General features: G+C 44.8%; 2 protein-coding genes across 11 annotated transcripts; both read right to left on the reverse strand.

Moving 5' to 3' along the window:
- Window positions 1-16608: 16608 nt before the first annotated feature.
- MAB21L3 (mab-21 like 3) lies at window positions 16609-44458 on the reverse strand. Of its 9 annotated transcripts, none has more exons than XM_075905690.1 (8): window positions 36871-37201; window positions 36308-36484; window positions 32772-32912; window positions 28013-28084; window positions 24752-25043; window positions 21945-22012; window positions 19934-20128; window positions 16609-18907 (listed from the first exon to the last, which is right to left on the reverse strand). In XM_075905690.1, the coding sequence occupies exons 2-8, from the start codon at window positions 36383-36385 to the stop codon at window positions 18674-18676; spliced, it is 1080 nt and encodes a 359-aa protein (XP_075761805.1). In that variant the 5' UTR covers window positions 36386-36484; window positions 36871-37201; the 3' UTR covers window positions 16609-18673. The 9 variants fall into 9 exon arrangements, with proteins under 9 accessions (XP_075761805.1, XP_075761785.1, XP_075761779.1 ...); XM_075905670.1 differs by lacking the exon at window positions 36871-37201 and adding an exon at window positions 44334-44458 and having other exon boundaries at window positions 17461-18907; window positions 21831-22012; XM_075905664.1 differs by lacking the exon at window positions 36871-37201 and adding an exon at window positions 41794-41924 and having other exon boundaries at window positions 17461-18907; window positions 21831-22012.
- A 13543-nt stretch (window positions 44459-58001) lies between these two features.
- On the reverse strand, window positions 58002-104399 carry SLC22A15 (solute carrier family 22 member 15). Of its 2 annotated transcripts, none has more exons than XM_075905719.1 (12): window positions 104105-104399; window positions 88112-88324; window positions 82392-82524; window positions 81185-81349; window positions 79729-79858; window positions 77155-77370; window positions 72472-72612; window positions 71475-71560; window positions 69102-69222; window positions 68252-68324; window positions 67192-67317; window positions 58002-65211 (listed from the first exon to the last, which is right to left on the reverse strand). In XM_075905719.1, exons 1-12 carry the CDS (start codon window positions 104189-104191, stop codon window positions 65125-65127), a joined length of 1578 nt encoding a protein of 525 aa, XP_075761834.1. In that variant the 5' UTR covers window positions 104192-104399; the 3' UTR covers window positions 58002-65124. The 2 variants fall into 2 exon arrangements, with proteins under 2 accessions (XP_075761834.1, XP_075761827.1); XM_075905712.1 differs by having other exon boundaries at window positions 67129-67317; window positions 104105-104398.
- Window positions 104400-144179: the final 39780 nt, after the last annotated feature.

The raw sequence follows: 144179 nt of genomic DNA on the forward strand, positions 1-144179 counted from the left end.
CCCCTTCCAGGGTTGCTTCCCAGTGTACTTGGCTCCTTGCCCTAGGGACGCACCACCAGACTCAACCCCATCGTCCCTTCCCCAAGCATAGCATGTCTCAATCACTCCTCCCTCCACCTCTCATCTCCTGCCCTTTATCAGCCCAGTCCCTTTTAATTGGCTGGATTGGATTCACCTGCTCTCACACAGGGCCCAGCTCTGCTTACAGGAACGATTCATTTCTGTTCTTTTTAACACTCCAGGATCTCCACGTTGCCCCAGACTAACCAAACCATTCCTCTGAGTCTTTACCATATCCCTGTTCTCCCCGTCCTAGGATCCCTAGCGCAGTCCCTCTGGCCTAAACCCACGGTCAGAATCAAAGCCCCAGCCTCATTAGGCACCTGCAGCATGCAGTCTTATCTCCACTGCCTTGACCCAAAGTCCCTGACTGCTCTGTCTTTCGGTCTGTACGGGCGGTTTCTACCTCAGTCTCACGTACACGAACCATGAAGCGTAAATGTCCTTTTTCCTCCCGGGTGAACAGGAGATCTGTGGCCAGCTGTTCTTGCTCAGACCTGAGGTTTAGTAATTCATCTTCTGCTGCTTCTGTCTCATCAGCCTGTAAGTTCCCTGGCCCAGCCTGAGGACGGAGCCCATAAACAGGTACCTGCTATCTCCTTCCCCATACCAGAGCGCTGGCTCATCTGAGCCTCTACTGCTTGGTGTGGGTGGCCCATTTGAATCCCCATGCTGGTTTGATTAATGGGAAGTCCAGTCTGGCTCCTCCCAGCCCGCTGCCTGCATCCCCCTCACAAATGTTCACAGCAAGGCCGTGGGGGTCTGGTCTGAGCTTCAACAGGCCGAGGGCAGCTGGCGCACGGTCACCTCACAATGCATCCTGGTGCCTGCGGGCCCAACCATTTCTGCAGCCACTCAGACTGTTGGCAGTGGACTTCTTGCTCACTCTGTTGCTGCTACTGCATTAATGGCAGGAGCAGGGCCCCACGTCTGCTGTTGTTGCCCAGTCACTAACAGGCACATTTCCTCCTCATTCTTTCCCTCACCTCTCAAGCTAAGTGATGTCAGCTCAGCTTTCCTCTCTACACTTCCCGTATGTCCAAGGGCCCTGTTACACGGAGGCTGGCAGGGGTAGGCCCCACTACTCCAGTTTATTAGTATCACCCTCTCCACCAATAGAACACAACCGGTGCACCCCTCCCTTAGGTCCATGCCCGGGCTGTTTCGTCTGGACGGGCAGCCTTCAACTACTCGCTTATGTCCAGCAGACACCACCCTTTTGTGGGAGCCTCCCCCAGTTCAAGTCCCTCTGGGTCCAATTGTGTCACAATGTCCCTTTTAGTCTTTCCACAGTTCAAAGTCCCCACTTGCCTCTGGTCGCCGGCCTCGGCCATCAATGGCAGAGTAGGGGGACCCGGGACCCTCCCTCTCCACCGGGTCCCGGTCCAGGGCCCTAGGGCGAGGTCACAGCTACTCCCCTGCCTGGTTGGCGGGGAAGCACGCCAACCTGTGGGCCATATGTCCCACTCCGGGCTACTTCCTACTACACACCCCTGACTTGGGGCTTCAGAGGGTCACCTCCGGGAGACAGTCTTACCGTCCGCCCCTCCGCTACGCAGCTCGGTGGGGGAACCGTCCTGGAGTCCTCTGCGCCTTTCTGCTCCATCCATTCACCCGGAGGATTGTCCGGCCGACAGCTCCTTTCCCGGGTTCCAGCCTCTGCTCTCTCTCTCTCTGCAGCGTTTCCTTAGCTGCCCTCGCCCTCTGGCCCTTGACTTGGACTCACCGGGATGGTGCCGGTGCCGTGCCACTCCTCCCCCCCTTCCTGGCGTCCGGTGGGGTTTAAATTCAGCTGCTGGGGTTGCAGTGTGACATCACCAGTGTGCCCTGTGATGTCATCGGCGTGCCCCATGGCGCCCTTTCCTAGCTCCCTCTTTGGGAACTCACCGCCCCTGCCGGCCGCCCGGGAGCAGGCGCTGCACTGCTTCTGCCTTCTGGGCAGTGCTCCCCACAGCACCGGGACGTACCTGGCTGGAGTGCGGGACTCAATCAACCCGTCACAGGCCCGTCTCTTGTCTCCACTTTATGTCACAAGGCAGGGCTTCTCCCTGTCTTCCAAGCACACACTGCCACATCCACACTGCCTCCTTTAGGCAAATAAACAAAGAGAAAACCAACTTTTAAACTCACTCCTTTTTCTCTCAGGCTTCAGGGTTGACTTCTGGCTCCCACCAGGGCCAACTTATCTATTAGGCACAGTACCTAGGGCCCACGATACTTTTAGGGGCCCACAAAAATGTTTTAATTTCTTTTAAAATCAGAAGGAAAAAAATGAACTTTTAGGGTCGAAGCAAATGTTTTAATTTTTTTTCTCACATCAGAAAAAAATGAAACTTTTAGGGTTCACGAAAATCTATTACATTTTGCCTAAAACAGAAAAAAAAAGTTGAAATATTTAAAGTTATATAAAAAATAATTTGTAACTTTTTTTTTTTATGGAGGAAGGGGCCCACGAAGGCAAAAGTGCCTGGGGCCCACAAAAGTCATAATGCGGCTCTGGCCTCCACCTCCACCAGTGTTTCTGGTGCTCCTGCTCCTGGCACCTTCCAAGTATTAGTCAACTCTGCCACGTCCCAGGAGGCACAGACTCAGGGCTGCTTCCCTGTGAACCCAGCCCCTTGCTCCAGGGACCCACCACTGGCTTTGACTTGAATGCACTGCACCGAGGCTTCAACTCACAAGAACCACATGGGACACATGGGAAGCCTTGGCCACTTCGACATTGAAAACAGAATGTCAATCCCCACAGCACAGCCTAAGCATGGGTATTTCCTGGCTTGTGCCCCCTGAAGCCAGCTACATGTGTGCAGTCCAGTGATCCCACAGTTTCATCTTTGGCAAAGAAAAGTGCTTGTGATAAACATGCGATGCCTTTTGTCACCCTTTGAAAGACATCTGCGTGCTATCAGCCCAGACAAGCCATTGTGCAAAGTCAGTAATGAGACTCACATGTGTACCAGACCCACATGGTACATGTTTATGTGGCAGCAGATACTGCTGCATGACACAGCCAGACGAAGGTTTGAAAAACACTTTAAAAAAACCTGTTTATTCTGGAAGTTTTAACAGCCTGACAAATCCTTGCCTTGTAACTATCGTTAACAAAACAATCATGAGCTGTTGTTTAAAGAGGCATTACACAAGAATACAGTTGTCAGAGCTTTCTGCTTATTACATAGCACATGTTATTTGTAATGGTTTTATTACGTGACATCTCAATATACACAGATTTAACAGACCAGGCTTATCTATCAAATGTTCATATTAAAAAAATTGGACAAGTAGCTAGTGTTTGGTATTTTTTGGTGGGGAGCAGATGAATGTACTTTGTCTCATCAAAGGTAACCAGATATTTAAGTATCTATCTGTCCTCTGTCTATTTTCCTAGATATCTAACTGGTGTGTTCATTTTCCCATAAACACCACCTCCCATTTGTTTTGAACCCTTTGTCTCAGTGTGGACTGTTTTTCTTTTTCTAGTCCATCAGTAGTCAAGCGGCTACCAGCAGATGGGAGATTAATTCTTCGTTTTCTTTTGTGTGACTATTTCCACTGGGAGGCCCCAGGAGAACTACCCAGGGGTCATTTGGTAATAAAGAGCCTGCAGGGTATGATATTTTGTTATGGATTGTACCTCAATACTCTCTGACTGGACATGCCCACCAAATAGACACACAAACTCTTCTTTCACAATCTAGCCCCCTTTAATCTTTCTCTAATTTTTAACTTGATGGGCGAGAGATACTAATGAGAGAGCAACTTCTTTTATTAAGCTACGGAATGAAGTTGCTGGTCCTCTTTTCCAGACAGTACCCCAGTCTTCTGGCACAATCGGTCTATCCACAGCCTTTCCCCAGCATGGCATATATGAAAATATTTTTGTTAGGAAAGATGCCTGCAAAGATTGATGTAAATTAGCTCAAATTTCCCAGTTGACCAAATGCCACTGCTTCTATTCAAGTTACCTTTCTGCGTAGAACAGATTTTATAGTAAATTGAGACATGTAATGCCTTGCTTGAAAGTACTGGTGCCACGGAAGAGAAGGCCGATTACAGTTATTTTTGATCTCTAATTAAAGTTAGAAAAGCTTCTCTACCAGATAGCTGGCCAACCATGTGTATTCTATGACTCTCCCAATCTTTGAAGCTCTCTGCTTCACAGTTTTTATTAAAATCTGGATTATTTATAATCTGTGTCATTGGGGAGGGGAAAATATTCATCGAATCTCTGGTTCCAACCCAAACTCACAAAGCAGCCTTTGTTAAAGGACCTGTGTAAATTTCTAGAGGCATGATTTTTTTAGTAATCTGTGGTAGTCTCATGATATTTACACTCCTGCAATTTTCTTGTTCAATAAAGACCCAGTGTTTGTCTGGGTTAGAGAGCCCCTAATCCATTACTTCTTTGAGCCACCTGTCTTGATATGACTATAGAACAGCAAATTTATCCTGTTTAATAGGTCTGTAAAAAGTATCTGCATTCACTCTTGGTTTCACCTTATACATACAAATGCTAACAACATCCTCTGTATTCCTGCTATGGCTTTATCTGGGATAATCAAGAAAGATTTTGAAACAAGAAAAAGATCCTTGGTGAAATATCAGAATGTTCATTTTGACTGTAAGTTTCCTTCCCAATTAAGACATTACATAGCATTCCCAGTCTTTTTTTATTTGCAGATAGCCATTTAAATCATAGGGTTCTTCTACGATGTTTAAGAGTTGAATTGCCAGGTGTCTCATAGAATTTGTTGTCCATTTTTATCCAAATATTTTCTGGGGAATGACTTCTCAGGGGCTGGCAAACTTATAGCTAGCATTTTAAATTTTGCAAAAGTTACTATAAAATCCATACACATTCCCAAAGTTCTGGATTTTCCTAGCTAACTTAAAAGAAATCTATGACTTAGATAAAAATAATATATCACCTTCATATAATGCTCTTTTATGATGTGTTCTTGCAAGTTTTATTCCTGTGATGGATCCATTGTTTCTTCCTTGTCCTCTAAGCAAAAGATTCCATTGCCAGTGAAAAAGTAGAGAAGATATTGGAGCTCCCTGCCTAATCCTTCTGTGTAGTTCAGATAGGAGAGATTTTACCCCATTAACTCAGACAGTTGCTTTTGGGCTAGTGTAAACAGCAGCTATCCAGTGAAGGAACTGGAGGCCAAAGTCCATATGGAGTTGGATTTGGCACAAAAAGATCCATTCTATTGAATCAAAGGCTTTCTCTGCATCTAGTGATAACAAAAGAAACTGTTTTTTTTTTAATTTGGCATTACAGAGGATTCCAAGTACTCTCTGAATATTGTCTGACATTTTTCTATCCTTAATGAATCCAGTTTGATCTGGATTTATATAAATGGAGAGCAAAGACAGCAATTGGCTAGCTAGTATTTTTGCTAAAATCTTTTATGTTGTGGGACATCTCCATCTTTAGGAAGAACAACCACAGTAGCGTCTTTCATCGATTGTAGAAATTCCTTCCCGAACAAAATAGTGTTGAAGGTACCACTCAAATGACCCACTAATACCTTTATAAATACCTTGCAAATCCAGCTGGAAAGCCATCAGTTCCTAGAGTTTTACCATTTTTCAAATTTGCTGTTGTTGCCTCTAGATTTCTTCCTCGGTCATTTTTTTTATATCAATTTTGCTGATCTTTGGCAAGCCTGCTGCTTCCAAATATTTTTGAATAACTTCAGGGCTTAGATTGTCTGTAGCACAGAGATTTTTATAATCAGCAGCACAACCAGTACATATTTCATTCAAGTGTGTAACTATCTTTTCCCAATTATTCTTAACTGGTGGGAAAATACATTGCTCTTGGATCTCTTTGTGCTTTTGAGCCAGTAGCCAATCACTTTGATGTTCTTTTTTATATGACTTCTGTTTTGTATATTGAAGGGCTTTTCAGTGACATCTATGGTCAGCATACTCATTTCTTCTCTGTGTTGATATGGTCTTTTTAAACTGTGTTTTTATTAATGTCTGACCCTTTTTATCTCCTGCTCCAGTTATTTTTATTTTATTTTCTGTTGAGAGGCTCTGCTGCTCAACTGACCCCTAAATCCTATTTTATCTGCCTCCCAGAGACAGACTCTTTTTATATTGTCCATATCATTTATTTTCAAGTAGTGAATAATGTCCTGTTTCATTGGTGTAACCTGGTCTTTGCCTTGGAGAAGCAAGCAGTTTATATACTAAAAAAGTGATCTCTGAGACCCATTCCAGCTATTAAATATTACTTCCATTGGTGCACAATCTGACCATGTAGTATTGCCAATTTTGGCAGATCTTGATTGCTTTGATGAGGATTTAGAGATTAACATCAGATTTATTCTAGTATGTAAGTGATGAGGATGTGATTAAAATGTGTAATCTCTTTCCTCTGGGTGCGATTCTCTCCAGCAATCGGTGAAAGATTGAATTATTGGCATAGAGAACTCAATGTTGCACTATAATTTCCCCTTCCCCAAAGCAATGCAGTGTTTTAAAGAAGTCCTTCAAAGTTTCTTGATTGTGGTTGGGAGCATGCATTGAATCCATTTTATTAATAACCCAGCAACCTCTCCCTTTAACAATATAAATCACCCCCCTTTATCCTTAAATTGGTCTCTAATTTGAAAAGATAGGTGTTAAGCAAATATGCCAACAGTGCTTTTCTTTAACCCAAGCAAAAAATGTCTACTGAAACCAATTACCTTGCATGCCCATAATTTACTCCACCTGAAAATGAGTTTTTTGAAGTTGAAAACCTGACAGAGTGGGTATTTTAAGTTCTACCAGAGCTTTTTCCCCTTTTTGTGACATTATTTAGCCCTATGACATTCAATGAAGACAATGTCACTTTAAAAGGAGGAACTGTTGGGAGGAACTATTTAGCTTCTTGAAATACTCGAAATTATTGTGATTCTTCAGTTGTTTGATGGCACAAACCCTTAATATTATCCATCTCTCTCTTGTTTCTCATTATGTTGTGTTCGTGGTTGTGTGCCTGAGCATGTCTAGGTTTATCATAGAATCATAGAATCATAGAATAATAGGACTGGAAGGGACCTCGAGAGGTCATCGAGTCCAGCCCCCCGCCCTCAAGGCAGGACCAAGCTCCACCTACACCATCCCTGACAGATGTCTATCTAACCTGTTCTTAAATATCTCCAGAGAGGGAGATTCCACCACCTCCCTTGGCAATTTATTCCAATATTTGACCACCCTGACAGTTAGGAATTTTTTCCTAAAGTTTGTAAACTTCCCTGTCTATTTCTTGTATTAATTCTCCCTGTCTCCCTAGGAGCCTCTCTTCTGCTGCATTGCTTTTATTTTGAATCCACAAAGAAAATGCATGTAAAACAATTCCCAAATGACTGTACTTTGCTGAACCCCCATACTCACTTGTGGACACTTGGATTGCTTCTCTTGCAATCCAAAGGTGGCATGGTCTGCCCTTACAGATAGACTGACCTTCTGGATGGAGTACCATCTGAACATTTGCCTTTTGAGGAGGATTTACACAGAACCTATAAAAGTTCCTTTGCATCCCCTCTCTCTTTTCTCCAGTATCCTTGGAATTGTCTCCAATGTTCACCTCTTATTATCCATTATTTCCTCTACATTTTAAAACATAGAACACAGATATTGCAAATCACCCCAGTTAAAGCAAAGTTCATACTGTTTTCTTTATGACATTAACATAGTTGCTATTCAGTGGTTCATTCCTAGTGACTCCCTTCTGGCTGGTCTTTTGATTACTCCTCCAGTCACATGTTCAGCTTCATTTCTACCATTGCCAACAAGCAAGGAAAAGACAAAAGACTGTTACAAAATCTCTTCTTTTCAGTGGGTTTTGCCATTTGCCACCCAAAAGCTTTTCAGACTGTTATTTGGAGTCAGGCTTTCTGGACAACCCCCTTGTACATCCAAGGTTCTGGACAACCCCCTTGTACACCCACGTGACTGGACTGGACTTTTTCCATGTTGAATGTCTCTTGCTGTAGAATACTGAGTTTTAAAGGCTGAACAAGAGTTTTGCTGGGAAGCAGGCCTGCTGGTGGTGGGGGGAGATGCTAAGGGGGCAAATGCCCAGGGGCCTGGCAATTCAAAGAGGCCTGGATCTCCTGACTGCTGCCACCCCAGTGGCAGCTGGAGCCCTGGGCCCTTTAAATCACCATCAGAGCCACAAGTGGTGTGCGCTGGACAGCGCTGAGGGGAGGGGAATTGCCAACGGCTGACTGCCTAATTCGTACCCCTTCTGCCCAAGGTCCCGCCCCTTCTAGGAGCACAGAGCCCCTGCCCTCCACCTTTCCCAGGAGCCTGGTGAATCTGTTAGCTCCATGCCCCATTTATAGTAGAGATCTTCCCTCCCAAAGGCTGCTTCAGTTTACTTGTAGCTCTCTTCTCTTTTCTAAAGTTACAGCAAGGAGGCCAGGGGAAACTTGAGTGTGTGGCCTTTGTGTACGAACTCCGAATGCTCCAACTTCCCAATTAGATTGTTTTGCTGGTGTCTGTGAAACGTCACAGTTCGATTTTCAGGTTTATGATGATGACGGGGCCCAGGGAGGGGAAGCCATGCCCTGTGTGCTTTCTGCACTTCTTCCTCGTCCAGGGAGCTCAGGTGAACACACATTAATTGTGGTGTTGTTAGGTACCAGGCTGGCTGTCCTCCTTCAGTGTTTTCAGGCAGTCTCCTCATTCGGATGTTGCGCCTTCTCAAGCTGTTTTCTATAGCTGAAATTTGAAGACACTGCCAGTGCTGAGCTGGTGGCAGCTGTGCTAAGGGAGACTAAGCCTCGCCTGGCCTATTATACCTGCCAGCTATGACATGCCCTTTCCTCAGTGTGGTTTGCCAGTTCGGAAATCCGTAGTGGCTGGACCCCCAGAGCATGGCTTTAAGGGATGTAGCTTCCCAAACAAGGAATCCGACAGATGGGTGCTACCATGGGCTCTGACCTTTCCTTTTCCCCATGGACATTCCATCCCAAGTCATTTCCTTTGTTCTGCCTCTTCCTGCTCCCTCCCCAAAACCCTACCCTCACTCCTCCCCAGGGCCCCAGCCCCGGTCCGTCCCCTCCCTGCGGCTTCCGCCCACCTGCTGCTTTCTCTCCTCTCGCCAAACAACTGTAACTGCTGGGTTGAGCACCCCCTATTTTTTCCCATGGGTGTTCCAGCCCCAGAGCACCCCCCCCCCCCCAGAGTCAGTGCCTATGGAGGCAGAAGTGTTATTCACAGGCCATTGGAAAACTGCATGATTGACTAGAGGTTCTCTATCAAGCACCTGGGGCCCAAGCGATTGCTGAACACCACATGGGACCAGGAGTAAAGAGAAATGAAAGAAATAACCTGACGGGAAGAACGGAGCAGCTAAAAGCTCCCTCCAAAGCAGAAAATTCTCTAGAACTGCGGAAGGCAACTGGACGAGATGTCAGCTTTGCTCTGTATCAGCAAGCGATGGCTGCCAGTGAGTTGGAGGACAAGCTAAAGGTAGCCTGATTTCTGGCAGCAGAAGGGTCTGAAACACAAGGTGGCTAACTATGAAATTGCACTGCAGAAATGTAAGGAGTATAGAACTCCATGCAAAAATGAAACGTCTGAAAGAGATGGTTTGGCATGATATGCCTCTAAATGAGCGGACTGAAAGTTCTGAATACTTCAATAAATAGGCCAGAAAAACAGGAATGGATGTCTTTAAGGATTGAAGGTCTCACAGAGCAGCCAAAGCAAATATCCTTTGCATTTGGATTTATTTGTTATTCTTGTAGGACCCTTTCTGCTCTGAATCAAAGTATCAGAACAGTTCCCATTTAAAGCATTTAACCCTCTGGCATCCAGGCCAGCTCTCAGATAGAGAGACAAAGGATACAGGTGTAGAATCAGGCGCTCATTCTATGACACAGTGTTCAGGAGATCTGGATGGGTGACTGTAAGCTCCTGGCTCTTCATGACAAAAATTTGTGGCTCTTCTTGTTCAAGGTGGTGGCAAAGAGGCCTATGGTGGGAATATGCCATGTAAGTAAGATTTGATTGGAGACTGAGTACTTGGGAGTCCATGTGTGATGGGCAAAGCTCTTCCTACTGAGTTGGTTTGCCAGGTTGTTCTGAACACCCGGTAAGTGTAGAGCTGTGAGCTGTCAGAAAAGGACCTGGGGATTCCAGTGGATGAGAAGCTGGATATGACTCAACATTGTGCCCTTGTAGCCAAGAAGGCTAATGGCATATTAGGTTGCATTAGGAGGAGTATTGCCAGCAGATCCAGAGAGGTCATTATTCCCCTTTATTCGGCTCTGGGGAGGCCACATGTGGAATACTGTGTCCAGTTCTGGGCCCCCACTATAGAAAGGATGTGGCGACCAAAATGATTAGGGGGCTGGAGCGCATCACCTACGAGGAGAGGCTGAGGGATTTGGGTTTGTTTAGTCTGCAGAAGTGAAGAGTGAGGAGGGATTTGATCGCAGCCTTCAACTTCCTGAAGGGAGGTTCCAAAGAGGATGGAGAGAGGCTGTTCTCAGTAGTGAGGGATGGCAGAACAAGGAGCCATTGTCTCAAGTTACAGTGGGAGAAGTCTAGGTTGGAAATTAGGAAAAACTATTTCCCTAGGAGGGTGGTGAAGTACTGGAATGGGTTACCTAGGGAGGTGGTGGAATCTCCATCCCTAGAGGTTTTTAAGTCTCGGCTTGACAAAAGTCCTGGCTGGGATGATTTAGTTGGGATTGGTCCTGCCTAGAGCAGGGGGCTGGACTTGATGACCTTCTGAGGTCTCTTCCAGCTCTATGATTCTATCATTCTATGATGTGTTCAACACTAGTCCCACAGATGGGCCACGTTCTCAGGGAGAGAGGATTACTGGGCTCCTTGGCTTTGATACAGTGCTCAGCTGTAGTGTTGTCTGTCAGGATTTGACAGGTGGCTCTTTGAAAGAGTGGCAGGGCTGCTCTGCAAACCAAACAGCTGATTTCTAGCTCATTTATGCGCAGATGGTCTAGGCCTGTTCCCCAGCCCTGCTCAGAAGCATGCATTGCTAGAGCTTTGGAGGGGGATTACCAGATGAATGGGATGCTTTGGCAGATGTTTTTGCAGACCTCCCATCACAGTAGAGAGAATAGCACTGTGGGGGCATTATGACCTGCGAAGTTCATGCTGTTTCTGCCTGGCTGACAAACTGATTTTAACTGCCTCAGAGGAGGCCAGAGATAAAGTCTAGAGGCAGCAAAAGTACAAGAGGTCACGGTGCCCTATAACCAAAGACGGAGTTTCACTGAAGTTCTTGGGTGCTCCTGTAGATTTGAAATGAGTACATTACCCTGCAAAATCTATCCTCTTGCTCTTGCTGGCATTGAACTGTTCCTATGAACTCTGTTGTCTGAGTGGGCCCTGACTCGCCCTGACTGTTTTGGAGGCCTACCATGGCAAAGAAGCAGAGAACCACTCATATGGCATTGTGTTAACTGATGTACGCTGGGTAGCATGGGATATGTAGCGTATTAATGATACAACTTATTTCCACTGTCTAGAGTAGTATGCATGAAACACACAACGTTAATAACAATTATATAGCCCAAACTGGCCCATATCTTTTATAATTCTCTTCAATTGTGCTAAGTGTCCCATAATACCTGGCATTAGCTGAAGCAAGCTTTGGCTTAAGTAGATAGGAAAAATGATCAGGATGAGGATGTATGAGAGTTTCACCACAGCAACTGCGAGGGAGCTATTCCCGCAGGCAAGTACAAGATAGATGTGAGTTCTACCCTGGTACAAACCTTGGAGATACATTCACAGAACAGTACCTGGAATGCTAGTGTCCAAAACAAACGTAGAAAGGAACAGAACAAGGCTAGGTACTAAGATGCCTTATGGGTTGGATTTTAGTGATGTGTAAAGAATTTTATAACTTGTCAAATATCTCATAAAGAGTTCTAGCTGAACTGTGTAACTGTGGGAGCTCACCTCCTGCGTAAAGTGAACATAAGATTGATGCACAAGATGACTTCCTCCGGAGACTGGTATTGAATAGAACCTTTTTCCTACTGGCTTGGAGCAATAAAGGTGACTGGTGTTGGCTATTTGATCTCTTGATTCTATATCATAATGCAGCAAAGTGTGCTCAAGCAACTGACTATAAATTCACCAATAACTGTAACCCAAAGAAAGGATTTGCCTCAAATCAGCTAATTTGTGACCAGGACTCATACTAAGCCAAGTTGGGTGTGGTGAGATTTTGGACTCACTTTCGAGAAAAGCCCAGCAGCTACCTGAAATAGTGCTAGGCAGTGGCGGATATAGGGCAGGGCGAGCGGGGCGGCTGCCCCGGGCCCCACGCTTCAAGAAGGCCCGCGCATGCGCCGTGTCAAAGAGGGGGCCCCGCAAAATTGTGCTGCCCTGGGCCCCGCAAAATCCTCATCCGCCCCTGGTGCTAGGAATTCATTACTCCCGCCGAATGGGTACAGAACCACTACCCCAGAATGGAGCTTGTGGGAATGCATAATCGGCCTCTGTCTGGTGTGGTGTAAAATTGGGGTCATGACCATTTGTGTTCATGGGTTATGTGATCCCGGAAGCCTGGGCAACCCTCACTGAAAAGTCCCAGGGCAGGCTGTAAAAAGGAGAGCAGATACTCCCAACTGCTGGTTGGTAAGTTAAACTGAAGGGTTCCCTACCAGTCACAGACTGTGCTCCTGATTCCCCAACTGGTTATCAAGAAGCAAAACAAGACAAAAAACAAAGCAATAAAGAAAAAAAAGAAGCACACAACCTCTTCTATTGCATTCCACGTCTCAGCGCATGGGTCCAGTACAGGCAGAAGATATTTGAAACAGAGGGCCAGCCATGTTACCAGACCAGTATTAGTTTGGATCTTAACCACGCTGCCAGCCAATCTTTTAGTGTAAAACTAAAGGTTTTTTCTAAAGGAAAGAACAAGAGAGCTGTGAAATGGTAAAGCACCCAGACACACCCAGGGTATGTCTACACTACCCTCCTAATTTGAAGTAGGAGAGTAATGTAGGCATACCGCACTTGCAAATGAAGCCCGGGATTTGAATTTCCCGGGCTTCATTTGCATAAGCCGGGCGCCGCCATTTTTAAATCCCGGCTCGTTCGAACCCCGTGCCACGTGGCACGGACTAGGTAGTTCGGACTAGGCTTCCTAGTCCAAACTACCGTTACTCCTCATTCCACGTGTAGCCTTGTGTAAGCTTTGTGGGCAAAGACCCACTTCGTCAGATGCATGTCATGTCACGTCAAGTGGGTTTTTGCCCACAAAAGCTTATGCTCCAATACATGTGTTAGTCTATAAGGTGTCACAGGACTCCTTGTCACTTTTGCAGATCCAGACTAACACGGCTACCCCGCTGATAGGTTGTAGAAAAGGTCACTCCAGAGGTAAGAAGCAGGACTGGAAAAAATGCAGCTGCCTCTTTATGTCCTTTGCCATTAGGGATGCCAACTTTCAAATTGCACCAAACCAAACACGTTTGCCCTTCCCCACCTCTTCTGAGGCCCTCTCTCACTCGCTCTAGTCCCCTCCCTCTGTTGTTTGCTGTCCCACACCTCATTCACTTAACTGGGCTGTGGCAGGGAGTTGGAGTGTGGGAGGGATGATGGCTCCAGCTGGGGATGCAAGTTCTAGGGTGAGGCCAGAGATGAGGTGTTCAGGATGTGGGAGGGAGCTCTGGACAGGGGACTGGAGTGCAGGAGAGGGAGAGGGAGAGGGCTGCGGCTGGGAATGCAGGCTCTGGGGTGAGGTTGGGGATCAGAGGTCTGAGGTGCAGGAGGGGGCCCCACACTGGGGCTAAGGGGTTGGGAGTGTGGGGGCTGTGGAGCGCAGGCTTCAGGAGGTAGTTTGGGTACGGGAGTGGGCTCAGGGCTAGGGTAGGAGGTTGGGCACAGGAGAGGGTGCAGGCTTTGAGAGGAAGTTAGGGTGTGAGAGGGGGGTTCTGAACTGCGGCAGGGAATTGGAGGTGTGGGCTCTGACTGGGCAGTGCTTACCTCAGGGGGCTCCCTGTCAGCAGTGCAGTGGAGCTAAGGCAGACTCCCAGCCTGCCCCAGCTCTGTGCATCTCCCAGGAGCACTGAGCTTGTCCAGTCCCTAGGCGGAGGTGGAAACGTAGCCAGACGGCTTCGTGTGGTGCATGCTGCCTGCTGTGCCTAGGGGCTGCAGGGACATGCCGGCCGCATCTGGGAGCCTCAGGAAGCCTGCCTTAGTCCTGATGTGCCACTGACAAGACTTACACAGCATATCTGGTCAGATTCCTTGTAATTTTATATTATTGGTATCAACAATATCCTGATGTATCTCCCATATTCCCTACAGTGCCGCCGGTTATCTCACAGTGACTTTTCCTAAGAGCATTGCAGTCCTATCTGGTGGCCTGGACAGTGCCCATTGTTCAGGATGACATTATACACACCTAAAATCCCCTCCGCAGCTTCAGGTGGATTCAGTAAGTGTCACTTCCTGTCTTAAATTTGATGCAGCTTTCAGCAGGAAGGTGCCTTGGGTCTAGGGTGGAATTTCTGGTCAAAACCAGAGAACATGCCAGAGACTAGGCAATAGCCCTGTACCTGGAACACTCACCTGGGAGACCTTCATGATTCTTCCTCTCAGTCAGACAAAAGAGGGACTTGAACCTGGCTCCAAGGTTCCCTCTAAGGTGCGCGGCAGCACAGCTCCACAGCTGCTTAATGAGCCCCGTCCAGCCAGGCAGCTCACGGAGCCCTGAGCCCATGGCTGGGTGGGGCTGATTAAACAGCTGTCAGACTGTGCACCTTAGAGGGAACCTTGCCTGGCTTGCTCCTGTACTGGGCTGTAGTGGGGCCAGATTACATAGCAATGGCCTGCCTGTACTTTTGCTGCATGGAGAAGGCCGTTTTGTTCTCCAATTGTCATTCTTGGCTTAGCATGAGCTCTCATGCACTGTTCAGAACTACGCCACTACTGCTATGCCAGCAGGTGCCCTTACTAAAAGGCTATTCTGGGGTGGGTCCTGATCAGTCACCCCATGGGAGTGGTTCCATTTTGTACAAATTATTAAATACTCATTGAGCCACCAAAATAAATAGACAGACTTGAAGTCCAAAGATTAAGATACTCAGCCCTGCGCTGAATCAAACTCTAATGAGATGGTGCTCGGTGGCTTCTTTTTTGAAACTTCATTCCAGGGCTGAGAAGAAAAAAGCTGTGAACCATTTCATTGGCTCGGAAAACCAGTTCCGACTCTGCTCTGATAGATAGGCATGGAGCAAACCTCAAAGGCTAGGGCGCTGGATGTGATAAACAGCCAAACTCCCATCCCACTGCTCTGAAGTACGAGACTTAAAGAAACTCAAAGACATGTTGCTTCCACTTATAAATCCAGGAGAGAAAAAACACAGACATTAAAAAGTGTCCAAGGCAATATATACAACTTGATGCTAGAGGGTGCTGCAAATCCACAATTACCACTACAGGTAGAAACTCGGTATTTTCCACAGACCCGTCCATCACTTTTTTCCAGTTCTTTGTAGCCCTGCTATCATCTTCTATTCATCTTCACTGTGCGTGTCGCTGTAGGATGAGGGAGAGGCCAGCATGGTGATTGGACAGGTCTCTTTATAGCCATTTTAGAAGCTGCCCATTTCCTTTCTTCTCTCTGTCTGGAAACTGGGCATAGAAGGGGCTGTAACTGAATACAACCCTGCTACCAGCTTTACAGGATTATTTACCTTACACATTACAAAGACAGCCTCCCCACCTATTGATAGTCTAGTAACTCCAGATTAGCCGCTCATTGACTTACAATAAGCTATTTCCTCCTTCCTCATCTCTTCCTTGCCCTTCTGTTCTAATATCTGATTTGTTACTTCATCATCTGTTTACTTTCTTCATTGTATCCCTCTGTTATATATGGTCATGCCAATTCACTTTCAGAAGATGATCTGAAGAAGTGAGTCTGCCCCACAAAAACTCATCACCTATTAAACTATCTTGTTAATCTTTAAAGTGCTACATATAGTTTTTCCTTTTGTTATACCAAGATCAGACTAATATGGGATTACTTTTTAAAAAGTCTACAGCTGTGTCTACACTGGCAAGTTATTCCGGAAAATCAGCCACTTTTCCGGAAAAACTTGCCAGCTGTCTACACTGGCCGCTTGAATTTCCGCAAAAGCACTGACGATCTCATGTAAAATCATCAGTGCTTTTCCGGAAAAACTATGCTGCTCCCGTTCGGGCAAAAGTCTTTTTCCGGTAAACTGTTCTGGAAAAGGGCCAGTGTAGACAGCAGAGATTTGTTTTCCACAAAAAAGCCCGGATCGCGAAAATGACAATGGGGTTTTTTTTGCGGAAAACCGCGTCTAGATTGGCCACGGACACTTTTCTGGAAAAAGTGCTTTTCTGGAAAAGCATCCTGCCATTCTAGACGCGCTTTTCCGAAAATGCTTTTAACGGAAAACTTTTCCATTAAAAGCATTTCCGGAAAATCATGCCAGTGTAGACGTAGCCTACTACTTTTCGGGATTATAAGGGGGCAGTGGAGATGACCAAGAGAAACACCGAAAGGGGCAGGAGTGGCTGCTGCAGAAGCAGAGGTTGCATGCTTGCATGGAATGAACGTGCCGTGCTGGCAGAAGAAGGAAGATTTGAATGACCTACCATGAAGATGGAACAAATTTTCCCTGAATGCAGTTATCGTATCAGGGAAAATCATCTTCAATGGTGCTGGTAACAGAGACCTCATTCAGACAACACAAATTGAATTCCCTTTCCAGCGTAAGTGCTGAGGGAGGTGAGATACAGGTGCTGGAGATACAGTGAGTTCTGGGGAGTGGAAGATAGAAGGGAAAGGGGCTGGAGATGAGAAAGAGTGGTCTTTGGCAGGAAGATGGAACTGGAGGACAGAGAATGATGGAATCCCACTACCAGCTCAGAAATGGGCAGCAACACAAAAAGCGAGCATATCAAATCTAGCCACATCATAGCCTCACGAGAGGCCAACACTTGTATCTTTTCTTGCATCCGTGATGTTATTTAAGTTAAAACTGAAGTGAGAGCAGGGCTGGGGAGAGCGAGTGTGACAGGGCCAGACATGGGCAACAAGAAGCCTGGGTTGTGAGAGCGAGCTGGGCCAGAGATGGCCTTTGAGAAGGAGGGACTGGAAAGAGAGGCAGGGAAGGGAGCTGCAAACAGAGGACCATAATCATAAGAACGGCCGTACTGGGTCAGACCAAAGGTCCATCCAGCCCAGTATCCTGTCTGCCGACAGTGGCTGATGCCAGGTGTCCCAGAGGGAGTGAACTGAACAGGTAATGATCAAGCGAACTCTCTCCTGCCATCCATCTCCACCCTCTGACAAACAGAGGCTAGGGACACCATTCCTTATCTATATTGCAGTAGGGCTTTTCTGACCCACTCAAGCGTTATTGTGTTGGGTGCTGTTTGCACTCATCATGACAAGACAGTCTCTGCCCCCAAAGAGCTTACAGTCAAACAAAAGAGTGCAAGGGGCTACAGCAGAGATCATGGTGATCCCTTGGCCATGACAGCGAAGAAAATATTTCTTTTCAAATTATGTGACCAGGTCATACTCCATCCAGCATTTAATGGTAGTAGAAAATAAAACACTTTATTATAACTTGAGTCATTTAACAACATTAAATACAACATTCACTTTAGAACTCTTTTTGTGTCTTTTCTCAAAAAACAAGCATTTTATTTTGTCACGTATAAAGCTCTGGAATCCTGTGCAACTAGGAACAAGGAACCTTTGGAAAATTCTCTGGCGCTCTCTAATAGCACAGGTGCTAAACGGTGAAAGATCAGTTCATCCCCCAGACTGCTGGGCAGAGCCAGAGATGCTAGAGAGCTCTGGTGCAGCAAACACTGACAGGGGACCGATGGCATGGCACTAGCATGGGTGGCAAACAAGCACCAAGAGCCTGCCACAAGAAAAAGTTGAGGGAACAAGACCAGAAGAGAAAGGCAAAAACAGCAACTTAAATATTCAACACTTACCAGGTTAACTCTCTTTACAGCTAGAGCGAGAGCCACATTTCAATATGGAGCAAGATGTGAGAGACTGGCTCTAACAATAATACCTTATGATTGCACTGAGGTTTCCATCTGAGGCTCTCAATGCATTGCACAAACATTCATTTCATTTCACAACAATGCTGTCAGGTAGGTAAATATTAATTCCATGTTACTTTGGGCGAGGAAGCAGCGTAGAGGAGTCAAGCAATGAGCACAAGGTCTCACAGCGAGTGGGTGGCAGAGCAATGTCTCCTGATTGCTAGTCCCCTGCTCTTACCACTAGACCACTCTGCCTTTTGGCCTATAAGCCATAGGACTAGTGACAAAGGGTAGAATAGCACCTGCTCTGGCTTGTTTTGGGGATCTGCATGGCAGTGGCTCCAAGACAGGCAGCTCTAGAAAGCAAATTGCAATGGTTGGGCATCAAGCAAACCCTCTAGAGAGTTTTGTCCTCTCACTATTCCCAGTTGACACTTCTCTCTCACACCGCCCGTGCCACATGACTCACATTCAAGGGCACAGTGCCTACTGGAAGGGCAAGAAGAAGAACCACAGACAAGAGGGGCTTGGGTGTAAAACCAGATTCGGACAGCAGGTTCTCCCTCCCTCAGTCCAGGCAGAGCACAGGGTTCTCCAGGAATACGGTTAGCTTGCCTGCCACCAGGTCCAGGTCGCTGGTGTTGGCATACTTGAGCAGGTTGGTGCCCCTGATGAAGAAATGCTTCAGGAAGTGCTGGCTCACGCACTTGTGCAGCTTCCGCACCATCCGCAGGAAGCCTTCCCGGAAGCAGCGCCAGTCCTTGGTGCGCGGGTACTTCTCGCATGTCCAGAACAGCACTGTCTGCGGGAGGCAGATGGAGGGGAGAGGAGGGCAGGGAGAGGGAAGGAGAAGAGATGTTACAGGGATGCTGCCAGAGAGTCACACAATTAGCTAAGGTAACTTTATTGCTGATGGAAAGTGCAGGAGGGACTGCCCTACAGACCGAAGGCAATGGCAACGCAAGCACCTCCTGTCACTTCACCTCTCCTCTGACACAGACGGACCACACTAAGTCACTCCTTGCCTTCTCCTCTAATTACCTCACCAACAAGAATACCACAGTGGAGGGTTTTGTGTGCACACCAGCTCACCAGGGGCCAGAGAGACACACTAAACTCATTTCAGAGAGGCCAGTCCATAGCCATCCATTGGGGACAATTTTCAGTCACTACTGACCTTGGCATCCACTGTGTGACCTTGAGCAAGTCACTTCTCCTTTCTGTGCCTGTTTCCTACCTCTGAACCTAGCCTGCTACTGCACAGAGAGTGTTCTGTGCACAACTGGGTAAATCTTTGTAAATCACTTTGAGCTCCTCAGACAGAAGGCTCAGCAGAAATGCAAAGTGGGTTAGGTTGTAGTTGGGAAAATGGAGTATAACATATGACACTGTTCAAGAAATAGTATGTGATTCTGCAGCTGAAATTTGTACTGTAATGCATATGTGGACTGACGGTAGCATGGGTAGAGTCCCACGCAGATACAAAATTTGTATCTGCATCTGCATCCACAGAAATGAGCCGTGGATATCCATATTGACATCCAAGCATGCAGATACCTGTGGATAGAAAGCAGATATCTGGGGATTCGCAGGGCTGTAAGCATGGGCAGCCTTAACTCTGAGACAGTCTGACTTTTGTATGGATCCTGGTAACTGTGCAACCACAATGTTCTTTTAACAGTTGTGTGGAATGGAGATGAACAGCAATTCTTGCACCGCATGTAAGGGAAAAAGAGCAGAAGATGATGACCGCCGTTACTTTGGTGTTTGCTAGAGGTGCTAGAGCTGCTTAGGCCAATAATTGTGTTGCAGTTGTTGCCATGCTTACCTGAAGGTGATAGGATGTCAGGATTGGCTTATTTCCCGTACACCAGACATCCTCCTTCATCTGTCTCATGACCCGGAAGCACTTCATACGGCAGCCACCATCCTCATCAAGGCCCTCGATCAGCATGCGCTCAGCTCGGGAGAATCCCAGCTGCCAGTGGTAATTGGAGTGGGCCAGGAGGTTGAAACCAAATGACTGCAGAAGAAAGGGGGAGAAGTTACAGAGGGGGAAATGCAAATTTAGCTTTAGAGCAGCATGAAGGGAGGATAAGGGAAAGATCCACTGCATCTGCCTGTTACCTCTGCGGGGTGGTTTTGCATTATGGACTGAGTTCAAGGGACAGCAAGTTTGGGTTTCCTAATACCCAGTGAACATAAAACCAGGTGAGCTCCTCACCGATGGCTATTACTCACTCTGGAGAGATCCAGCTCCGGAGCAGCAGGGATTGCTGTGGGCAGCACACAACTGTATGAGGAAGTGGAAATGTCACAGCAGAGCCCACTGCAGGCCAGGATGAGGATGCAATTGAGCTACATGGGTAATCCTGGACGAGAACAGCAGGAGGCGGCTCACTACCTCAGGACCGAGGCAGCCCGAGCTCTGGAAGCAGTGTAAGACAGGGCTCACCAGGTGCAGGGCAGGATAAGACTGAGGGGCATGTGGAGAGCAGGGTGTGGTCCAGTCAGAGGCAGAGTGAAAGACTAGTACAATATGAATGGTGCAGACTGGTGCTGGTCAGGATTGAGCGGCACCAGTAGAGCTGAGAGAGAGGCATGGGGAGTCTTAAACAGCTTCTGTCTATACGCTGCCATATGTTAGCAATAGGGTTGCCAGGTGTCCGGTTTTTGCCCGGACAGTCTGTTATTTCTGGCCCCTGTCTGTTAAAAAAAAACAAAACAGAAAATACCGGACATGTAAAATGTTCTATTTTCTGTTTCTCTCAGACGGAAGGCCAGCGGTGGGCAGGGGGAAGAGAGGAGCGTGGGGATTCTTAAAGGCGCAGTGATCATTTTTTTGTTCCTTGGGGGTTTTTTTTGCTCAACAACCTTTTTTTTTTGCTCAACCAAGTCTTTTTCCTGCCATGTTCGGGACTTTTGGTGAAAGCATCTGGCAATCCTAGTTAGCAACCCTCCACTTTCACCGGCACAGGATTCACAAACAATAATAAACTAATTACATCTACATGTTTTGTTAGTCTATAAAGTGCTACCAGACTATTTGTTGTTTTTTCAGTTTACCTGCACAGACTAACTCGGCTACTCCCTGAAGCAGTAATAAAGTAGTGTGCTTCAAAACATGTGAACACTTAGCTATATGCACTAAAGAAAGTAGCCCTTCTGGGCATTTGAAGAGGAGTATGAATTTTTCTGGGTCTGATTTCAGAGCAAGAAGATCAGTTTAGATGAATATAGAACAGGGAGATCTGCAATCTTAAGAGAGACCCCCTACAAAAAGAATTATGCCACTAATAGGAAATCCAGCACTGGAGGCTTGGTGTTCATTCTCCTCCAGCAAGCATTTAGCTGCAGACGATGCAAGTCAACAGCGCTCTGGGTGCCTGTTGGAAAGTGGTATCTCATCCTCCCCACAAAAGGCCCAGTTCTCACCTGCCTAGTGTCATTATTTACATCTGTGCCAAATGACACCTGGTGTCATTATTTACATCTGTGCCAAATGAGTCACACACTGGGAGAAAATGCTGCCATTCCAATTGGGGTTCCAGCAACCTTGACAACCGTGCACCTCAGCCTTTGTGCTACTCAGAACCATTTAGCACTAGTATCTTCTGAGACGTCCAGTGGGTTTCCCAGCTCCCTGTGGCGAGGATATTTTTGACAATAAGGTAAGACCTGGTTACTGATCCTTTAAGCCTCCTCTTGCACCCCCTGCTTTATACCTTGACGCACTGCACTTTCTCCTGGGAAGGCCAGCGTGTGAAGCAGCGGGGCCACCGGGCTCTCTCAGGCCAGCAGGTTGGGATTTCCACAGTAGGGACCAGCTCCACATTTACCTGGGAGTCTGACGTCTCCACAGCAACGCGGACCACCGAGCTGAAGCTCTCCAGCATTCTGACTTTACCTGCGGAGGAACAACAAGAGGAGGTGACAAAGAGAGGGCTGGCCAAGCAAGAGGCTGTTTGGGGCTCCGTATGCCTTGCAAACCCCGCCGTTCAACGCTCACTTCCCAACAATCGGACCAAAGAAAACAACTCAGCACCTGGATCTCTCTTGGGCCCAAAGACAGGAGGTGGAGGAGGCAGCATCTCAGTCTCTCATCTCAAAGAGGTCCCTTTGTTTGGGTGGGGCCCCCCAAACCTCAGGACCAGCCCAAGATAAAGAAGAGCCAAATTGCTGCAGCCTACACTTCTCCTACAACCCAATAACACAAGAGGCAAGTAGGGAGCCCCGTGAGTGAGTAGAGAAGGGTCCCAGTGGAAACTTCAGCTCCAAAGATCCCTTTGTTCTTAGGGACGTCCAGACCCATGAACTTCCCGGTCAGGCCTATCTCTGCCCCTATGAAGGATATTGTGTGGATTAGGCATAATCTGGCCAGGCTGGGAGCTTCCAGAGAGGCCAAGCCCAGAGGACAGTAGGCATAGTATGACCTATCTGAGGTAATAGAAATGAATGGCAAAGCCTTCAGCTCTGCTACAGACTGCTTAGCAAAGAGGCAACAGTGAAATCAGGGGAGTGTTCAGGTAACTTAAGCTGTCTTGGCAGAGTCTGCCTGCTTTGCAAACAGTTAATCAGGCTGTGCTGTTTCAGTTTGTCTCCTCTCTCATTGGTTGTATTCCAGAAGTGTTGGCACCATATGCCCAGACAGCTTTTCTGAACCAACAGTTTGGGAGCTGTTGCTTTAAAGAATGCTGGGTTTTCACCCGGACATGTCATCTCCATGTAAGTACAATATCTGAAGCAAGAAACAAAAACGTTTGACTTTTCTGTCAAGGCATAGCACCTGCTTGGTGGTGGGATTTTTTTCTCACCATGCCATCCCATTCCCCTCAACGGTAATACATATTTGCAATGGGAATGAGTTGTTAAATGAATGGGTTGAACTGAGCTTGACTTTAGCAGGTCTCTCCAGGATCTTGCAAGACCAAAATCCAAGAGTGACATTGAGATAGGGAAACTAGCGTCTGTGCGTTTGTAATGCTGAGAGGCAGTACCATCCTGCTGAAAGGTAAACTTGTCCTTACAAGACAGACAATATAGTCGGAGGTTGGCCTTGGACAAGAGACTACCTGTGTGCCTCAGTTTCCCCATCTGAGAAACAGAGATAATAATACTACCATCGGAGGCTGCTGTGGGTTCATTAGCTGAAGCTAGTAACATGGCAATTGCCAAGTATGATTATTCTCATCATTAAAGTGTCCTCCCATTAAGAGGCTAGCAGTTAGAGCTGCCTAGTGCCTCAGCTCGAAAGGAATGTTTAAACCCAGCAAAAAGCACATCACATCTGCAGTCAGTTCTTCAGGGTTTTTGTACAGAAGACTGGGAAACAACCACACATTTTGAAGCTGCCCGTGAGAGGTGGAAGCAATGTTGCTGCAAATGACCCTGGGTGACATTATCTCAAAGCAGGCTGGGATGGGAGCAGTTTGGGCATAGGGTAGCGATCAGTCCTGTCCTAAAGCCTGAATAAAGATAACACAGGGTTTTGCTCGAAGGAGATCGGCCACCCAGCCACTTGACGCCACAAGTTGAAAAGCTATGAATGCCTTGGGTATCTCTAGGGGAATAGACATCTCCAAGCAGCTGACGCATATTCCATATGGTGTGTGCTACTGGCAGAGGTGACAAGCCAACAGAATTGGACCCTTCCCTCGGCCATGGTGGGGAGGAACAGTGTTGGCTGCTCCACTGCCCTCCTTGGTATGACCGCACTGTCCCTGCATCATAGTGGGAGGAGAGCAGGGCCAAAACTGAGTGAGTGGCATTGAAACTTGAGCGGTGCTGCAACCCCTGTGCACCAGGTTGCCATGTCACTCCCTTAAGTTTGGCCCTGCTGCGCCCTCACCCCTGCCATAACTGAGTGGCCATGGGGACAAACCAGTGGGGTGGGCATAGGGCTAGCTCTTGCGCCAGGCTTCCTGCCCAGCCTTGCCCCACATCCATCAGCCTATGTCTCCTGCCCACAGGACACACTCAACAGCAGCCTCAAGAGCTGCAGTGATTTCCTGGCTGGGAGAGGGCAGAGGGGCATACATACCATGTGAAAAAAAAATGGGGGTGCCCGATTCCCAATCCTCTCTCCATATACTGCCCTAACCTGCATCTGCACCATCCCAGAGCATCTTTCAGGTTGGGCTCGACACAGGAAGGAATAGATATAAACAGCTGGTCATGGACATTGGTTTCAATCTCCGCTGCCGTTATTTAACGTCGCTTGTAGGAGAGAGGTATCAGTGCTTGCCCTCTGCACTAAGGACACCCCAGGGAAGCTCTGCAGTTGGGGCCAGAGAAGTCCAGAAGTCCTACAGGACCCACAAATTCTCTGTCACAGCTGACAAACTGGTTATTTTCTGCAAATTTAGGCAAAAGAAGATCTTGGTTGATTTTTTGGGACACAGAGGATGGGGTCCAAACTCCCAAGAGATAGGCCTAAAGCAAAAACCTGAATCCAAACATCCTTGGCAACTGAGAGCTTGTAATGTGAGCCTGGGTCTAGAGAGCTAACTTCAGCCAAACCACCTCCTCCCCGGAGCTCAAGGGGCGTGACCCAATCTCAATTACAGGGAGTGGGGCAAGTGGCCAAACATCAGCTAGGAGCAGTGATCTCTGGAGAAGTGACCCTCTTCACACCTTTCCTACTCACTGGAGAGGTTACAGGAGGTAATTGACTTCTCCATCAGCTCCCTGAAGACGGCCAGGACTTTGGCTGGAACGAGATCGCCTTCGACGTTCACCTCTGTCTCATGCCACTGCTGCAGGCTCTTCGAGAACTGCTCCACCTCCAGCCACTGCTGCAGTTCCTCTGGGTCCCGTACTGGGGAAAGGAGCTTTGCCCCGTGCACTGTGTAATACCGCCAGTGCCGCACCTGGCGCTCCCTGTACCCTGTCAGGCCGCGCAGTGGGACTGTGATGAGGAACTGGCTGGGCGCTAAGACCTAGAAGAATTCAGAGAGATCAGAGAGGAAATAAGGGCAGGTTTACAGCCTGAATGGGATGAGTGGGGGGAGGAGGGGAGACAAACACGATCACAGCAGGTAGAATCACTGGGGCTTCTGAGCAAAAGGAAAAGTCATGCTGGAATGGAAGTCTCACTCCCAGCCTGTCTGGCTAGGACCCTGTCTTTGAATAAGGCTGGAGGCTAGAATACATCAGTCGTGCTATTTAGGTTACAAAACAACAAAACCCCTGTCATTAGAAGGAAGCTGAAGCAACCATCATGGGCAATGCTGCAACAGTGAAATTTGAACCCTGCTGGCTGATCTGTTACAGTTCCCTCCACCCTCAGTGAATCCATGATCTTCCACAGTTAGATCTTCAATTGCACAAGATGCAGTTATAGAGAGAGAGAGAGAGAGAGAGAGAGAGAGAGAGAGAGAGAGAATGAACACATAGAGATGCTAGGATGGAAGGCAAGATAAGTGTAAGTTATTCTCTTAGTATTATTTCTAGAGTGGGGCCCAGAGAGTGTTAGTAGTAATAATAAGGTCTTTCGCCCAAGTATCCCCAAATTCCTTAGACATTAGGAAAATAAGTATTCTGCAAACTGCTTTGCCGTAGCGAAATATTGTCCCCATTTGACAGATGGGAAAACAGAGGAAAGTTAAGTGATTTCCCCAAGGTCACACAGTGAGTCTGTGGCAGAGCCAGGAAGAGACTCCAGTAGTCTGGTCACGTGCATCACTGTTTCTGTGATTGGGTCACAGATTTTTAAAACATAAGTGAAGTAAACAAGCTGATAAATAAGAAATAGCCTCTAGTCTTGCTTGCATACCAGTATGGACTTTGTGGCTATGTCTAGACTACATCCCTCTTTCAAAAGAAGTATATAGTTTAGACGTACCCTGTATGAAGAATAGCCATTCTCCGATGAAATACCCTTTGGGAATAGTGAATTAGCAGGGGTATGAACATAATCAAATCTATTAGCAATTCAGAATGTGAACAAAATTTCCTAACACTGTTTTTGAAGTACAATATTTAACCATCTCTGCTCTCCCAGTCCAAACAATAGGGCTAAAACATCCAGACGTTTGCTAGTCTGAACGATAAAGCTTTTTAGCTTTGCTTATCATGAATCATATAACCAACCCTGACATTACTAGGGGAAAACCTACTAGAGGAAGAGAATCTAACCTGACAGCAATTGCTGGTAGGTGGTTCCCCCCAGGTAAACAAAACATTATGCCATTCTCCAGTAATGGCCCAAAGCGCTATAATAACACTATTGGTAGCGCCACTGATTTAGGGGATTACTGCTGAACATGGCAGGATTTTTTAAACAAAGGCTACCAGCAGGCAGCATAGCAATGGCAATGGCAATGGCAATGGCAGAAACCTTTGTTTAGTCAAATCCAGTTCACTGTTTGGGAGAGGAGGGAAAGACAACCTTCACCACAGGAACTCTCAAAACAAACCAGACCTCTCAAGAAATATTTTTGTTTCTTGGTGTTGAAAAATAAGCGCAGCCAGTCTAGAATCTCCATGCTAAACTCAAGAAAAACAGAACCCAGCAGCTTTCATGGCTTATTTACAGCATGTCTCCTTAATCACATCTGCACAGAAAAAAAGCCTGCAGGACAGAATCAATTCTTCCCAACTTTTCTTTCCATTCCAGGAACTTTTACTTGCTCACCCTGATTATAATGTAATTGTTCTGCTGCATTGTGGAAGCACAAATGCTCCCCTCCTAGTGAATTACAGGTGATCCACAGGCCAAGAAATATTGATCTGGTGATCAGAGCCAAGGACAAAGATCCCAGGTCTTAGTGTGAGCTCAGTTATTGCTTAAGACTTGTTCAATCAGACTGAAATTCACTCCTCCTTTGAATTACTCTTACACCAATTTAAGGCCTCTCTCTCTCCTGAGGAAGGATTCTCCTGTGGTGTGTTTCAATAAGATATTTTAAAATCTCACTTCCTTAAGCTGTCCTGCTTTGGGAGAGAATCTGTGTGAATGCATGGCCTCTAGGCAAGCCAGCTTTGTGGCACATGATCACCCTTGATTGGAAAACGGGGCTTAAAATAACAACAGGGCCTCACTGAATGACACATCATTGAATCTGTGCTGGGTAAAGTCATACATGAATCTCATTTTTCAGGACGCTGGAGAGGGGGCAAGCAAGCTCCCATGTACCAAATAACTGCATGGCCATCCGCAAACTTTCAAAAATCATGGGGTGAGCCATATGCAAACATGGGATTTAACAAAGTGGTAATGATTGGGCCCAGTAGGCATTCTTTATATTCATCTTCTGTTTCTGAGCCCTGGGGTTGCACTCAAGTCATGCTTTCAAATTTTTCTCTGCAACCATGAGTGCTAGAAATGTCCTTTTGGGTCATGAAATCACAAGATTCTCACAGATGAGGTTTTAGCAGATAACACCAAACATCAAAAGACTTCAGAATTAGCAACAACAGAACAGGCGTACTCACATTGCAGCCCATTAGCTAACTAGGACTCACACCCACCTTTGTCTTTCATATAGACATTCTGTGCAGCCTGTATCCATTGCGAGCCCCAGCATGCTACAGGCCACTTATATAAGCAAAGCCACTGGGAGCAAACTAGAGAGGAGCAGTGCATGCGGGACGCATAGTCTATGGCCCATTCTTCTGTATTCAAAACAGTTGGTACAATTATGTAAATTAGGTGCTACCCAGCCCTGGGGCTCCTTACAAAATGCAAAGCATTTCTTGGATTTGTACCTCGGGATAGCAAGAAGGAAGCAGTAAGTTAGAAACAAAGGTCCTGTGCTCTCAGCTCTTTTGCAAGGAGGCTAGAGAGGTCAGAGGAGAGACTGATGATGTGGGTGAGGGAATCTAGTGTTTGGAGAAGGCAGGGGGTTGGATGAGGACAATGGAGGCAGGACAACTCTTTGGAGGAGTCAGCGGGAGGTATTTGTACCTGGACAGATGGGTGGAATGGGCGTTTTCCCCGAAGCAGAGCGGACCACTTGGCCAGTAAAGCTGGCTGATCCTGAGAGAAGCGGAAAGGAAAATAAGAAGTATACAGAATATAGAGAGAAAGCACATACCAGACAACTTATGTGGCTTTGGGAAGTTTCCGTCAGTCTTCCTAATAAAGAAAGGGTTGCATAGCTGCTGTCAAAAGAGATGCAATGTAGTAGTTATCAGTGCTGGTGGGAAGTGCTGCAGTGCTCCCCTTCAGGTTAATGTGTGTTACATTCCTGGTGTCTGATTTGTGTCCATTTATCCTTTGGTGCAGAGACTGTCTGGTTTGGCCAATATACATGGCAGAGGGGCATTCCTGGCACTTGATGGCAACGATCACATTAATGGATGTGCAGGTGGATGAGCCCTCATGTGGTGGCTTCTGTGGCTAGGTCCTGGGACGGTGTCACTTATTTAGATGTGTGGAGAGTTGGCAACAGGGTTTCTTGCAGGGATACGTTCCTGGGTAAGTGTTTCTGTGGTGCTTTGTGTGGCTGCTGGTGAGTATTTGCTTCAGGTAAACCTGTAGGGGAACACTTTAACCCCCCTGGACAGTCAGGGTACATCTACACAGCAACGTTATTTCAGAATAACTGACGTTATTTTGAAATATCAAAATGCGCGTTTACACAGCAAGCCTGTAATTTCGAAATAATGTCAAGCTGGAGGACTTCTTACTCCAACTCTTGTAACCCTGATTTCACGAGGAGTAAGGGAAGAGTGTTCTTTCTTTGACTTCCTGCTATGTAGACAGCACCAAAAGCTGAGTTATTTCGATTTCAGCTACGCAATTGACGTAGCTGAAGTTGTGTATCTTAATTTGATTTTTGCCCTGCTGTGTAGACATACCCTCAGTAATGGATTTGAAAGTTCCTTCTACAAAAGAATTTCAAAATCTGGTTACAAAGGGAGACAGTTGAACTGGAGTTCATTTGCAAATTCAACATTATCAATTTAGGATTGCATAAGGATCTTAACTGGTTAACGCATTACAAAGTCAATTTCCCTTCTTTGGTCCTTCACATCTCTACCCCAAATCCTATGAATGACCCACTTCCACCCTGACTTGATTAGCTTCATTAACACAAGCAGCTTCTTCCTTATATGTACCCCTGGCTCTAGAACTTCCACTCCAATTAATCTGATGAAGTGTGTTTTACCCACAAAAGCTTATGCCCTAATAAATCAGTTCATCTCTGAGGGCTTGTCTACACTACAGAGAGGATTGAACCTCTGGAGGTCGACCTTCTAGCATTCAATTTAACGGGTCTAATAAAGACCTGCTAATTCGAACTGAGAGGGCTTCTCTGTCACCGTTGGTAGTCCTGCTCCTCGCAAGTAGTATGGGAAGTCAATGGGAGCATTTGCTCCCATCAATCTCCTCCTATGTGAATGGAGAAAAAACATAATTTAGGATACATCGACTTCAGCTACATAATTAACGTAGCTGGAGTTGCGCATCTTAAATCAACTTTTCCCTTTAGTGTAAACCAGGCCTGAGATGCCACAGGAATCTTTGTAGTTTTGGCAGACATAGATTAACATGGCTACCCCTCTGAGACTATGGGTACAGTTAGACTGCGAGGGGTTTCGGGATACCAGAGTTATCCCAAAAAAACTCTGCCACGTCCAGAGAACACATCTGCACTTCCGCTTTTTTGGTGGAAGTACAAATGCATTCTTTCGGAAGCCCCTGTATTCCTCGTTCTATGAGGAAGTAGGGGGCTTCCGAAAGAGGGTTTTTTTTTCTGACATCTGGCCCAGTCTAGATGGGCCAAATGTCAGAAAAGCCTCTTCTGACAAAAGAATTGGAAAAAGCTACGCAAAATTCAGACTCCATTTTGTGTAGCTTTTTCCGAAAAAAAGATGTAGTCTAGTCATACCTTAAATGTGAAAGGCTTGAGGTTTTATTTAATCTCTTCCTGTGTAATCTACCACCTGCACAGATATAGCCACTTGAGTGCTATTTTCTGAAATTATAACCTGTAGTAAATTCACATTCTTGAACCTTTTATAGCTGATATCTTTGAAGAATTCCCACTGGCGGGCACAGGAAATGAACAGTGCAAATACTGGGCAGGGAGATGAAAAAAGGCCCTTTTCTGAAGAATAAACCATGTCTGCAATGGCTACTAGGAGCAGATGAGATTTTCTTTGCCAAGAACTTTTGACATACTTGCACTGAATATTTTCTGGGTGGAGTGGATCAGGAATCCTTCAATATAATGCTTTTCTATAAAAAACTGCCAATGTGTTGAAATGAAAACTTTTCATGAAGTGAAAGAGGCAGTTTCAGCAAATTCCTCTTTTTGAAATTGTTTTGAAAAAGTTTGAAATTGTCAAAAACATCCTGCTTTGATATTTTCAAAATATAAAATGTCATTTTGGGGGCTCCACATGATTTTTCATTTCCTAGTTTAAATGAATATATATTTAAAATAGAGCTTTTTTAAATAAAAAGGTTAAAAACAAAGGCTGTGTCTACATTGGCACCCCTTTCCGGAAAAGGGATGCTAATGTAGACTTCGGAATTGCAAATTCCGCGGGGGATTTAAATATCCCCCGCGGCATTTGCATTTACATGGCTGCCGCTTTTTTCCGACTTGGGGATAAGCCGGAGAAAAGCGCCAGTCTAGACGTGATTCTCCGGAAAATAAGCCCTTTTCCGGAGGATTTCTTATTCCTACTTGAAAGTAGGGCTTATTTTCCGGAGAATCACGTCTAGACTGGCGCATTTCTCCGGCTTATCCCCAAGCCGGAAAAAAGCGGCAGCCATGTAAATGCAAATGCCGCGGGGGATATTTAAATCCCCCGCGGAATTTGCAATTCCGAAGTCTACATTAGCATCCCTTTTCCGGAAAGGGGTGCCAATGTAGACGTAGCCAAAATGTTTCAGTTGACCTAAACCATTCCCCTCACCCACACATTTTTAGTTTGTGAACATTTTCAAGCTGTTAACTTTTTGTCCTGATTCAGGATGCGGAATCTGAAAAAAATCTTCCCAAGACTATTTTTTGCCCAGCTCTACTTCTGGAAGAACATAGTTAGGAATGCTTAAAGTATGTCATGGATGTCTGGTTCTTCCCAATAACAGGGATCATCTGATATTAAATGAATCCTGTTCCCAAAGGCAACACCCCAAAAATTCTACTGCAAGGAACATAAAAACAGCCATACGAGGGCAGAACACTGGTCCATCTGATCTAGCCCAAAATCCTGTCTTTTAGCAGTGGCTAGTGGCAGGTACTTCAAAGGGAATGCATAGAACAGGCAAACATTGTGTGATCCATCCCATTGTCGATTCCCAGCATCAAACACAGATTGGTACATACTCTGATGTCTTTTCAACCACATTACTTTCCCACAGGCAGTCACAACAATAACTTTATGGACTTTGTTTTGGACATAGGAGTAACTAGTGCCCTAAGCTAACTGTAATCTCCTTTAAATACATCTTTGACAATTCCATTCTTACACAGTATAGTTAACAATCAGATATGTTCCCCCTAACTTGACTATACCATACAGATTTTTAGCACTGGATTTAGTTAAATATGGACAATACGCTGGCTACTTTATAGATAATTAAGTTTTCAGGGTCTCACTGGGGCAGAGATTGATCAGATCAAGTTTACCTATTCCTGATGCGATTCCTGATTACTCTCCCAAAAAAGGTTATCTTTCTTGGTGGTCAAATATTGGAATAAATTGCCAAGGGAGGTGGTGGAATCTCCCTCTCTGGAGATATTTAAGAACAGGTTGGATAGACATCTGTCAGGGATGGTGTAGACGGAGCTTGGTCCTGCCTTGAGGGCGGGGGGCTGGACTCGATGACCTCTCGAGGTCCCTTCCAGTCCTATGATTCTATGATTCTTTTGCAGGCCTCAACAACCATGCTGTCTGGGACTGTGATCTTGTATCTCGCAGCCTCAGCAGAATTGTCTCAGGCAGTACAGTTCTGCTGAATGTTGCACCAAATGGTGTTTGTGGTTCGGATTGTGGCACTCCTCTCTGTGGTGCAATACTGTGGCCATGGGGTACCATGCTTCTGGAGATGCCATATTCAAAAATAACCTAAGAATGACTAAGACCAAGATCATAGCCACATTTCAACTCGGGTTATAACGTTCTGCTTTCCCACATGCCCACTGATACTTCAAGCCTATAAACTATTCTTTGCCACTTCTTGCTCCAAACTATTGCCAAGGTTGCTTTGTGCTTTTACTCAATTTCTTTGTTCCACCCTAGAAGTGGCTGCGTTTCAGTAATGGGTCTATCATGCATAACTACAGTAACATAATGCACTCAGACAAAAGGGTCTATTCACATTTATTATTTTTTCATTATTAAACTAATTGATTTTTGTCTTAAAGAGCCACATGCAATAACCATTCCAGCCTATGAGTAAAATCTCTTAAACCTGGCGTGGTGACAGATTCTTTGGTTACCCACATTACACACAGCAGCAGTAGCAAAGCAATTTATCCAGTTCCCTAATCTTGCCTTACTCTGCCAGATCCTCCTCCAGCTGTAACAAGGGAATTCAGTCTCCATGCTCCCTTGAGACCTTGACCTCTGCTGGGACTGCCAGTAAAGAGGACAATGCACCAACTATGTTGTTTGTTTTTAGGATCTGGACACCTGCCCAATACGAACAGGAGTGAACGCCAACTCATTGCGTGCAGGTCACCAGATGGTACACTGAACCTTACCCTAAAATTCTCGTTGTGAATGCCAGAGTTGGAGATGGCCTGAAATCGTGTGTCCCTGTAGCTGATTTCGGCAGTCAGTTGTTGGATGATCTTCTGCACCTCGTCCACTGTTTTAGACACCAGGAGGTGTCGCTGTTCCACCTGTCGACATCAAGCAAGTCACTTCACATCATGGCTGGCTGCAAACAATCTCTATCGCCAGTCAAGAATCACCTGAACGTAGGCACCTTGAAATGTGTGTGTCTACAGAACTTTGGGCAATATGTATTTAGAGTTCTCTTGACAATTGCCAGCTTACTCCAGCTGGTGATAATGGACCTGAGACAGGAGGCTCTAAAGCAGGAGGTTCAGGAGTGTCTACAGCATGGACGGGAGGTAGAGAATTCATTAGCCTGGAATCTGTAATCAGCCTGTAATACTCTCATTGTTTGGCCCATTTTAGTTTTGGCTCATGTCTACCCAGCTTTTCCTTTGTGTAGGCTAGCCAGTCACTGATCGAGCAGCTGCAGTCTCCCAGGAGCTTGTGTGGCTCAGGGATTCCCTGCTGGGTCAAGCCCATGGGTGCTGTGACAGAAAACACTGACTCAAATTCATTCCTGGAATAGGCTGATGCAGCTCAGCTGACTGGCCTGAATTTGGCTCAGTGGCACGGTAAGTGTGAAGTATTGGAATAATTCCATTCCGAAAGGGTGCTGAACTTCCTCCCTTTTGCTGATCTCAGTGGTACATAAGAATATAAGAATGGTCATACTAGGTCAGACCTAAGGTCCATCTAGCCCAGTATCCTGTCTGCTGACAGTGGCCAATGTCAGATGCCCCAGTGGGAGTGAACACAGCAGGTAAACATCACGTGATCCCTCTCCTGTCATCTATTTCCAGACCAACAGGGGTTAGGGCCACTGTTCCTACTCGTCCTGGCTAATAGTCATTGATGGACCTAACCTCAATAAATGTATGTAGCTCTTTTTTGAACCCTGTTAAAATCCTAGTTTTCACAACATCCTCTGGCAAGGAGTTCCACAGGTTGATTGTGTGCTGAGTGAAGAAAAACTTCCTTTTCTTTTAAACCTGCTAGTTTTCACGGGAAGTGTATGCCTTGCTCTCCCTCCCTCCAAGTCAAGCAATATCAGCCAAAATATTGACCGTCATGCATTGCAGTGCAACGGAGGAGGTGGATAATAAACTGAGGTGCAGGATAGGCAAACCAGATAAATAAAAACCAACCTGAAGCTTCCCACACAAGCACAAGTGCAAGGCTCATACAAAGATGATACAAGACCCAGGCAAGAATCAATTATTTAGGGTATAATGGAACATATGTGGATCATGCTGAGGGAAGGACACCAACATATTCCACACCTTATCCTCACACATTTGTCAATATGCAGGCTTATCCAAACCAAACCTTTGAGGCTAAGCAAATTAATTTACACATGCCTAATTACTTCTCCATCAAGGGACTACTTTGCAGGATGATGGGTGAGGACTGTTTGCTGTTCTTCCTTTCATCCCAGTGCCTGAACTTATATGATGAAGATAGAGGCTGAGAGGAAGAAAGCAACACCAGCACAAATAGCCAGCACTAGCACAACTAATTGGGAGACAATGAAACCAACCAGAACCTGCAGCCAAAATCCCAACCAAATTATTTGCAGATGTGAAGTTGCAACACACTGAGGGGAAGTGACTTGCCTTAAGCCATAAAGTAAGTCATTGGCAGAGGCAAGAATAAAAGCCAGGTCTACTCCCAATCACCTCCTCTGACCTCCCAATCACCTCCACCTTCCTCAGTGGAAGTTGGCACCGATTCACTCATTCATTAGAATACTGTGTCTAAAAACTCGCCAGTGTCAGTTAGTACATCTAACAATATATGAACCTCGGGTACTAGAATCTCTTAGATTTGCAGAAACAGGACGGAGTCTTGGAAGAAGAGGTTTTCCCCTGAGATCCCTGATGTTTGTCACGTCCCATCACATTTATAGACATCATGCTGAAAAGCCTCTTTCATTGTACACAAGTGTTTCCCTTTTCAGATCCCAGCTTTGGGAGTGTCAAAGCAAATATTAAAAACTGAGCACCAGTGCATGCATGTTTTGAATATTAAAACTGAATTTGGTTTGGGATCTGGGACCACCTTTGGGCTGGATCTTATTTGTCCCTCCATCTCCATGCAATACATATTTGGACTTTGTCTTTGCTGCAGGAGTGGGTTATAGCAGGAGCCTTAGGACTGAGGCATCCATACATTTCATAGAGACTTGTAAAAAATGGTTTACGTCATGTTAACAAGCATACATTATTACATGGTATCTGTGCTGGTTCATTATAGGATTATACGTTTTAAGAAACAGGCTGTGAAGTGACATTCCTAATAATGATTAATAACTGTAACCTTATTTTGCTCACTTAGAAGGGTACTGGAAATGAGAGTCTTTCAGAGGGATGGGAAACTTTTTGTGATTCTAAAATTCTGATGGCTGTGGGCCCCATTTAATGCTACTTTTGTTTCTTTCTCCTGCTGCAGATGAGGCTGCACACTACCACAAACTATGCACAACTGTGCCCTCCGGCTCCCATCACCCTGCACCAGAAATCTTTACATCGAGAAGGACTAATTGGCAGAGTTGGCTGGAAAATTTCTGATGGAACATTTTTCCATTATAAAATACCCATTTGTCCCCCCCTCCAAAAAAAAGTGAAATATTTACAGAGACTGTTGATTTCAGTCATATTTAGTTTTTTGTTTTAATTAACGGAGTTGTGATAAGGTCAAAACATTTTCATCTTTTCAAAACACAAGCCTCAATTTTCTGTTCAAAATAACTTTTTCTTGAATTTTGGTATTTAATAAATATAAGTTGAAATTGGAACAAAACATTTTGATTGACCTGAAATGATATTTTCCCCCAGAAATTTCACTGTGCAGGCAATTTCAATTATTTTTGGTATTATTTCTTTTCCAAACGGAAAAAAAATGGAGCAGTTCCCATGAAATTGAAACTCGGTTCCTGCCTAGCTCTTTTAAGAAGGTTAGATGGATTGTTTAGATAAGCATCCAAGCAAGGTTCAGGAAAAGGATTAGATCAGTTCTAGTATTATCCATCGCTCACTAATTATTGGGTACATGCATTATCTTCCCTGGAGACAAACCTTATTGCCATATTTTTGCCCTATTGCTATCAAATTTGGGCCACTGGCTGAACAGAGATGGACCATAGAATCTCTCCGAGGTCTAAACACAAACAACTCCAACTGTAAACACTCTCTGAAGAGCCCAGAACACCAACTAGTTCTGAAGTGGGACAGGATGAACATGTAGGGAAAAGCTAAAAGGCCACCAAACCAAACCCCTCGATAATATTCTGAAATGGAAGCATTGGAAATGTTGCTAGAAATCTTATCATCATGATACTTCAGCCTCATTTTGTCCTAAGACTCAAGAGGCAGGATAGCACCCAGCCTTGGAACTCTGAACTTTTCACGATCATCCCTTCTTTTGGAGACAGAGAAGAGGCGTACACACAAAGACATACCTTATTCTGGATGTAAAATTCCACATCTTCTTCTGTGAATGGTTTCATGGTAGGGTGTTCTTCCTTGTGCTCCAACATTTAATCTTTTCTTTTGCTTGGTTCTGGGTGTTTCAAAACCACTTCCAGCTTTTCGTCTGCAACTTTCCTTGTCTTGTAAACCCAAGACACCAAATTCCTCTGTGGATGGAGAAGAGGGGAGACAAGCTGGGAAGTTTGCTTGCTTTTCCTGTTCTGTGTTACAGCGTGTTTCAACTTACTAGGAAAAAACATGTCCAATTCTTTTTTTCAAGCTCTGTTTTATCATTAATTATTATTATTATTTTTAAATGGTGATTCTAACATATCTATCTATCTATCTTTAAAAAAATCTCAAACACCACTTTGCCTTTGGGCTGAATTCAAAGCACCTTTCCGACTCTGTTGGGGATTCAGAGCTCTGTTGCCCAGCATTATTTTCTGATTGCCACACACACACTTCCCTGTTTTCTAACTCTTAACTAGATCATTTATAAACCTTTTCAAAGCACAGAGAAACACTCTGTTGTCGAGGTCAATCCACCCACTTTCTTTCTGAATCTGTACAGCTATTTTTACATTCAGATCATTCATTTGGGTTGCAGTCCACAGCCTCTGCTCTTTATATTTCCTTTCTTTCTTCTGCCGTATTGACAGTAAACATCCCTCTGCCTGTCCCCAGCCTGCAGTTTGCTTCGCCTTCTTTACAATAAACAGATATGAAGCTGCCTCTTGTTAGCTGCCAGCTGCCTAGATAACAAACCCAGCACTCGTCCTTGGAAAGGAAAGCTATTGATTGGGCCTTATTGATCTGATAAAAGTTGGTGGCTTTTAAAAAAAGTGTACGTCATTCCCGGGGGAAAGTAACAGAGTCCTATAGAGACATGCATCCACGCTGTTCTTTTATGTTATTATTTTTACAGTGCTGAACTCAATGAGGCTACAATCCTGACACTGCCACAATACACTTATTATTATTCATTATTAGTCAAGTGATGACAATGTGCTTAGTACTGTATGAGACCCAGCAGAAAACATGGTCCCTGTCTCCAGTAAGTGAAAAATCAAACCTACCTTCAGGTGTCCTAGTGTATTTTCTATGTCAGTTTATTTAAAGCATCAGATTTCCCACCATTTGTTCTCCTACTCCTTTTAGGGCCTTTCTTTAAGGTGATGGCTCAAAGGGCTAGCAACGCTTGGGAGCTCTGCAGGAAAAGTCAGATCTAAGGTGCTGGGAGAAGTGAGTGTGGAACAGCAGGTGAAGGAGAACATCCCAGGGATGAAGATGGAATGGAAGAAAGTAAAAGGAGAGGCGGGACAGGCACGCTGGCAGAGCACAGGGAATGAGGAAGCATAGGGGCATTTTAAATACTCAGACTGAGTGAAAAAGCGTGTTCTATTTCCCCTCTCCACAGTAGACTCCTCAGGAATTGAAATGGGGGGGAGGGTGTTCGAATTCACAAGGGGGAAGGGTGTCAGGACCGATGAGGGGTGAGACCATGAGGGTGAAGGTAGGCTGTATGGCACCATAGTTCACAATATTGGGGGGGTGTTGGGGAAATTCAGGGAGGGTAAATCCCTGTCCATCTCCCTTGTCCTAGTTAAAGATCTCCAGTGCAGGAAGATATGAGGGAGCCTCTCTCACAGCCTAACTCTTTTGTTTTCACCTCCTGCATCCACAAACCTTGTATATGTATGGTGGGGCTCAGATTCCTGTTTTCCCAAGCTCACAGAGTCTCTGATTATAGCTCTCTGGTGCTATAGGTGCTGTTGGACAAGCAGTGATCTAGGAATCTGGTCCCAGTCATTTCACATTAAACAATACAGGCCCATACTGAGGAATTTCTGTGTGTGCGCGCTTTTTTTGTGAACACCCCCTCCACCATAGTCCCCCAAGTAAGTATGCTCCAGCTGGACAGGGGAAGGCTGGGACTGATTTCCCACCCCCTTTCCCCAGGAGCGAGGCCCAGCCCCACCTTCTGGCCTTGCTCTTGGGGAAGGGGGGGGGGATCAGACCCAGTCTTCCCTTGGTCGGTCGAAGCATGGGGGGGCTTTGGTAGTGCACCACCCACATTTTGCCCCAGCTGGCCAAAGCACGGGGGAGGGAGACTGGAGCAAAGTGCTATAATCAGCCCCATGGGGAACCATGAAGGACCATGGGAGGTGCTTTCGCACCCTTCGCACACACACCCCGCCCCCGCCTACAGGCCTGCAATAACACTTCACTTGCACTTCATTGTTTGAAAGCATTTCACAAAGAGGGGTTTAATTCTTACCTTCAGCCCAATGTGGTCAGCATACATAATTTGGGACAAGGACCATATTTTTACTACATGCATGTACATCACATAGTACAATGAGGGCCTGATCTTTCTTTGGCAGCCTCAACATGATACAGCAGGGGAAACAATAAATAATCATTGTGATTTTCACCCTCCTTTTACAGTTGGGGAAACTAAGACTGAGAAAGGAGAAATGTCAAAGCTAGGATGCAGGAATTCCTGACTCGCAGTCCCCTGCTCCAGCTAGAAGGTTTTACTGCTTAATTTGCTTATTTTTACGTAATTCCAATTGGGAATGAAACTGAGTGCCGCAACTAATAGCAAATTGTGATGTACAGTCCCATAGGGGATTCTAATGGATTCTGACATGCCAGTTTTGGAATCCCAGTGTGAGGAATACTATGTAGAATAAAGGAAGAGCGTCTGACACAGGCAGAAAAAAATCAAGTAAGTGCAGGGGTGTCGGCAGCTCCTTCTGGAAAGGGAAAATGTCAGGTTGGGCCAGAAGCAGCAAAGCAGCCCCAGCAGCAGGCGCTTTACTGCACCTGGGTCATGTCAGGATCAACATGTCAGAAGCAACATGCCGACTTGTGATCAGAAAATATGCAAGAGACGAAAGCCAGACAGAAAAGGGGAGAGAATTAGAGAGGCATGAGAGGGTACAGAAACCTGTATAAACAGAGAGGAGACTAAAATGGGCTATAACCGAGAAAGAAAGCAGGGCAGAGAGAGAGAAAGAGCCCCATAGGGAGTGTGGGAAGACGAAGAGAAATGGAAGAAAATACATAGTCCAGGGACCGCCAATGAATGCTTCTGGATGGGCTGTACTGCAGCTTGCCACAGTACTGACACCTCCATTGGTATGCAGGCAGTGAGCCTTGCTCTCAGAGTTAGATGAGTTCAGATTCAGGGTTTCCAGAGGATTTTTTGAGCAGCTAAACTGAAGAAGCACACCTTCCTTCCCATCTGGGCTCTCTATGGCTGCTTCAAACCCTGCTCCCATTTGTAGATGAGAATAAAAATGGAGTGGGAGCAAAGTTTCAGGAAACACTCAGGGAGGAGGGGAAGAGAACCAAACCCCAGAGGCATCTGGATCAAAGCAGTGGGGTACGGAACAGAGATGTGCTGGCAGACTTATAAAAACAAGCTCCTATAACAATGCTCCCACTGAGCTTATGAGCAACTCTATTCCACGGGGCATGGGCATTAAAGACAAGCAGCAAGGGTACAGGGAAATCTATTATTTTGTGGCTTTCGCAAACCGTAGCCAGGGAGTGAGGCAGCACCATTCAACAGACTCCTCCTGTGTGCTTGTCCTGGGAAATAGACTGTTTCTAAACTAGAAAGTCTGCTCAGCACTAACTGTAGCTCTTTGAGAGAATTATCTGTATGGGTCATGCTCTCGGGATGGGGCGGGGATGGGAGGGGGGAGGAGGGGGCGGATAGTCTTGGGGCTTTCTTTAGAACCTGTTAGAAAGCAGTATCAGTCAAGGCCATGGCTTCTGAGCAGGCACAGATCAGCTGCTGAGTGAGGAAGGGTGATAACAGAAGTTTATTGAGCTAGTGGGGAAAACTAAGTTTAACTAAGCATGAGGCCCCAAATTAGAGCAAGACTTATAAAACTTTAAGATGTTTCTAATGAAAAGACCTTACACATCACATCAAAGACACTTCCCTTTGAACATTGCAAATTTATGCTCTACAATGTTCTCTGGTGCTGTGCCCGTTTTGAAATACCCCAATGAAACTTCCACCACACTTTTGGGATTCCATAGTATAAAAGCTCTCACCATTATGATTTGAATGATATTCACCCTAAACTTTCCCTTTCTTAACCACATACCAGTATTTCCTAAGGGTATGTCTACACAACGTTATTTTTAAATAACAAAATGTGCATCTACACAGCAAGCCATTATTTTGAAATAATGCTGAGCTAGAGGACTCCAATTCTGGTAACCCACATTTCGTGAGGAGTAAGAGAAGTCAAAAGAAGAGTGATCTTCCTTTAGCTTCCTGCTGTGTAGACAGTGCCAAAAGCCGAGTTACGCTATTTCAACTTTTGCACAGTTGACATAGCCATAGCTTAACTCTACTTTTGTCCTGCTGTGTAGACGTGCCCAGAGATAGCAAAACAGAGAGCTGGAGCTTTATTTTGAAACAGTTCAGGATGATTAGGAGCAAGCAACCCAGTTCCTCTCACTGGAGTAACACGACCCATCACCCTGACTCAACATAGGGGCCCACTAGACCTAAATAAGCCATTGCGCAGCTACATGATCAGCAATAAGAATGCTATTGACTTGGCAATAGCAGGGTCACCACAGTTTAACTAGGGTAGGCCAAGACATCCATCTGCAAATAGACTATAGAAAAATGCCAACTGCCCCATCATTTCAGCTTTAGTGAAATAGTTTGCTAGTCCATGAAACCTTCCATACTTACATCTGATAGCACAGCTCAGCCGTGCTCCAACCAAGCAGTGCTGGTCATTGGTACTACCTTGCCATTTTGTGATTACATCCCACATCAAAGAACAGCCATACTGGGTCAGAGCAATAGTCCCTCTAGCCCAATATGCTGTCTTCCAACAGCGGCAGATGCTTCAGAGGGAATAAAGAAAACAGGGCAAACATCCAAAGTGATCCCTCCCATGGTGCTTGGAGGCTTAGAGACATCCAGAACATGGGCTTGTGTCCCTGATCATCTTGGGTAACAGCCATTCATGGACCGATCCTCCAAGAATTTACCTAATTCGTTTTTGAACCCCGTTATATTTTTGGCCTTCACGATATCTCCTGACAACAGGGAGGATGAAGAGATCCTTGTGCAGGGCTAGCAAGTGGAGTTAGGGATCCCCTGTGATACTGTGCCGAGTAACGGCCTCCAGCAGTGATCAACTGCTCTTCAAACGGCTTTTCACACAGGCTGCCCTGGGATAAGAACCGTTTACGTGGGCAAAAAATTCTGTGCATTTTACTTTGTCTTTAAAAAAAAAAAAACCAAAATCACCCCCGGTGAGGTCACAGGGGCTGTTTCAGTAACAGTGACGGGCAGAGGAAGGCGGCTGGGAGCGAGTGCTGCTAATTCCATGTGACAGCACCGAAGTCACGCGAGCGGCTGCCCCCTCCCGCCACCCCACCTATTTCCTGCCCCCAGGCGCCTGCCTGCCCCACCCCTCCCCCTTACCAGGGAGCCATGGGCCACTCGGGGCCTCGCTCAGATTGGGTGCGGCATGATGATGTCATCAGAAGGTGCCTACACCAGTGCCCCCCCCCTCCCCCCCTTACTGGTGCCCTTTGCTGCTCAAGGTGCGGAACGGCCTCCCCACCCACCGTGGGGATTGGCCCTTGCTTGAGTCAGTCACCTGCTAAGTCAACCTGGCCAGGAGGAGGGAACCCTCCTCTAATTGGCTGCCTGGCCCACTGCCCCACCTCCTGGGAGAGAGTAGCCAATCAGAGCTGCTGCCAGAGGCAGCTAGCGTTCTCCCCCATCCATCAGGGCAGGCGATAGGGTTGCCAGCCTCCCCCCTCCCATGATTGTCTTGGAGTCTCCAGGAATGAAAGATTATGTCACGTGATGAAACCTCCAGGAAAAAATCCAACCAAAATTGGGAACCCTCGGCTGGGGGTGGAGGGAGACAGGAGCCACAAGAGCCCAGCAGCTTAGTGTGTTTCTGCTGCTCCCTCCTATAATGAAGGGCCTGTCTGCTGCTGCCTAAACTATGGTTAGGGCCATCACTGGCCGGTGGCCGGTATTTTTATGGACTTGCCAGTTGCCAGAAAAATAATTTAATCTGATGGGTTCTTTGTTTCACCTGGCTTTAAAGATTTGCATACGCATCACAGTGCACTGGGATAGCTAATGGTAAAACTTCTTGTGTCCAGCTAAAGATGCTGCAGTGTTTCCACTTCCACTGTTTAAGCAACAACGCATTAAAACGGAGCCATGTAGTCTAGACACACCCTAACTGTGCTTCCTCCTAACACCAGGCTTGGAAACGGAGAGACCTCCACTACAGCTGCCTCCAGTCCCCTGGGGCCTGGGAGAGGGAGTGCAGAGCTGTTGGAGCTTCAGAAAGAATTGATCTGAGGGCTGGAGGAGCAGGCAGAAGTATGACTGGTAGGATGTATGAAATTAATAGTGGGGCTTTGGGGGAGACACAGAATTAACTAATTACAGGCGACCCCGAGACTTACGATCTAATTGGTTCCTGGAGAAGCATTGTAAATCGAACCCTTATTTCCCATAGGCTCAATGTTATAAATGGGGGTTCTGTTCCTGGCCTGCTTTGCCTCCTGGGAGTTGTAGTCCCCAGCACGTGGGGCTTGAGAGGCCATGCTGGGCTGGAGCAGGGCAGTCACTAGGGACAGGCCATGCAAATGTCCCAGGCCCACAGTGGCACTGATCAGGGCCCGGGGCAAGGCTCTGGCCTTGCCAGGCAACAGTTCAGATGCTGCCCGCTGTGCCTCCTGGGAGTTGTATTTCCCAACACGCCGGGCTTGAATGGCCCCACTGGCTGCAGCGGAGTGGTCATAAATGCAGGGGGTTGTAAGTTGGGTGGTCGTAAGTTGGGGATCACCTGTAGTCTGTTGGGGCATGGGAAGAAGCTGACACCTGTGCTCCATCAACAGCCACAACAGCTCCTGCAGCAGGGCCAGAAATGCCTCATTCTGTACAGCCAGGCAACACCGTGAGAGTGCAACCCACAGGGTGTTGGAAAGACAAGGCGGGTGAGGTAATGTCCTATGTTGCGTTTGGAAGGGGAAGTCGAACTGTGAAAGACAGGCCAAAAATACTACATAAAGGTTCAAAGTGTTATGATCTGGGGGGCCCAATCTCACCATTTTGAACTTTTGGGAGATAGCAAGCCCAGCACCTGCTCCAGCCAAAACTGCACCAGGTGGCCAGGGACAATATAGAGCATGGGACAAGACTCAACATGTCCAAAAGCCCTGCCCCGGCACTGAGCTGGGAGGCTCACAACATTACTTTTCACACTAGAAGCGCAGTTTGGCAGTGCCTAGTATTACTTCCCTAGAGGCCCAGTCTCCATGCAGAGGGAAAGCAGCCTCCTAACCAATCATCAAGATCTTTTCCTGGAGCAACTTGGCTTTTGGTTACAGCTTACAAAGCATTGCCAGTGCTCATGATATTTGGTGTGCCCCAGCTGTTGAAATCAAGTGATTACAAGAGAATCTCAGCTTTATTTTAAGGTTTTTAGTTCTCATAGGGCATAGCTTCACAGCTCAAGACTAGCTCCATTTGTGTCCACACACTAATTGTGCTACCCTAGGGCTCAGACCCAGTGTCCTAAGACCCTAAGGAGCTGGTCTGAGCCTGTGTTAAACTGAGACCTATTGCTTTCTGGTGTGCACATGGGCCTGACTTGACTCAGGTCCTGGCAGTCCTCCAAATGTATCCCAGAGTACCCAGATGCAGCTAAGCTGTACTACAGGCTGGAAGTGCTGTTGTTGTATGGCTGAACACTCTGCCAATTCTTGCCCTTCTGGTGGCTGCATGTCTGGCTCCAATTCCTCCTAATTGCTGTGTGGATAGGGTCACCCTCTTTCAAGTTCCTGCCCAAGGGACACTGCCAGAGGAAAAGGGAGCTAGAAGGCTGGCACCGTTTCTACTGTACAGTTTCTTTTCACCTTGACTATTGAACGTATTTATAAATAACAAGTGTAATAGCCTTAAAAATAAATGTAAATCACATTGAAATGTACCTTTGTCCTTTCCTCCTGCGCCTCCTTCCTGTTGTGCCCATACACATTGAAGAGGGGATCTTTCTCAGCAGTGGTTGATTGCTCATCAAATAGCCACAAAAAAGCCTGGGCAAGATGCATGCCTGAAGTTGTACTGTACAAGCAGGATGTCATTCAGTGACGCACCAGTCAACACTCTGCCACCCTGACTCTGCGCTGCTCCCTGCAGTGGCCCTGTCTTCAGAGCTGGGCGGCCAGCCAGCAGTCACCATGCTCCAACTGCTCTGTTCCAAAGGCCGCACCGCTAGCGACAGCAGTAGAGAAGTCAGGCTGGCAAGTGAGTGACTGTGTACACTGCTGCTAAGGCCTGGCCAGAATTGCATTTCTACCAGAGTTGATGTTGGGAAAAGGACAGGCGAGGAAAAGTGATGGACTTTGGTTCATATTTCAAAAACGGAAATGGGAAGATCGAAAAAGAAGAAAGGAGGGGGCGGGATAATGTCCAGGACAACCTGGTTGTATGGTGACCCTATGTGTGGAGTTTGTCTGGAGCAGGGAACAAAGCTGATAGGCAAGAGTGTCATCCCTCCCTCAGCCATGCTGAGCTAGGAGCCCCCATCCCTGCAAGGCAGCTGCTTGGTCCTGCTCTGCTCTCTTCTCTCAGGCCCTCCTGGGGCTGCACATACAGGGGCACCAGGGCACCATGCATATGAGGGCAGAGAATGATAACTATAGCCCCAAAACTTCCCACAACTTCCCAGGGAGCCCTTATCCCTGCTTCCCAAGGTGCAACAGGGGCAAGGATTAGGAGTCCCAGGGGTGTTGGAGCACACTTCACCCCCAAGCCCTGGGGATGCATTTCACCACTGTGTAGCTGGCAGCAGCCAGGCTGGGGTGTGCCTGTGTGTTTTTGCTGATACCTTCATTTTATCTCACACTTCAAAACAAACAAAAACAAATAAAAACCAGCCGGTCAAACACACCTGCACTGAACAGCCCCATTTAGAAATGAAGAACTGCAGAGTTTCATTGTAATCGTTTGGCAGCCCTGGAGACTGACGTGCGAATTCTCCTCCGAGCAGGTGCACGTGGGCGTTGCCCTGCCAACATGAGACAGCCTAGAAGTGGGGATCCCAATTCTCAGGTAACGCAAACTGTCTATCATTCCAGCGAGAGAGCCCTCCGAGGAACTAATTGTACAGCATATGTACTTGTGTGCTCCCTACGGGTACAAACAGCACCACCACAGGTAGGAAACAGGGTGGGCAGTAGTTCTCCCACGATGCACTAAGATTAGAGTATTGACATGTGTTTGCGTGTGTGTGTGTGTGTGTCAGGGATGTGTCTAGGCACTTTGGCATATATTTACTTTAATTTGGGTCTGTGCACTACAGTGTGGATGTCAGAACTGTGGGGTCAAATTGGGACCAGAAAATTCTTAAAATTCTGGGGCTAAAATGCAAGGTAGATGCCCAAGCCTAGGGTTCCTTGACACAGGATGTTACCAGAGGCTGTTGTGAAGACTAGGACTTCAACAGCATTTAAAAAAACACTAGATAAATTCAGGGAGGTTAGGTCCATCAATACTTATTAGCCAGGATGAGCAGGAATGGTGTCCCAAGCCTCTGTCTGTCAGAAGCTAGAAATGGATGACAGGGGCAGGATCATGTGATGATTGCCTGTTCTGTTCACTTCCTCTGGGGTATCTGGTATGGGCCACTGTCGGCGGACAGGCTACTGGGCTAGATGAACCTTTGTTCTGACCCAGTATAGCCATTCTTATGTTTTTATGTAGGTCAGCTGTGTTCCACTAATCCTAGGCTTACACTGCTGTGCAGACATATCCATAGTGTCAGAGACAAGCTTGAAAACATGAATCCTAAAAGCTCAAAAAATGAAGCAAATTAACTCCTCCTTTCATACTTCTAACACTCTCATTATTTTTGAACTAGCCAATTAGCCCGTCATAAGATGGGATTTTCAGGTCTCTCCTCCACATCAGTCTTCTCTCCTGAGCCTCCGGTTTCTCACTCCATGTCTCTTTCTCTCTACTCCTCCTACTGCCTCTCCCCCTCTCTCTCAGCTCTCCTCCACTTTCTGCCTCTCTCCCCATCTCTCTCTTTCTCTTCTCCCCCTCCTGCCTCTCACTCTCTCTCCACTCTCCTCTGTCTCTGTCGGGGATGCATGCTCATCCAGGCCCCGCCCCATGGGCGGGTACATCATTGCCCCGCTCCACTTCGCCTCTCGCCGTGGTGCTCAGCTGACTTCTGTGCTGCTCAGTCGGGCCGCCGCATGGGAGCAAGCGATTCAAACGGCCTCTCTCTCTCTCTTCTTCTCCTACTGCCTTGCCCCCTCTCTCTCTCAGCTCTCATCCACCTCCTGCCTCTCTCTCTTTCTCTTCTCTCCCTCCTGCCTCTCACTCTGTGTTTTTCTTCTCCTGCTGCGTCTCTCTCTCTCTCTCATGCTGTCCTCCACCTCCTCCATTCTCCTCTCTGTCTCCTCCACATCCTCTGTATCTGCTCCGCTTTCCTCCTTTTAAACCCGACGCCCTTTCCTGACGTCAGAGACACATGCTCATCCAGGCCCCGCCCCTTGGCTGTTCCCTCAGGGCGGTGCTGTTGCCTCCCACCGTGGTGCTCAGCTGACTTCTGCGCTGCACCCCCGTGCTGCATGGGGAGCGTGGACCCCAAACGGCTGCTTGCGCCACTTGCTCCTGCGTGGCGGCCTGGCTGAGTGGCACAGAAGTCAGCTGGCAACAGCGCCGCCCAGAGGGAACAGCCAGCATTTCAGCGTTACAGTGTCACAGACATTGGGCTACTATATATATGATGCTTGCAATTGTCAATATATAGTATTCTATCCACATGTTGTCCAGACCAAACTTCATGGCTTAGAGCTTAGTGGAACACCACCTCAGGTAGCCCAGGATGCAGTAGTTTTATAGGTAATCAATTTATACCCATTTGTACTGGATAATAATACATCTGAACACCTTTGGTTTAAGAAAAATTAGGTGAGTTCTTGAATGACTGCAACAGAACGCGCCAAGCAGAGCAGAGTTACATGGAGTGTTCTGCCCTTAATCATCAGGGAATTACCATTGGCAGCTCCTCTTTCCTCCTGGCTATTGCAACATTCAAGGACAAGCAAGAGGGTTAAGCAGACACCAGCAAGAAGCCCAACCGATGGTCTCTAACTGGTTGTGATGAGGCATGTTTGCACCCTACACATTTCAGCTTAATGGCAAATCACACAAACAACTGCTTCAAGCAGGATTTTGTCAGGATTTCCTTCTGTAGGAAATGTCAAGGGCTATTGCCCCAAAGGAATAATAGCGAGAGCAGAGATGTGTGGCAGATGTTCACTGGGGCTTGATGTGTGCTAGTTAATATTCATTTAATATTTGCAAAGTAATTGGATCATGAGACTTGGGAGGCAGGCACAAAGAGATGTGTGTCTAGGGTCACATGCATTGAGAAATATTGAGTTTTCTGCAACTAAGCTAGGCTTTTAGAGTAAATCTTATTATAGTGGATTATTATTCATCTGAAATATATAGGCAATTTACAGATGAGGCTCCTTCCCTGAATAGCTTGCAACCAAACTAGACAATGTTTAGATATGAACAGACATACATGTCAAGTTTCATGGAGCTCCATTGCTAACATGTCATGCAAATTATGTAATGAGTGAGTTTGCATAACTATAGACTTCAATTTATAGTTGTTACTTGCTACTCTAGCTGCGACAGGGTAAATCATGGAGTTGTACAAACTTTGAAAATGATGGCTGGGGTTGCTGGGTGAGTGTTTAAGGGTGCTGAAGCAAGATTGGAGATGCCTGAGGTTATCAGGCTAGGAATATAGATGTGGAAGATTCTCCAGTATTGTGAATAAATGGATAACTAGGAATTATCTGGAATGGGTGAGGAGTACTAGATGCTAGCTGAGGCTTTGGAGTTTTACTGGGGGCCTAATGCCTGAGGACTTTAATAGGGTTCAAACAAGAGCTTGATAGATTCATGGAGGTAAGGTTCATCAATGGCTATTAGCCAGGATGGGTAGGAATGGTGTCCCTAGCTTCTGTTTGTCTGGAAATGGGTGACAGGGGAGGGATCCCATGAGGATTACCTGTTGTGTTCCCTCCCTCTGGGGATCTGGCATTGGCCACTGTTGGAAGACAGGATACTGGGCTAGATGGACTTTTGATTTGTTCCAGTACAGCCAGTCTTATGTTTTTTTGATTAATTGGGTACTACCAAGGCCTCTGACCTTTTGTCCCTGCCTGCCAATCACCTGGTTCTGCTGATGGTACTTTTTGTTTCTCCCAATTGATCCTTTCCTGTACTGAGCCAGCTGGAGGAAATAGTGAGAATGGTGGCAGAGACCATCTACACAGTAAGCACCATAGTGGCTCCCTACAGGTGGGGACAAAATCAATTGCTACCCCCTGATTGCAGCCCAGCTTGATGGATGAGCTATGGGAATGTGTGACAGGGGTGCTGAATTTGAGTGGCATGACTTAGCAGCCCTGGACAGAGCATAGAAAGCAAACCCAGCACAGTGACTGAGGGGCTCAGAACTCCTGATTCTGTATAAATTTTTCCCCCCCATGTGATTTGTTAACATTGCTTTGAGAGGACGTGGGGCAGGTTTACACTTCAAATGCTGCAGTAGTGCTTCACCAAATACAGTACTTTGCTGACAGAAGAGCTTTTCCCGTTAGTGTAGTTAACCCATGTTAGCAAGAGATGGTGGCTGTGTCGAGGGGAGATACCGTCCTCTTTACGTGGCTCTATCTACAGCAGGGCTTAGGCCAATATAACTGCATTGCTTAGGTGTGTGGAGTCAGTACCCCAATATAGGTCTAAAGTGTAGACATAGCCTTGAGTTGGAGGCATCTGGTGGGTTCAGGAGCATTTTCCAGGCATACATTAGAAGTTGTTTGGAAGAAGGCCCAGACTAGACACAAGGGTGCCAGTCAGCTGCACAGTTTGGACAGAGAAGGGAAGCAGCAAGGAAAGATGAAGCAGGCAAGGGTAATATTATGCAGGGGCTTGAAGATTAGATAATAATTAGGGTCATGGTGGAAAAAGGTACATACAAAAGGAACAATATACTAACGTTGTTAATTCTCTACTATAATAAGACACTTTCATAGAAATAGGTTACAATTAGAACAAAGGAGAAGTGCAACAAGAGGTTCAGCATGCATGTACTACACTGATGGGCAAGGTGTATAAAGCTAGATCCACCCAGAAGTCTATTTTGGCTGGAAGAGGAACTATAAAGAAGTTCCTACAAACTTTCTAAAGAATTTCTGTGCACACGGGATCATCCTTGGGATGGCTACAAATCCCAGGTTATAAAGATACAACAAATCCAGACAGACATCATCTCACTTTGGTATACAGGCAGTCCCCGGGTTACATGGATCCGACTTACATCAGATCTCTACTTACAAACGGGGTGAGGCAACCCCGCACTAGCTGCTTCCCCGCAGCAGACCAGGGAGACGCAAAGCTAGCGCTCCCCCCCCCCCCCCCCAGCAGACCAGAGGGACGCGGAGCGGCTTTTCTCAGCAGACACCTCAGCTTGAGAATAAAGGACTGAGGGAAGTGAGGTGTGGGAGAATAAAACTGAGCTCTGGAGAAATGTTTAGCTAGAGTTTCCCCTACAATATGTACCAGTTCCGACTTACATACAAATTCAACTTAAGAACAAACCTACAGTCCCTATCTTGTACGTAACCCGGGGACTGCCTGTATATGGTTGTGCCAATTTTCTTCCACAAATTGATCTGAGGAAGTGGGTCTGGCCGACAAGAGCTCATCACCTAATAAACCATCTTGTTAGTCTTTAAAGTGCTACATAGTCCTGTCTTTTGTTTCAGCTACACCAGACTAACACGGCTGCATCTCTATCACAGCTGCAATAGTTGAGGTTGTACTAACAGGCTGGTTAGACTGGCCTGGCCCATATTTAGTAATAATTTTAGTTAAGCAGCCTGTTAGTATAACCGACTGTCATCAATAAACAATGACTATTTATTTTTTTTAAACAAACAGTTTTTCCTCAATCTCCGACAACAGACAGTTCAAGAACAAGCTGCTCCCAACAACAAGATGCTTGGCTCTTCCCTCTTCATTGGTTTGCTTTGTGCTGTCACAGCCAAATGGCTTCAGGGAACAGTTCAATTGTTTGCATTGCCCTGGTCTCAAGGTTGCACTGGAACACAGGGCAGATATGTAGGGCCAGAACTGGTTAAATGGAGACTTCACTACAGTGCTTCTGAGAAACAGAAGAGCAGGAGAAACTGGAGCACAAGCTTTTAAAATTAAAAAGCATTAGAAATTAGCAGAGGTAAGCTTGTGTCATTTGATCTCACTAGACCTCACATTCACACTGCCCAAGTCACCCCATGCTACCAATTTCTGTAAGATACTAGGATAAAAGCATTACATTCACTTCCTAATAATATGCTGCCTTACTGCAATACTTTTCCTCCCCAGAAGGTAGATAGGCTAGTGGTTAAGACACTAGCCAGGGACTAGGGAGACTAAGGTTTAATTCCCTAAGGTTTCATTCTTCCACAGACTTCCTGTAAGAACTTGGGCAAGTCACAGGCTCAGATGACTAGCTGCAAAATGGGAATATTAGTATGTGAGCACCTCCCAAGTACATTGTGAGGACAAGTACATTGAAGAGCAGGAGATATTCAGATACAATGGTATCAAGGGCCACAAATATTTTAGAGAGAGCTTTACAAACAAGAACAGTGTCCTCACCTGTGATAGATAAATCATACTGGCTCCATTTTATAGATATGGAAAATTAATTTTCAGAAAGGGGGACAGAATCAGTGGCAGCTTCTGGGCTGAAACTCAGATTCAGCCCTAGCTACTACACTGCAGCCTGTGTTCTAAGGCTCTAAGAACCATAAAAAATGTAAGTATTTGTTTGTCTGACAACAGCTATTCACCAGACACTCCCAAGTGAATGCCAATGAAATAGACTGAAAGCTGTACCTAAGGGGAAAAGGGCTCTAGTAAACAAATGCCACCTGATGTTGTTTAACCAATAACTCTCACCCGGGGACCGTATTAAATTACTATTCTGGTGCACACTACAGGTATATTCTTGGCACAGCTGCATATTCTGTAGCATATCTTAACAGAAGGTTTACAAATAGGAAACAAAAAAACCCAAATGTTTGCTACATCAATAGAAGATTATGGCAATAAATACTAGATTAAACTATCCCCACAGCTGGGGAAGGATGGTCCTCAAGAAGGAAAATACTTTTGAATTTAGGAGAAAGGGAAGCAAGCCACAGACATCAAAATAAGGTTGGTAAAGGGATACTATTGTATGAAGAGTTGCCACTTTGGGGACATGTTAGGATACTTAAAAAAAGAGAGACTGACCCAAATTCTGCTCCCACTTACATCAGTATAATTGGAAGCAGAATTTGGCTGCTTCTTCCCTATTGTCTACACTACATACTGCCGTCACTTTACTTTGGAATGCTGTTCTGCTAAGATCTAACTAGGGCAAAAGTATCAAGCAAGCACAGAGGAGAACACAGGGAATCAATCTCTGCTATTACGCTGGGACTCTTTGCTTATGTGAGAGGTGACAAAAGATACTCCCACCATCCAGGAGCCCATTGTGGAAGAAAAGCAGAATAGGGGAATCCCCACAAATCCTAGTGTTGCAAAGATGGGATAAGCCTGAGCAGAGACGTGGGGACAGAGAGCTGGTGACAGTCCAGCTGCCACTGAACTAAAGTGCCCTGTACTGAATGGCTTAATATGTTGCCAAGGCTGCAGCAGTTTTTATTCATGTGCTCCTTTTTTAAGCATCAACATGAACAGCTTGGTACTGACGCTAGAACTGCTCCCCACCTCATGCTGGCTGAGCAGATGAATGGAACTTCTGCCAGAGGAAAGTTTAAAAGGTCTTGAACTGCAGTGAGGCTTATATTGAACAGATCCAATCTATGGGTGATTCAAAGGACATTCCTAAATAAAGCAGATGAAAGTCATTCAGCCCTACATTTTCTGGGATTTGCTCCATGGCTACTGCTACCACAAAAAGGTTGATCTGTAAAAGGTAAGCAGTATTTTAGGGTACGTCTAAACTACATGGCTCCGTCGACGGAGCCATGTAGATTTGTTTGTTTGGCAAAGGGAAATGAAGCCGCGATTTAAATAATCGTGGCTTCATTTAAATTTAAATGGCTGCCGTGCTGAGCTGACAAACAGCTGATCAGCTGTTTGTCAGCTCAGCGCGCTAGTCTGAACGCTCCCTTGCCGACATGAAAGCCCTTTATCGACTTCCCCAGTAAACCTCATCCTACAAGGCATAATGGGGAGGTCAATAAAGGGCTTTCAGGTCGGCGCGGAAGCGTCCGGGAGTGTCCAGACTAGCGCGCTGAGCCGACAAACAGCTGATCAGCTGTTTGTCGGCTCAGCGCTGCAGCCATTTAAATTTAAATGAAGCCGCGATTATTTAAATCGTGGCTTCATTTCCCTTTGCCGATCAGCCTAATCTACATGGCTCCATGGATGGAGCCATGTAGTTTAGACACACCCTTAATGTTTATCCAGACTCTTAAACTTGCCCAGTCTCAAGCAATCCCCTTATGCCACACATTCGACATGAAGCCTTGAATCAATCAGAATGGGATACAGACAGCATAGCACACATGAGCAGTTGGCAAAGGAAGTTAGCATGCAATGGGAAAGCAACACTGTGCCTTAGGACAAGGGGAACTGCTGGGAGGAAATTGCACAAAGGAGATCCTCCTACAACATAACCACACAATCCTGACAATTTTAATAGAGTAGGACACAGGATATGTGCATGTGTGTGTGTAGGGGGGGCCCAAAGTAAAACTCAAGACTTCTCCACATCCACCCTCTTCACTTCTCGTGGAGGGCGAAACTCATCAGCTGCAGCTTTGTCATGTCATAGAAATACGGATACAGACTGTCACGGGGTACTGCTTAGGCTTTATGAAAATGTGAATATGAAATAAGTGGAGAATGCTTTATGCAAAATGCCTTATGTAAGGTATAATTGGAAGCTTGTAATCTACAGAATATGATTATCCCATTTTGTGCATGTATCATTCCTGCATTTGAAGTTAGAAATAGGAATATAAACCAGTGTTAAGGTGGTTGTGCTAAGTAAGGACCATTAATGTTACTTCAGAATATTGACGCTCCACTGGCAAGAAAACAATGAACTGTAAATTGAATTGTTTTTCCAGTAAGCTTGGGCTGAAGGGCTATGGTTGGTTCTCCAAGACATGTGGTCATATTTCCTGATGCTGAGACCTATCTTGGAGGCTGTATTTGCCACTGAAAGTGAGAAAAAGTTTCAACTGAACATAAAGGAATCCTACCTTTGTCAATATCTGTATAAAAGTGGGAAGCCAAATAATAGGGAACGCAGCTGCTGCCAGTCATCAGAACACCCTTGCTTACCACCCAAGATGACTGCTAGAAGCCTGGAAACATCTAAGAGTGAACAGGAGGAAAGGATTGAACACAGATTGGGAGGCTTTAGTTTATAAAGGAAGCTCATGAAAACAACTATGAGGGTGAAATATTACATGTAAGACTTTTCTTTAGTATATTGAACTTAGCTTGTGTTGTTTTGTTTAGAAACCCACAGGCTACGTCTACACTGGCAAGATTTTGCGCAAATACTTTTAATGCAAGAGTTTTTGCGTTAAAGTATGTGCGAAAGAGAGCGTCTACACTGGCATGTGCCTTTGCGCAAGAGATGTGTTTTTGCGCAAAAGCATCCGTGCCAGTGTAGACGCTCTCTTGCGCAAGAAAGCTCCAATGGCCATTTTAACCATCGGGCTTTCTTGTGCAAGAAATTCATGTTGCCTGTCTACACTGGCCTCTTGCTCCAAGAACAGTTGTGCAAGAGGGCTTTTTCCTGTGCGGGAGCATCATAGTTTTTACACAAGAAGCACTGATTTCACACATTAGAACGTCAGTGTTCTTGCGCAAGAACTCCCTGCCAGTGTAGACAAGCAGCATGTTTTTGCGCAAAAGTGACTGCTTTTGCGCAAAATTATGCCAATGTAGACACAGCCACATTGTTTTGTCTGCTGTCTCTTATGTCCACTTAAATCCTACCTTGTATACCTAATCAAAATCACTTCTGTTTATTAATACACCCAGTGTAAATAACCATTACCTGTGAGGGGCAAGCAGCTGTGAATCTCTCTTTACCGTGAGAAAGAGGGCAAACTATATGAGCAGACTCTGTAGGATATGGAGTAAGACAGATTTATAAAGGACTCAGATCCCATTCAAGTTCCTTTGGCTGAGCCTTCCCAGAGCTGATCTGATCTAAGCATCTGTATTACACTGAATAGGAATGAGATCCCATCTCTGTGTCAGTGCTGGAGGAGACTAGAGGGCCTGGCTCAACAGGACACAGTTGAGGGGTGCCAGGAGGGCAGGAAAGCAGGCTCAGTGGTATTTCAGCACATCAAGTGACAGTCCCAGGAGGAGATCTCTGTGACTGGGCCTGCTACACAGATTTGCAGTCTGGGTGCTTTTTTGAATTCAATTAATTATGTACATGGGCCTTAGGTGGTGGGTAATGAAGGCAATGGAAGACATTGCCTACTCAGATGGACATGAATGGCCCTGTCCATGCTCCATCCCTGGTCAGGCCCCTTCATACCACATTGGCGCAGAGCTAGGGATGGCAGCTGGAAGTCAGGTCTGGCAGTGTGGCCTGTGTTTCCCAGTCAACTAGTACCATGAGGCCAGGAAGACTGGAGGTGCATGGCCACCTGGCTTGAAGGGGGAAAAGGTGGAGAAGAGCTAGAACCATGTTGCCTAGCAACTCAGCACTCTGAGGTGGGAAGCAAGCTCACCTAGGGCAGGGGCCAGATAGCGGCCAAAAAGTGGGAGGGGGCGGCTAGTTGTGTAGGACAAGAGCTAGAGGCTACAATGGGGTGGAAAGACCTCTGGACACAGAAGGGCTGGGACCTTGGGCAGAAGGACTGGGGGGAGGGGGGGGGGAGAAGACTAGGCTTCCCAAACCAGCTGTTCATCCATTGCCCATGACATGATCTAGGAGACAGTTACAGTCACTTCTGTACCAGGCAGCGTTTTCCTCCAAAAGGGTTCAGGGAGTTTCTCAGTGAAGATGGTCTTTCCAGCAGCAGGTCAAGAGTGCAGTTGTTTCCTTCCGAAATTCAAAGACAATTTGGCCACTGTTGTCTCCTCTCCTATCACTAAAAAAGATGTAAACTGACAATTCTGGGAAATGCATAGTTGGAGTCTATTTCAGAAATCAACTTTTTTAAAAAACCCATCTAGGAGGCTGACATGGGAAAGATTTTTCACCTTTCCCTCACCAGTTTTAACCTAGTCCCAGTTAGATGCAACTAAAAGTTGATACTTTTTGATGGCTGTTTGGCTGCCCAAGAGAAGAGGTGTTACTATCTCCACAATTAGCACCATTGGGATAAGTCTTCATACTGGGACCAACATATCTCTTGAAAAGTCCTGTCCTGATTTCAAGGAATGACACTGAGGTTAGTCCCAATATCTCATACCTTCCATTCGAGGCTGGTGTCTTCACCTTTATGATTGAATTCAGACAAAAACCAGAGAACAAAGCAGCTGAGATTGTAGGCAGTTATTCATGCAAAGGAATGAATCTCACAATACCTTAAAGATTCCTACATGAATTGTTTCTCTTCCTCATTTTTGAGCTTACATAAATTGCGTCTCTCATTTGGGCCTGATTCACTTGAAAAGCATGAGGGTCAATAGTCCTTGTTCACGGTGGGTATGTGTCAGTTACAGCCACTGATGTTAAAATTGCAGTCTGTGGCAGGTCATCTTACCCAGTTCCAAGCAAGAAAAGAATGCACGAGTGAAAGACATGGCTTTGCCGTCACTGAGATTTTGGGTAAGTACAGTTAATGCAATGGCTGATCACAGATGACTAACTGTGCTGAATCCCCACTGTCAACAAGGATAGACCTAAGACTCATTTACACTAAAAAATTAGGTCAGCTAAACTACCAAATCCTTCCCCCTGAGCAGTATTGGTAAGCTAACCTATCTCCTTGTATAGACAGCACTAAGTCAAGGGAAGAATTGCTGTTGTTGAAGTAGCTACTGACTCTCAGGGTTGACCACTCCTGCCAATATAGGTAGTATCTGGATTGAAACACTACAGCAGCACTGCATTTTAGGTGTAGACAAGCACCTAGTCTTTCAACTCAGCTGTTCCCTCTTCCTGTACATAACTGAAGTAACTAGTTGTAAGGGATGTAGATGTTTATACCGGTGTTAGCATCAATGTATTGATTCTGTAGCCAGAGACTTTCAGTAGCGGTGCGTTCAAGTTTATACCTTTTTCCAACACTACACTAAAAGTTAAAATAAAGGGAGAAAGTATTAAACCAATCTGATGAGAAGAGGAGATAAGTGTAATCTCCACAGGAATGGGAAACAAAAGGTTGGTGAATTCATCATTTGGTTGTTATGGACACTTCACCGGTTTGTAACAATTCACTTAAAAGGTGACTGAAGAGGAAAAATGTCTTCAGCTTTTAAAGTACTTTGTCTTAAATTTGAGGGTTTTTCTATGCTGTATAAATATAAAAGTAGTGAACCCAAAGACAGATGAAGAAATGTTAGTGAGGAATGATTTCTTCCTGTCTTTGTTGGTATCCAATGGAAGAGGTGGGAATACAACCAGGAATCTTGCTTCTGGTCACCTTCACTTAGCCTCACTTTGCAGCAGGGAAAATGGCAACCTACCTCACAGACTCTGCTCTTTTCTATTTCATTTGCATAAATAAAAAATATTAACCTCTGAAGTGATTTTGTATCCTTATTTAAAAAAAGGAGCGATTGAAGGGGAAGTTAAAAAAATTAAGTGAAAGGTGGCTTACTTACTGACATGTGCAAAGAACCTTACATGTTAGAAAACTCTCAATTACTATGCAGTGATGGATGTATTACAGGGAAAACCTGCTGTCCAGTACTCAGAGGAGAGATACTATCCTCCTTTTCTCTAAGTCTTATTTTTTCAGGTACATAAAGACTCTCTCATGATATGACACAGGAAGAACACTTCAGCTACTCATTACTTTTTTCTCAGCTAACAAAAGCAAGTGTTAAAGTATTGCCGTTAGCCGTCAGAGTACTTTATAAAATGATGTAATTTTAGAATGAACGCTTTAGGGCAGGGACCATATTTTGATGTGTCTGTGCAGCACCCAACACAACAGGACCCCAAGTCACAGTCAGTGTCTGTGGATAATATAAACATTAACAGCAACAGCAGCATTGACATTTTACTGTGCTAAATCCCCAAAAGCGTTTCCAGTCTTTCAACAACAAGCAACAATTGAAGCTGGTAGTAAATTGATTCTCACATTCCGTTGGCTCCAGTTTGTTTTTGTTAGAAATTATTTGTGATAGATATAGTGGAATATATTGATTAGTACTGACAGTCCCAGCTTCCCAGGCATTTAGTGGCATTGCCATTCCAAAATGACCTGCTTTCCACCTCGTCAATTTCCTCCTGCAGAGTCAGTTATAAATATCTGTTCTATTAAGAGATCACTTTTCACCCTCTGGAAAACAAAAAGAGGGCCAGGGAAGTAAAATCAGTTCAATAAAACAGGTTTGCAATGCTTCAGAACAGCTTCTGTTTATTGAAAGAGCTTACATTAGGGAAAGAAAAGGCACAAAATAAGCTGCAAAGACATTTATATGAACTTTATGAGTTAGAGGCAGTTTCAGAGTTTTTACAAATCACTCAAAAGTTATCGTGCTATGGCAGACTCAGACTAATGTCTATGAAATCTTAAATATGAACATCTTAAAAATGCTTATAAGGTTACTCAGAATAACTAACATCCCAGAATGTAATGTGTATCCCACATTAATTTCTGGCTAAATAGTGTTATTATCTAGATTTTACCCCCATTTTGGGAGTGAAGTAGCTGTAAAATGTGTCAAATTTTAATGGAGTCCTTCTTTAAAAATCTCACGTTGCAATAGGTTCTGCACATAAACCAACTTGCTGGCTTTATCTTGCACAGCTCCAGTGAATTATAGCAGCTATAGGTCAAATAATGTGCATCAAATACAAAAACAACCCAGACTGAAGAGGAGAGTCTTAGTTGTTCTGAATATTTTTACATTTGTTACAACAGTTTAGTCATCTGTGGCAAACATATTTAAAAAGAAGATGGACCCAGCACTTAGTCACACTTTATAACTGAATGCCTCCACTACAAAGACATACTTCAGGGAAATTAATATTTTTAGGCTTGAATAAATGGTGACTTCTCAGACAATGTTCTTAAACTTCCCACAGGCTTTGACCGTACAGCTGTGAACTAAAAATGGCACTGAGAGGATGATTACAAAAGGACAACTTCCAAATTCAATAAGTCCACACATTTGTGCTGAAAGGCCTTGTACACACAGTACTCAAGACGTTCACATCAAAGATTTAAAAGTATATACACGCACACTGTATGATATAAACATCTAAAACTTTCTGCTGGGGTGCACTGCTTCAAGCAACCCCCCAACATCGCCAGACATCTTTTTGCTTAGCCTCCACTTGACAAGCACTTCTGAATGTAGGCTAGAATTCCATCTTGATGTAAGCAGATACAATGCTACTAAAGTCAAGGGGAGTTACATTGGGACTGAACTTGGTTTCATAAGGTTGAAAAAAGTTCATCTAGTTCGCTGCTCCTCTGTCTGAATAATGTCCAAATTCTGCCTTAAGTTGTCATGTAAATGTAACTGAGCAGAATTTCATCACCTGTTCAGGAATTTTATTTGCTTGTCCTATGTGAATAATTAACTTCTTACAAAAGGGGAGACAAGCTAGTACCAGAGTATAATCTTCTCCCCAACAGAGGATTTTTTCTTAAGGCTGGGGCTGGTTTTCAGAAGAGCAGAACATCAATGACAGCCATAGGTACTCAGCCTGTCTAAAACTAATTAACTTACATTCATTATTCAAAATTCACTGTAAAACACATTAAAGATGTAAGTCATTCCCCCTTCCAGGTTAATCAGCGGATCACCAGCAGCATACAAACAAGACAATGAAAAATATTTTTCCTATAGTCTCCTAAATCTCTTTAATATAATATTCAGTACTGATTAAAGGTTAATGCAAAGAGGTAGCTTAAAACCCCCCATTATTATTAACCCAGGAAGAAAAAGCTGCTATCACTAAGTACATAGTACAATACAAATATTCCTTATAAAGCAAAACAAAAAAAACCCACCACACACACACACACCTGCACAATGACTGCATCTCATTCAAGCTTCAACAATAACACACAACACAAATAAAAAGGTTTTGACTTCACCTTTCCTTGGAATTAAAGATCGTCTAGTTAGAGCCTTACCTGAAATTCTAAGTGACAAAAATAGGTTCTTTATTATTAGCATTGCCCTAAGCACTCTATTCTTCAATATACTGTAAATAGTATGTGTGTTGACAATATTAAATGTTTCCATAAAGTTCTGCCCATTTCAGATTATATACAGATGTGGGCTCCCAACTAAATCCTTAGCAGTCTTTGAATCTGTCTTGATCATTTAAAACCACCTGAGGCCACAACCAGTGTTTCCTCTAAGCAGTGCATGGAGCCCTGAGCCTCTGACTGGGCGGGGCGGATTAATCACCTGTGAAGCTGTGCTGCCCAGTATCTTAAGAGGGAACACTAGCCACAATGTGAGCAATACTTCATTAATTTAGGAGGCTTATTGGCTTCTGCATTTTTGAAATACAGCTGTTTAGTTAACATTTCTGTAAATAAAACTCATTACTATTACTGTCATACTTTGGCTCCTGATTGAGTAAGATGAGCAATGTAACAAAATTGGATGGGAAGCAGTAATATTTTGTTTTAGAGGCCCATGCATCTTTGGTGATTGACGGGCAGATATACAAGAGAGAGCGATTGGCCCAGACAGCCATGTATATGTATAAAGGTATGGATTATATCTTTGTCCCATTCCAATTACCTGCCTGGTAGTACAAAATCACTTTATTATCTTTTGGAGACAGGAAGCAACTCCTGTTGTACATTCCCTTGATTGTCTGCATTTTTCCTGGCACACATGCTACCAGCTAGAATTTGAGTTTTTTTAAAACTGAGTTCCAAAAGGAAACAAAACTCTAATCTAGACATTTTAATATTTAGCACTGCCATCAATCTAATATGCCAATTTAACCATGTGGCCTTCAATCAACATTTCTTAGAGTCTAATGAGTGAACTTACAAATTCTAGCAATTGGTCTTATCAGGATAAACAAGATATTGGACAATGAGCTTTGATATTTATAATACAAAATAAGGCCCTGCAAACTTATGTATGATGTGAGATAGGCAATGCTTTCAAATTAGGCAAATTCTATACTTTGTTTTGAATATTAATCTCTTTGGCTAATCATTGTCCCTGCAAGCAGTGAGAAGGATTTCAGAAACATTGGTCATTAAAGTGCAAAGAGCACTAAGGCATGAGCAAACAAAGGTAGTTCTCCCTTTTCTTGTCCTAAAGACCCATGGAGTGTCTGTTTGTAAATACTAGTTTTATCTGGTCACCTGCAAGAATTCCAAAAGAACATATAGAACAAGTTCTATACATTGCCAGATTTCTAGGCTGAAATGAAACAACTGCTTTAGACTAATTCCATAGAATTACTTATACAGAGCACCAGTCCAATCTGACTGAGGACACTTAAGAGTGTTAGCACTAGGGACACGTCAAATGAATTAAAGAAAAAAAATCTATTCCCTATTCATATTTTCTTAATGCTTTTCACTAGGTTTGCAAACAAAGCCATTTTAGAATGATGCAAGAAGCTATCCGTAGGAGAGAGAAGATTAAATAAATGTAAGAAGTCATCCTATCACATGAATCATTTGAAGGTTACAGTAGATTGGACAAGGAGAGAGAGTGTGGGATTTGAGAGGGAGCTTGGGTGAAGGAGGGGGTTCGCAGTGCACAAAGCTTCCACCTCCCTCCTGGACACAGAAAGGCAGATGGAGCAGTCAGCTGCTCCAAGCCCTGGGGCTGCTCCCTGCCTGTGGGTCCAGTGGTGTGGCCATGGGCCAAAATGAAAGGCTTGGAGAGCCGTATCTGGCCCCGAGGCCGTATCTTGCCTACCCCTTCTCTAGAAGCTAGAGAGCGCCTCCTGCCACACCCCAACAACAGAGATGGAAAATAATAAGTAGATGGGTCTCACTGGAATTAGTACCGGCCTGATCTCTGCTACTTTTACAAAAGGAGAAAATACAGGTAACAGACCAACAGCTTCCAACTTGAATTTATTCTCATGTCTAGACAGGAAGAACCCTCAATAGTGCAGAGTACATATGTAATGTTAACCTAGCAACATGGGACTAAGATAATCATGGGAAGAGAGTTTCTCAAACTTCAATCAAGTATTGCAAAGATTAGACCTGTCAAACCAAGAGTGCTATTTTAGTGTCATTAACAGTAATTTTTTTAAAAAAGAACTGGCACATACTCCATGACAACTTCCCTGGGAAGATGTACAATATGTGCTAACCATACGGGGAAGAATCAGAATCAGGCAGGAACTGAGCCGTTATGTTATACTCGGAGGTGGGGTAGTTACACAAATTTTGTGACTTGGGCCTCTAACTAAAAAACAGGCACTTAGATGCAGTGTTCAGAACAGCAGGTATTGTCAATCTGAAGAGTTCTGCTTAGCAATATTGGTTTGATTAGATACAGTGTATGCTGTCCATACCTGCCATGGAAGTTTGTGCATCGTGTGTCCACAACAAAAGCCAACTAGGGCAAAATATCTGATGTCCCAATGGCTTAAGACTTCCTTGTACATAACGGGAATCTCTTACTGTTCTGTAGCTGGTAGTCAGTTTGTACCACCCTCAACAGCACAAACCCAAACATCAGAGGATCCAGACTGGAGCATTTGGAGGGGAAGAGTATTTAGTCATTTATCAGAATCCTGTAAAATAACCCAAACCAATGAACATTGAGCTCCTGCCTAGGAAGATACTACTGTAGCAATTCATTGCCCCACAAATAAACAAACAGTAAATCAACAGCCTCTATGGGAGATGGATTAGGAAGTCCTTAACTTCTAAAGAATGTGCAGAAATGGGACAGATTCAGAATAAGGATCTAAAAAATATATAGTTAATTTATTTTGCATAAAAATTCATTCATCCTTGGTTTTGCAATTATATGTACAAAAAAGTGTGCATGAAATGTAATACATTTGACTGTAAGCTAGGGACAGACACAAATTTGGACCAAGAACCTACAAGGAAATCCACCCTCCTGAACTATAGCAACCACATCAAGTAACAATGGAAAGCTACATGGAATAGATCCCCCGTTAGCAATCTAGAATAAAGACAAAAACCAAACAGCCAATGAGGCCAAGAGCACTGTTCAGTCTCACTATATCCATTGCCGAAAGCCAGAGAAAGGCAAGGATTTCATTGTGCACATTGATCCCTTAAGAAATACAGGGTTTGTGACCACATCAGTGCAGTTCCTAGGAACTGCAGCATTAACTTCAGCATAAGATATTGCACATTTAGAACCTTTGAGGGGAAAAAGGACACCAAGGACCTAATAGGGAAAAAACAAAAAACAAAACAAAACCTTTTGCCTCGTGTTTCATATAATCCTCATAATTTAAAATACAAAAGGAAAAAACATAAAACACAAAGTTAATTATAGCTCCAAGAACTTCCACTCAGTCATTTTCCTATGTATGAATAAGGCAGAAGATCCAGATTATTATTATTTTTAATTCTATCAATTTTGCTGTCACATTCACAAGAGCTGTGCTAGAGACAGGAGAGATGGTATGGGCTTGCTGGTCAAATACATTTCACTGATGTCTATGATGCAGCCAGCTGCCATCTTCCTGTTCCATACTAAAGTACTGCCTGCAGAAACTATTGATCCCCAACTACAACTCACCGCTATGCTAACAGCACTGCACCAATCTGTTTGGATCAAGATGGAGTATTTAATACTCGGACATGTACTCTTTGTAGGCTTCCTCTTTCCACTAAAGATGAGAATGGCAGCACTATATTCCCCATAAACAACAGGGATACAACCCTTGGGCTCTTAGAAAGCAGTCTATGCTGCTCTTGACTGGACAAAGTTCAGATATTCCTGTAAGTTTCAGATCTGACTTTTTACTGCTTCCTTCCAGAATAATTGAGGTTTTTGCTGACTTCGGAATATATTCAGTAGACTCTCTTCTCTCCAATCATTTGATCCATGTATCATATTCTAATAGAATAACTAGCTACCTTTACACTTAATATGAAGTGTGAATCCACAAACTGCAAAAAATTAATTATATAGAAGTCAACAGTAAGAACTAGGAGGATAAAGATGATACTAACTACTCAAAGGCCACATCTATTAGTTGGCAAAAGCTTCAAATATTCAAAATCTTTTTATTATAGTACTTTAAAAATGTTTAGTGTAAACAAAAACAAAAAGTGCTCCCTCTACAAGGTCAAGTAACCAGCTGAATATTGGCCCAAGAAATTAACTAAGAATGTGTGTGTACGTACGTACACACACACACACACACACACACACAAAGAAATTTAAAATAAATACTAAAGACACTCAAGTCGTCAGCAGCAGCCTGCAGAGGCAACTTCAGCACTATATACCACTGCAGATATCATTTTTCTCCATAGCCACAATCAGATACAAAATGTAATGCAAAATGTCGCTAAGTAAAATTATCTCCCAAAAGACATTCGCTATGTGCCGTAGAAAAACTGGTCCCTAAGTTTACATGGCAAAGTGGAGAAAAAGATGAGAGAAAAAAATCAAACCGAATATGCAACAAATTCAGAGCTGCCCTGAGATTTCTGGACTGTCATGATAAACATGTGAGAGAAAGAATCAAAGGCAAAGGAAAAAGCAAATTATTTTGGGAGTGGCAGAGGTGGGATGGGGAGACAGATATGGGGGGGGGGGGAGAGAAAAGATCAGTAATAATGGGGATTTCTGTTTTAATTAAGTCCATCTGCCCTCTCCTATTAATTGGTCTCTCCAACCTCTGATGATCTCTCTAGCCATTTACCTACAACATCACTGAGAACAGTTGTCATTTGTTGGTGTTCCCTAACCACTTGAGGCATGAAATTCTATTCCAGCGAGCATATGGAGAACAGGCAGAGATTCCACGGTTCATTCTTTTCAGTGTGCTGTAGGTAACTGAACAGAGGATTTCAGGAATTTGTTTCCATCATGTTCAGTTTAACTCTTTAGATTTTATCCATCTGAAAAAAGCCTGGTGAAACCTTCCAAGTTTATGGATTTCAGTTGCTTCAAAATCAATACAAGCCCACTTTGAAGGAAAAAGGCAAACACATGCAGTGGAAGTCTGTCCATCAGTTGGATCAGTTCTCAAGTCTAAGTTTCTGAAATGTCAGATCCCTCCCTCTCATCATTATCTTTGGCCTCAAACCAAGCCTGCAATCAAAATTTTGAGCCACAAGTGTTTGAATGGCTCTCATGGGTGAGAAAAAAAAAATCAGCAGTGGTCACCACTTAAGCCACCGTAATGCATCTGAACAGTACTCTAATTCTCCTCCCAAAGCTGGAAAGGAAGAGGCACTTGCCCTGTTATAATATACCCGCAGACGGTTCCAGTTTTATTTTTGCGGATGGTCCTGGCTGGACAAGTTTTTAAAAAGGCATAAAAAGGAAAGCATCCTCTTTTTACTTGATCATTTGGGTCTCTTCATCAGCATCATAGAATTCTTCATCTTCACTTTCAGTCCCTGCAGAACTATCTTTGCCTGCAGACTAGGGGAAAAATGAAATTGTTAACACATTCAACAGTGAACACTGAAAAAAAATACTTTTACGGCATCTTTCAGAGCATTTCAAAGTGCTTTTCAAATAGAAGGCATTACAACCAAGGTAGGAAAGGATTTTCTCCATTTTTCCTAGGGGAAACTGAAGTATGGAGAAGTTAAAATGACCTATTCAAGGCCTGTTCCACTTGATCTGAGGATGTTATATTCATATTCCTTCTAATCCTTTTAGAAAATAGTGGGCTTTTAGCAAACATGAACTCCTGTGCTTCCTTTAGCAGACCAAGGAGGTTGGATGCAGGACAAATGAACGGATGAGGATGGCTTGATTTGACATTCTATAAAGCTTTCTGAGTTAAGAAAGCAGTAGTAGTGTTCCTGTCCCTCTGATCTACTATAAGTAGAGACTAAGGAAGCAGAGTTTGAGGGCAAAAGCCTTTCCATCCTTATTTATACTGAGTGTGTCGTGGTCATCTTCCTACACAAGCTTCTCTTTTTAAAAAAATGGACATTTGCCAGGATTGCCACCCAGGGAGATAAACAAATAAAGCCTACCTGACCAACAATATAAAAAGCCGAAACACATGGGCCCAGCAAGTTTTTAATAGAACAAGCTACTAACTACTAGAAAAAACAAAACAGCAAAACACCGACTACCTGACAAAAAGGGTAGAAGATTCTGCAGGTGCTGAAACTATTGAAAAAGGAGGAACTGTGGAACAAAAGGCTATTTTATACCCTTACATTTAACAATACAAGGGTGAAAAATGTACATACCTGCAAGCTATTTTCATTTTTTGAAAAGTTTGTGCCTTGTGATACAAGTCAGGTGACTATATGGGGTAGAGAAGGGAACTGCAGAGACAATTTGCTAAATGAGAACTGAAGCTTGAACTCCATACTCCCTGTGCTGTACTTGGGCAACAAGATTATTCAAGCAAAGGAGTTTACCCTACTTTCACTAATTACATGTATGAGAGGAATTGTTCCTTCTCCTCCGAAATAAAAGCTTCCAGTGTTGCAAAGGTGAAAATAAACACATTTTAAATTTTGTTTGGATGAACATTCTTTCAGACAGAGCATTTCCAGCAATAAGCAATCCCTATAATCTTTATAAGCCCTACAACACTTATAGGTTTTGCACTAGTGTTAAAAAAAGCTAAGATTCCTCCCCAAATTTAGACTCTCCACTCTCATTTACTCCTCCCTCTCTAGGAGGGAGAAAAAAATAGATGTAATAACTCTCACACTGCAAGGTAAGCAAAACCTAATGAATGAATAAAGGGAAGCGAACTCAGTGGTCAAGTAAACCTCACTGAAAATACCTTGCCTCCAAGTCTTCTCATTATTAAGCCTGGAAGCTGCTATATCATGCATCTCAACTAATCTCAGCTACTACAGTGGGGTGTGAGGCAGATCTCAAAGTTAAACAAATTCTAACCAATTTAAGGTGTTATATGTTAGAACCAACACCTCAAACTTCACCCAAAACCAAAGTGGAAGCCTACACAGATGGTAGAAGACAGGCACAACCCTTCCACACAAACCGGCTGCTGCACCATGTGCCAGATAAGGATTCGAAAGGTCTTATGGATCAACTTTACATGACCTATAGAGGTGACAGAGGCAGAGATCACTTGTGTTAGGGTCTTTTACCCTAAAGGCAAAGGTTGTAACTTTTTTTATTAAACACAACTTGAGGGGATTAACTGGATCTGAGTTAGGATCTGAGCCTGTATTTGCAGAGAGTATTTCAAATATAATGGCAAGATCACTAAATTATCCCCTATGTCCTCTTGGGGCCAGTCATGCCCAGACTAAGAACCCATCTAGATAGGAACTCCTAAAGTCGACAGCCATAATTCATGCACTACAATGGTGGAGAAGTATCAAGAAAGTGATGTACCCGTGAGCCACCTAGTGCTTGCAATGACATGGCTTCATTCCCCAGTCTCCAGTATGAGCACACCTGCAGGTCTGATATGGTCTCCAGCAAAGGGCTGTTCAGTGTTTCTGGCAATAACAAACTCAAGAGTCCCGACAACAGGCCAGTCACTCCAAACACGATGTATGGCAGAGACCACTGCACAGATTTCTGGAAATTAAGAGGAGAGAGGGGTAAGGAGGCAATATAACATTTTACATATTAAAATACTTAATAGTTAGCCACCTTGTTAGGTAGGCATGATATGTAAAGATTGGAACAGAAGATTTCAGAAATGTTTGGAAACAATCTTAACTCCGCTGGATCCACATATGTTTTGGAATGAATTTTAAACAAGTCCCTGCTAAATTCATGCATTCAAGTTTTTGGCTATGAAATTTTCACACAAACACTGATTATGCACACAAATTGGATAGATGTCAAATGCAAAACAAAGTTTGGAAGAGCAAAAGTAAGAGTTACATAATATATGTAGTTCCTCTCACCTTGATATCTAAGTCTGTTCAGGGCCTACTGCAAGATTTAGGCTAAGGGATTTTAAGTATCTTAAGTCTCTACACCAATATCCATATTTAGTGATAGGACACTTAGCTACACATTTTAATGTGCATATATCCAGTGAGAGTGAAGCCTATTGAGACTGCCTTTCTCTTCCATTAAAATATTAAGGTAAACAGCAAACTACACATTGTTGAGGCAATTTATGTGAAGGGATTCATCTCTAGCATTAGCCAAGTTAGTTAATAGCATTAGTTAGAGGGGGGATAACTACTACTAAAGAAAGTACAACAGTCTCACCTGATATGGTAAATCCTTCACAACAGCTTGGATTTTAACTTTTTATACAAAGGTTTTTATGCTGTTGAAGTGGATAGGCCAATTCACAAAATTCTTACATAGATAAAACAGACAAACAAATAGTGGGAGTTTTGCCAACATAAGGGCTACATCCTGCTTTCCTTCAATATGGAGGATATGTTATCATGCTTCTCCATACATGGTGATTATATTTTACAGATCCTGAATCATACAGTTGATCCTATTTCTCCCACCGACAGGAATAAAAACATAAGTGCAGACAAACCAGTGAAGGGATGAAGGGAGCAATGATCCCACCAACCCGGGAAAACATGGAGCAGGAACCCATTCCAACATTCCTAAAGAAAAATACAGATATTAATCAAAGGTATTTGCATGAGAGAAATTAATGAATTTTAAAAAGATGTCATCATTAAGAAATGTTTTTGTCACGGTACTAAGCCTATGACTAAGTTCATTGGGAAGGGAGATATTGGAATGCAGCTCAAAGCATTCTAACAGTGGAACTATACACAGCACTGAAGAACAGAGACCCTGCTCACAACAGAACTTCAGACATTAGTGCAGCTGCCACAGTAAGACAAAACCACCATAAATTGTAATTGTGGACTAATACACATTATCCCCAATTTAAAAAAAGGTTAAACTGCACTAATCTAAATCACATGATGTAGCAGATTTGTGTGTCTACACTGGGAGTGAGCTGTTATCTACACTTGCTAGCTGGCCACCACCCAGTACAAACTGCATCTATATGCTACATTCATCTGTTCACTCTTTTACAATGTGTACATTGCTCTACATTGTAGAGCTGCTCAAGTATGTTTGTGAATGATCAAATTGCCCCAAACAACAATCTACTGAAGATGTAAGCCCCAACATCACTGGTTACATTAGGATGAATACTTAATGGAATTGTCCTACGTTTACACAGCAGCTAGAGAATTTTGGGTACTACTGCTGTATAGTCTCATGACTATTCAGACCAGTTTTTCTTTAACTAAGGGAAAGTTTCAAGGAGAAGATGCAGTTAACAGGACAAAATAAAGTGAAAGTAATAAGGAACTAGGGAGATGGGCAAGAGAAACTACCACCACAAAATGAATTCAAATTACCTGATCACTGTAGGATAAAGCTCTGATGTGTAGATATAAACAATGTTAAATGCTGCACTGATTGTCAGTTTCCCCAGTAAAGACAAAGAACGACTGTTCACAACAGCAAACACTCCTGTGGCTGAGAAAGAAAATTTGATCCTTGTAAGAATCCGTAGCATACGGAAATGTCCTTCAGTAATCATTTCAGTTACAAATGGAATGAAAGGGAATCTGCTGAAGGGTTTGTTATGCTCACAATAACTGTTAGAACAGTGGTCACCAACCAGTAGATTGGGATCTACTGGTAGATTTTTGGAGCCTTTGACAAGTGATCCTGACAGGTTGGGCCAGGAGGCTGTCAAGTGTCAGCACTTCATCTGCCCCTCTAAACACTGCCATGTTGCTTCTACCCTCTGCCTTGGAATGCCCCCCCCCCCAGTCCCAGGAGCTTCTTCCTTGCTGTGCAGGGCACAGTCAGAAGAGGAGGGGGTTCTGATGTCAGGCTGCCCCTCCCTCCACTCTGTACCCCATCTCCACAGGGTGCTGGAGGGAAGGGGGAGAAGGATGGAGAGAGTTTGCTAGCTGCTTTTGGAAGTGGTGCAGGACTAGGATAGGGTTGAGTCTACCATAGTCCCCTGCACCACCACCCAGAAGCCACCAGTGGTAAGCGGTGCCCAGCTGGAGCCTGCATTCCAAACCCCGGCCCCAATCCTGAACCTCTCCTACACCCCAAACCATTGCCCTAGCCCTGAGTCCCCCTGCACCCACACTCCCTCCCAGAGCCTGCATCCTGACCACCCCGCCTACACTCCAACTCCCTGCCCCAGGCTCAGAACCCCTCCCACACTCCAAATCCTTTAGCCAAAGATCATAGTCCGCATCCCCCTTCCCTGCACCCCAGCCCTCTGGCCCCAGCCTGATAAAAGTAAGTGAGAATGGGGGGAGGGAGGGAGGATGGAGCCAGCAGGGGCGGGGCCTAGAAGAAGGGGCAGGAAGGAGGCAGGGCAAGGATGTTTGGGTTTGAGGTAGATCCTGGATTGCATTAAAATTAAAAAAGTGATCTCATGCTTAAAAAGGCTAGACACCCCTGTGTTAGAGGTACATGCAGGATAAGGGAAAATAATTAAATTTCTAATGTCAATCCATGTGTTTCCATTAAATTAAGATATCCAGTAGAAATAATTTGGTTAAACACCTTAAACAATCCCCACCACAACAGCCTAAGAGCCAGAAAGACAGACTGACTTCTCTGCTTTCTTTGTCCAAATGATGAAAACCAATGAAGTTCAAATTTTTACTTAAATTATATTTTTCAATTGTTATAATAGGCATTAAAAGTAAAAGATAAGGAGACTAATATGAAATTTTTGAATATGACAATGTAATATGACATTTTACATCTGTAAGCCAAAATACCCTAAACATGCCCAGCCTTCCCGACAGAGCCATTTGCCTGAACAAGGTGGGAGGAGGATGCAGAAGCAAGGAAGTTTTTAAAATGTAACTATGCATGCTCATCTATATAAATGTTAATCCTTTTTTAAAAACCTGCTAGGTTGCACTATCTAAAGCCTTCTGAGGTGCTCTCATGACTAATGCTATGTGTGTGCACGTATGAAGTATCATTCACTTTGTGTGCCTTGCTTTGAAAGAAAGACATCTTTTTCTCTTGCTAATATTTTCTGTTTCTGTATCTGCATACAACAGTTGAAAAAGGTGGCAGTATTAGACCTTTATATGGCTTCCTGAAATAAATTAAAATTCTATATTTCTATAGCATTTCATTTCAGAAGAATCTCTAAGTGCTTCATAAACCTATATGATACATTTAGCACCACTGATATGTAACCAAGCACTTCTTGAATATGCTGCACAATGGTGAAAGGAAAAGGAAAGCCTAGTCAAGGACACAAGGGAAGCCTCAAGCAAGTCATTGGACATTTTGGCTTTAAGCTCTCATCTGGAAAGGCACCAAGTTAAATGATACTCTAATTATCTGTATCTGAAGGATGCAGTGATGAGTTGATGCTACTGGGCTATTCAACAAAATGCAGGAGCAGAGCATGATGTATATTTCCCCTATGCCTAAAAAATGTATAGTATAAAGAAGAGGCAGAAATATGTTACTATTGTGATTAACAGCATAGGCCTGGTAGCCTGTAGACACTGATTCTATTATAAACTCTGTCCCCAACTCATCACAAAGCCTTTAGAAAGATCACTATAACTTACTATACCTCAGTTTCCCAAATTGTACAATTGAGATGATAATAATTACCTATATCATGTTAATGTGATGAACCTAAAGTTTGGGAAATCTTTAGATCCTTGGCTGAAGGGTGTTATATACATGCACAATACTATTATAAAATCCTTTAAAAAAATATTTACCTTTTTTTTCTGGAAGAAACATGACAATCAGACAGGCCAATCCTCCCAGGAAAAGGAATGCTGCCAGCGTCCGTTTTCGGCCAAACCTGATGGGGCCCCCAAAAAGGATAATACTTAGCATCTCTACTACAATTTTCATCCAAAGATTTCAATGCACTGAGCAACCTAAATTCAACCAACACCATTCTCCTCACATGGCATACATTGCTAAAACAATCTGCCGAATCTCTGCTTTCTTGCTCATTACATTTTTACACAGAAACCTCAGGTCCTCTCATAGTATAGTTAGTGCATGCACATGTCAAGGATGAACTATGTAGTGCAGGCTGTACATCTCTAAGAAATCTCCAGTCAAACAGGCTGACTATGCCCATCTTAATTTGCATCCCACAGGTGGGGGAGTGAGCAGGGAAGAAGAGGACAGAGCAGGTGCAGGAGGAACCTGTTCCTCAGACACATATGGAAGAAGAAGAAAAGCCACCTATTAATAAAGTTCTGAGATGACCTCTACTGAAACAGAGAAAGAAAGGAGTATTGTAGCTCAAACACAGGCTAGATGACCCGATGTTCATAAGGGTTGCCAATCCTCCAAGATTTTCCTGGAGTCTCCAGGAATTAAAAATTGTTCTCCACTGTGTAGTAAGATCAAAAATGTGAAGAATGGAAGGACATCCTGTGTGTTAGTATAGAGTCAAAGCAGCTAGACTCTACAGAATTCTCCTCAGCAGCTGCAGTTTAATCTCTGCATCAGAGCTGGAGTATTGTTTACTGCTTGAGAGTTGTTAAGATTAATTTCAGTTTTTCATTAAAATGTATTAATTTTTTTTTTATTTACACAAGTCATTCCCCCTCCCAGGAGGAAAGAGTAAGTTGGGACAGTTAATACTTCCTGTGATAGGACTAAACTGAAAGCAAGCTGAAGACAAATTGGTGTCCTGTAAAACTACCTTTGGAAAAAAATAATTAGATATTGGGCTTCATTCTATTCAATACTCACCATTTTTGGTTAATCAAGTAGATACAGATTGGGTAGGCAGGTATCTCTATCAGCCCAGAGAGAGCCAAGCTGGCATAAATACTTCCTCCTAAGTCACCTGCATTGAGAGTCAGACCATAGTATACCAAGCTGCACACAAACCTGTGGAAGCAGCAGGTTGGAGGAAAAGGAAGAGAGAAAGAAACCAAGTATAAGACTAAGATTTTTTCAATTCCAGATTGGTGCAACTAGATCATCTACTCCAGCAGTTCTCAAGCTTCATCGCACTGTGACCGCCTTCTGACAACTAAAATTATTGTATAACCCCAGGAAGGGGAACTGAAGATTGAGCCTGCCAGAACCACACCTGAAACCAAGGGCATATGCTCTGGGCGGGGGTCATATAACCTTAGCCCTGGGTGGTAAGGGTTGAGCTTGGTATTTGCTGAGGCCCAGGGCCAACACTGGTCTTGGCAACCCCGTTAAAAAAAAAGGGGTGGCAACCACTTTCAGGTTCCAACCCACAGTTTGAGAACCCCTCCTCTACTCCAATCTCCTTTCTCCAGCAGAGTCACTACTTATTTCAAAGGAAAGAAAAAGCTGTTCAAATACAGTCACCTAAGCACTACGTTAGGTAGAGTGAAATCATTCCTTTCTTGCAGGGATTCAGCCCCTGACATTTTACTTTAAGAATAAAGTTAGATTATACTTCTTGTGAATGCGGTGTATAAATCACAAATAAAATTACCCAGAACTTTAAATCTAACCCTGATCCCACAGGAGGAGCCACTGGCCGAAAAGTGCTGTCACGGCTCCCCAGGGAACATCCTTCCACACAGACTTTGGGTACGTCTAGACTACATGCCTCTGGTGACAGAGGCATGTAGATTAGGCTACTAGGCATAGGAAAATGAAGCGGCGATTTAAATAATCGCCGCTTCATTTAAATTTACATGGCTGCCGCGCTGAGCCGATCAGCTGTTTGTCGGCTCAGCGCGGTAGTCTGGACACGTGGGTGTCGACATCAAAGGCATTTGTCGACCACCCAGGTTCCTGGGATGAGGCATACCTGGGTGGTCGACAAATGCCTTTGATGTCGACACCCGCGCGTCCAGACTACCGCGCTGAGCCGACAAACAGCTGATCGGCTCAGCGTGGCAGCCATGTAAATTTAAATGAAGCGGCGATTATTTAAATCGCCGCTTCATTTTCCTATGCCTGGTAGCCTAATCTACATGTCTCTGGCGACAGAGGCATGTAGTCTAGACGTACCCTTTGTCTCCTAGTGCTCAAATAGAAATGTTTTTCAAGAGAGGGACTACTGAAAGCATGCAGTATGAAACTTTGCTTTAATCTAATATGGTTTAAGTTAAGCTTTAGTAAACATCTTTGTTTTCCTTGTAACTATTTCTGACTTGTACACCTCATTACTTGTACTCACTGATGTCTCTTGGCAATTGATAAACTTGTTTTACTGTTTTAACTAATCCAATGTGTTTAAACTGAAGTGTCTGAATAACTATTTGAGATAAGAAGCTAGCATATTATTCCTTTTAAGAAATAACACATTTTAAATATTTGTACTATAGAGAAGATGGCTGGGCAGTACAGGACATACACTTCTGGGGGAAATTTGGGACTGGGGTTTATTGGGACCACTCTGCAGCATAACAAAGGCTGAGGAGAGCCAAATTGTAATCTAAGTGTGGCTGCAGGCTACAGTTAAAACACAGATACTTAGTGTGTGGCTTTCATGCTGGAGGGCTGTTGTGAGTAGTGTAGGTGGGAACTACTTCAGCAAGGCATTATAAGGCATAGGGTAGGAGTGACAGTGTAGTGTGGACTGTACCCTAGTATGTCCATGTGTTTCATTTCATTCCCCCCCCCCCATCAATCTGTGACACTAATTGCTCCTTCAGGGTACAGCTACACTACATATTATTCCTTGGTCTGACATGCACTTGCAAACCCATTTTTCCAAGTTTACCTTTGAGCCTCTACTTGTTATGCATGCCTCATATCTGTGCTGGGTGCACCCACACTGTGGTATGCAGACATGAGTCAAAAGCTGTGTCTTCTGGGGGTGTATCCCAGGTTACTTGGCACTCTAGCTAGCTGTAGCCTCATTAGAGCTTGGTTCTGATGCAGTGTGGGACAACTTGTCTGTCCATCCCACAGCACTTTAATCAGAAGTATTCTTAGCCCACCAACACATTCATCTGAGCCATTTCCAGTCTGGACACTGCCTGTTATTGGGGGCCAGGCCCTGGATCCAGCACCGGCGTACAGCTTTGCCTGCTTGGGGTTTCACTGCTATTTCAGGATTCAGGCAGTGAAGCTACAAAATGGCAGTGGACATTTCAGCAACAGTTTCTGTCCTACTGAAGCCAGCGCTCTGACTGGGGCATAGCCACATCACACGCAACCCAGTTGATGCAGCTTCCACCTGCTGCCATTGCCGCAGAATCCCCATATGGAGGCAGCATTTCTGGAGCAGAATGACAACACTGCCTGGTGGGATCACAACATCTTGTAGCTCTGGCAATATCAGCAATGGCTCCAGAACATGTGCATGATGTACATGTTTGTAGATCTGTGCAAGTAGCTTGCACAGACATTCTTGCATCAGGATACACATGACAGAAGCCATAACAATCCAAAAGCAGGTCATTATACCCATATAGAAACTCACCACACAAGACTGCAATGGGCTCATGGCCAACCAGCTTAGTGTTGGTAAGGCAATTGTGGGTACTGTGGTTATGCAAATTTGTAAGTCAATCAGATATATTCACTGAAAGATGGCTGGCATAAACAGTGTTCCTGAAATAATTGCTAGCTTTGAGAAAATGGGTTTTCCAAACTGTGCTGGGGCTATCAATGGGGATCACATGCCCATAATTTGTCTTTCACAAGGAGCAAATGAGTACACCAACTGCAAATTTGCATCGTTATGCAGACTGACTACAGCAGCAGGCCCATGGATGCCAACATGGGATGTATTAACAAGGTACATGATGCCAAGGTTTTTCAGAAGTTATATTTCTGCCTTCACAGACAAGCAGGGACATTATTGCTTCCAAATGTCATTATTGTAAATAGAATCACTCTTCCACTGTTAATCTTGGAGAACTCACCTACTCCCACCTGCCATGGCTTATAAAACTGTACCTATTTCATAGGGCCTTATAAAAAAAAGTTCAGTTACACACTCTGTAGCTGTAGGACAATGGTGTAATGTTCATTTGGCTAGTTGAAGTCAAAATGGGGCTGCCTTCTGAACCCTCCAGATGTCAGTGTTATCCTCACTGTGGCCAGCTGTGCACTGCACAGTGTTTGCAAGGCAAAAGAAGAATCATTTTGCCAGAAGTGAATATTAAATGCTACCAGAAAGTGCATCTATCATTACTGAGGCGGAGTCTCCCCAAGCAAGGGAAATAATTTATTCTTAGGAATCTATTGTAACAGACTGTTCACGTTTAAACACACACTCGTTGATAATGTTTCAAACAGTTCTACCTGAAAGTCTAAAGCACCAGTCACCAGTCTGTTTGGACACCACCATCATAATAAATCAGCTTTTGTTCTTTTCTGCTTACAAAACAAATTGGCCTTATAAACTATATTTGCTAGTAGTTCTTCAGATGGCATTGTATTATTACATATGGACAGTTTAAAAAAACCTGTTTTAATACTTTTTCATTTTTCTTCATGTTTATTACAAAATATCTGCATTAATTAATTATTCCTCACATTAAGTTAGACTAAGCTACCTTTCTAGCCAAAAAAACCCCAATCAATAAAGAACTACTCTAACAAAAGTCAGCCTAAAAAACTTTACTAAAATCTAAGAAGTCAATACCAAAATCCTACTCCAATCAGAATTACTACCCTGAAACAGGAATAATGCCAAAGACTCCATGAAGCCCACTCTAATGGTGATGGGCAACAGTACACACCTCTCAGACAGACAGACAGACACACAACAACTGGTTGCTGTCATAGCAATTTCACAAAAGGAAGACTGCTTATTTAAAAAACAGAAAGTTTTTGCTAGTGGTTTGTACAGGAGACTGAGAATTGGAGACCCGGATTTTATTCCTGAAAGTGCAATTACGTCAATCTTATCCAATTTATGACCCAGAGCCTGCAAAGATTCATACATATGTTTAACCTTAAGGTTTTTAATCTTTGCAGGACTAGAGATTTGGTGAAAAGCTTTAAGAGACTTTTAAGAAAAATGCTAGATATTTATTTTTTGAAGCAGCTCTCTAAACAGGTTAGTATCTTGAATACTAAAATAATATTGGCTTACTAGCTAAAGAGACCAATTTGGGCACTGAAATAGAATCAGATTAAAACTCTCACAACCTTGGGCCAAAGAATTAGGACATAACTAAATCTCAGCAACTTTGAAGAGCTGTAGGGAAAGACACAGTTCTCAACTACTTTTGAGATTCTTAAAAGCATCAAAAAAGTGCCCAGACTAAGTACCTTAGGCCTAGGTTATTAATATGACATCAGATGAAAAACAAACACGCAGAGTGAAGAAATTCATACAAAGATCCTGTTATATACATAACTCCCCCAGTGATAAAGAGACAGAAAGCATGACAAGCATTCTCTCAGCAACATGTTTCTCAAATACTTTAAAAAGCAGCAGTAGCAGTTTCAAGAGCAGACCCTAAAACGGATTGTAAGTACCAGATGAACATCATGATCAAAGTGCGCCCCAAAAGGATCTTGTATCGGAACAGGTCCAAGAAACTGCCCGTCTCTCTGCGGTTCCTGTCAGCTGGGAGCTTTAGTGAAAAAGTGCATTTCTGTTTGCAGTTCCTCTTTGCAATGAGGGAGAGGGCGTCTTCCGCTTCTCTCAGACGACCTTGTGAGTATAGCCAGCGGGGTGATTCAGGAATGAATCTGAAACAGAGATTTCATTGAAGCTTTAGGGCCCTACTCTTATAGATGATTGAATTCGCCTGGTTGGAATAGAGCTGAAGGACATTTCAATGTAACATGTTTTTTCAAACAGCATTTTACTTCAGCTTTAGAATTCAACCCACAGGTTTAGAATTCATCTGTAATTGCAGGTAAATTACACTTTAATAAGAAGTGGGAAGAATAATGATAGAAATGTAGCCGTGTTAGTCTGGGGTAGCTGAAGCAAAATGCAGGACAATGTAGCACTTTAAAGACTAATAAGATGGTTTATTAGATGATGAGCTTTCGTGGGCCAGACCAAGTGGGTCTGGCCCACGAAAGCTCATCATCTAATAAACCATCTTGTTAGTCTTTAAAGTGCTACATTGTCCTGCATTTTGCTTGGGAAGAATAAGACCACCTTTATTTCACATTTTTCTAAGTACCTAACATGCAGCAACTTTGCTCTCTATATTAAAATTACACTAAATAATAGTTGTCTGCATTACAGAAATACAAAATTAAAGATGTGTGAATTAAAAGGATTACAGTACACAGGCAGTTGCTAGTTATAAAACCCTGAAACTAATTTAGCTTCTCACATCTTCTCCCTAATTCTATCCAAAATTATATCTTGCAGACAGAGTAGCCACTGAGAAACAATTATCTCTGCCTATTGGCAGAATCTGATTCATACAGCTGAGATGCCTGCCTACAAATATCCTTCTGTGCCTCTTGTTTTCCTGAAGCTTTCACCTTTTCAGGTTGTGGTCTGTATCCAAAGTTGATTTTTTAAACACATATTTAATGTGAGCAAAAGCGATCCAGCCACCTTTGTACGAAAAGGTAGGAAAGGAGCATTTTCTCCTATCTAAGCCAAAGCATCCTTGTAAGCTTTCTGAACAGCTCTAGGGTCAGACAGCTGGAAGGTTTAAATTTGGTATAAAAATTGCACTTATCGTAGAGAGGTAATTTTGAGCAGAGCTTTGAAGTCGAGAGTAAAGCTTTAAAAATTGTTTACTTCATAAAGACAACCTGAAAGGTAAGTTACTTTTTCATTTAACTATATTTTTTTATCCTAGAAATATCAAGAATATCAAGCAAGACTCTTTATTAAGCATATGTCTATACAGCAGGGCTAAAGTCGGACTAAGCTACGCAACTTCAGCTACGTCAATTGCGTAGCTTAAGTCAAAATACCTTAACTCGACTTTTGGTGTGGTCTACACAGCAGGAAGTCGATGGAAGAACACTCTCTTCGACTTCCTCATTTCACGAGGAGTAAGGGGTTACAGGACTCAGAGTAAGAAATCCTCCAGCTCGACATTATTTTAAAATAAAGGTTTGTAGTATAGACATGCACTATGTTGTTTCAGAATAACGTCAGTTATTTCTAAATAACACTGCTGGGTAGACTTACCCTAAGGGAAGAGCAATGTTCCCACTGGGATTTGTATTATTACACCTGAACTGAAGAGGTGAATATAAATCTTTAATAAAGGTTTCTTTTAATAAAAATGTAACGGAAGTCAAACAGCAATGAAAAGGCCTACTCTTTCAAATGCTAAATATTCACTTGTGATGTCTTGGCTGGAAGACTATGACAAATATCCACAAGATTCAAATCACGAAAGGCAAGCAGCAAAAACAGTGCTTTTGATTAAAAAACCGTTTTAAGCATACTATAACCATTATGTAGTAGAATGGGATGGGAAACCTCAGGCCTAGGGGCCAGATGCAGCCCCTAGCTTGCCTGGATCCAGCTCCTTCCAGCATTGGGAAGCCCGTGCTGGCACTCTAGCCCGTCTGCCGCCCAACTGGCTTCTCACTTGTGTGTGGCCCTTAATTTTTTTGTGGGTCAGCATCCCCTATCCAAAAAAGGTTCCTCACCCCATGTAGAAGAAGATGACACACAACTAAATTTTTCCCTAACTTTATGTTTGTATGCAACCTCAATACTGTTCCTTATGTGTGTCCATTATGATACTGTCCTTGAAACTGAGAAATTAGCATGTGATCATGTAGTTACATATATGCAGCATCTTGCAGTAAATATGTAAATCCAAGACCGTCAGGTATATGACAAGTGTAGATAAAGCTGTTCTTAAACATCATTCTAGAGAGTAAAAACAAAATTCATACTCATAAAAATTTGGCATGTATTGGCCATTTAAGTTTGCAGATGTGTCAGCACTGCAGTGGGAGGGAGACATGGGCTTACTATGTGGTGTGAGACAGCAATACCACTATCTTTCCCCTACCACTCCATCTGATCCCTGGAAAACTCTTTGGCCTACTTTCTCAATTTCTATTCTTTTGATGAAGGCCAATGAAACAATTTTAAAAACAGTAACTTACAGAGAGAGGAGAAAGACTACTGTTCCCTCCAGATTAACCACAACTGCCAGAGTCCTCCAAGAACGAATGAAATATCCTAACATAGCATACTGGGCAATTCCCACTGCAAAGAACAGGCCACCGATAGATCCTAACACGTTGGGAAAAAAGAAATGTTACAAACTATTTCACAATATTGTTCATCCCCATTTATGTGTAATCAGAGAGACTAGCACTTCTCTAGGAAGGCAGGAAGCATGAACAAAAAAAGCTACTTGACTCAAAACTAGGAAAAACAGATCCCTAATAGAGAAGAACTATTAAAAAGATTAAACACATACCAAAACAGGACAAAAGAAAACTGCTACATAAATAATTATTTGGCTTTCCTATAGCACTTGTCACCCATCAATTTGAAAACATTATAAAGAATTAGTTCTTATAACCCCGCACCTGGCTTGTTGCAACCTCCCACTCCCAAAAATAAATACTACTAATTATTGTAAAGATGACATTTCCAATAACATAAAACATTAGTTATAACCTTCTTGGCTCATGAAATATTAAGTTTTAAAACTATCACTGATCCTTTAGCCAAGCTCTTTCCCGGCATTAGTCAAAGAATAAATGTGTCAAGTTCCAGACCTTGGAGCAGTGTAATTTACAGGCACAGTACTGCATGACAGCTTGCATGCTAGCAACAACTATAGTTAAAGTGTCCAAATGTTTCCATTATATTTTCTTTGCAGTGTTATTGTAGCCACATTGGTCCCTGGATCTGAGAGAGATAAGATGGCTAGGTGAAGTAGTATCTTTTATAGGACCAACTTCTTTTGTTGCCTTTTCTGGACCTGAAGATTTCTGTGAATCTCAAAAATGTGTCTCATCCACCAAGAGATGTTGATCAAATAAAAGATATTACCTCATCCACTTTGGTTTTCTTCTATATTAAGGTCTCAGGCTGATTTTTACCACAGGTTTAAGCAAAAGTGGTCCAGCCACTTTAGAATATAAGGGAATAAAAAAAGAAACCCACCACTTTTCACATTTTATAAAAATATATATTGTGGATTTATTTGCTACGCCAAAACAGCATAAGGGAGGAAGAAATTGAAATTTGGCAGGCAAATATCTCCCCTTGAGAAGGGTCTTCCTGGGTCCAGAGTTTTTAGTCAAAGAATGCTGTATCTTGCATCCACATGTGACTTGCTCAGCTGCAGAGTGTACAGAGTGCCTCAGTCAATGTGCATTTGTTAGCGTCCAGTCTCAGTAGTGCAGGAATCTGAAGTGGTTCAAAGTCACTTACTGTGTTCATCTAAGGTGTACATTAAACGTGGCAAGGCTTGCAGACTGTATGGTCAGGCATAAAGGAACAGAGTTTGAAACATTAAATTTGGTATTTCTAGACACAGGTGCTCAAACTGAGCTCTCTAGAGCTGAACAGTTTTCTCTAAAGATGTTGCAACTAAAGCTGTACCTGCCAATGCCCAATAGGCAGTTCCCACACATTCATTCAGTAGAACAAAGGCCACCAGCGACATTCCTCCATTCATCACTCCCACCAAGAAGCGAGAGATTGCAAAGAACTCGTATGATGGGGAGAATCCATTTGCAATGGCAAACAAGATGTCAAGGGCAAAACCTGGAAGACAAAATTTAAGATTTAATGAATGAGAAAAACAGCATTTAGCATGAGCATTACTTGACACTCGGCAATACCTGTTCTAATCAAATCATATTCAAGAACTATAAGAGTCTGTTGCTTATGGGGCAGAATCTTAAAGGAGAATGTCTCAGAAAAGTGGTCTTCTTCACAGGATTTACTGCATTAATATCCCACTTCTGTTCACAGAAGGCAGCATTTCTCTTCAGAAAAGCCACCATCACAATTGACAATAACCAGGATATCTTGTTAGCAGTTTCAGCAGAGAAGCCCAAGACTGAACAGGCCCTGAACAGAATTTTCTCCTCACCCCTAGAAGTTTTCCTTCCAGGTCATATCTCTTTTTTGTCAGAAGAGTACGGTGGAGGAAGTTTGCACTGCTGTAATCTTCCCTGTATCTGTTCTGTGACAGAAGGTTTCAAAGTTCAGGGTCAGACACCTTTCAGCAGCACTGGGTCAATAAAAGACTTAAAAGTGTCATTAAAAAAAAGTGTTAAACTTTAATATGCCCTGTATATGATATCCCCTGAACAAACTGAAATCCATGGGTTTTAAAACTCTGCTAAGTTTACAAATATTCAGCAACACATGCATGTTTTAGGAAGTGATGGCAAACTCATCTAGAACTTTCAGGAGTCTTGACAATTAAATGAAAGGATAAATAAATAAATAATTTTTGATGCTCAAATTTTAAGTTTCATTTGAGGAGCATTCATGAACATTATGGCAAACAACATGGGTCCACCTTTTAAGTTTAAGCATACGTGTTGGGTTTCCAGCTTCATAACAGGTTCCTTAAACTTCACGCATTTAAATGTTGACCTGAGTACACAAATATGGATTATTTGCCCCAATTTGGGTTCCTTGTATGCAGTGGAAAATGCAAAATTAATCTCAATGCCTTGACTTTCCACAGAACTTTAATAACTTGGATAACTCTGTCTTCTATGATAGACAATGATGCACTAACGAGACAATGAAATGCCTCTCTAGTCATTTTGTTAGGGCTGCAGTGAATTACCTGTGAGATAGACTTTTTTCCTCCCAAAGCGATCTGAGAGCTGGCCAAAAGCGATCACTCCAACAAACACACCACTGAAGAAAAACGAACTAGCAGCACTGACTTTGTATGATGTGTTCCCAATTAAAAACCACTAGGAAGAAAAAACAGCTTTAGGCATGGGAAAGAAGAATCTTTTTAAAACAAAACTTCAGCTCAAGCTCCACTTCAATCACTAAAATGCTACCTTCCACCCAAACCCACCAATTTCCCATTATGCAATTCCCCATCACCTCTAAAACAATGCCATTCAATCTGAAGTGGTTCAAAGTCACTTACTGTGTTCATCTAAGGTGTACGTTAAACGTGGCAAGGCTTGCAGACTGTATGGTCATGCATATGCACAAAGGAACAGAGTTTGAAACATTAAATTTGGTATTTCTAGACACAAGTGCTCAAACTGAGCTCTCTAGAGCTGAACAGTTTTCTCTAAAGATGTTGCAACTAAAGCTGTACCTGCCAATGCCCAATAGGCAGTTCCCTGAGAACAAGGTTAAACTCCTCAAAGGAACATTATTTTTTTATTGGCTTTGTTGTTTTTTACTTATGTATTAGGGATGTCAACGTGTAGTCCACTGCACGATTAATGGCTAACCCTTTGCTTATTGGTTAATCTTATTGACTGTACGCACTCGTGACCCCCGCTGCCGCTGTATCAGAGGCAGCAAAGGGAGGAGGGGAGCAAGAGTCAGTGCCAGTGAGGAGCTGACTTTAAGCAGGCTCTCCATAAGCACTGGATCCACCTGGCCCCCTCCCCGTGTTGCTGCCTCTGATAGAGAGGCAGCAGCATGGGGTGGAGGGGACCACAGGCTGGAACCAATATGCATGGGGACCTGCCTGCCCTCCTCCTTTCTATCTTCTACAGACGCAGTGAGGGGGAGCAGGCAGGAGCCGGTGCTGGGAACAGCTGGCTTAAATGCCGGTTCCCTCCAGCACCAGCTCTGCAGTGCTGCCTCCTTCCCCACTGCGCTGCTGTCTCTATTTGCCAGCAGCAGCCCTTGTCTGCAGGGAATCCAAGCTCGCTGCGAACAGAAGCTGCTCTGCTTCCTATCCGCCTCTGCTGCTCCTCCTGCCTGCCTCCCCTCACTGCCTCTGTAGGATATTCTGCCATGAGAGGTGGAGCATCCTCTGCCCATGGGGAGCTCAGACCCCTCTGTCCCCCGCAGTCAGGGGCTGCTGCCATGGACTAGCCTCTGTCTGCGCCCTGCCTGGGCCTCCACATATAGAGGCTGCTTTGTGAGTTCCTCTTCCCCCTCCCTGGGACATCCTTTGTCTGCGGGGAGCTCAGACCCCTGTGGACAGGGGCTGCTGTCACTGGATCAGTGGCACCAGTGCAGCACAGCAGGCAGTCGGTTTTTAAACTGGCTCCCCTTGCGAGTCAGCTCCTGCCTGCCACCTGACGCAGCTGCCTCTGACACAGAGGCAGCAGCACAGGTGGTAGAGGCTCCCTGGGAGCTCACTGGCTGCTGGCCCCATCCCTGGGGACTATCCAATAATCATGTAGCTGATAAGATTTCATGGGGTTACACAACTATTCAGTTACATGATAAGGATATTGCAATATAGTGTAACTGGATTTTCATCTATATATCTCTGTGTACATTTGTATCTAGGTAATATACAGAGTTAAGAGGCACAATTTAGGTCTAAAGATGATCCTAGCTCTCCTCATCATTACCAACCTTGTCAGTAACACCCATTTGATTAGCTTCTATGTTTGTAAGCACTGGCATTTCCCGCCCTCCTCCCCACGCTATATCCATAAGACTTGCTTTGTCTTACTGTATATATCATTTTGAATTACCCCTAATGGGTGAGATGTGCATGCTGTTTTAGTTAGTAACATGGCCATAGGGAATCCAGATACTTGAGAAAATTAGCTTCTCAAGTTAAAGTAAGTCCCTGGGTTATGTCAATCAGACGTAAGTCGGACCGATAGTTACGAACGGGGGGGGGAAGGGCCCAGCTAGTGCGGGGTGCCTCCCCCACTGTCGCCGCCTCCGGCGGCGCGGGGGGCGCTTCCCCCCAGCAGACCAGGGAGACACAGAGCTAGCGCCCCCCCCCCCCAGCAGACCAGGGAGACGCAGAGCAGCTTTTCTCGCCGCGGAGGATGCAGGTGGCGGGACTGCCGAGACGCGCCGCGGTCCCACCACCCGCATCCTCCGCGGCGAGAAAAGCCGCTCCGCGTCTCCCTGGTCTTCTGGGGGGGGGGGGGGGGGGAGCAGCTAGTGCGCTCCCCCCCCCCAACAGACCAGGCTTTTCTCGCCAACGCGAGATAGAGCAGCTGGGGTGCTGCCGGGTTGGTCCCGCCACGCCAAGGGTCGGCGCTACCAGACCAACCCAGAAGCACTCCAGCTGCTCTGCCCCAGGCGTGTCCGATTCAGCCGCTGCTGGTCAGTTTCAACAGCGGCTGAATCTGGACACCTGGGACAGAGCAGCTGGGGCACTGCTGGGTTGGTCCCCGCAGCACCGAGGCGCGGCGCTGCGGGGACCAACCTGGCAGTGCCCCAGCTGCTCTGTCCCAGGTGTCCCCAAGTCAGCTGCTGCTGAAACTGATCAGCGGCTGATTCCAGGAAGCCCGGGGCAAAGCAGCTCTGCCTCGGGCTTCCTGTAGTCAGCTGCTGGTCAGTTTCAGTAGTGGCTGAATCGGGGACACCTGGGGTACAATATGTACCAGTTCCGACTTACGTACAAATTCAACTTAAGAACAAACCTACAGTCCCCATCTTGTACGTAACCCGGGGACTGCCTGTATTGCCATGCACTTTTCAAATGTTTTTCTACTGTATGCAGAAACTACTAGAGAACAGAACTCCAATAACGTGTTTGTTTATATACATACATACATATATACATACATACATATACATATACATATACATATATATGTGTGTGTGTGTGTGTGTAATTTGAATTATCTAATCAGTTTTCTTTCTGCATGATTACAAGAATAATTCTGTAATTTTTATATGAATGTTAATTGAGCCTGATAATCGTGTGTCTAAGTCCGTGGTCCCCAACACGGTGCCCGCGGGCGCCATGGCGCCCACGGGGGCATTTCAATGCGCCCGCCAGGTGCTCGGGGCTGGCCTGGCCCCGGGCACATGGCGCACGGGCACTTGCGGGGAGAGCGCGCTTGGCGGGGGGAGCACCGGGCGCACGGCACTCGGCGGGAGGCGGCGGGGGGGAGCGCCGGCCCCGGGCGCGCGGCACTCGGCGGGAGGGGGGGAGCACCGGCTCCGGGCGCGTGGCACTCGGCGGGGGGGGGGGGGGGAGCGCCGGCTCTGGGCGCACGGCCCGTGGAGGGGGCCCTGCCCCCAGGCGCACAGCTATGGGGGGGCCCCGCCCCCGGGCACGCGGCTAGGTGGGGCCCCGCCCCCTGGCGCCCGGCGGGCAAACGGCCACGCCCCCTGGCGCCCGACAACCTAAAAAGGTTGGGGACCACTGGTCTAAGTGATACTTGATGCTTTCTGAATCAGTCACAGATCAGGAAAAAAAATTAGGTAGAGCAGACAGCAATTTGCTCTTTAAGTTCACCCAAACAGTTAGAAGAACTTTGCTTTAATATAGTCAAAACATATTACTCCCTCCCACCGGTATAAGAGCCATCACATCCATTCATGAAATAATACTTAGTCTGTTAGTTATTCGATTTGTTTCAACATGAATTGTTGATGGCCACAAATTTTACTTAAGAGTTGAAAAGACATAAGAGCTGCGCAGGTCATCCCAAATAGCACAAATAAAACTTTTAGACCACTCCATCATGAATTATTATAATACATTTAACAGAAAAACATTAAGAAGCTTTTTTATATGAGACAGTATTTTAATGGGACTATTCTTTCCACCTGTAAAGCCAGGCACAACAGTTATTAGGAGTCCAACTGAACAGGACTTAAAAAGAAAAATAACTAATACCTTTTAGCTGCCATACAACTTTAAAATCCACTAAAGCAGAACCTTCCATGCAATAGGACAACTATGCATCCCACACTGAAGTCTGAGAATATCTCCATTCCAACTTCATGATGTCCATCCTCAGGATCTGACCAATCCCGGGGAAGGGAGTTTGCTAGACCATGAGAGGTCCGGGAGGGTGGAGACCAGCCTTCCCACTGTGCTCCTCCCCCCAATCACCCAGCCTCGTGGCCCCATGAGTTCTGTCAGTGCCGGCCCACAACATTTTGGCACCTGAGGTGGGGAGCTCAATTGACGCCCCCATGCTCCGTCGCTTGGGCCAAAACTTCGAAAGGTCTCAATTCTGCCTTCTTCCTGTTCTACTCCTCTCATAGTAATGCTCTGCTACCTACGTACGCACCAGCAGCAGACACAATTTTCTACACCCTGGGTCCTAGTGGCGCCCCCCCCCCCTCCAGTCTGGCACCTGAGGCGACTGCCTCAGTTCGCCTCTAGGAAAAGGCCAGCCCTGAGCACTGGCAGCTTTGCTGGCCTCGGAGCCCCATCAGCTGTGGGGTCTGCTGCCCTGCAAGCTCCAGCGGCCTGGGACTCTGCTGCCCCATTGACCGTCTCCACTCCCAGTCACCGGCAACCTCTGCTGCTGGGGCTCTATGATCCAGCAACAGATGTTGGACCAGAGAGTCCCAAACCACAGAGGTTCAACCTGTACTTGTTTTTAACCTTAAGAGGATGTTTAACATTAGAAGAAAAAGTTGTGTCTACAGAAGATTTTATATTGTTATAACCAATTTCAATTTTCTTAAGTTATGCATGTTACATTTAAGAGACAGGAACATAATACTCATTTTTCCTCATTTTTTTCCCCCCCTTATACTACAGGATGGAGGAGCACAGAAAGTGTCTCTGAACGGAGTTGGTCAGGAGTGTGCGAAAACTATCAACTTTTATTAACATGCTTGTAACCAATGAACTTTGAGCTTTTAAAGTCCAAGCTAAATTAATATCTCTGGATATTGATCATATATTTGTAAGCACTAAGAGTTGACAAACCTGCACAAGTCTAAATTCAGGTCTTCTATTTATAGTAAATGTGTTCAGAATGGGAAACTACCTAACCTAATTTAGTGTTAATGTCTACCTAAGGCCTACCCCAGTGCAGACTGAATCTGGAATAGTTTATATGGAGAATTATATAGGAACCATGGAAGGGATACTTGCAAAAACTTATAGTCCATATCTATAAACCCTAAGCCTCACCCTGGAATACCTCAAACAGCTCCTGCAGAGCAGCTTCCTCATGGGTTCTCATGCTGCATGCATGCAGGCTGCCTGGCATACTTTTAAGCATAGCACTATGAATTAAAGCCCCATCATGAGAATGAGAAAAATTACACAGGAAGAACAGAGCTATCAAACAGTTCTGAGGATCAAATGGCATTAATGTTATTTCTCAGTTCCAATCCATTTCTATAAACATGCAACAGTGTGAAGCACAATTCCCATATGAAAAACAACTAAAGTTTTGGAGCAGACCCAATGATCAAGGTCTATAGAACAAGACTGGCTTGTTGTACATTTGAACAGACAACTTGTAGACCAACTAGAGAACAACACCTACTTCTTTGTTAAATCAAAACACTCATTGATTTGGAAATTAAGACAAGAAAGTTGTACAACCAGTCCCTCTACTCCTCCCACTTCCACCCCATGAGATGTATTAATCTCATAATGGCCGTGATACCCATTTCATTATTTATTACCTCAGAAGCTATAGATGTGAAGCTGTTGCTGAAGTGCACATGTTTATGAACTTCACTCCCATTGGCTGTCAGCAGCCATTCCCCGAAGGCTCTCTCTTCAAAAGTGGACTGGTTGCTATGGCTTTGATTAGCTGAAAGCTCTTCAAGGTCCCAGTGGTAGGGAGGTGTCGCCCCTACTAGTGCAATGAGGATTGCTTCAGTGGCTACATACAGCTGAAACAAACAAAAAAAGACAGCAAAGAGGCTAAACCAACACACACATAAAAAAGCAACATTTCATCCACAGAGATTTCAAGTCCGTATTAAAATGCCCTTCCTGTATTTTTGGATTCTATTAAAATTATAAATATCTAACATTACATAATCAAGTATCATGGTTCCAGATAAATAGTTTTCATGCTTTTAGAGTGTGGGTTACTTATTGAGAAACCCTTTTTAGGGATATATCCTTCCCCCAAACCTTAAAATTCCAATGACAACCATGGCAAATAAAGCGTTCGGTTACATGAAAGAATATTTAGAAGTTTATCAAAAAAAACAAGGAAAAAAACGTATTTGAAGGGAATTATATTAATTTCCACTTCATGATTTTATGTCAGTCCTGTTCACTTCTTCCACTTGGGAGGCACATTTTAATATCTGACCCAAATACCCCCACTGACTACAACAAACACCCGCGTCACCAATCAAATCTCTCCAGACCTCATTGCAGTTTGATTGTGTCCTCCTGTTAGCTATATTCCCAACACTGATGTCTTCTAAAAACCTGATCAATTGATTTCGCACTCTCATGCAACCTAACAAAGACATGAGTTAAAAGATACTTTTTATTTAGTTAGGTAAAAGCCCACTGAAAATCCCAAGTGCCCTAGTCTGGCACACAGTAGGGAACATTGCTGCTTGAAGACTCAGGCTATGGGTACACTACAGAGCTTAGAGTGGGGCAGTTGCACCAATGCAGTGCTGCCCCTGAGCAGTAGTATGTAGGTCAATGGGAGAATTTCTCCTGCCAACATAGCGCTGTCTAGACAAGTGCTTAGGTTGCTATTCATATCCCTGAATGACATAACTTAAACCATCACAAGCTGTAGTGTGTACATAGCCTGAGTTGCTTCCCAAATGGCAGAAGATCCATAAACCATCATTCTACAAATCCAAGGTGTCCAGACTCTAGGCTGAAAACTATTGCTCTAAGACTTCTGTAAAAACAGAAATCCCCAACCGGAAATCAGCAAACAATAAAGGAAAATTTTAAAAAAGTTTTTTGTGGCATTACCAGCTACATCTTATAGGTCTGCCAGATTGTATGATCTTATATAAATTAAAAAAAAATCAAATAATGTTACCTTGGTTTAAACAACAACTGAGGATTATGGGATTCTCAAATCCAAAATACATTTACCACCAAGTTTAAATGCTAGCACCTTTAAATCAGTCAAATATTTTGATGCATTTGGTTTGGGGAATGGAAGCTCAACACTCATTTTTCCTTTAAAAGAAATCCAATTCACAGAGCACTCATTCAAAAAAACAGATGGCTAAATATACAATGGCAGGGGATAGATATTTTGGTATGGAAAGATTTCAGCTGCAAGCTTTCAATGGGTGGAGATGGAGAAGAACAATTTTTAAAAGCCTATTTTAAAAAATAGGTCCCTTGAATAGATCCTTTAAATTAAAAAGTACATGAAATATTGGAGACATACCTTGCTGTTATTCAAGAACACATATTTCTATATTACAGCCAATGCCAAAGTAAGGCATAAAATAACTACAGCCACAACTAGACTACATAAGAACATAACATATAAGAACGGCCGTACTGGGTCAGACCAAAGGTCCATCTAGCCCAGTAGCCTGTCTGCCGAGAGTGGCCAGAGAAGTGACTACAGAGAAGATTGACACTGCAGCAAGACTACAAGCCTTTATTTCAAAATAATGTCGAGATGGAGGACTTCTTACTCTGACTCATGGTAACCCTCATTTTATGAGGTATGAGAGTGTTCTTCCTTTGACTTTCTGCTGTGTAGCCGAATTAAGCTATTCCTACTTCAGCTATGCAATTGATGTAACTGAAGTTGCACAGCTTAATTCAACTTTAGCACTGCTGTGTAAACATTCCCTTAGCGTTTCCTTCTGAAGTTCAGTGATTATCTCATCTTTCATTAAAAACAGCTCCTGGCCCTTAGAGTTGTAGTGAAAAGCTTGAAAGTATGACCCAAATCAACACCTTGGTTAAAAAAAAAAAATCCAGAAGACAAAAGTCAAATTTATGTTTTATCATGATTTGGGCAACCTCATTTGAATTTTGTATCTTAAGTTTACCAATACTGTTTACAGGCAGTCCCCGGGTTACGTACAAGATAGGGACTGTAGGTTTGTTCTTAAGTTGAATTTGTATGTAGGTCGGAACTGGTACATATTGTAGGGGAAACTCTAGCCAAACATTTCTCCAGAGCTCAGTTTTATTCTCCCACACCTCACTTCCCTCAGTCCTTTATTCTCAAGCTGAGGTGTCTGCTGAGAAAAGCTGCTCCACATCTCCCTGGTCTGCTGGGGGGGGGGGGGGGGGGGCACTAGCTTCGCATCTCCCTGGTCTGCTGGGGGGAAGCAGCTAGTGTGGGGTTGCCTCACCCTGTTTGTAAGTAGGGATCCGATGTAAGTCGGATCCATGTAACCCGGGGACTGCCTGTATACATTAGTGCACAGCAGGTGTGATGTTACACAACCAGAAAACTAATCTTTTATCATAATTTTGTAATGTGTAAATGCCTGTGTGAGGTAGTAGAGAAGTAGGCCTTTTATTTTCAATTTGGTATTCACCCTGTACAATAAAAGAAATCAGAATGGTGCCATTTAGTTTTCATTTTGCCTTATAGTCCTATAACATTTGCTCTACACACTGCTGTTATTGTTTCCCTACAGATAAAGCAATGATCTATATTAAAAAGCAAAAATAGTCTTATGCTCCTTTCTTCTTCTTTATGATGGATAGGTAGGATTCAAAGATGTGGTGTTTGGTTGTTTTTTGTGATAAGCGCATTAGAAATTCAGTAGGTAGTCCAGAAAATTCTGAGGACTAGAAAACTTGTGAAATGATATCACTATAAGAACTAAGAAAGTGCAAGCTGTGACCCTGGGAGACCACATGCCAAAGTCCCCATGTCTCAACTGAACCCTGACAAATTCACAGCTGGAATCAATCTGGCTCACCTATGTGTCAGTACTATTAAAATAGGTATTAAAATTACAAGAGTGTTCAATGTTTAAACTTTATTGAATGCTTGCGAGTTGCTGTATGAAATAGTCTCACTTATAAACTGTAAGGTAATATCTGAGCAGTTAACATTGTGAGCCTGTGTGACCACATCACCAGACAGGGAAAAGAGAGATTAATCAGTGTGAAAGGCTTATCTTCCACAGAAAACATTATACCCTTCTCAATAGGAAAGGTCCATTGACATCAGATGGACTATTGTGAGTTGTAAAAGACGACAAAAGATATATGTTGCTCTGCTATCTCCATCCATCTCCCTGGCCTGTGAACATGAGTCATGCAAGTGGATCACTCCCATCTGCTGAGTTTGCAGCTCACATGGCATCAGGAAGATAAAAATCACACATTAAAAGAAATTAGGTCTCTCTCTGTCAGTGGTCGCCAACCATTTTACACTCAAGATCACTTTTTAAATCTCAGAACAAGTGAAGATCTACTGCCCCACCCCTTCCTTGAAGCCCCGCCCTCTCTATTCTCCTCCTCTCCATCACTTGCTATCCCTAGCCCCTTATACACTCTACACTGCCACTTTTTTCTTCCGATTCTTCTGTAGGAAGAGGTTTTTCCAACATTTAGCCTACCTAGACTGGACCAATTGTCAGAAAACCCCCTTCTTTTGGCAGTCCCTTCATTCCTCGTGGAACATACAGGGGTTACCGAAAGAGCATATTTGCTTTTCCACTAAAAAAAACGGAAGAACAAACGCATCCCAGGATCTCTAGAAACCTGGAAAAACTCCTGTAGTCTAGCCGTACCCTCACTGGGATGAGACAAGATGTGTGGTCTCTGGGGTGGGAATGAGGGTTTTGGGTGTGGTGAGAGGCGCAAGCTCTGGGAGGAAATTTGGATACAGGAGGAGGTGGAGAAGGGGACGTTGGTTCGGGGAGGGGGATCCAGGCTGGGGAGTGTTGGGGTCAAACGGAGGATTGGGCTACTAAGCAAGCCACAGGCTTGTGGATGTGAGGGTGCAGGAATTTGGGTTGGGCTATGTGAGGGGCTCAGGGCAGGGGGTTCCAGTGTATGATAGGCTCAGTTCTAGGGTTTGGGGGCGGGGGGTGCAGGAGTGTTATAATGTTGTAGCCAGATAGGGGCTTAGCCCCAAATGGGGGTTTGTTGGCCATGCTTCATTTTTAAATAAAATACTATGTCAAATACAAAAAGTTTCTGCATTGTCTTTATTTATGAGAAGGGCAGGCAACTTGTTTTGAGTTAGGGGGTCACTGACCCACAGAAAAGTCAATTGGGGTCACGCAAGGGAGATGCAAAAACCACACACACACACACACACACACACAATCACAAACCCTCCTCCCAAAACCCCCAAGTCTGACTAGTGTGGCCCCAACTGTGCTGGTGGGAGCAGGGAACGTGGTACTGGGAAAGGGTTTTAGTGGGTGCTGGGGTAGGGTGGCAGTGGGGGCAAGGGACAGGATTCTGGAGTGGGAGCAGGGTTCTGCAGCAGGTGGCAGGGTGCCAGTGGGAGTCCCTGCACCTGCCTCCTCCCAGGACTCCTCCCCCCTCCCTCCACAGAGCAGGGAAGCCCTAACAGGCGGCGCCTCTGGGGCCAACTCTCCCCTCCCACAAAAACGGATGCACCAGGGCTGAACACCATGGCCAGCTGGCCAGGCAGCCCTCCTCTTTGCTCCAGCCCAGCTGCCCTGCACTCAGCCTGGGGAGGCTGCACCACGCTCCTGCTGATCTGGAGGCCCTTCCTCTTTCCTCCGGCCCAGCTGGAGTGAGGCACTGCCTCCCTGGGCTAAGTGCAGGGCAGCTGGGCTGGAGCAAAGAGGAGCAGCTGCCTGGCCACCTGGCCATGGTGTACTATGCTCTACCTGGGCTGGAGCAGAGGAAAAGCTGCCCGATCAGCTGGAGCACGGCACAACCTCTGCTTCTGCTGAACATCGTGGCCAGCTGAACAGGCAGCTTCCCCTCTGCTCAAGCCCACGTGTAGCATGGTGCACCTAGGCTGAACACCACAGCCGGCTGGCTGGGCAGCCGCTCCTCTTTGCTACAGCCCAGCTGCACTGCGCTCAGCCCAGGGAGGCTGTGCTTTGCTCCAGCTGGGCTGGAGCAAAGAGGAAGGGCTTCCCAGCCAGCAGGAGAGCAGCACAGCCTTCCTGGGCTGAGCACAGGGCAGCTGGGCCAAAGCAAAGAGGAGCAGCTGCCTGGCCAGCTGGCAAATGGCGCTCAACCAGGGTGCACGATGCTCCACATGGGCTGGAGCAGAGGGAAAGTGGCCCCATCAGCTGGAGCATGGTGCAGCCTCCTCCGTCATTTATTATCTTTGTAATTCTATACAAAATAAGTTATCTTACCTATATTTGTCTGTTTTAAGCTTGTAAATAACTTCAAGATCCTTTTCCTAAATAATAAAGCTTTATAAAGCATTGTGCAATTCACGTGAGGTGGAGTGACAGGTCCTTAGGCCTGAGAATAACCTCAATATTGCTGAGATTTTGGGGATAAGAGATAATCTATCAAAAAGGGTGGCAACATAGATCAGAGTATGTAAGAGGCCTGTTTGAATCCATGCTGTTATAAAACCCAAAGAGTTCACACTGATAATTGGCTGGTGAATCAACTCTAGAACTCTCAACCAATTTCAAGATTGTGCTCTGAGTTTGACACACACTTTTGAGTTACTTCTTTCAGCATTAAAGGGAAAGGGATCTATTTTAAAGTCTAGAGCCCAGTGAGTCACAAGACAGCATAGTGGCCAGCCATGATGCCAAGGAAGGCACTTCTGGTGAGTATGCAATTACCCTGTTACATGTTCCTAAAATTTATTTTCAATTTGAAGAAAAAGTGAGGTGCAGTGGGGATCTGTTTTCCAGTAGTTGTTCCAGATACAAAGAGCATGCTACTTTGCAGAGCATTGTTCATATGCACAGGGATAGCCCAGGAATCCTCCAGGAAGATCACTGGGAAACTTTCATGGAGGTATCCTTTGCAGAAGGTGGCTAGGGAGGGCTCCCTTATTTCTTCCACCATGGTAGGACACTTTTCCTATACAACTCCAGTATTCACTGTGCTGGCAATACATAGCATAGAAACTTAAGGACCTGGTCTGTCCCAAATGCTTGCAGCATAAGCTCCCTTTCCACCTCTTTACCTTCCGGAGGCTGATATCACATCAGGTCACGTAGGGGAAATGGAGGAAGTGTTCATTACAGATACTTATACCACAAACAGAACATGTGATTCACCACCCATGGTGATGTCTGGATAGGAATGTAAAATCATTTTTAATTGGTTAACCAGTTAAAGTTTAACCAATGGAGGGGGCTGACCAGCTCCATTCCCAGCCACTGGCAACCTCTGCCACTGGGGCTCTATGGTCCAGAAATGGATGTTGTCAGACCAGAGTCCCAAACCACAGAGGTTCAACCTATTGTTGCTTTTAACCTTAAGAGAATGTTTTACATTAGACACAGCTTTTTCTTCTACAGAAGATTTTAAATTGCCTACCTTACAGACAATTTCAATGTTCTTAAGTTGTGCACTACAGTTACTATACGCAGTCACGTATTTAGAGATAAGAACATTATACTCGTTTTTCCTCCTCATTTTTTTTGCCACCTCCCCTTGCAGCGCTGTAGGCAAGGGCTGCTCCACCCAGGTCTGCTGCCAAGAGTGGCTGCTCTAAATGACCAAAACAGCCCTCGTTCATAGCAGGCCCCACAGAGCAGGAACAGCCCCCTGCCCAAGGAGGGTGGAGAGCTGCTCCAGCCTCTACTGGTTAACTGGAACCAGTAAGCCTCACCCATTATGGGTGGAGCTTACCGGTTAACCTTTAACATCTCAACTTCTGGGTTCTTCAACCATACTTTCCTTAATATGCTGATGGTCTGGTTGGCAAGGATTGGCAAGAGACCTCAGATTCTGCAAGTGCAGAGCAACTATTACCAGCCGCATTGAGGGAAGGCAGAAGGGGAGAGTGGGATTCCTGTGTTTTCTCATGGCTGCAAACTACCACCACTCTTGGAGACACCTTAAACAAAGATCACAAGTTAGAGCAGGGGTGGCCAACCCGTGGCTCTCAAGCTGCATGCAGCAATTTGGTTAAAGAAATGTGGCTCTTGTTCTGAGCCGCGTGCCCAGACTGCTCATGTCCGGCCGCTCTGCAGACGTGCCCCAGTGCCTGCTCACAGCCAGACACTCTGCGCTCACGGCTGGCCGCTCTGAACACACGCCCCAGCACCTGGAGGGAGAAACGTGTGGCAGTGGCTCCGGGATCCAGGCAGTGGGTTAGAGCAGGGCTCGGGGTGCCTGGCTCTGGGGGGGAAAGGAGGGAGATTGGGTTAGAGTAGGGGGGCTGTAGCACCTTAAACTCAAAGTCTTCATGGATGCAGACTAAGGCAGCAAACACAAACTTCATATTTAAATTCCAGGGCAAAAAAAGAATCAGCATGTACCTGATTCACACGGTGTTTCTTTAAAGAAAATTCAAAGGCTATTGTTTGCCAGGCTGAAGCAATTATTCTGAGATATGAGTCTTTCCATTCTTGTTTTTGAACCTCTCATATTTGCAGTCTGGGACAGACCTGAATTTTTAGAACGATAAAAAAGCTATAATCTTCATAAGGAAAAAAAAAAAATGAGGAAACCATACCAGAGATCAACACGCTGGAGTGAAACAGGCACTTCAAATTGTGCTAATTTACTTCTCAGTTCAGTTTAATTAAAAAAATCCCACCCACACAACTCACAGGACATAATAGGGCCATAATGTCAAATTTAAAATACATGGTGGGGATGCTTTTTTTTTAGCGTGAGACTATTACTGTATTTTTAAAGGTGGTTTTTTTTTAACTTGATGTTTGTACCTTGTCAAGTTCTCTAAAGATCTATGGACTGGTCATGAATTTTTTAAGTGACTAGAGACTACTGTTTTTTGCCTGAAATTTCCTATAATGTTATTTTTATCACTACATTTTGTGTACTATATCTCTCTATCTATAGATATATAAAAATAAATGTGGCTCTTCACACTGTATCCACAGCTATTGTGGCTCTTCGTCTCTATCTGGTTGGCCACCCGATTTAGAAGCGTAACTCTAGCCCCTGGTCTTGAAGCAACGTTCATATGGCATTTTCCATGCTCAGTTATGCTCCCGATGCAGTTTCCCTCAAGTTGCAGCACAAGACCCACTGCCCATGCTGCTAGGTCATACTTACCCTGGCTGGAACAGCAAATCAGTTCATTGAATATCTAGGGATACTGGTTATGTTCTGGCTTTCACTTGAGTGTAGTAAGGGGAGTGTTTTTTAAATAGTTTTTTAAATTGCATTAGGCCCAGGTTATGAACTGAAAATGGTTGCCTTGTGTTTTGCATGCCATACAGTAGAAAACTTGGCTGTCATCACACCCTCCACACCAGTGAAGAAACATTTGCAGATTGGCAGTAAGAAAAAGAGCATGTGTTGATATATTCAATGATATAATAAATGCCTCTGGGACAGCTGATATAGAACTAAGAACTAGAAGGATTTCATTGTCTGAAAAGTTAAGACATGTAGAGCATCCCAGAAGTATGAGTGTGCCACCTAGGATGAGATGCCGCACATTACAAAGCACCAGACATGTTGAGGCATCTGGTTGAGCTTCAGGAAAAACCAGCTTGAGGCCAGATTCCCTCTGCAGCATTTGCAGAACTTCCCGCGAGCATTGCCCTGTTCCCAGTCTCTCTCCCCAAAATGTCCCAGGAAGAGGGAGTTGGGATATTTCAGTATCCCTTCCACTAGGAAAGAGTACTAAGAACAAAAGGCAGCTATTCAAAAACCCTTGATGGTTAAAGACTACTGTGGTTCCACAGACAAGCTAATACAGGGTATGTCTACACTACCCTCCTAGTTCGAACTAGGAGGGTAATGTAGGCATACCGCACTTGCAAATGAAGCCCGGGATTTGAATTTCCCGGGCTTCATTTGCATAAGCGGGGAGCCGCCATTTTTAAAACCCCGCTGGTTCGAACCCCGTGCAGCGCGGCTACACGGGGCACGAACTAGGTAGTTCGAAGTAGGCTTCCTAGTTCGAACTACCTAGTTCGTGCCCCATGTAGCCGCGCTGAAGGGGTTCGAACCAGTGGGATTTTAAAAATGGCGGCGCCCCGCTTATGCAAATGAAGCCTGGGAAATTCAAATCCCGGGCTTCATTTGCAAGTGCGGTATGCCTACATTACCCCGCTAGTTCGAACTAGCGGGGTAGTGTAGACATACCCATAGTTATCCACTCCCAAATGTATCATTTTCTCAAGGTTAAATTAAATGTCCTGTTTTTTCAGTTTCTTTATGTTCATGCAATAAGTCCATGTTTCAAGAACAAAATGCTCTATTTATTACAGTCATGGTGATTTGGGGAGGGCAAGGGTACATGGAAACTGATGCAATGGAGGGAATGGTATGAAAGGCACAATGCAGTTAAGTGACACACATTACTGTGGCTCATTACATAAACAGATTTTCAAAGCCTCTTGTTTCCCTGGTATTGGCTACTCAAAACTAGTGGCCAGCCTATCTGCTTCCATACTCTACTCCTGCAAAACCTGCTCTCCCATTGCCCCATGCCCCACAGATATTATGGAGCACACAGCAGGCAGCAACAACCACAGGGATATTGCTTTCATTGAGGTCTAACATGTTAAGCAAACTGCACCAGCAACCTTTTAAATGTCCAAAGGCATATTCCACCATTCTACACTTGCTTAGCCTATTGCTGAACTGCTCGTTATTACTGTCCAGATGGCTAATGTACAGCTCCGTGAGCCATGGGAGCAAGAGTGTCCCAAGACTACTATTGGCTTTTCAACACCATGGTCATTCTGTGATCTGGAAAGAAAGTCCCTAACTGCAGCTTTCTGAACAGACCCTTGTTCCTAAAGTTGTGCACATCATAAACCTTTCCTGACCTTCCCACACCTATATCAGTGAATCCCCACTCCCGTGATCCACCAGCACTTTCAACACCATTGAAAAGTATTCTTCACCATTTATGTACTCTTTGGTTAGGCCAGAAAGTCTTAGACGGGAGTTGTGACTAAGGTAGTTAACCAGTAAGCCTCACCCTTAATGAGTGAGGCTTACCAGTTCCAGTTAACCAGTGGGGACTGGAGTAGCTCCTCACCCGCCATGGATAGGGGCTATTCTTCCTGCAGCAGACCCCGCAGGGCTGGGAGTACTCCAGCTCTCCAGAGGAGCCCCTGTCCATGGTGGCGTCTCTTTAATCAGTTAACTGGTATGTTTAATCATCTAACCAATTAAATGGGATTTTACATCTGTAGCTGTGTCAGTGGGAATCACACATCACAACACAGGGGGATACCATGTCACAAAGCAGACAGCACCCCCACTACATCACAGAGTCATGCTCAGAGGCTTACCATGTTAAAGGGGTTAACACCACAAAATGTTTGGAAGTCACTGGGCTAGGCAGTCTGATGCTAAGATTGGGATGTGAGTGCAATCTATTGCTCCACCACAGTTAGGGAACCCTAATGTGGCAAAACAATTTAAAGTCACTACCTTTCTTAGAAAAAGTCAGTGAATGACCCTGCACACTTAGATCACAATAGCTTCCACAATGGATTTATCAACTTTGATTTGATTCTCCACTGACTGGTATAGTCTGGCATTGCAAGCTTCCATAGAACAATCACCAATCACTTCACTGTCAGACTAGTTTCTTTTTAGTGTTGCTGAGCTTCAAAGCAGGGGAAGGCTCTGCACAGTTTCTGGAAAATGGCCTTTTGCATTCCGAAGTTTTGTAGCCACTATTCATCATCCTGTAGCTGCATAATGATGTGATACCACCAGTCTGTGCTTGTTTCCCAGGACCAGAAACAGCATTCCATCATCTGCTGCAGGACTCCTGACAGCAACCAGAATTGTTTCATTGTATGACTTGTAGCCAGGCTGTGTGAATGACATCACAATGTTCCTTACAGCACCTCCTGTCTCAGCTCTGGAAATAATGCAGGATACGTAATGGAGTGTTTGTAATGTTCACAATTGTACACAACTAAGTGAGGTAGCTGCTTCTTGGGCTATGACATATGCATGTCCAATCTAAGCTTTCGAAGATAGTTGCAAGAAAGTATGGGTTTGCCCTTGATTTCAGGGAAGGGAGGGGGAGAACTGTATCATGGGAGGCCAAAGTCATATTCTCATGCCTCCCTGCAACAATGTTCTGGGGTCCCAGGCATTGCAAAACTTTCCTCAAACTCCTTGAAGATACTTGCACAGTGAGATAGCTATCCACAGTGCATTTCTCTGTGCATAGATGCAAGCACTACTAATGAGGACACATTCCACCAACCCAAGCATGGTGTGGATGGGTAACCAGTTAAGCACCACCATTAAGGTTAATGGGTAACAGTTAAGCAGTACCTGGGAGCAGCCTCCCCCCTCATCACCAGGAGAGCTCCGTCCCCCCTGCCCTGCACAGGGCCCCTCCCACCACACACTTCCTTGGGCTGGAATAGCCCCTGCTAGCAGTGGAGGGAACCACTCCAGGCCAGCCACAGAGAGTGGAGGGGCCACTCCAGCCCAGCTGCCCCCCTTTAAATCAGTTAACTGGCTAAATGTAGTGTTTAATGCTATGTTTAACTGGTTAACCAATTAAACAGGATTTTACATCCCTAGTGCCATGCATGACTGACAATTACTTTGGCAGCAGGTTGTTGACTTACAGGAAGTTGACTTGACTTTGTAGTGTAGTTATACCTTTTGTTATAACAGCAAAAAAGTTATTTTGCTGACTTATTTTGTTTGGGAGCCATATATAACCATTTATAAGGCAAAAGAATTTTTGCTTATAAGCTACATCCACAGTAGGAGGAGACTTGCTGGATAGCTATTTCGGCAAACCTTTGTGGTACAAAGTGCAACTCATGCAACTCCTTCTCAGGTTCACTCCTACTTAATCTCAAGAAACACTGTCTTGGACATCAATTTATTTCCAGGCACATGCCACTCAAACAAATCAAACTGCTGAGCATTCTCTTTGTCCTTTACCTATGATAACCCCCTTGGTCCTAGGAAAGCCTTGGCCCAGAGTCTTGAGAGGTGGCCTATCCATTAGCCTGCTCCCCTCCCCCCTCAATTTGTGCAACTCCTCTGCAATGCAAAGGAAGTTCAGAAAAGTTAAATGGCTCAGCAAATGACTGATAAAATACCTTTAAAAACAATAATTATTTCTATGAAAAAAGTTTCAACCTGGATGCTTTTATATCAATGACATTACTAGTCAAGCCACTAGCACTTTTCACTGTAAATGCATTTAATTAATTCAAAAACACAATAATCCACTCCTACAATGAAGTATTGATAAATTTACATTGAACATGAATGAAACTGAAAATGTATGAGCCTATTATTGTAGCCAAGAGATCCAGTCCAACTCTCTTTCAAGAGAGAAAACAAGAATACTTTCAACATGGCTTTGCTGCCATTCAACATTCCTCATCAACAATTCACAAGCCTAGTTTTCTTAGCAAATACCAGATGAAATATGTACTATCAATTAAAATAAGTCCGTCATCTTTGACCTTTCTAGTACAAAAAGATTAAATCTTCACTTTGGAGAAACAAACTTATCAAGACCAATAAACGGCATTGCTACAGTAGGACTCAACAGTGGAGCGATGGTAATGATCTATAATGAAATATACCCAAGTATTCCTCTCAGGAAAAGAGAGCATTAGAATGTTTAGCACTGTTTCACAGAATAAGTCATCCAGAGGCAGGAGAAAAAATGAAAAATGTAACATTGTAGATTTAACACTGCAGGTATTATTTGAGATGTGGAAAATAAAAGTCTTGAACAACAAAGCACGCTCCACCTTCCCTCCCCAGAAAAGCATTAATAATTTCAAGCATTTAAGTCTGTCCTGGTGAACAGATTCTAAAAAAATAGAAGCTTGTTTCATTTGGTTGTATAAAAGATTTGGAATGGCTGTTAAAAAGGGTAAAGAAGAAGCTTTATACCAAAATTATCTCCTGCAACAAGGGCTTGTGACTTAAAGGAATTTATATTCTGAAAATGTGCATGTGTGAGAGAGAAAGTTAATGAAGACAGTCATAACACCCATAGAACGATGTGTGTACATATTTTTAACCATAAACTTTTTTGCAGACATAAAATGAACTGAATATATCAAATACCTTTGTCCCACTTTCTTGCATGTTGCTCATTATTTCCTCTGAGGGTACGTCTACACAGCAGTGTTATTCAGCAGTAACATAGCCTGCATCTACACAGCAAGCCATTATTTCGACATGTAAAAATAATGTCGAGCTGGAGGACTTCTTACTCCAACTCCTATAACCCTCATTTCACAAGGAGTAAGGGAAGTCAGGAAGAATGCTCTTTCTTTCTCGGACTTCCTGCTGTGTAGACAGCACCAAAAGATGAAATAAGCTATTTCGACGTAAGCTACACAATTGACATAGCTCAAGTTGTGTAATTTATTTCAGCTTTAGTCCTGCTGTGTAGACATGCCCTGAGTCAGGACTAGTACCTTTCAAGTAACCACTTAAAAAAAAATTAGAATACCACAGAAATGATCATTCACCTGCTATTTCTCATTCCCAATGCAGATTTGATTCAGTCTCCTAATCTATCTGGGGGATTACTGACCAACATCCAGCCAGTCCTGCAACCAAAGATAGCTTAAAAGTTCAATATCACGTAAATCAGTACAAGAAGCAGCAGGTGCTTCAAGAAACTGGAGTCTAGTTTTTCCTATCTACGGGTACATCATGTTTTAAGGTCTGATATCTCATAACACCTGAATTTAAAGATAACTATTTTACAGATTTTTAAATAGCTACTGTAAAAGGCAGATAGATTAATAGTCATTAATGCAGCAAAGAATTTCAAACTTTCAAAAGATAATTTTTAAAATCACTTGCACCCAGCCACATTACATATAGAATCATAGAATAATAGGACTGGAAGGGACCTCAAGAGGTCATCGAGTCCAGCCCCACGCTCTATACACTGATAGAGCTGTGCAACTTCCATAAAAGTTCGCCTGAACAGTCCGCATCCACCTAGAGACAGAGGTGAAGTCACTATGTATTAGATGCACTAAAAAGCATGACTAGTAAGTCAGAATATTCCATCAATGCAATGCAGCTCAGCTATAGCAAACGAAGAAATAATCAATTTTGAGTATTTAAAATTCTAACCATATTAGTACTAGGTATATAAATGATAGTCGACTAGTTGCTTTCCCCTCCCCACCTCTAACAGATAGAGGCAGCGGGGAGGACAGGACAGAGAGGAAGGGGGGTACTTCAAAGCAGCAGCACTGCACTGAGCCAGCCTTGAGTAACTCCCCAGCTGACCCCAGGCTCCGCACAGCTTTTCAAAGCAGAGCGCTTGGAGCCTGGGATCACTAGAGACTCCCCAGCCGACCCCAGGCTCTGTGCAGAGTGCCAGCTTTGAAATGTACAAGAGTCCCCAAAGGGGGCTCTTGTGCATTTCAAAGCGGAAGCACCCGCATGGAGCCCAGAGTCAGCAGGACTTCCCGCTGGCCCTGGGCTCCACAAGGCGTTCCAACTTTGAAATGCACAAGAGTCCCCACTGGGGCTCTTGTACATTTCAAAGGCGGAACGCGGAAGTGTTTATCAACTAGTTGAGTAGTCGATGGAAATTCCACTGACTACTCAACTAGTAATCAATCACTAGTTAATATCCTTAATTAGTACAGTGAGTTTTGCTATACAATTCGGGTTCATTTTAAGGGAGGGGAAAAGAATGAAGACAACTCTGAAAATTCCACTGACCGCAGAAATATGTAGGCACAAACACACCCCTCAATCTTACACGCACTCCAGGACCACTGACTCATCCCCACACCCTTCCTCCCTAGACACCGCCCCCCCAAACCCAACCGCCTGGCACAACCATCCTGTACCCCACAGACCCTCCTCACCTGTCCACCAAGCACAGACCCCCTGCATCCCACAGACCCTCCTCACCTGTCCACCAAGCACAGACCCCCTGCACCCCACAGACCCTCCTCACCTGCCCACCAAGCACAGACCCCCTGCACCCCACAGACCCTCCTCACCTGCCCACCAAGCACAGACCCCCTGCATTCCACAGACCCTCCTCACCTGCCCACCAAGCACAGACCCCCTGCATTCCACAGACCCTCCTCACCTGTCCACCAAGCACAGACCCCCTGCATCCCACAGACCCTCCTCACCTGCCCACCAAGCACAGACCCCCTGCATCCCACAGACCCTCCTCACCTGTCCACCAAGCACAGACCCCCTGCACCCCACAGACCCTCCTCACCTGTCCACCAAGCACAGACCCCCTGCATTCCACAGACCCTCCTCACCTGCCCACCAAGCACAGACCCCCCCCTCTCAACACACACTCCCAGACCCCTCACCTGCTCTCCCATCCAACAGACCCCCTCACCCATCCCACCAGGCACAATCTCTCTCACCCCACAGACCCCCAGCAGAGAAACACCCCCCCAGGCACAGACTAGGCACCGCTCCCCAGGGACAAACCCCACGCAGTAAGCACAAAACCTCCCCCCACGACCTCCTCCAGGCAGAGACCCCTCCTTGACCCCCACACCACAGACTCCCGCACTCGCCCCCTCCCTCAGGACACCCCGTCTCCCAGGCACTGGCTCAGCCCCTCCCCGGGCACAGAGCCACGGAGCCGACACGACGCCCCAGGGCGGCCCCACCTGCAGCAGCACGGCCAGCAGCGCGCACAGATACACCTGGTAGGGCCCCATCTGCCCCACCAGCGAGAAGGCCTCCTCCACCTCCATGCCGCGCCGGGCCCGCGCACGCCGAGCAGCAGCACCCGGGGCCCGGGCAGCCCCTGTCCCAGGGCCGCAGGCAGCGCATCCCCGGCCGGGCGGGAAGCAGCCGGCAGCTCTGACAAGGCAACAGACAGCTCCGCTCGCTACCTGGAGACACCAGGCGCATGCGCGTTCTCCTCTGGAAAGGGGAGGGGGGAGAGAGAGAGAAAGGGCGAACGCGGTGACGCATGCGCAACTCAGCGGGAAAAGACCCATCATAGGCGACGAAGGAGGAATTTAGAGAGATGGCGCACGCGCAGTGCGGCCGTTCTTAGACGACGGACACGCACCTCTGCGGCCATTGGTGCTGAAGGAATGGGAGGGGCTTGAGGGGTAAGGGGCGGGGCGAGACTAGAGCCGCGGGCGGGGTTCTGTCCCAGCCTGCTGTGAGTGGCAGGTACCACGGGCCGGGCACCTGAGCAGGCTGGCTCCTGAGAGCGGGTGTATGCAGCGTGCCTAGCGCCCAGCTTCAGAAGCTGCCTGACGTGCCTGGCAGGCAAGGAGGGCGTGTCTGCGCAGCCGTTACGCTGAAAGTGCTGGGTCAAGCTGTGCTTCCAGAAAAAACAAATTAGCTTTGCCTGAAGGCCCGAGAGAAGCCTTGAGCTGAAAAGCAGCCTGCTGGGGATATTGTAAAGATCTGGCTGGTGTGTGCATATCCCACAGCCCTCCTGGCAACACAGAATTACTGTAATTCTGTTCTGAGTTTCACTGTACCTGGACTGCAAACACTGGGATTCCTCTTCAGATCATATGCATCTTTCGCCTTTTACTTAGGTGAAACAGGTCCAACATCTGTACAGGAGAATCTGAGTTGAATCCCTAATATTGCCCGAAAGTTGAGGATGTCAGCTGTCGCTTTGTTTTTTTTTTAATGTGGCACACTATGCAAATATAAAGTGGGCACTCAACCAGGCCCTCACCTCATTATGGTCAAGCAGGACTGTCGCCTCTTCTGTTTCTGCATATGCACTCTTGTCAAGACTTTGTGAATATTTGTGGGGGAAAAAACTCTATATTAATGTAGGTAAAACCACGAAAAGCAGAAAACCCCTACTTCCTCTAAAATCAGGATATTCCAGGGGGTTTTGACCAGAGACTGTGTGTGGTGAGGGTTGGGGTGGGGAGATAAGGAGCCTTCTTAAAATAGGCTACCCAGAATACAGTGAGGGACCCACTACCCATCCTGAACTTAGTGCCTCACCTCTAACTCTGGGGTAGGAATGTAAAAAGTTACCTGGTAAATATCATCCTTAACAGGTGATGCTTACCAGTTCTGGTTAATCAGTGGGGGCAGGAGCAGCTCCCCAGCTATGGCAGGCAGGGGGCTGCTCCAGTCCTGCTGGGCCTGTGCAGACAGAGCATTTCAGCCCAGACAAAGCAATCTCTGTCCTCAGCAGGCCCAGGTGTGCTGCAGGCAAGGAAACTGCTCCAGCCCAGAAGTTGCCTGCTCCCTTGTTAGCCAGTAAAACAGGATTTTACATCCCTAATCTGGAGTGGCTCTGGCCCTTCCAGTAAGCCTTTTTGTAGTCATTGGCCCATCCCTGTAGCTTGAGGCTTTGTCTAAACTACAGAGCTTTTAGCCACAGAACCATGGGGCAAAGTGGGAGCTTTATTAAGCACTTGCAGAGGTGGCCCATCCATATAGGTGAACTAGGCGGTCGCCTAGGGCGCCAAGTTAAATGGGGCACCAAATAGTGGCACAATATCATCGAGGGGTTTGGAGGTGGGGGTGCTGATTGCATGGTTCGCCTAGGGCACCAGTTGCTGGCAGCTAGTCTAGGGCCGCCCCTGAGCACTTGCAAATGACAAAAGTTTTGATAAACTTAAACAACAAATAGTCTGATAGCACTTTAAAGACTAACAAAACATGTAGATGGTATCATGAGCTTTCGTGGGCACAGCCCACTTCTTCAAATGACTGGAGTTTTGATCTTCAATTGGCAGTGTCGACAAAGTCTGAGTAATCCATTGGCATTTTTAGAGGAAAACAGTTTTCATCATCACCAGATCTATTGATGCCTATGAGTTTCCCAAAATTGTGTAACTGATCCAATGCAGTTTTCAAAAGTTATCTTAGTATAGACAGAAATGCCATAAACTTATAGTTACTGCATCCCCCATACCATTTCCAATGATTTTTAATGGTCAGTTTTGTATCCTGTAGTGATTTACTTATGAAAGCCACATACACACCCTGATTCATTGGCAAGCTATATGGCCAACCAAAAGCAATTATTTCATATTGCTGCTACTCCATGCTATCTATCGATCTATTGCATTTGAACTATTGAGTCCATGTAACAGAAGACTGAGGCTGTAGAAATGCCTTCAGATTTGCCTTACTCACCAGTCTAAGGGGGTGGTTGTGAAAAGCACTTCAACAGCATGCAGGTGTATGTCTATCTACTACTACTTTCATTTGGTACCACTCAAGACATTAACATTAGGTGTGAAAAGAAATTGGCCAGATTGGGTAGACCATAATATGATTGCCCCCTCTTCTTTCTTGCATGCTTTGTCAGCAGTTAGAATATTAACTTTTTAAATGCCACCATTACAATTTTTTTTTTAGTGAGTCCCCCATTGCTTTGACTGGCAACAATTTACACTTATGATTACATCTTGTTCCCATTTTGAAAATTATCTTCACAACCATAATGGCAAGAGACTTTTTTATTTAACTGAAAGCTTAGGAGTGCAATGAGGCAGCCACTGAGGAATAGTACAAGCTCACCATGCTGTCATAAACTGGCAAAAATTAATTTGCATGCACAAAGGACCCTTTGCTAACTAAAAGACCAATAGTGTCCTCATTCCTGGCTTATTAGGAAAAATTGTCCCAGAAAAAAAAAGTACAGTGCTGGTTCTTGCAGCTAAATGTAAGCAGGGTCTGAACCAATGCTTCCATTACAGCCAGCTGGAATGGGAAAGAAATCCTAGGGCTACGTCTACACTGGCACATTCTCACGCAAAAACTCTTTTGCGGAAGAGTTCTTCTGCAAAAACTCCTCCAGAAGAGAGCATCTACACTGGCATGTGCTTTTGTTCAAGAGATGTGCTTTTGCGCAAGAGTATCCATGCCAGTGTAGACGCTCTCTTGTGCAAGAAAGCTCTGATGGCTATTTTGACCATAGGGCTTTCTTGCGCAAGAAATTCATGTTGCCTGTCTACACTGGCCTCTTCTGGGAGAGCTCTTGCACAAACGGGCTTCTTCCTGAGCGGGAGCGTCAGAGTTCTTGTGCAAGAAGCCCTGATTTTATACATTAGAACGTCAGTTTACTTGCACAAGAACATGCGGCCAGTGTAGACAGGCAGCAAGTTTTTGCGCAAGAGCGGTTGCTTTTGCGTGAGATCACGCCAGTGTGTTTATGTACATACAGTTCACTCAGTTTGCTTAGGCCTGCTAAATATTCAATTGTTAGAATGGTATTTTGCCCATTGTAACCAATTTGACTGTTGTGGGGTCACAAACTGTGTTAACACTAAATGAGGAATTGTGAGATATGACCAACAATTCTTTCAGTTATTGTGGGAATGCAGAAAAGTCAAACTGTGTTTAACTCAGTGCAAGAGAAACTGTCAGTATAAAGAATCTTGTATGGACAAGGCTTTCCTTGCCAAACTCTGTGAAGTTAACTGCAGGGAGGGCAGAACTCTGAATCAGAAACGCTTCATGCCTTCCAGGTGTGTGCTGTAAGATTGGTTCACGCTGTTTCTTCTCCGCATTCTAATGATAGAACTAGAACAGACTCCATCAGGAGTCACTTTTATTATTTTAAAATTTATTCCAGCAGATGCCAGAATTCTTTTGTGGCTGGACTGTGTTTTGGGCTAACATCCAAAATCACTAGGTTTGGCCCAGAGCCAAATCCACCATAAGGTTGGCTGTAGGCTGGTGGGAGCAGCAAGTGGGCAGCATTGCCCCATGCTCAATGAGGGGAGACTTCATGATGCGTACCTATGAACTCTGGGTCTGCTTTGACTGGACAGAGCTATGAGCGGGGTGTTTGAAGTGGAGAGAAGGCATACTATATGAGTTGGGGGTTGGACTAAAGATCTTGAAGTAAAGGACTCTATGGATGGTGCCTTGCTTATGGGTTTTCTTGGTTTATGAGTGTTTCCTTAGATTAATCCTAGATTACTATTATTAAACAGACTGTTTCTGTCTCTGACTCAGTACTTGTGAAAGGGGAAGAATTGCCTCTAAAGGCACCCAGTGTGTAAGTTGAAATTTTCCTAATTCACTGGGTGGGGGCTCGAGTTAGTTTGGTTACATTCTTGAAAGAACCCCCTAGATACTGAACCTGGCAGAAGGTTTACATAAACATGAATTCCCAATGCTTAAACATGAAAGCCCAACTCTGCGGCCCTTATTCATGTGAACAATCTACAGACCTCACTAGCACATCTCCCATAAGGAAAGGCTGTAAGCTCATCTAACTTGCCAGATGCATTTTCCAGGTTTGCTCTTTCTAAGAAAATAGGCAAAACCTCCTTATTAAAGCTGGGAGATCATTCCAACCCATCAGAATTTTGGTTTCCAGCTTATAAGTACCTATTCTAAATAGCACTGAAATTCCTCCCTTCAGGGAAAACAGTGCTGGAGTTCCTCTGGTTTCCTTGTAGTATATGTGCAGCAGCAGCATGCCATCAGCAGTCTAAAGAAGAAGATGTCATCTGAAGAAGTGGGTTGTGCCCACGAAAGCTCATGATACCATCTACATGTTTTGTTAGTCTTTAAGGCGCTTCTAGACTGTTTGTTGTTTTTTAAGTTTTTCCTGTTACAGAATAACTCGGCTGCCCCTCTGAAACTTAGCAGTCTAGAATGTCATCAGGGAGGCGGTAATGATGCCTCTCATAGTACTTACTTTTACTGGCTTTCTCTTACTGTACATGAAAGTTTTCTGTGATGCAGCAGGCTTATCTCATAGTACTATGGAAGCCTAGCATATGGTTAATTACAATTATACAGTGACTGTTCTGCCAAACAATCCACTAAGGCCTTTTTGTTTCTCTCATGTACCATTTGCATTTTTTGCAGACAGTGCAACACACAGTTCCTTTGGAGGTATTTTTTGGTTTTAAATGAGGACCTAGGAAGATAAATTTCTGTCTGGATTATGAATGCTGTTACAGTCTGGCCCTGTCCTTTCTGGACTAACATCAGTCTTGTAAATGGACCCAAACTCTGGACCCACATGCTTCTAAGACAGCCTTCCAGATCTGGGTAGTGACTAGGAAGTCACTGTTCTTAGCTCTGGGTCTCTTGGGCACACACCCAGGTGGATACCCATGCTGACACCCCTCTTGGGCAGTGTGACCACACAGTCAAGCCAACTTGTATGTCTACTCAACAATGAGACACCTGTGGCTGGCACGGGAGTGTCCACAGCAATGAAACCGCCCAGCAGCCTGAGCTCCATGAGCCAGAGCCAACTGGCATGGTCCATCCATCCATATCTAGCTGCTATGTAGACCCTAGAACCAGTATCACAGCCCTACTGAGCCCCCAGTTACTTAGATACGTTCCCCCAGAATCCACTTGGTTGTGGGAGCTCTAGTTTCTCAGTTATCCCATTCAGGGACAGCATGGCATGCAAGAAAGGAATACAAGCTTAGCAAAGCAATTTCTTATCCACAGACACTTTTTCTCATAACAAAACACACTAAAGGGTTACAGCTCTTTCAAAATCAATGGACAGTCCTGAAATGCATGCTGGACTCACCCAAAGGCATGTCTGTCTTTTTCAAACACCTCAGCAGCTTCCTGTTTTGTTCTCTTGAATAACTACAGCCCACCTCTGTGAAGAGAATCTATTTTAAACCTGCCGGCAATGCTTTATTCTTCTGTGTCTACAGGCCTTATCCTTTCATCATTCAAACCAGTTTGGTAGTTTGTCTAGATACAGGAGATAGAATCTTCAACATTAATAGATTAGGCATTGTCTCTTTAACAGCCCGTAAGTCTCTGTTCTTTCCTCAGTTTGTAGAAAAAGTGGGCAAGACATCCTTTTTACTTTGGAGACTGTCTAGGATCTCAGAGCAGTTGGCAGGGCCTGTTCTGGAGTTGTAAGCGAAGAAGATGTGGCAGATGGAAGCATAGAATCATAGAATAATAGGACTGGAAGGGACCTCGAGAGGTCATCGAGTCCAGCCCCCCGCCCTCAAGGCAGGACCAAGCTCCGTCTACACCATCCCTGAGAGATGTCTATCTAACCTGTTCTTAAATATCTCCAGAGAGGGAGATTCCACCACCTCCCTTGGCAATTTATTCCAATATTTGACCACCCTGACAGTTAGGAATTTTTTCCTAATGTCCAATCTAAACCTCCCCTGCTGCACTTTAAGCCCATTACTCCTTCTCCTGTCCTCAGAAACCAAATGGAACAAATTTTATCCTTCCTCCTTGTGACACCCTTTTAGATATTTGAAAACCGCTATCATGTCCCCCCTTAATCTTCTTTTTTCCAAACTAAACAAGCCCAGTTCATGAAGCCTGGCTGGGGGGACATGATAGCAGTTTTCAAATATCTAAAAGGGTGTCACAAGGAGGAAGGAGAAAATTTGTTCCTCTTGGTTTCTGAGGACAGGACAAGGAGTAATGGGCTTAAAGTGCAGCAGGGGAGGTTTAGATTGGACATTAGGAAAAAATTCCTAACTGTCAGGGTGGTCAAATATTGGAATAAATTGCCAAGGGAGGTGGTGGAATCTCCCTCTCTGGAGATATTTAAGAACAGGTTAGATAGACATCTGTCAGGGATGGTGTAGGTGGAGCTTGGTCCTGCCTTGAGGGCGGGGGGCTGGACTCTATGACCTCTTGAGGTCCCTTCCAGTCCTATTATTCTATGATTCTATGATAGGTCATGTTCTCTAAACCTTTAATCATTCTTGTCGCTCTTCTCTGTACCCTTTCCAATTTCTCCACATCTTTCTTGAAATGTGGCGCCCAGAACTGGACACAGTACTCCAGCTGAGGCTTAACTAGTGCAGAGTAGAGCAGCAGAATGACTTCACGAGTTTTGCTTACAACACACCTGTTGATACAACCTAGAATTATATTTGCTTTTTTTGCAACAGCATCACACTGTTGACTCATATTCAACTTGTGGTCCACTATGACCCCTAGATCCCTTTCCGCCATGCTCCTTCCTAGACAGTCGCTTCCCATCTTGTATGTATGGAACTGATTGTTCCTTCCTAAGTGGAGCACTTTGCATTTCTCTTTATTAAACTTCATCCTGTTTACCTCTGACCATTTCTCTAACTTGCTAAGGTCATTTTGAATTATGTCCCTATCCTCCAAAGAAGTTGCAACCCCACCCAGTTTGGTATCATCTGCAAACTTAATAAGTGTACTCTCTATCCCAATATCTACATCATTGATGAAGATATTGAACAGTACGGGTCCCAAAACAGACCCTTGCGGAACTCCACTTGTTATCCCTTTCCAGCAGGATTTAGCACCGTTAACAACAACTCTCTGACTATGGTTATCCAGCCAATTATGCACCCACCTTATCGTTTTCCTATCTAAGAGTACGTCTACACTACAACGTTAATTCGAACTAACTTAGTTCGAATTAGTTAATTCGAACTAAGCTAATTCGAACTAACGGATCCAGACTAAAAAACTAGTTCGAATTAGTGTTTTGCTAATTCGAACTAGCATGTCCACATTAAGTGGACCCTGAACCAGGCTTAAGGATGGCCGGAAGCAGTGCCGGCAGGACATCAGAGGAGGACTTAGAGCATGGAGATGCTGTCTCAGGATAGCCGAGGACTGTGCTTAAAGGGTCCTGACCCCCACCCCGGACAGACAGTTCTCAGGGGTGCCCCGCTTGCAAAGCAGTCCTGGCTTGGATTGCCCGGAGTACCCACACTGGGCACATCACAGCACTCGGCCATCAGACTGGCTGCACTTGCCGCAGGCTGCCATCTGGAGAGAGGGGGCAATTGGGGGGCTGCAGGAGAGCTTCCACACCCAGAAGCCCGCAGAGCCAGCCCAGTCCTCCCCATCGGGGGCGCGTACCCCATTCCACCCTCACCTCCTTCCACTTACCCTTCCCTAGCCCCTCTTCTTGATGTACAAAATAAAGGACAATTGTGTTCAAAAATGGAATCTGTCTTTATTGAACAAAACTGGGGGAGACTGGGAAAAGGAGGTGGGAGAGGGGGAGAGAGAGGGTGGGAGAGGGGAGGGCAACTAAAATGATCAGGGGTTGGGAACAGGTCCCATATGAAGAGAGGCTAAAGAGACTGGGACTTTTCAGCTTAGAAAAGAGGAGACGGAGGGGGGACAGGATAGAGGTCTCTAAAAGCAGGAGTTGGGTGGAGAGGGTGCATACAGAAAAGTTCTTCATTAGTTCCCATAAAGAAGGACTAGAGGACACCAAAGGAAAGGAATGGGTAGCAGGCTTCAAACTAGTAACAGAAAGTTGTTCTTCACAAAGCAAAGAGTCAACCTGTGGAACTCCTTGCTGCAGGAGGCTGTGAAGGCTACAACTAGAACAGAGTTTAAAGGGAAGTGAGATCAATTCATGGAGGTTGGGTCCATGGAGTGGTATTAGCCAGTGGGTAGGAGTGGTGTCCCTGCCCAAGGTTTGTGGAAGGCTGGAGAGGGATGGCACGAGACAAATGGCTTGGTCACTGTCTTCGGTCCATCCCCTCCAGGGTCCCTAGGGTTGGCCGCCGTCGGCAGACAGGCTACTGGGCTAGATGGACCTTTGGTCTGACCCAGTACGGCCATTGTAAGCTCAGGGCTCAGGGTCGGGGGTCTCAGTGGACCACCTTGATTTTCATGCACACCTTCTCCTGGGTGGCCAGGCTGGCAGCTCTCCTGCCCTAGCCGGCCACTTTCCTGTGCCTAGTGCGGAGGTCGTGGACGAGGTCCACGATGTCTGCACTAGCCCAGGCGGGTGCCCACCTCTTGCGGTCCCGGGCAAGCTCCCGGGAGCCGCCAGCCTGGTCCCGGGAAGAGGGGGAGGGCTGGGGGGCATCGGGTGGGTGGCTCGATCCGTGCCAGGTGCAGGGTCTGCTGGCTGGGTGCTGGCAGGCTTGCACCTGGCACGGGCACCGTAGCCAGCCCATGCCCCTTTAAGGGGTCTGGGGCCGGGAGGGGGGCAGACGAGTTTCCCTGGTGTTGGCCAGAGTGGCCACCAGGGAAACCTGGGGAGGGCTAGCCTCCCACTAGTTCGAATTAAGGGGCTACACACCCCTTAATTCGAACTAGCTAGTTCAAACTAGGCTTAATCCTCGTAAAATGAGGTTTTCCTAGTTCGAACTAAGCGCTCCGCTAGTTCGAATTAAATTCGAACTAGCGGAGCGCTAGTGTAGCGCCTATTAAAGTTAGTTCGAACTAACGTCCGTTAGTTCGAACTAACTTTGTAGTGTAGACATACCCTAAGTTATATTTGCCTAGTTTATCAATAAGAATATCATGCGAGACCGTATCAAATGCCTTACTAAAGTCTAGGTATATGACATCCACCACTTCTCCCTTATCCACAAGGCTTGTTATCCTATCAAAGAAAGCTATCAGATTAGTTTGGCATGACTTGTTCTTCACAGACCCATGCTGGCCATTCCCTATCACTTTATTACCTTCCAAGTGTTTGCATATGATTTCCTTAATTACCTGCTCCATTATGTTCCCTGGGACAGACGTTAAACTGACCGGTCTGTAGTTTCCTGGGTTGTTCTTATTCCCCTTTTTATAGATGGGCACAATATTTGCCCTTTTCCAGTCTTCTGGAATCTCCCGTCTTCCATGATTTTTCAAAGATCATAGCTAAAGGCTCAGATACCTCCTCTATCAGCTCCTTGAGTATCCTGGGATGCATTTCATCAGGACCTGGTGACTTGCTGACATCTAACTTTCCTAAGTGATTTTTAACTTGGTCTTTGTGTATCCTATCTTCTAAACATACCCTCTCTCTGCTTGTATTCACTACGTTAGGCACACCTCCAGACTTCTTGGTGAAGACCGAAACAAAGAAGTCATTGAGCATCTCCGCCATTTCCAAGTTTCCTGTTACTGCTTCTCCCTCCTCACTAACCAGTGGGCCTACCCTGTCTTTGGTCTTCCTTTTGCTTTTAATGTATTTATAAAAGGTCTTCTTGTTTCCCTTTATGCCTGTAGCTAGTTTGGTCTCATTTTGTGCCTTTGCCTTTCTAATCTTGCCCCTGCATTCCCGTGTTGCTTGCCTATATTCATCCTTTGTTATTTGTCCTAGTTTCCATTTTTTATATGACTCCTTTTTTATTTTGAGATCATGCAAGATCTCCTTGTTAAGCCACGCTGGTCTTTTGCCATATTTTCTATCTTTCCTACACAGCGGAATTGTTTGCTTTTGGGCCCTTAACAACGTCCCTTTGAAATATTTCCAACTCTCCTCAGTTGTTTTTCCCTTCAGTCTTGCTTCCCATGGGACCTCACCTACAAGTTCTCTGAGCTTATCAAAATCTGCCTTCCTGAAATCCATTACCTCAATTGTGCTGGTCTCCCTTCTACCTTTCCTTAAGATCATGAACTCTATTATTTCATGATCACTGTCCCCCATACTGTCTTCCACTTTCAAGTTCTCAACTAGTTCCTCCCTATTTGTTAAACCAAATCCAGAACAGCTTCTCCTCTGGTAGCTTTTTCAACCTTCTGAAGCAGAAAGTTGTCTCCAATGCAGTCCAGAAACTTATTGGATAGCCTGTGCCCCGCTGTGTTAGTTTCCCAACATATGTCTGGATAGTTGAAGTCCCCCATCACCACCAAATCTTGGGCTTTGGATAGTTTTGTTAATTGTTTAAAAAAGGCCTCATCCACCTCTTGCACCTGGCTAGGTGGCCTGTAGTAGACTCCTAGCATGATATCACCCTCATTTTTTACCCCTTTTAGCTTAACCCAGAGACTCTCTACACAGCTATCTCCTACGTTCATCTCCACTTCAGTCCAAGTGTGTACATTTTTAATATACAAGGCAACCCTTCCTCCCTTTTTTCCCTGTCTGTCCTTCCTGAGCAAGCCGTACCCTTCCATACCAACATTCCAATCATGCGTCCTCACACTTATAGTCATTGAGTGACTATAAGGCCAGAAGGGACCATCAGATCCTCTAGTTTGACTTCCTGTCACAAATCACTGACACCACTCAAACATCTGCCCACTAAACCCAGCAACTGGAATTAGACCAAAGTAGTACGTGCTTCAGGAGACTAAACTATTGTGTGTCACAGGCAGAGAACAGGAGGGATTGAGATGCACCAATACCTAAGTCCACTGCAGTGACAGAAACTGATTGAGACATACCCAGATGATATTCTGACTGTAAACATATTCTAGGGCTATCAATGGCTAACCTCCTCCTAGTGGTGGAAGATGCTGCTCCACTGACCACACATCTGGTGCCCCCAGCTGAGGAATCAGAGACACCGGGACTTCTTCAGCTAGAGTTACTAATTGGTTATGTACACTCTTGTAGCAGAGCATTTCTCTACTCAATCAATATACATCTTGGAGTATCTCCCTATCAGAGGAAGTTGAGGAGCCTGTGATCCCCAAGGCCCCATGGTTATCTCAGATAAAGGGCTATCAGCATTAGCTAAACGGAGCTGCAGAATTATCTTCAGGAGAATGTTCTCATTTTATAAGAAAGAGACCCTGAAAAAAATCCAACTCTCCCTGGCAAAGAAAACCAATTGATCCTGCACTACTGAAAGAGGAAGGAAGAGAATTTCAGGTATTTCCTGCTACTCAAGAAAACAGGCAGCTTCACCCCTTCTTCCATCTCAGCAATCTCAGTTTTATGTAGTGAAAGAAACTTTCACAAACCTTTTTCTGGAGACAGTCACGCATCTCATAGAAATCAGCTGGTTGTGCTTGAAATGTGGGTCTGTTTTGGGACTGTCTCTGTTCAATATCTTCATCAGCAATTTAGATATTGGCATAGAAAGTACGCTTATTAAGTTTGCAGATGATACCAAGCTGGGAGGGATTGCGACTGCTCTAGGGGATAGGGTCATAATTCAAAATGATCTGGACAAATTGGAGAAATGGTCTGAGGTAAACAGGATGAAGTTTCATAAAGACAAACGTAAAGTGCTCCACTTAGGAAGGAACAATCAGTTTCACACATACAGAATGAGAAGCGACTGTCTAGGAAGGAGTATGGCAGAAAGGGATCTAGGGGTTATAGTGGACCACAAGCTGAATATGAGTCAGCAGTGTGATGCTGTTGCAAAAAAAGCAAACATGATTCTGGGACGCATTAACAGGTGTGTTGTGAGCAAGACACGAGAAGTCATTCTTCCTCTCTGCTCTGTGCTGGTTAGGCCTCAGTTGGAGTATTGCGTCCAGTTCTGGGCACCGCATATCAAGAAAGATATGGAGAAATTGGAGAGGGTCCAGAGAAGAGCAACAAGAATGATTAAAGGTCTAGAGGACATGACCTATGAAGGAAGACTGAAAGAATTGGGTTTGTTCAGTTTAGAAAAGAGAAGATTGAGGGGAGGGACATGATAGCAGTTTTCAGGTATCTAAAAGGGTGTCATAAGGAGGAGGGAGAAAACTGGTTCATCTTGGCCTCTGAGGATAGAACTAGAAGCAATGGGCTTAAACTGCAGCAAGGGAGGTTTAGGTTGGACATTAGGAAAAAGTTCCTAACTGTCAGGCTAGTCAAACACTGGAATAAATTGCCCAGGGAGGTTGTTGAATCCCCATCTCTAGAGATATTTAAGAGTAGGTTAGATAAATGTCTATCAGGGATGGTCTAGACAGTATTTGGTCCTGCCAGGAGGGCAGGGGACTGAACTCGATGACCTCTCGAGGTCCCTTCCAGTCCTAGTATTCTATGATTCTATGAAATCATGGACACCGGAATGTCCTTCACAGTATGGTTCAATCATCCATTGTGTTATTTATGATTAATTATCTTATTGTTACTGGGGTGTCAGGAAGATCAGGGTCCAATATTGTAGGATGTTCTACAAACAGAAGAGGCCTTACCCTGAAGAGGTTACAATCAAATTTAAGACATGAATCAACAAGAGGAATGGGGCAGAGACACCACAAGACCAGCCATACGGGGTCAGACCAAAGGTCTATCTAACCCAGTGTCCTGTTTTCCGACAGTGGCCAGTGCCACATGATTCAGAGTGAATGACGAGAACAGGTAATCATCATGTAATCCATCCCATGTTTCCCATTCCAAGCTTCTGACAACAGAGGCTAGTGAGACCAGAGGTCAAGGAGAAAAGTGACATGGGTGTATAGACTATTTGTGAGCACTGTTAGATTGTTTTGACTCAATTGATTTTATGTTACAATATAAATAAGTCAATGAGATGAATACAAGAGGTCCCTACTGGCCCTCTGCCTAGTTGATATCAGCTGATAGTTATAAAGCAACTACCTTGTTCTTATTCAAATCCTTTCCTACCCACTGCTACACTGATGCACTGGGAAACTAATTCAGATAGGGCACAAGGAGAAACACAGAAGGAAATGTGCTGGAGAACAAACACCCATTGTTGGCATCATCAATGGAGCAAAAGGGCAGGAGAAGACAAAATGGGTTGTGAAGGTTCTTAACACTAAGGGCAAAAAGCTTGTATTTGATGTGGTGGAGAAGTGGGAGCCACTAGGGAGGTTCAGATTGTGGTGGGTATGTGGATGACATGTTTAGAGCAGTGTCATGGCCAGAACAGTCATATTATTACTCATAACTCTTCTCTATAAAGTCCAACTCCAGGAGGTTCTGATGTTTCAGATGAGACCTTCACATTCTGTTGGGTTACAGACAACTTGCAAACCCCTTGAAAGCTGGTAGCAATTCAGGCTGGATCAGAATTTCTAGCTGGCCCTATTTCTACAATTGGTATCCAGAATTTTGGAGGAGTTCAGATCTGGATTTAGGTTTGAACTTCAATATTGGACCAAACCCCAGGTCTGATCATTACTGAACTTAGGGAAAGTCAGAATAGAAAACCAAATCTTACTTTTGTAGTTCAGGGTCATCTTTGTTTTCAAGCTTGTCTGATCTAACTCATTTAATATTCACTGTAAGGTGTTTATGACTGTTAAAATCATTCACAGGTTAACAACAGAGATGTTGCAGGAGTCAACATAGCTGAATAGATTAGCTAAGAAGATAAGTATGGTTATTGAAAGAGATACTCATCCTCATAGATGTTGGCATTTGCATTGATGGAAAAAGAAATAGAAGGGAAAAAACAGCCATGTGCCAGTATGATGTTATTTGGATGAAAGAATTGATTTTGAATGTTTCCCTGAGGCATGTTTACTATGAATAACACAGACCTATGAAGTGTGAGTTTGGTTGCCAGAAAAAGAATTACACAACTGAATAGAATGTGGTATGTAAATCACTTTTGTGAAGGGGGAAGAACTGTGTTTATTTCTGCTCCAGATTTATAAATCCAGGATTTTTTTGTAACAAAGAATTCTGGAAGTTCTGTTCTTATCCACAAGGGGGAGCAGAGGTCATATGTAAAATTTGTCTAGTCCTTTCAGCACAACACAGCTGCTTAAAACAACTAACTGCAGCTGAAGGTAGGAGAGAAATTAAAGAGAAAGGGATGATGGCCTGGACCTTAATTCAGTAGTGGACACACATCATAAAGCACACACTAGATAGGAACATCAAAGTCTGTGGAACTGTAGGTGACTTATCAGGCTTATATAGCCAACAGTACACAAGGGAGGGATGTTGGTAGCATCTCATCTGACTGCTGTTGACTTCCCTAACTCTGTGGGTTCTGTTTTTTCCACTCCAGTTCACCCATGAAAGGTCACGATTCTATATATTTTTGTTAGTCTCTAAGATGCCACAGAACCACTTGTTTTTAAAGTTACAGACTAACATGGCTACCCCTCTCAGACCTATTGATCACGTACCAGTTTTGTAACTGCATGAACTGGAGGCAGCCTTTCCACAAGTTAGAGTCAAACCTGCAACAGGATTGTAAGCAGTCGTGGGCTACCATCCTTGTGCATAGACATAAATTCACCAATCGGAACCAATGGAGGGCAGAAGGGAGCTTCTGTTAGTACACTGAGTGATTTTAGTGACAGGGATCAGATTGAGAGCCCTGGAGAAGGATAAAATTCTCTCTTTATTCCCCCAAAATATACAAGCAACAGCAACAGGAGGTTCCTTCTGCTCCCACCACCACCACCAGTGTCAGGAAGGGCCACCTCACCAAGTCACAAGATTTTTTTATGCTTCATCACCCAGCCAGTCACTGATGGAGACTGCCAACTGAGGTGTGGAGTAGCACTAGTGGATGGTGGCTTTTCGGTGATGTGGAAATGCTAGAACTACACTAAGACTGCTAACTAATTGCATACAGGCCACTAAACAGCCATAGGATGATAACAATTCCATTGCACTTTGATGGCATGAGTGCACCTCCAGGCTTCAACAATATTAGCGTGCCTTGCTACTGACTATATCATAGATTTGCCATTGGGTATGATTTCAGTGCATGATATTCTAAGAGGATTTGGCATTTATGACTGGTTCAATGGCCTTGACACCTGAGGCATACAGAAAATAGGAGTCTGCATAAGTCTGAGAGTGTATCCCAGACGCCTTTAATGACTGTAGTTGGAGTGAATTGTGTTGAGGGTACAAAGGATTGTAGCGATAAGGCATGCCCTGGAAAGCAGAAGGTTACTCTCCTGCCCTAACAGTGGTTGTAGGAGAAAAGGGGCTCGGTTTCTTGGCAAAAGTTAACCTGCTTGTTTCCTCACAGACCATTTTATGATCTAGAGAGCAGCGATTTTAAACAAAAATTCATCCTAGATCCCCTGCTTTCCCATAAGGAGGAACTGGGAGAGAACAGAAAAACAGCAAGGAAACGTAGAGCCAGTGACCATGAGTTAACTGATGTCTGAGTAGCAAAACACTGTACATATACTGCCACAGCCATGTGTGGAAATAATAGATCTCCGTATGGCTCTGCTGTGTCTATAGCTGAAAATACTGCAATCAGTACTGGGCACTGCACTGTCAAAAAGATATTGATAAATTGGATGGTGTTTAGTGAAGAAGAGCAAAAATAAACCCATTTCACAGGTCAGGAATTGCCAAAGCACAGCATGCTCTGGCCAAGACCTCCAATTGCTAGAACTCTGCCTACAGGAGAGGTGCCAGGATACAGCTCATGCAGCATAAAGCAGGGATTAGGGATCTGACTGATGGGATATGTCTAGACTGCACCCCTCTGCCGGCGGAGGAATGCAGATTAGGCTGGGCAAAATTGCTAATGAAGCGGGGATTTAAATATCCCGTGCTTCATTAGCATAAAAATGGCTGCCGCTTTTTTCTGGCATGGAGCTTTGTCGGAGAAAAGCGGCAGTCTAGACGCTGATCTATCACTAAAGAAAGCCTTTTCCTATAGATCCCTTATGCCTTGTAAAACGAGGTATACCAGATCTATCAGAAAAGGCTTTCTTTAGCGACAGATCAGCGTCTAGACTGCTGCTTTTCTCCGACAAAGCTCCATGCCAGAAAAAAGCGGCAGCCATTTTTATGCTAATGAAGCACGGGATATTTAAATCCCCGCTTCATTAGCAATTTCACCCAGCCTAATCTGCATCCCTCTGCCGGGAGAGGGGTGCAGTCTAGACATACCCATGGAGTTGTGTTGGTGTAAAGTGCGTGAGAGGAGAACAAGGACCAAGATCCCTGAAAACTGTTGCTTTTAATAATCCATGTTGTCATTAGTAATTCCAAACAGGATTTGACAGTGTCCCATTTAGTAATAGATTGATTACCCAAACAAGGAATTTCCCATTTAAAATGGCCTCAGCTTGGCTTTATATGTTTGCTTTACTGAATACAAAGATCACAGGAAGCTGACTGAGTTGTGTTATTTATATGTACTGCACTATTACATTCCTAGGCCTCTGCTGCATGCAGTGCAGCTGCTGTTTTGTGAGGCAGAATTCATGCAGTATGTTCATGAAGCGGCATCCACACTGTGCTCTCTGTAGGAGTCTTTTTAACGCTTTGTTATTTTTTTCCTAATCAAAAGTAAAAGTTCATTCAGACTTCTAGGCCTTGTTGACATTAGGTCTATTTTGAGAGGAATTTACCGTTTTGGCTGTACAAGCAATGGTGGGAGCACTAGTGTAGTTAATGGATGGATGGTTTTTGCCAAATCATCTGGACCAGATCAGAGCAGGATTAGAGAACACAGTGGTAAAAACATCAGCAGACAATCTACACTAGTGCTTCCACCACTGAATTCACACCATGGGAAGTAAACAGAGATTTTGTGGGCAGTGTTTGCTCTTTGTGATTATCAAGGCTGCTCCCCACACTGGCACTCCAAGTGTAGAAGGTAGGGGTCTACAAGAGACCTTAAAATACCTTGCCTCTACAGGCTCTGCTTACAAAAATTCCTCGGAGCCACAGAATTACTGACTTTGGGGGATAGCTGCCACCATCAAGTGATTTACCCTAAAAAACCAGGAGGGAACACTTGACTTTTCCCCAGGGGTACCCCAAGTTCTTTTACCACAAGAGAATTTGAAAAACAAGAGAAGAGAAAAACAAACTGCAGTCTCTGGTAGCTGACCGTTTAGTCTAGGCAGGCAGACACACACACACAGACCACTGTTCCTTCCCAGGACACAAGAATCAAATCATCACCTTTAAAAGGGCTTTTTATTAACAAAACAAAAGATATACTTGATAAAGCATACTTGATTGCTAGATGTTACAGAACAACTAAGTAAAACAAATCAAAACACAGAGAAAATATCTGGGAACAACTCTTAGATATTCAATGGGGGAGGCATAGATTCACATAGAGCAGTTCAAACCAAACCACAAAACTAAAGAAAAATACCCTGATCGCGACTAGATACACTCTTTCCCTGTATTTATTCATGATCCTTCCTGATTCAGTCCACTTCCATGCCCTGAATTCCTTGGAGACATGCTAGTCCTGCCTGGATTTAAATCATTCTGTATCTCTCAACTCCTGGCTTACCGTCCCCGCACAAAGAAAGCAGGCAAGGTATCTTATACAATTCAAATTTCGGCACCGTATTCCCATTGGTTCTTCTGGCTCCTTGCCAACACTCTTACTAGCTACCTGAGTTTAACCCCTTGGTCACCTGGTGCCGCCCAGCACTGCTCCTGTCCATTACTGGAAAACAATTTGGAAGTAATGACACAAAAATACAATACTGCAAAATGCAACTGTATTTTGGACAGCATATTCTATTAATGGTATGCTAATTAATCATACAAGTCGCATACAAGTAAAATAAAATCATACCAAAAGGACAGAGAGATCGCTAACAGGTGATTAATATGATATAAAATTCTACATAGACAGATGAAGTTATATTCCTATTATATTAGAGATGAACCCACACTGCAAAATTCAGATCAACATCCAGATTTTGAACTCCTTTGAAATCTGTGGTGTTCACAGCTGGGTGTTTGTTCAGCCCAATACAGAGATAGGAAGAAGCTGGGGAATTCAGTTCTTGGATTTCAAACCTTCCCCAAGTTCAAAAGTGGTTTTGATTGAATCCAGAAGGGATTTCCAGCCTCTTTTGCACCTGCCACTCATCATCATCACAGAAAAGCTAGACTTCTTTTAAAAAATACACTAGGGGGCTGTGCCCTCTGCTTGCTCCACTTACCAACACGCCTCTCTCTGGGGGTAGGTGTCTGGCCAGGAAGGAGAGAACAGGATTGGGCTGGGAGCGTGTAGCCTTGGTGGAAGGGATTGGGGGGTTGGGCTCAGTTGGCGGAGGGGACCCGGCATGGCCTGAGAGAGGAGGGATTGGACCTTGGGGGGGGGGATGTAAGGGTTGGATGGCGGAAGGGACCCAGTGTGGCCCGGGGAGGAAGGGTCATCTCAGATGACGGAGGGGACTAGACGCAGCATAGCCTGGAGGGGTTGGGCTTGGATGGAAGAGGGGATCCAGCCCCAGCAGCTCCTCCCTGGCGGCACAGCCCCCCTGGGTGTGAAGCAGGAGTCGGAGCTGGAGCAGCCCGTGCCTGGAGGGGATGGTGCCAAGGCTGACCACAGCAAGCAGCTGAGGACGGAGGCAGATGGGGACATGAGGATGCAGATGACATGGTTACATCACTCTGTTGTCCCCCAGGAAACATGTTTTAATAGAGAGATTCTTCACTGATTTCTTCTGAGTTTTAGTTGGAGTTATTGAGTGAGTTTACAGTCTATTTCTGATTAGCTGTGAATAACAGCTGCATAGACACTGAGGGAGGGAAGGAAAAGGGTGAATAGTCAGAAGAACTCTTTGGATTCAGTTAAAATGAGTCAACCCTTAATTCATGTACAACCAAATCAGTTTTTGTTTTATAAACTGAAAAGTTTCTCCTATGGGCTTTTTTCTGAAGTTTAGCTATGAGGTGTAGCACATTTCACATTGATTTAGTGCGAGAGGTTTTATTAGTCAACAAGTTAACAATTGTTTATTAATAATGTATGTACCTAGGCAGAAACCCAGAATCTCTGGCAAGTCATTACACCTTTGTGCCTCAGTTTCCCCAACCAGAAAATGAGATTATTAATAATAAAATAATAATAATAATACTTGCCTACCTCTAGGAGTTTTGAAAAACTTCCTACCTTCATATGGTAGGGCCCACTCCAAAGGCCATTGAAATCAATGCAAAGATTCCAGTTGCATTGATTCAGGTTCTTAAAAAGTTTTGTGGGTTTTGGGGGAACAGCCCTGTTGAAGTGCTAAATATTATTAAAGGATCATATTCTGACCACCATACTTAGTGTTTCCTTAGCCCTTACTCAGGCAAAATTCCCATTGAAAAAAGGACTGAGTAAAAACCAAGTAAGGCGCTAGGTTCTTATGTTCTTAAATTTCCTCTCCTGGTGCTGGCTATGTGGCACAGTGGTGACACGATGCCTGCATTTATTCCTTTAGTTCTGCTGTACTGTGTTAGTGCTCCGGGAGTAAACAGTTTCAGAACTCTAAGCGTAATAAAGCGGAGTCACAACATAGCGCCACTCAGCTCTGTCAGCAGCTGTGACCCAGGACCCACCTCTTTTCTCTGCTGATGACATGCCACTTCTTCGCCTTACATACCGGCCGACACGCAACTACCCATCCGTTTTTCAGCCAGCACGGCTGTTGATGGCAGACCAGCTAGCTAGCAACTCTTCTGTGTCTTTCTGCCTAGTCTCCTAGCTCCTCCTGCTGCTCTGGCTCCTGGGCCTGCTTCTTGGCTCCCTTTTTTCTGCCTCTTTTTGCCCCACCCACCAGCTGCTGTTGGGTTCCTCTGTGGTATCCCTGTTGCAGTAGAGAAGAGAAAGGAATTTGCTGTAATGAACATAAAGGAGATTCTTCAAGGTAGCTGCTGGACACAGAGCCTGTGTTTCTCTCTGGCTCTCTAGCTCCTGGACTAACACAACCTGTGCTCCCTAGTGTTGCCACAAAGGATGTCTTTAAACTTGACTTGGGCTAAGCAGTCATGGAGGGGACCACCCACTCTCCAACTCCCTCACCGTCACTCCAGGGGAATGTCAGGAATTAAGAGTTTAAATGCTTTGGGATGGAAGGTTCTCTGAATATATATTTGCTTGTTCAAAATGCTTTGAATATCATTGGCAACTGGGATTCCAACACCCACCCACACCACAACTCTTTCTCTCTCTGTGAAATGGGTCTTTCATTGCCTCACCAGGACAGTTTGCAGAGCCATGTATCTATCTGTCCTGAGCATGTGCCTATGTTAGCTCTGCACCCAGCCTAGTCAGACTGCTCTTAATTCAATACACTTAAAAAACAAAAACTGATCTGGCAGCACTTTATAGACTAACAAAACATGTAGATGGTATCATGAGCTTTCATGGGCACAGCCAACTTCAATCATCTGAAGAAGTGGGCTGTGCCCATGAAAGCTCATGATACCATCTACATGTTTTGTTAGTCTATAACGTGCTACCAGACCAGTTTTTAAGTTTATCCTGTACAGACTAACTTGGCTACTCCCTGAAGCTTCTTAATTCAATAGCTGCTTGTTTTGAGAGAGTTGGAGACAGGAATTCTGGGTCAAATCCCCCCGGGCAATAGGGCAGTGTTGCACAACTCTACCAGCACAGAACAACCCTCCATCTGCTTAACTGGGTCTACGTCTACACTGCAGGCTTCTTTCGGAAGAGGTTTTTCCGAAGGAGATCACTTCCAGAAAAACGTCTTTCAAAAGAGAGCATCCACACTGCAAAATCTCATCAAAAAGCGATTTGCTTTTTCAAAAGATAGCGTCCACATTGATTGGACTCTCTCTCGCATTTCACTTGTGATTACTGTGGACGGCGTGGCCACTAGGGCACTTGTGCTTTTTCCTGGAGGCCTCTTCTTTCGAAAAAACACTCTCTTCTGCGTTCACACACGCCTTTTTCCAATAAAGCTTTTTCAGAAAAAGACTTCTTTCTTGTAGAATGAGGTTTACCACTGTTGGGAAAATCCCTCCGTTCTTTCGACTTTCTGTCAAAAGAACACAATAGTAGAGTGGACGTAAAATATTGTTTTTCCAGAATAACGGACATTTTTCCAGAAAAATTCTGTAGCATAGACATACCCTGGAAGATCAACTGGTATTAGGCAATCCATGTGAGATGTGGTGGAGCTGAGGTAAGTCCGAAATCACCCCCATCCCTATAGTTAGTGCAAGGGGCTATGGCTGCAGGAAAGAGGGACTGTCTAAAGGATGCCTGAGCTCAGCAATTCTTGAGATCTGTATTGGCTCCTCAGGGCTAGTGATGAACAGCTAATGTAGCCTTATGCTGTTTGCTGGGTAATAATATGCGACGACTCCGTGTTGCTAAAACAAAACAGGCACTTTGTTCAGAGAATTATTTACAAAAGTGCTGCAACTTGCATTCTAGCATTTGCCTTCAGACTACCTTCAGGTTGCCTCCTCCAAACTGTTCCCTCCAGAAATCAGTGCTCCCGCCCTCAGTTCCATGTGCTAGCTACATCTTGCCTTTAACATATTGTTATTGTTGTTGTGTCTTTGTGCACGTATTTGCTGGGGTTAGGGGTAACTAGCACATAGCCCCACTAGCACAGAGTCCACCGCCAGCCTGTGCAATTGTTTGACCTCACAGTCCATGAAATGTCAAGTCTTCAAATCGGTCTGCCAATTCTTGTTTGTGTTACTGCTATTGGTGGGGGACTTGCTTCCTCCCTGATGCCACCTCTATTCAGCTGAGTGGCATCCTTGTCTATACTGTTCAAATACCTCATTTCTTTGGACGCTTCTATGTCAGGCCAGGTGATAGCTGAGGTTCTTTTTAAGTCCTCTAGGTAGGGTTGCTGACTTTCTACTCTCACAAAACTGAACACTCTTGCCCTTAGCCTGCCACACCCATCCAAGATCCCACCCATGCCCTGCCCCTTTTCCAAAGCATTTCTGTCTCTCACTCTCCCCACCCTCGCTTGCTCACTCATTTTCACCTGGCTGCCTCAAGGGGCGGGGTGAGGTGCAGATTCTGAGGTGTTTGGGGTGCAGGAAGGCTCTCTGGTCTGGGACCAACAAGTTCAGAGGCTGGGGGTATGTCTACACTACCCCGCTAGTTCGAACTAGCGGGGTAATGTATGCATACCGCACTTGCTAATGAAGCCCGGGATTTGAATTTCCCGGGCTTCATTAGCATAAGCGGGGAGCCGCCATTTTTAAATCCCCGCTGCTTCGAACCCCGTGTAGCGCGGCTACACGGGGCTCGAACTAGGTAGTTCGGACTAGGGTCCTATTCCGAACTACCGTTACTCCTCGTGAAACGAGGAGTAACGGTAGTTCGGAATAGGCACCCTAGTCCGAACTACCTAGTTCGAGCCCCGTGTAGCCGCGCTACACGGGGTTCGAAGCAGCGGGGATTTAAAAATGGCGGCTCCCCGCTTATGCTAATGAAGCCCGGGAAATTCAAATCCCGGGCTTCATTAGCAAGTGCGGTATGCATACATTACCCCGCTAGTTCGAACTAGCGGGGTAGTGTAGACATACCCTGGGAGGGAGGGATGAGGAATGGGGCCCAAGGATGCAGGCTCTGGGCGATGCTTATCTGAAGCAGCTCCTGGAAGCAGCAGCATATCCCCCCACCACTTCCTGGTGGCTCTGTGTACTGCCCCATCCCCATGCCAAATGCACTGTTCCTGGCCAATGGGAGCAGTGGGATGCCACATGGGGCAGGGCAGCATGTGGAGCCCCCTTGCAGCTGCTACATATAGTAGCTGGAGCGGGGACATGCTGGCTGCTTCCTGCACAATGCAGAGGCTATCTGTCAGCCTCACTCACGGTGCCACCCGACAGTCAACGGCCCCATAAACAGCGCTAACCAAAGTCACCAGGATCCTTTTTGGTCAAAAATCAGATACCTGGTCTCCCCGCCTCCAGATCCTGGCCTTCACCCATCTGTCCAGATTCACAGTTGTTGGTTCCCTCTCTACCACTGTCCCGAGTCTGTAGCTACCTCATGCAACCTATGTCCCACTGCATCTTGGACCATTGCCTTTTGTCATTGATTTATGTGGCTATTCAGTGCTTTGACACAGACTTGTTTCTTCGCATGTAATGGCCTCAGGTTCTAGCAGGCTGTGTGCTTAGCTTGTCATCCTGTTAACTACTTCTGTCCATTATTCCCCCACTGGACTGCAATAAACTACAGACTCAAAGGACTTGACTGCTTACGGAATAAAGTTCTAAGTAGTAAAACAAAGATGGGGAATTGATGTGCATCTGTTACAGACCACCACATCTCATTAGAGAACATGCTCTTGCAGATATGTACAAGCTAAAATTATACTTCGTGTCAATCAATATGACTTAATGCAGGTCAGTTAAGTTGGACATTAGGAAAAACTTCCTAACTGTCAGGGTGCTTAAACACTGGAATAAATTGCCTAGGGAGGTTGTGGAATCTCCATCTCTGGAGATATTTAAGAGCAGGTTAGATAGACATCTATCAGGGATGGTCTAGACGGGGTGCTGGGTCTTGCTGTGAGGGCAGGAGACTGGACTCAATGACCTCTTGAGGTCCCTTCCAGTTCTAGTGTTCTATGATTAAACAAACCTGTTTTCATTTTGGCAAGATTATGGTCTAGTTGATGAAGACAACTGTGTTGATATTGTCTCCTTGCATTTCTCTGAGGCACCTGACTTTGTACTACGCAACATTTTATTTAAGAACTTGTATTATATGAAACTATTTTCAGAGGTGCCTCAAGTGCAACTAATATTCAAGCCATGTGCACACAGACTGATTTACTGGCACCTCCTCCAAACACTTCCCTTCTGCAATCTGTGTTTCTTCTCCAAATTCCATATAGGTTGCTGCAGAGGCTGCTCTAATTCACACCAAGGGACAGGTCCAGTGTTTAGTGTCCCAAGACTAGGGGATTGCAAAAGCAGATTAAAGAATCCTTTGTGATTTCCACAGTCTCTGATCCAAGTGCTCCTCAGCTGGGCCAGAGGATCTGACCCTTGAAAACCAAAGGAGACATGTTAATGTTCATTTGAATGCCAGTTCCCAGAATGCACTTCCTGCTCACAGCTGTTTCTTGTCAGCATTAGAATTTGTGCTTTGGGAACAGAGTTCTGAGTTTTAATTTGGGAGTATGTTTCCTTAGGGCTTGATTCTTCTCTCACTTACACCAATGTAAATCAAATATAAGTTCTGGAATTTAATGGTGTTCTACTAGCATGAATGAGAGGAAAATCCAGCATTTAGGCCTGAATTTTCAGAAATGTTTACTAGCTTTGTGTGCCTTGGCTTCTGGGTGTTCAGCCTGAGGAACTCTGTACCTGATTTTCAGAGCTACTTAGGTCCCATGGGTCTTCAGCATGACCAAGAACAAGGCCCAATGGATCTCCTGTGGAGCACCCAAAACTATAGATTTACCAAATTAGTGGGCACTTTGAACATTTGGCTGCATGATCCCAATGGTCTGATTCTCCACTATCTGGCACTTTGTTTAACCACTTACTCTAGTGCCAAATGAATGCAATGTGCTATGTGTCTGCTCAAGGGAAGGAGAAGTTGCATGGCACACAGGCTACTGGGAGATGGAGACCTACACCTCTAGACTGTGACTCAACAACACCCCAGGTCAATGATACCTACATAAGAACATCAGAACAGCCTTACTGGGTCAGGCCAAAGGTCCATCTAGCCCAGTATCCTGTCTGCCGACAGTGGCCAATGTCAGATGCCCCACAGGAAGTGAACACAACAGGTAATTATCACATGATCCCTCTCCGGTCATCCATTTCCAGACAAACAGAAGCTAGCCATCCTGGCTAATAGTCATTGATGGACATAATCTCCATGAATTTATCTAGGTTTTTTTTTTAACCCTGTTAAAGTCCTAGTCTTCACAACATCCTCTGGCAAGGAGTTCCACAGGTTGATTGTGCACTGCATGAAGAAAAGCTCCTTTTTGTTTGTTTTAAACCTGCTGCCTATTCATTTCATTTGGTGACCCCTAGTTCTTATTTTATGGGAATAAATAAATAATTTTTCCTTATTCACTTTTCCACACCAGTCATGATTTTATAGACCTCTATCATATCCTTCCTTAGTTTCCTTTTTTCTAAGCTGAAAAGTCCCAGTCTATTTTATCTCTCTTCATACGGGACCAATTCCAAACCCCTAACTATTTTTGTTGCCCTTTTTTGCACCTTTTCCAATGTCAATATATACTTTTTGAGATGAGGTGACCACATCTATATGCAGTATTCAAGATGTGGGTGTACCATGGTTTTATATAGAGGCAATAAGATATTCTCTGTCTTATTCTTTATCCCTTTTTAAATGACTTCTAACATTCTATTTGCTTTTTGACTGCGACTGCACAGAGTGGATGTTGTTGGCAAACTATCCACAATGACTCCAAGATCTCTTTCTTGAGTAGTTGTACCTAAATTAGTCCCCATCATATTGTATGTATACTGTAGTTGGGATTATTTTTTCCAATGTGCATTGCTTTACATTTATCAGCATTAAATTTGATTTGCCATTTTGTTGCCCAATCACTTAGTTTGGTGAGATCTTTTTGAAGCTGCTTAAATCTTAACTATCTTGAGCAGTTTGGTATCATCTGCACATTTACCCACTCACTGTTTACCCCTTTCTCTAGATCATTTATAAATAAGTTGAATAGTATTGGTCCAAGGACAGACCTTTAGGGGACACCACTAGTTACCTTTCTCCAAATTTAACAAAAGAAGCCCCTGTGCCTAACAAGAAGTATCCTGGGGTCTTTAACATCTGTGAAGAGCACACACTGATTCACGATGTAAAAATCTCAGCCAGAAATGCAACACTCATGAACTGCACGGGACTCAAAGGTCCTGATTCTCTATGTGAGGGGAGTAATAATTGCAGACAGTCCCACTCGTGTAAATGAGATCAGCATTAATCTCAGATTATTTTCTCTGGAGAAGAGGGAGGGCTGAGTTGATTTTTACTGGGATTTGACCATGCTGTTCGAGAAAAAAACCATATAAATGTGGTGAGTCTACCAGTAGCTCATCTCCTTCCATTAGGGCTAGCCTTAGGGCCAAGCAAACTGAGCCCATGCCCAGGGCACCATAGCCAGAGGGTGAGGGGCAACTGGGTATGGGTGTTGCTGGGCAAAGGGGGTGGAAGGTATTGGACGGGGGGCAGTATGGCAGGACATGCTGGAAGCTCAGGGCTGGGGTTGGGGACACAGGTGGGAGGAAAAAACAAGGCTTGGGATGAAGAGGGCACTGTGCAGATGTTGGGGGAAAGGGGTACCATGCAGAGATTAGTGGTAAAGGGGGCACAGGAGACAGGACAGGGGTTTGGGAGCCCATTGGTTCCAGGGGAAATGGAGGGTGCTATGCCCACAGGCATCAGGGGTATCAAAACACAAGTTTTCCCAGGGCACCATTTCCCCTAAGGCTGGCCCTGCATCCCATGCATAGTTGTGTCCTCTGAATTGGTCGGTTTTGTTCCCAGAGAATCTCTCAGGGGTATCAAGAACACTGCTTAGTTATTGCACCCCCATTTCCAGCATTGGTCTTGGGCTCTCAGAGTCAATTCTGCAAGTGCCTCCTTTATAACCGCAAGTGCCTTGAATGTTGCTACTGCTGCTTAGGATGCCTAGGTGGTGATATCAATGGCCTATATTAGCTGCGCTAAATGCATTTACACAGCAGCAATAGCAACAGTGTGGAATTCAGAAAGTCTACAGGCAGCTCTACTTTAATTAGCTGAGTACTGAGACTAATTAATATGTAAATGAGGAGCTTACCAATATTAATCATCTGTTTTACTAGGCTGCTTTACTAAAGAGTTTCTAACGAATTTGCAAATGAAGTTTCTGTGACATTAAAAATCAGCTAAACACCTATCGGAGAATACTCTTTACTTAATAGGTGGGAAGAGGGATAGGGAGATTGAGGAGTGGTTTTGGAAGACAAATAGCAGTGACTGAAACCAATTTTATCTTTGGCAGGCATTGTGCAGACTGAGTCAACCCTTTCCAAACTGTAATTGAAAGTGTTTCAGCAAGATGCAGAAACTAGTTGGAATGGGGGAGGGAGGAGTGCTCGCACATGTGTGTGTTCTCTAACCATGATGATTCAAAGAGACCCCCCTCAAAACAAAAATAATATATATGTCTAACATCTGTCAATAGCATCCATCACTGTGGAATTTAAATTACACACACACACATTTATCTTCCAAAGTTTCCCCTCTATATTACTATGGCTAGCACCTTAGAACATAGAGCTGAAGTCATTTACCTGAGCTAACATATTCTTTATGCTGTTACATTTGCACTTCACTAAGCTTACAGGTCAGTTTCATGTTGCATTTCTAGTCAGTTTCACTCCCTGATTTTCATGCACTAGTTCTGCGTTTGGCATTCCAGGGCTGTCAGATAGAACATTTAGCTGAAATGAAGAACATTTTAATGTATAGTAAATAAATCCACCAAAGCATTCTGTTCAAATTAGTTTTCTTCTGATATTTTATACCTCCCCGCCCACCCCTGCCACAATTAAAAAACAGGGCTTAAATTCTTGGCATTAAGCATCCCCTTGAAATGGATGCATATTTTGGAAAGTGAGAATGAGATTTGCAAATGCCTTGTTAAAACACATGCGAGACCACAGAGAGAGACTTCAAAAAATTGAAAATCCTGCCTGAATATGAATCCAAAACACTGGGTGATTCTCACTGCCAGGGAGTGGAGCTTGGCTGCAGCTTTGGATTAAAGAGGTGCCTGAGGTTGCAGAGCTGGAAAATGGAAAAAGCTTAGCAGCACCTGCCGTCAGTTCTGAAATAGGCTTCTCTCTCTCAGCTGACCACACAGAGGATACACATTTCATTTATTTAGAAACAAGGCCTTAGCTGGGGCTGCCCCCACACCTCATTCAGCTGCACTTAAGTGACAGCTAGGGCATGTTTCCCTTCTGCCAGAAATTATTGATCTCATTTTCCTGAACAGAGGAAAGGAGAGACGGTGAAGCAACAGAAAATAACTTGGGAGGATGTAGTTAACAGCTGTGATACAGCAATGTGTGTACACTCAAAACACTCCCTGGAATCAAGGTACAGCTGGCAATTGGATAAGTCTCTGAGTGCTGGAGGAGACAGAATTGGGGAGCGCTGCCTCCTTTTGGGTCAGATCAGGGCTGGATTAAGGGGGGGGGAGCTAGCTAGGCAGCTGCCTGGGGCACCAACCTATAGGGGGCGCCCGATTGAAGTGGTAAGGGGCACCACGCGCCCGGGGGCAGGGCCGCATATATGCCGCGTGCGGCTCCCCTTACCACTTTAGTCAGGCACCCCCCATAGGTTGGCGCCCAGAGGCGGGGTCGTGCATGCACCACGCACCCGCTGCCTGGGGCGCAAGTATGGCTCAGTCCGGCACTGGCTTAGATCCTGTGAGATCTTAATTCACTCTGAATAGCACCTTGCTCCATGAGCAGTCCCAATGGGGCAGATCCTCAGTGTCAGTCAGCAGCTCCCTTGGTTATGAGTGGAGGATCTGGCTCTGTGAGCTTATTCATGGAGTGAGGCACTACTCATGGTGAGTAAGGGTCCCTCAGTGAGCAAGTTACTGCAAAGGGCTTTTCCCACAGTGGATTAAATATTTCTTCTCTGCATGTTCATCCGCAGGTTAACTACAAAGACATTGGCACTGTGGTCTTCCCTCAGGTAGACCATTGGTGCGAAGTGCTAAACAATCACTTCCCAATGACTGCATATGCATGACCTGTCATTTTCACACTCTCCTGGACAACACAAGTCCATCTTTTACCAGAAGGATCAAGGCCAGTGCTCCTCAGGAGAGGTTATTACCAGGGCAAACTGCACCTTGCTTCTCACAGCCATTTCAGCCTGTAACACGGCATGGACTCACCGCCACTGATCACCTCCTGCTGATCACGCAGGATATGCCTATACTGCAGGACAAAGTCGAATTAAGCTATGCAACTTCAGCTATGTTAGTTGCATAGCTAAAGTCAAAGAAGCTTAACTGTTGGCACTGTCTACACAGCAGGAAGTCGAAGGGAGAACATGCTTCCTTAGACCTCTCTTACTCCTCGGGAAATAAGGTTACAGGAGCTGGACTGAGAAGCCCGTTACTTCCAAATTATTTCAAAATAACAGGCTTGCAGTGTAGATGCACACTCTGTTATTTTGAAATAACATGAGTTATTTCAAAATAAGCGTGCAGTGTAGACATAACCTCAGGAATTAGCATCTTCAGTCCTGGAACGCCCCCTTCTGGCTGCTGTCACACCTGCTGTTAGTTGATATTCACCACTCTGTTAGGACCCATGTCCCTCCCAGACCATGGCATCCTCCCCTCTGGGTATTGCCCTACTGCAGTGCCTCCACATTCTGGGGTCCTCCTGCTCCAGGAACCCCCAAACTCCCTATGCCCACCTTGCCTCAGTGACCCACTACCAGTCTTCATCTAGCCCCTGCCTCAGGGCCAAACTTTAGTCTGAAATGGCCACTCATTATTGGCAAGGGGGTGTGGACCTGCTGCTTTCTGCTGCCCTAGTACTCTGAGACCTTGCTTCAGGCCCTGCAGCCTGGGATCTTGCCTGGCCAGAGCTTTCCCAGCTCTACCTGCCTTTCCCCAGCCCGGCTCTAAGTCAGGAAGCCTCTAGCTTCCCTAGCAGCCAGGTCCCTTCTGCTCCGCAACTGGAGCAAGAGTGAGTTTGTCTCTGCCCCTCCAGGATCCCTTATTTAAACAGCCCCTGCTGGGTCCTAATTGGCTGCCTCTGCCTCAGCTGCTGGCTTCACCACTCCATTCCTCTTCCAGGGCTGGGTTTTACCAGATGCCCCATCACACAGCCCAAGAGTTGTTCCAAAAAGAGTTTGAAGAATTCACTTTTAAATAGGACAACACGAACCTCTCCATATGCCAAATAGTCTGAATGGCTTTGTTCATGTTAAAAACAAATACCTTGGGGAAGAGATCATACCTGGAAAATTTCAACCAAAGTTTTAGAAAGTTCTGAGCAATTGACGTTCTGAAGGAAATACGAAGGCAAATAGAATTGTGGCTTTTGCTAGCACTCTAGGGCAGGGGTTCCCAAACTTTTTGACACGGGGACCAGTAAATCCATTCACGAACTTTTGGAGGACCTGTAATGGTCATTTGCATATTTGCATATTCATTAATCAAATTATGAATATTCAAATAAGTTGTTTCTGGTCCTCCCAAAACCCCCAGTGCCAGCTTTAGCAAAGCTTTTGATATTGTCACCCACAATATTCTTGCCACCAAGTTAAGGAATATGGATTGAATAAATGGACTGTAAGAGATAGAAAGCTGGTTACACCAGGGTTTCCCAAACTTTTTACTTTAGTTGGAACCCTTTTTTTTCAGTACTGTTTTTTGCAGCCCAAAAATATAAATACATAAAAAACAAACTGAGAAAATACCAGACATATAACATGTCTGGTGTTTTCTCATTAGGTAAGTTGTATTATTACTAGATGCATCAGTTTGTAGTTTCGAACTACCTGGCTGGTAAATGTGCTCAGGCTGCATGAGTGTGTCTACCAGCCAGACAGTCTGCAACTACTCAAGGGTGTGTGTGTGGGGGGGGGGGGGGGGGGGAATACAATAGAATCCCCGGGCCGGACTAACTCGTGCTTTGTGCTTTGCCGGGGGAGGAAGGGGGGCAGCGCCCAGAGATCTACATGTGGCCGGGTCAGTCCCACTCCCCACAGGCCAATTCATTCCTCCTCCCTGCTCCCCCCGCTGCGCCTCTGGCCAGCCCCACTTCCCCCAACCCCCTCCCGGGCAGCCAGTTCTCCCCCGCTTCTCCTCCCAATCTCCCTTGGCCAGCCCCGCTGCCTGCGTCCAGCCTTCCTTCCAGCAGCCACTTCTTCCCCCTCCCCACATTTTCCCCATCCAGCTCCCTGCCCCCAACCTCGCGCCCCCCGGCAGCCCTGCTTCCCCTGGCCTCCCAATCTCCCCAGCCCGCCGTGATTCCCCCGTCCAGTGCTGCTTCCGGTGGCTGGCTCTCCCCTCCTCCTGGCACCTGCACCTTCCCTTAGCCCTGCACCCTCCTGGTGCCTTCCCCTTCCCTTACTGCCCCTATTCCCTTTGCCCTCTTTTTCCCTGATACCCACCCCCTCACTACTCTCTGCCCCATTCCCCTCCTGCCCCTCTGTGCCCTCATACAGGCCTTGCTCCATCCCCACCTTTCTCATGCCCATCCCTTCTTTCAAGCCTTCTTCCAGCACCTCCCCATCCAGTCCCCAATGCCCTTCCCCTCTCCTCTCCTCTCCCAGCATCACCCTGTCCCCTCTCCCACTGACACCTCCCCTCCTGCCCTTTCCCTCATTTTCTGCACTTGGCCCCCTGGCATTTGTCTCTCTTGCACCCCTGTCCCTTGGTATCTTCCCCTCCCCCTGCCCAAGCCCCTTCTCTCTCCCATCCGCTCCTGCCCAAGCCACCCCACCCAAACCCAAGCCCCTTCCCTTCCCTTCCCTTCCCTTCCCCCCCGCCACCGCTGCCTCCTCTCCTCTCCTCCCCTCCCCTCCCCTCCCCTCCTCCGCCGCCGCACAAGCCCGTTCCCTGCCTTCTGCCTTCCATATTGCGGGGCCGGAGGCCGCGCTCAGATCCTGGAGGCCGAACCCGGAGGCAGCCCCACCACATGCCTCTGAAGAGTTTTAAAAACCCGGGCTGTGACATCATGTCATGCCCGGGCATCCTCCCCACCCACGTGGAACGCCACGCATGGGCAGCAGCAGCCGGCGAGGAGGAGCTGCGCACGGCAGGGATGGCCAGGGCCCGCTCCAGGCAGAGCCGGGGGGAGAGACCCAGCTCCACATATTGGTGGAGCAGGGCCCCCGGCTCTGCAACTCGCTGGCACTTCCAGGTTCAGGGGCACGAGGCCCATTTCGACTGAATCGGTCGAATCGGCGTAAGGCCGGCCCTGCCGGCAGCCACCAGGCATGCTAAGGCCCGTTATTTTTTCCCATGGCCCGGTACCGGGCTGCAGCCCATAGTTTGGGAAACGCTGCTCTAAGGGCACCACTACACTGCGGGGAAGATTGACTCTGCCGCAGTGGATCTTTTGGGGGTCGATTTAGCGGGTCTAGTGAAGACCTACTAAATCAAACTCAGACGGTGCCCTCATCAGGAAGGGAAGATGATGGGAGCAAATGCTCCCATTGATCTCCCGCTGTGTGGACAGTGATTTAAGATACGTCGACTCCAGCTACACAATTAACATAGCTGAAGTTGCATATTTTAGGTGGATCTTTTACGCCAGAAGAAGTACCTGGGCTTCTATCAGGCCCAGAAGTTGAGCCTGATTCCCCATTGATGTGGACCTTGCAAAGTGAGAGCAAAATGGTAGCAAAATGTGAGTGTTCCAGTAACTCACACTCAGGGAGGCTCATGTGCAAAGGGTAAGGCAGTGAGGAATCCCCATTGCCCTGCTGGCTTCAGTTGAGTGCACGGGTGGAACTGAGAGGTGCAGAGGGCTGTACAAAGCCCATGTATTGCTTAACCCCTTTTTGAGGGCTTAAGTGGAGTTCAGTAGTTACGCAGGCCTTGTGCCGGACTGACTCCTGGCACAGGCGGGAATTTCACCATGAATGGATGAAGGGCTTGTGGGTGATACTGCATTAAACACCACAGAAGGGACCTGATCCAAAGCCTATTGAAATCAATAATAGTCAAGGTGAGTAGTGAAGGAGATCGGGAGCCCTGTTTCACTCCATGTGTGCCCTCAGTAAATGTTTCAATAGGCAGCTAGACTGGCTAGGATACATGCACAGTTCAGCCGTCCACCTTACTAATTTAGCCTAGATCCTGCACTACTGAGGTCAGTGGGAGTTGACCTTAGTGGGGGTAACACTGGAAATTCAATCATTAAAATTTTACAGTGCATGTACAAAGCGTATACTTGTCCCGGGGTCATAGACAGTGCTTAATTTGTGCCCGGGCTGAGCACCAGCACCTCCCAGCTTGGCAGTTCATAGGCCAAGCACCTCTGGGCTTGCTGCATCAGTTATGAGTCTACGAAATTGCTTGAACCCTAGTGCCTCTTGCGTTACAAATGAAGCAGTTATTATAATCTGAGTAAAACCAAGGCCAGTTGTCACCCCAAAATTCAAAGATTCCTCTCCTCAGAGATGTATGTTCCCTTACCTAATTTCATCTTGCTTCTCCTTGCTGTTTTGGTATTAGAAAGGTTTAAAAATAAAAGCTGCATGGATATTTTTTTTATAAGGGGGAAATTATGTATTTTTCATTGTCCTTGTTTTCTAAAAAGGCTGAATGATGACAGATCAAATTTTCAAAACAAATTCACCTTTGAACAGAGACAAGGACCAAAATACTTAGGCCCAAAAGATTAAAATACTTTGCCCCATAAGTGATTAAAAAAAGAAAACTGGAATGAAATTGCTTAGGCAACCTTAACTATATCTGTTTCTAGTGCTCTGGGTATACATATAGAAGGACAGAGAGAAGAGTATAGTAAATAGATTTTAAAAAGAACTAAAAAGAGAGCATTTAAGGGTCACTGTCATCTCAAATTTGACAGAAAATTTAGGTTTTATAAAAATAACCTTTCACTAAAACCTACAAACTATCGTAATATTTTCTTTAAAAATCATTGGATTTAACAAATAAACATCACTGTTCAATATTAGCAATGCAGACATTGTAACATTGTTCTAGATGGCATCGATGAGAAACTGATTAGGGGAAAAATTGGAACTGATGATGAATGTATTTTCTTTGTCCAAATTGAAAGATATGCAGCAAATGTAAATAAACCAAAAAAAGATAGATTTTAACATTATTTCATCTTCAGTTATTCTGATGTGTCATTCACACTATTAGTGAGGAAGTGAGAATTTTTTTAGCATATAATATGAGTTTTAAACTGACATTGTCCCTTTTAACAGATATATTTTCCATACAAAACTTGTAATATAGAATGAAACTTTATATTACTGTTTTTAATTGGAAACAAAGGGACAGGAGAAAAGCCAAAAGAAAGAGAGAAACAAGGTGGGGTGGTACAATCTTTTATAAGACCAACTTCTTCTGGGGAAAGAGATGAGCTTTTGAACTCCACAGACCTGAAGAAGAGGTCTTTGTCGTTCAAAAGCTTCTCTTGTACCAACAGACATTGGTCCAGTAAAAGATATTACCTCACCCATCTGGGACCAACATGGCTACAACAACACTGCAAAGAAAGAAAGAACAGGTATGGGTAGGAAAGAATACAATAGCTTATAGAGTCTCATGGTAGTAAAAGATAAGGACAGTTGGATAGGTCTTTCAGAGTTCCTGTGCTAGGGCTGGATTGAAAAGTTTAGACTTCAATGTTTATTAATACATTTTTGGTTATTTACATGAATCTTGAGAGGGAAAGGAAGCTTCTGCCATTTTAATTCCTTTGTTAATGTCTCTATGAATTCAATTAGCACTTCATTCACGCTTCTTTGTTTCTGAATCCCTTTATGATGTGGCTTATGCCAACTTCCTTCTCCCTGGAGAGGTGAGGCATCACACAGCATTTTACTCAGCTGTGTGGCTGAGCCCTGACAAACTCAATTTACTGAAGGCAAGTGAGCTGACACCAAATAGTCACAGCTGCTGTGACATGGACGAATGGCTTGTTTTATTCCAAACCAAAGATTACTGGGCTGAGGGAAAGGACACAAGTAAATGGAAGACTAAGAGTTGATTTATCTGACATGAAAGTAACTTCCCACAGCCGGGCAACTTGACCACCTAATCATTCATTTTTGTTTCTGTGATTCTATGATCTATGCTCAAAGTATCAGGAAGATTTCTGTGTAATTTCTGTCCTCTTGTCACTGGGTTAAATTCCTCTCTGGTGTAACTCCATCAGCTTCTGTATTGTTACACCAAGGAAGAACTTGATCACTAAGCCAGATTCTTCTCTCATACCCATTTCATATCAGGATAATTCCGCTTGCAACTTCACAGGGAGGCAAAACTCAAGCCCATAATTTATGGTGTGAGAAACTAGTTGGGTTTTGATTCTGATCTCATCAATGTAAATTAGTAGTTCAATGAAATCAGTGGAGTAACAGTGGGGCAAAACCTGTGGGAGTCAGAACCCAATCAGGCCCCACAAGTATGACTTAAATAGTAAGGGGCAGATTTTTCACAGGTATTTAGGCATCCAAAGATGCAGATAGGTGGCTATTGAGATTTCTAGAAGTGCCCACCTACCTAAATTCTATTGAAATCGACAGGAGCTAGGTGCCTATATGCTGTTGAAGATCCCACTAGGTGTCCAACTGCAGCTTTAGACATTCACATACCTTGGAAAATATTGGAAAATAATCTATAGGACTAGCAACCAAGAGGTCTGATTCACCATGGTGTCGCTCCAGTTTTATGCCAGTGCAATTTTAATGAAATTAATGGACTTGTACCAGCATAAAACTGGTGCAGAACAGTGGTGATCTAAGTACCAAAATACTAGAACCCTCTTTCACACTCTATGTTGGGGTTGACGGGTAGGTATTTTCACTGGATGATTTATTTGGTTAAATACATTCAAATATTTAACATGGCCTCGATGCATATCTAGAGCAAGGATGCTGTGCACAGGGAAGCTGTCTAGGGGAAAACTCTTTGGGAGTGGAGCTATTCCGCAGCCAAACCACTGGCTCCTGCACCTCCTTTCTCCACAGGGTTTTAGGAGAATGGCCGATGGAGCTGCATACCTATCGATCTTCTGTCCTTCCTTCTCCTTCTGTGCTGGTCCAGCCTGCCCCCAAGCCTTCCCAGGGTACTAGGACAACAGAAGTGCCGTGGCCCTGAGTTCTGAGGGATGGAGCATGTACAGAACTTTTGGGGGAGGGGCCTTCCAGAGTTCTGCTCTTCCTACCCCCATCTTCCAACCCCATTGTCCTACAGGAAAATGACACCATCTAGCTAAAAATGAGAGAGCTGAGTTTTCTATCCTGAGGAAAAGAGGCAGGGACTCTTTATCGCTTATTAAACATTCAGTTCCAAATCCAGTGAATCAGAGATGAAAAGCTCCTGCTGAGAAAGAGAAGAGAGAAATTGCATTTTGGCCTCAGGGAAACCTGTGCCTATAATATTAAAGACGTGCAAATAAATAAAGGATATTGTTAGATTTATGCGTCTAATATTCTCGAATGCCATGATCAATGGCTAGATTTTACTTTATGAGGTTCTCCAAAAATCTATAGCCCCTTTTTTATTAATTGTAGATCCTCACTGCAAAGGTCTTTCGCATGTCGCTGGCAACTAGGTCTTAGCTGTCAACTCCATTAAATTCTATTATAATGTGGCATGATTGAATGCTCCAGCGGGATTGGCTAGCCACGGTGTATTAATATATTATGGAGCACGTACAGTCATGCACCAGCACCAGACTGCATTAAAAAAGATGCTGTTGTGTTTACATTTTTTTCCAATGCACACGGCTGCCATTCAAGAGAAAAACAGCTTTACCATAAATAATCCCATGCAAAAAAAAAAAAAAAATTCAGCCACTGGGTATCTCTTGCTGGGACGGGTGGGCTAACAAAACTCCCTCACATGCTGTGCGTCTCATTCGCTTAATGGATTGTGTGTGTGTGTGGCTTTAATTAGTTATCATTTGTGTAGGGCAACAATATAAAAGGGCCCAGGCTTTTAAGGAGATGTAAAGTGCCACAACGTCGAAGGGCTCAGGATTACCCACCCGCCAGATTAGATACTGGAACATGACGCTGTTGGATGCAGGAGAAGAGTCTAAACCAAAAAGAACAGAGAAGCCTTTTTAGTATTAATAAATACTGAAGCAGGACAGTGTGAGATTTAGAGGGGGTTGAAATAGCTCAGAGTCTGAGGTTTCTCAGTGGGACAAAGGCACACATTTTCACAGAAATGTCTCTGGTTTCCACCCAGCTTTAATGAGCCAGACTGCTCAGCTACACCTGCTGCACTGGAGGAAGACGAAGAAGGCAGAAGTTGCATTATGCCATTATTATGACTTCCCCAATCCTGAGCCAGCCAGGCAGTGGCTCTAACTTGCTCCAGCTAGAAACATCCTCTAAGGATTGTCCCCCTGGGTAGGTATCAGCTCAGTAGAGCACATCACAATCTAGCCCTGCCCTAGCTGGCTTCATCACACACCCCTCTTTGCCTTGGACTGACCATCTCCGAATTACCCCCAGCAATAAGGTGAGGTTCATATGGGAGGAACTTCCCTGCAGTCCAGTTTAAGTTTCCTTTTCATGATTTTGGTTCAATGTTCTCATCCTCCCTGTGTAGTCTTCCATTTCCTTTTCCTGCCATTCCTCATGGTCCACCTGCTTTCCTGGCACGCTCACAGACCACAGTCCAGTGTCTGGATAGTATGTTGTAGTTCGAACAGCACAATCCATGATCGAGACCCTTTTTTCTTGGTCAAAAGGCTGTCTTCCCTTCAGTGCAGTGCTGCAGCAGAGATAGCTCAAGGCCATGTGGGACTCAAATGGTTCCAGTGAAAGCCAGGTTCATTAGGAACAGAGAGAAGAATCAATGTAACACAAAGGAAAAAGTCTGTATGCCTTCTCTACCCCAGCCAGGGTGGGGTTGGCTAGGTCCATCTTATTGGGGAAAAAAAGAATGCCTCTGGCCTGGCTCCTTGCTCTGTCCTGTAGGCATGGTCCTCTCCCCATGAGGCCAGCCTCATCCCCTTCGTGGCCATGGCACCTCCAGGTCCCCTACCCTGAGCTTGGTTGTGATGGACTGGCTGTGGCCTGGTGGTCCCCTGCAGCTCCTCAGCCTGTGAAATCCCTGATATAAAGAAAAGTCATGGACACATCATAGTATCAGTGATATTTTCCCCTCTGTGACAAACCTGCAGCCCAAAGGTTGGGTTGCCAACAGGCCAGTGGGATGCCTGGCTCCTCAGTGAGCTGCAGCAGCGCCGATGTGAGAAGGGCTTGAGCCGACTCTTGGAGCAGGGAGGCTGGCTTCTTTTAGGAAGGAGTCAGGGAGAGCGAGGATGTGCACTGTCTAGTGACAGCTTATAACTCTCATACCTGGAATCTTTCCCCAACCCATGAGGGAAGACTGAAAGAATTGGGCTTGTTTAGTTTAGAAAAGAGAAGACCGAGAGGGGACACGATAACAGTTTTCAAGTATCTAAAAGGGTGTCACAAGGAGAAGGGAGAAAAATTGTTCTCCTTGGCCTCTAAGGATAGAACAAGAAGCGATGGGCTTAAACTGCAGCAGGGGAGGTTTAGGTTGGACATTAGGAAAAACTTCCTGACTGTCAGGATGATTAAACACTGGAATAAATTGCCCAGGGAGGTTATGGAATCTCCATCTCTGGAGATATTTAAGAGCAGGTTGTATAGACACCTATCAGGGATGGTCTAGACGGTGCTTGGTCCTGTCGTGAGGTCAGGGAACTGGACTTGATGACCGCTCAAGATCCCTTCCAGTTCTAGTGTTCTGTGTTCAGCAGTTAGGACAAAAGTGTCGCCCTGGCCAGTGGCATTTGCTGTTAAAGATGATGGGGTTACACAATGCTATTTTTCATCTTTGCCATTAATTCTACTCTCTATCAAACATGAATCATAAGTTGACTGATTGATTGGACACAATAAGGGCTAAGGATTTTTAGGGTTGGGAGCACTTGGAATAATCTCTGATAATAATAATGGATTACAATAACATCCTTAGGGAAAATAATTGTCTTTATCTTTAGTCATTTCAAGAGCCTAGCCTCCCACTTTAGAGGAATAAAAATAATTCTTGCGGTTGTGATGGTGACCAAAAAAATGCAACCTTTCCTGGCAGTGACAGGGGAAATAGATTCTGTTCTGTTACCTAAGAAATGCTTCACCTTTGTCCCTGTGCATTGCATGTGGGAAAGTCAGTCTGTATCTCCTGGAGGCAAGCCAATGGCTAACAGTGTAAAACATAAGCATGGGCTGTGTTTTCCTAGATCCAAGGAAGATATAAATGTGTAAAATGTGATGGAAGATGCTTGATTCGCCTCCCCCCCGCCTTTATTCCTCTCAGGAATGGTCTGACAGCCCCAGGCTGGAATATGTGTCTCTCCCAACTACTCTGTCACCCTGGTAACCATGGAGACCATGACGATCGATTAGCTGCCATCTGATCTCAACCTCGTAAAAACACGCGCACACGCACACGCACACACAAAAACAGGCAGCAGATGGCAACCAGGCCACTAGACCTGTCTCCAGAGAGAGAGAGCGAGAGGGTAGGGGAGAGGGACTGAGAGACAGAGAAAGAAAGGGATCATGAGGGAAGGGAGAAAAAGACAGAGAGAAAAGGAAAAAAGACAAAGAAGGTGGGAGGTGAAAGGGAATCATGAGAGGGAAATTAAAAAAAAAAAAAAAAAAAGAGAGAGACTAAACTCCACTGAAGTGAATAGGCCTATAACAATTTACACCA

The sequence above is a fragment of the Pelodiscus sinensis genome, chromosome 1, assembly GCF_049634645.1.
Source record: "Pelodiscus sinensis isolate JC-2024 chromosome 1, ASM4963464v1, whole genome shotgun sequence".
Taxonomy (NCBI): Eukaryota; Metazoa; Chordata; order Testudines; family Trionychidae; genus Pelodiscus; species Pelodiscus sinensis.

What these genes read in the sequence shown, in the direction of transcription:
- MAB21L3 (XM_075905670.1), bottom strand. Translation starts at nt 36,385, where the DNA reads ATGTTGGAGCACAAGGAAGAACACCCTACCATGAAACCATTCACAGAA. An exon ending in CATTCCACCCATCTGTCCAG is followed by an intron (nt 25,044 to 28,012) that starts GTACAAATACCT and finishes GAATTCTTCTAG; the next exon opens with GTCTTAGCGCCCAGCCAGTT. An exon ending in TGACATCCTATCACCTTCAG is followed by an intron (nt 18,908 to 19,933) that starts GTAAGCATGGCA and finishes TGCCTCCCGCAG; the next exon opens with ACAGTGCTGTTCTGGACATG.
- SLC22A15 (XM_075905712.1), bottom strand. Translation starts at nt 104,191, where the DNA reads ATGGAGGTGGAGGAGGCCTTCTCGCTGGTGGGGCAGATGGGGCCCTAC. An exon ending in GTTTCTTCCAGAAAAAAAAG is followed by an intron (nt 69,223 to 71,474) that starts GTAAATATTTTT and finishes TTTCTTTCTCAG; the next exon opens with CCACAGGAGTGTTTGCTGTT. An exon ending in CTCCCTTCATCCCTTCACTG is followed by an intron (nt 67,318 to 68,251) that starts GTTTGTCTGCAC and finishes CTTAATTTCCAG; the next exon opens with AAATCTGTGCAGTGGTCTCT.